The 140,955-nt window shown below is 51.5% G+C and overlaps 6 protein-coding genes across 13 annotated transcripts in view; 1 reads left to right on the forward strand and 5 right to left on the reverse strand.

Moving 5' to 3' along the window:
• Window positions 12,483-28,065, forward strand: EPHX1 (epoxide hydrolase 1). Its single transcript, NM_214355.1, is given in 10 exon segments — window positions 12,483-12,674; window positions 15,190-15,370; window positions 21,541-21,768; window positions 22,388-22,477; window positions 22,480-22,516; window positions 23,031-23,112; window positions 23,115-23,235; window positions 25,232-25,340; window positions 26,630-26,755; window positions 27,589-28,065. Coding segments are annotated over 10 exon segments (1,359 nt in total). The 5' UTR covers window positions 12,483-12,491; the 3' UTR covers window positions 27,791-28,065.
• TMEM63A (transmembrane protein 63A) lies at window positions 26,789-69,436 on the reverse strand. Of its 6 annotated transcripts, XM_021064006.1 has the most exons (25): window positions 68,159-69,435; window positions 67,765-67,891; window positions 64,751-64,930; window positions 62,015-62,214; window positions 59,276-59,355; window positions 56,212-56,275; window positions 55,259-55,296; window positions 52,412-52,554; window positions 51,099-51,150; window positions 50,617-50,725; window positions 49,453-49,523; window positions 47,036-47,116; window positions 46,243-46,366; window positions 46,018-46,151; window positions 44,074-44,211; window positions 43,042-43,195; window positions 40,873-40,979; window positions 40,658-40,744; window positions 39,938-40,000; window positions 37,205-37,367; window positions 35,260-35,365; window positions 33,139-33,306; window positions 32,395-32,510; window positions 31,798-31,863; window positions 26,789-29,495 (listed from the first exon to the last, which is right to left on the reverse strand). In XM_021064006.1, exons 4-25 carry the CDS (start codon window positions 62,198-62,200, stop codon window positions 29,328-29,330), a joined length of 2,418 nt encoding a protein of 805 aa, XP_020919665.1. In that variant the 5' UTR covers window positions 62,201-62,214; window positions 64,751-64,930; window positions 67,765-67,891; window positions 68,159-69,435; the 3' UTR covers window positions 26,789-29,327.
• On the reverse strand, window positions 70,151-74,243 carry LOC100524517 (left-right determination factor 2). The gene is given in 5 exon segments (XM_003130541.4): window positions 70,151-70,788; window positions 70,791-71,095; window positions 71,432-71,674; window positions 71,872-72,118; window positions 73,542-74,243. Coding segments are annotated over 5 exon segments (1,101 nt in total). The 5' UTR covers window positions 73,792-74,243; the 3' UTR covers window positions 70,151-70,732.
• On the reverse strand, window positions 96,749-100,894 carry PYCR2 (pyrroline-5-carboxylate reductase 2). 3 transcript variants are annotated; one of them, XM_003130542.4, is made up of 7 exons: window positions 100,647-100,894; window positions 100,324-100,394; window positions 98,908-99,087; window positions 98,598-98,819; window positions 98,309-98,401; window positions 97,951-98,114; window positions 96,749-97,402 (listed from the first exon to the last, which is right to left on the reverse strand). In XM_003130542.4, exons 1-7 carry the CDS (start codon window positions 100,711-100,713, stop codon window positions 97,237-97,239), a joined length of 963 nt encoding a protein of 320 aa, XP_003130590.1. In that variant the 5' UTR covers window positions 100,714-100,894; the 3' UTR covers window positions 96,749-97,236. The 3 variants fall into 3 exon arrangements, with proteins under 3 accessions (XP_003130590.1, XP_020920070.1, XP_005653842.1); XM_021064411.1 differs by having other exon boundaries at window positions 100,324-100,453; XM_005653785.3 differs by having other exon boundaries at window positions 100,479-100,894.
• LEFTY2 (left-right determination factor 2) lies at window positions 104,046-108,432 on the reverse strand. The gene is given in 5 exon segments (NM_001195346.1): window positions 104,046-104,409; window positions 105,741-105,983; window positions 106,181-106,427; window positions 108,184-108,304; window positions 108,307-108,432. Coding segments are annotated over 5 exon segments (1,101 nt in total).
• SDE2 (SDE2 telomere maintenance homolog) overlaps window positions 134,476-140,955 on the reverse strand; it is an 18,366-nt gene continuing 11,886 nt past the window's right edge. The window contains 3 exon segments of the mRNA XM_003130543.3: window positions 134,476-134,943; window positions 138,644-138,918; window positions 138,921-139,153. Coding sequence (XP_003130591.2) covers window positions 134,722-134,943; window positions 138,644-138,918; window positions 138,921-139,153 — 730 coding nt within the window. The 3' untranslated portion in view covers window positions 134,476-134,721.

The following is a 140,955-nucleotide window of genomic DNA, read 5'->3' on the forward strand; positions in this document are numbered from 1 at the left end:
AACACTGGATCCTTAACCCACTGAGTGAGGCTAGGGATCGAACCCACATCCTTGTGGATACTAGTCAGGTTCATTACTGCTGAGCCACAATAGGAACCCTATTTAAGGGTTTTAACTGGAGAGGAGACAGGGTCAGATTTGCTTTTCCAAAAGATGGCTCTGGCTGCAGAGTGTGTTGGAGGCAGCTGAGCAGCAGTGAGTGGACAGGGAAGAAGTTCCAGGAGAGCCAGGAACCTGGGCCCTTGGCAGGGCGGTGCTGTTGCACGTGGACTTAGGATACACCTCGGAGGTAGAGCTACTGGAACACACCGATAGTTTGGATGTGGGTGAAATGAAGGAGGGGGGTTTCAAGGACACGGCCAGGGTCTGAAGCTTGGCCCCTGGGAGAGGGAACCCCAGAAAAGACAAAATTTCAAGGGACGGGTGCAATTTCAGAAGCACGGGAGGTCGTGGTTTTGAGACACTGAGGAGCTGTTGAGTTGGCAGCTGGGTCCCTGGGTCTGGAGCTCAAAGGAGGGTTGACTTTGAGACACCCGTGACTGTCCTTTGTCCAGAGGGGGCATCATGAATTCATGGAAAGGATGGCCCCCTTTGGACACCAGCTCTCTGGCAGCCTCTGTTTCTCCCACAGCCCAGCCCGAGCCGTTTACCCCGTTCCTTATGTTCTCCAGGCTCCCGGCCTGCAGACGCTCGTGGGTTTCCAGATTCACCCCTGGGGCTCCGTGGCCACTGGGGAGTCACCCAGCAGCCTCTGGGCCGCAGCTGCTGAGGACTTGTGGGCCCCTGGCGCTGTCATGTGTCCGACTTGCTGTTGGGGGAATTACCGGCAGGACTGTCACTTCTGTGGTTTTCCCTCTTTTTTTTTTTTTTTTTTTTTTTAATTTTATGGCCTCACCCACAGTATATGGAAGTTTTGGGGCCAGGGATTGGATCCCAGCCGCAGCTGCCACAACACTGATCCTTTAACCCATTGCGCCGGGCTGGTGACCGAACCCGCACCTCCACAGCGACCTGAGCTGCTGCAGTTGGACTCTTAACCCAGTTTCTGCACCACAGCAGAAACTCCAGTTTTCCATATTTTAAAAAATGTATAATTATTTTGGTTGGGGGTAGATAGTACATGCCTTTGGTAAAGGAATTTTTTCAGAGTTCCCGTCATGGTGCAGCGGTAACGAACCCAACTAGTATCCATGGGGATGCGGGTTCGATTCCTGGCCTTGCTCTGTGGGTTAAGGATCGGGTGATGCCATGAGCCTCAGTGTAAGTTGCAGGTGCAGCTTGGATCTGGTATTGCTGTGGCTGTGGTGTAAGTCAGCAGCTGCAGCTCCAATTTGACCCCTATCCTGGGAACTTCCATGTTTTGTAGGTTTGGCCCTAGGGAAAAAAAATTTTTTTTTCAATATAAAAAACTTATTCAGTGGGAGTTTGTTCCCTCCTTGCTGGAGGTCACTGTCACCAGTGTCTGGGTGAACTCTCACAAAGCCATCCCTTAATCACACATACTTTTCTCCCTCTGACATTTTTTGAGGGGGCGGGGCTCACCCCTGGCGTGTGGAAGTTCCCAGACCAGGGATCGAACCCACGCCACAGCAGCAACCCAAGCCACAACAGTGACAATGCTGGATCCTTAACCTACTGATCCTAACCCTTAACAAAGGAACTTCATGCCCCTACTCTTTTCAATGGTATATATATACTTCACTACATATCATGGAGATCTTTGCATATCAGAATATAGATTTACTCTTTTTTTAATCATCTGCATATAGTCACTTTATGAATGTCATAGCTTATTGCACAGTCCCCGAGTGATGAATATTTAGATTGATTCAATCTGCTTTTACAAAAAAAAAAGTTGCAGTGAATAATCTCATACATATGGTATTTTACATAAATGTACGTTTAGTATTTTGAGGGGATAAAGTTCTAGAACTAGAATTCCAGAGTCAAAGGCCGTCTGTATTTTCCATTTGGACAAGTATCACAAAACTGCATCTCATTTGGGTTTGTATTTAAGGACACGATCTGAATAGTTGGGGACAACGGGGACAACACCCTCTTCTGTTTTCAAGAGACATGGACCCGATCTTTTCTTTCTTTTTTTTTTTTTTTTTTTTTTTTTTTTTTTTGTCTTTCTGCCATTTCTTGGGCAGCTCCCATGGCATATGGGATGTTCCCAGGCTAGGGGTCGAATCGGAGCTGTAGCCACCAGCCTACGCCAGAGCCACAGCAACGCGGGATCCGAGCCGCATCTGCAACCTACACCGCAGCTCACGGCAACGCTGGATTGTTAACCCACTGAGCAAGGCCAGGGACCGAACCCTGGCAACCTCATGGTTCCTAGTCGGATTCATTAACCACTGCGCCACGACGGGAACTCCCTTTGGCCCCCGTTCTTGACAACACCCCCTCGAGTGGCCATCCGCTGCATTGTGTCTACCTTTTGAGAACATACCTTTATGTGATGGGGGCAGCAGGAAAATGTTTATTTATCGTAGGAATGTTTCAGAGATGGAATAGTAATATAGCATTGAACATTCTGGAGACCAAGCCTTTGTTCTTGAGAGTGTATGCACTGGGGCACTTGATATATGTTCTTCTCTCCCTGACTTTCTCTGTTATTTGTGATTATATTAGGCTTTGTATAATAGAAAACTCAAAGTAACAGTGACTTAAACAATATAGAAGTTTATTTCCCTGCCATACAAAGGACGTTTGGGAGTAAGTAGTCCAGGGCTGGGCTGGTGGCTCCATGCAAGCTCCTTCCAGCATCTTTCTCCATCATCTCTTAATTCTATCTCGTATGTCACTTCATGGTCCAAAATAGCTACCAGAGTCCAGCCATCATGTCTATGTCCCAGGATGCATGAAAAGGAAGGGGCAGGACAAAAGGTGCATGCTTTCTAGCTGGGCCAGGGCTCTCTACAGTCTTTCACACACAAATGCAGGACCCGTGTACGCTTGTGCAGGTTGTTCACTGGACAAGGATGTCATTCACATCGTCGCCATCATGGATTTGTATTTTTATTTACAGTGTTTCTAGCAGATGGCAATGAGGTATCCCGTAACAAAAGCAATATATTAGGTTCATTTTATGACAGTATTTTGAGGAATGGATGTCTTTTCTTAATTCACACAAAGGTACTGTCTGGACTATGGATGGCTCTGCCTCAAATACACTTGCAGGTCTTTGTCAGCACCTAGTCACCCTGTCACACTGAGCTGCAAGGAAGGCCAAGAAATGCAGTGTTTAGCTGGGCTTCTCCAACTGAAATAAAAATTCCATTGCTGAGAAAGAAGAGGGAAGCATAGCTGGCAGTCTGCCACACTGTCTCAATCCAAGGGTGTGCTTGCTGCAGCAGCCAAAAGACCACGGGCAACTTGGTTTTGGGTAATCTCGTGCCCAGGCCACCTTTTCCTCATGCAACCAGGAAATACTCACATCCCAAGTATATTCCCCTTGGCATGTCATTTACAGAAGGGTCATCTGAATTGCAGACAAGATTTCTAAGTTAAAACTCCTGAGTCAGCGTCATCATGCTGCAGTAACAATTTATTTTTTTTTTATTTATTTATTTATTTTTTGTCTTTTGTTGTTGCTATTTCTTGGGCCGCTCCGCGGCATATGGAGGTTCCCAGGCTAGGGGTCCAATCGGAGCTGTAGCCACTGCCTACGCCAGAGCCACAGCAACGCGGGATCCGAGCCGCGTCTGCAACCTACACCACAGCTCACGGCAACGCCGGATCGTTAACCCACTGAGCAAGGGCAGGGACCGAACCCGCAACCTCATGGTTCCTAGTCGGATTCGTTAACCACTGCGCCACGACGGGAACTCCCCTGCAGTAACAATTTATAAAAGAGGTAAGGTAGGAAGTCCTTTCGGCTAATAGAGAAATGAAATGACTCCACTCCAGAGTTCCCATCGTGGCACAGCAGAAACGAATCCAACTGAGAACCATGAGGTTTTGGGTTTGATCCCTGGCCTTGCTCAGTGGGTTAAGGATCCCCCATTGCCGTGAGCTGTGGGGTAGGTTGCAGATGTGGCTCGGATCTGGCATTGCTGTGGCTATGATGTAGGCCGGCAGCTGTAGCTCCAATTAGACCCCTAGCCTGGGAACCTCCATACGCTGCAGGTATGGCCCTAAAAAGCAAAAAAAAAAAAAAAAAAAAAGACTACACCCCAAAGTTTGTAATCATCAATGCTGACACTGAACACGGATGTAGATTCTTGTAGTTCTCTGTCTACACCATGCATTTCTTACTTCCATGCCTTTGCACCTGCTCTCTTGTCTTCCTAAATTTGTCCCATTCCCCATTATTTTCTTACTGGTAAACTCCTATTCATCCTTAAAAACCCTACTCAGTGACCTGCTCCTCTGTGGAACCTTGTGGTATACTTAACCCCTCCTAAGTTTGCACAATTCTCTTCCTGTGTATTGTATCTATCATTAGAAGGGTGTTATTTGTACATCTGTTTGTCCTACTAGAGCATGAACTTTGGCAGGTACAGGACCGGGTCTCATTCTATATGCCTGCAGAGAAGCCAGCTCATAGTCACAGGTAGTGTCCACTGAACCCTATTCTGATCCAAAAGCAAGTTTATACTTTCTTTTCCAAGGCTCCACTCCAAATCTCTTATTTGCTTTAAAAGAACAAAAGGACTTCTTGATACGTTACAGACCACATTCAAATTACAGGAAAAGAGTTTTTCCTTGAACTTTTAGGATCAATCTTAAAATAAGTTCTGTGTTTTGAAACTTGTGTTTTTGCCCAAGCATAACAAATGCCACACACTCAGTGAAATTATTTGGGTGGGGTTTCCTTTTAGCGACGCTAGAGACCTCCGCACTCCTTTTTCCTAACCTCCTATATTTAAAATTGTCCGCTGCAAGTCAGACCCAGAAAGACAAAAGAAAAGTATAATAATAAACTGCTCTATTTGCATCATTTGTCAGTCTTTGAAGGATAAAGGTCACCCACCATATTGCCCAACTGACTTCTTCAACTGGAACTAATTCCTGTTTTTCCAGGTTTCATAAGTGCATGCCCAGAGCTTCAGTGTACAGTTTGGAGAATCAAACTGCACAGAATCCCATTTCTTATCAGAGTAGTCAGTTGTTGCTTAGGTTTCTCTCTAAGCTCAGCCTCTTAGGACTCAATTACCACCGTCCTCCAGTTATTGTGTCTTTTCAAAAATCGGGCTGGTTTAGGGGTTCCTGTCGTGGCACATCGGAAATGAATCTGACTAAACCATGCGGTTCCGTCCCGCCTCCATCAGTGGGTTAAGGACCTGGTGTTGCTGTGTGCTACAGTGTAGGTCACAGATGCAGCTCGGATCCCATGTTGCTGTGACTGTGGTGTAGGCTGGCAGCTGCAGCTCTGATTTGACCCCTTACCTGGAAACTTCCATATGCTTCAGGTGCAGCTGTTACACAGATTTTTTTTTTTAATTTTTTAATTATAGAAGAAGACTGAGCTGCTATTTGGGGGGGCCCCATGGAATGGGGGTTCTCCAGGAAAGCCAGGCTGCCTCTGCAAATGGCAACCCCAGGTGGCTTTCCCAGCCCCACAAAGCTTCTTCGTTCTTGTTGGTGGGACTGGGTGACACTGTTCCCAGGGACAAAGTGACTAGGACTCTGCCCTCTTAGCCCCACCCTCTTCCAGGACTTAAGCTGCTGTGGCTGACTCCCAAGTTAGCAGGTCTCAGTGAGTAAAGAATCAGAGCCCAGGTGGGTGCCACAGTTGAGGGGCAGCATAGAGGGGGAGGCCCGTTGCCATGGCTACCCCAGACTCCTAAGGGGCATCCCTGTGGGGGCTGCTCACCGCACTCCTGACTTGCATCCATGCACGAGCCCAAGTCTTGCTCTTCAGGCATCTCTTTTCTAGGCTACGTATAGACCTATCTCTCATCCACACACTGTAGTCACTGGAAAGCTGAAAAACCAGTGCTGGGGGAGTTTGCTTGTGACACATCCGGTTAAGGATCTGGGGTTGTAGCTGCAGTGTTGCTGTAGGTCACTGTTGCCCTCAGGCTCTATTCCTGGCCCAGAAACTGCCACATGCTGCAAGCACAGCCCCTTCCCCAATGTTTTTTTAACTTTTAAAATTAAAAAAATTTCTGAAAAATTAAAAATAGTGCTTGGGCCCCATTCCCCATCATCAAAGGAAAGCACCATGGTGAGGGCTCTTTTTTTTTTTTTTTTTTTTTTTTTTTTTGGTCTTTTTAGGGCCGCACCCTTGGGCACAAGGAGGTTCCCAGGCTAGGGGTTGACTCAGAGCTGCAGCTGCTGGCCTCCACCACGGCCACAGCAACGCAGGATCCGAACCACATCTGCAACCTACACTACAGCCCACCACAACGCCGGATCTTTAACCCACTGAGCAAGGCCAGGGATAGAACCTGAGTCGTCATGGATACTAGTCGGGTTCGTTCATCACTGAGCCACGACAGGAACTCCTGAAGTCTTTCATTATACAGTAGTTTGGGTAACTTTGTCCTTTATAAAAATGGAGTCATGGGTATGTGCTCTTTTGTGTCTGGCTTCTGTGGCCCAGCCCTGCTTGTGGGACTGATCTGTGCCATTGTGTGAAGTTACACATAAGATCCTCGTTCCCGTGGTATGTGTCAGTGTACAGTCCTTTGGGGTGGAAGGGCATCTAGATTGTCTCTAGTTTGGGGCTTCTACGGATCGATTGTGCTGCTGTGAACATTCTAGTTTGCAACTCTGGGTAAACACACAGACAGTCAGGGTCTATAACCTAGGAGTGCACTGCTGAGTCATAGTGACTGTAGATTTTGCCAGTCTTCCAGAATGACCTATGAAAATCACCTGTTACTTTTTTTTTTTTTTTTTTGCTTTTTAGAGCCGCAAGAGCAGCACATGGAAGTATCTGGGCTAAGGGTCAAGTTGGAGATGGAGCTGCCGGCCTACACCACAGCCACAGACACGCGGGATCCTTAAGCCACTGAGCAACACCAGGGATCAAACTCGCATCCTTGTGGATACCAGTCAGGTTTGTAACCCATTGAGCCACAACGGGAACTCCCTCTCTCTGCTTCTTGATGCTGTGCAAGGGCTACAGTTCCTCCCACCTTGACGGAGTTCAACTGTCTATTTAACAGCTGTGGGTGGGACCCCTGCATCTGCCAGAACTGGGCTTGGGGCTCCCCCTTGGGGAGCAACACAGACAGAGAGCCTTCTTAGAATTTATAATTCCATCTAGAGCAAGGGTTCGCAAAGTGTGGTCCCGGACCACCAGCAGCAGCATCACCTGGGAACTGGTGAAAAAGGCAGTCTCTGGCCATACCCCAGATTCCTTGAATAATTGAACAAGCTCCCCAGGTGATTCTAACACCTCCTGAAGTTGAAGGGCTGATTGCAGCATGAGCTCTCCATGAAGGCAGTTTTTCCCTGGGGGAACATTTGGCAACTCTGCAGACATGTTTGGTTATCACATGAGGGGAAAAGGGGTTAATAGGTAGAGGCCAAGGATGCTATTAAACACCCTACAATGCATCCTACAATGCACAGGACAAGCCCTCATGACAAAGAATTGACTGATCCAAAATGTCAGCTGTGCCAAGGTTGAGAAACCTGCCCCAGCGCAGTGACAACAGAGGGCAGGGAGTGCAGTGGTTCTTTTCTCCCTTTGTTCCAGGAGTGTTTCGAGGGGTGCCCCCGCACATGACCTGGGGTGAATCACACCCCCTTACTCTCACCCCCATTTCCCCAGTTATGAAGTGAGGGGGTTGGATTCAGGCTGCTGAGTTCCTTTTCTGCTTGGATGTTCAGTGGCTCCAGCCAAGCGACCATCTCTTCCTCTCAGGAGCCAACCGGCTTAGAAAGAGGCTTTGGGGAGGGGAGGGCTCTATCATCTGCCTAGAGCCTCTCCAACGTAGGCTGCAGCAGCCGGAGGCCAGTGGGCCTTGTGTTTCCCGGTGAACAGTGCTCTCCCCATGGTGGGCGATGTCTGCTTCCACTGGCCCAACCCCAAGGACACCACTTTGGGAAAGGAAGAGAGCCAATAGCTGGCTCCACGCCCTTGATGCTTTTCCGGGGGGGTGGCGGGCGGCAGCCAGAGCGGCGCCCTCTCTCCTGAGCTTCAAACATCCACTGTGCTGATACTCTAAATAAAGCAGCGGCCCCGGCCAGGGAGGTCCGGAGACCCGTGAGCAGCCGCGGTACCCTAATTGCCCGCCCGCTGGGGCGGGGCCCTCCACGACCCTCCAAGCCCTGGGGCAGGGAGCACCCCGGCGCTCACTCAAAGCCGAGGAGCGTGGGGGCGGAGGTAAACCGAAGGATTTTGAGAGCTCCTGAACTCTGATTGGTCAGACTCCGAGGCCCCGCCTCTCCCCGGGGCTCGCTGACCAGCCATCTCCTTCCCCATGGACCCGCCGCTCCCGAGAGCCAGGAGGCGGAGGGCCTTGTTTATTATTTTATATTTTGGAAGATTTGTGCAGGCTTGAGCGACACACTCTGGCAGACGGTCGCGGCTTCCGTGCAGTCGTGGCTCGCCTTCGCACCGAGGGTCCCCAAGTTCAGGTACGAAGACTTAAGACTGAGAACAGGAGTTCCTGTTGTGGCTCAGAGAGTTAAAGTCACCACTAGTATCCCTGAGAATGCGGGTTTGTTCCCTGGTCTCGCCCGGTGGGTTAAGGATCCAACGCGTCTAGCAAGCTACAGCGCCTAACGCGGCTTGGCTCCGGCGTTGCTGTGGCTGTGTTGGTCAGTAGCTGCAGCTCCCGTTCAACTCCTAGCCTGGGAACTAACATGCGGGCAGGCTCGGCCCTAAAAAGATAAAGGGGAAAAAAAAAAAAAGACTGAAAACAGATGCTGAGAGATACACCTTGCGGGGGGTGGGGTGGGGTGGGGGCGTGGTGGGGGCGCAGGGCAGAAGCAGCAAGCCCAATAACTGGAAATGAATGCTTTGGCTACAAGTTCGAACCCTCACAAGTGCAGTGTGGTCTGGGGCAAGACCCTGCCTGCTCTGATTTTTACCTTGCATAAGTGAAAAGGTAAGTCAAGTTTAGCGGACTTGGGCTCCTTAGTGGGTGGATTTGCATGGCTCATGGTTATCACATCCCTTGAAACCCCACCTGCAGACAGTCAATGCCTGTTACATCGGGCCAACCAAGGGCACCTGACTTCGTGTGCATTTATTGCCCGCTGTTAAATAATGCGCTGTTAATAGGTAACAAATTAATGCAACTGTTTTGTAATCTGAGCTCTGTGGCTCTAAAGCACCTTCTTTGAACCAAAGACTGATATTCCTATCTTAATTAGGATGCAAGAGAAAGGGCTTTAAACTTTCTCCTTAAATCTGTCACTTTGCCCTGTGCCATGCTGGCGTGGCCCATCCTAGTGCCCCTTGTCCCGGTTCCCTGAGTTCAGATGCAACACTGGGAACGATGATCATTTTAACACCCTTGTCGCATGGTTCATTTTGCTGTTGAATGAAGTCCAGGGGAGATAATCACCCTGCACACACATCAGATCTGTTAAGTTGGTAGGAGGGAGGAGTTGCTAAAAGGCAGTAGGGCAGTTCCCAGTGGGGTTCAGCAGGTTAGGAACCTGACTTGTATCCACGAGGATGCGGGTTCGATCCTGGCCTCACTCAGTGGGTTAAGACTCCATTACCAAGAGCTGTGGTGTGGGTTGCAGACGAGGTCAGGATCCTACATTGCTGTGGCTGTGGTGTAGGCCAGCAGCTGCAGCTCCAGTTCTACCCCCTGGCCTGGAAACTTCCATATGCTTCAGGTGTGGCCATAAAAAGAAAAAAGAGGCAGTGGGGGAACGAGGGTGGTGCCTACAGCCTCCCCGCCTCTCCTGCACACCCCTGGCTCTGCTTCCCTGGCTGCTTCCCAAGGAAGTGATCAAGGGTGAGAATGAGGAGCTCACGTGGACAGTGAAAGCACTGAGGTCGTTCTCCCCGGCCGAGGGAAGTCAGAGGTTTACATCCCAGCGGGAAGTGCCAACCAGGCTCTTGGCCCCTCTGTGCTGAAGTCAGGTAAGGAGGGTGGTTTGTAAAGTTCACTTGGGAGATTGAAGGAGTTAACCCCTCTTTATTGTTCATTATGATTGCAGCTTCCTTGAGAGCATTCTGCAACATTTTTCCTTTTTTTTTCTTCCCTTTTGGGGCCACATCTGTGGCATATGGAGGTTCCCAGGCTAGGGGGCGAATCGGAGCTACACCTGCCGGCCTGTGGCACAGCCACAGCAATGCCAGATCCTAGCCTCGTCTGTGACTTACACCACAGGTCACGGCAATGTCGGGTCAGTCACCCGCTGAGTGAGACCAGGGATCGAACCCAAAACCTGATGGGTCCTAGTCAGATTTGTTTCCGCTGTGCCACGATGGGAACTCCACGTCCTGCAACATTTGCTTTACCTGTTTCCATCACATATGCTGCTTGCACAAATATTGGCAAAGTGCTTGTCTGCACTCAGCATTATGCTGGGCCTAGAGTCAGAGCAGGGATCAGGGGAGACACAGTCCTTGCCTTCCAGCTCCAGGAGCTCTGTTGTGGTGTGACCTGCCCGCCAGCTGAACTGGGGGCAGCTCTGCTCTCTGCTTTCTGCCTTTCCCCACATGCTCCCCGTGCCCCACCATCCGTAAGCCTAGCCCTGCCATCAGATACCACAGAGGCTAGCAGCTGGCTCCTCTCCATCTTCTCAAAGGGTAGAATTTCCTGGCAAGGACAGAGCGTCTCTCTGTGGGAAGAGGGAAAAGCCTGGGCATGTTTTCTTTTCTTGGCAGGAGCAAACCCCAGGGCCTGGGCCAGCCCCCAGCAGGCAGAGGATAGGGGGCCCACTAGGGTAGGTTTCCTAGCAGCGCCGTCCTCCTGCCCCAGGTTTCCAGGGGGGAGTCGGGGTAGGCTTGGGAAGTGGCTCTGAATTCCATGCTTTCTCCTCTGGTTGGGTTCTGACTAAGCTGCATCAGCGGACCTTCTGGAGTTCCCATGGTGGCTTAGCAGGTTACAAATCCAACCAGTATCCATGAGGACATGGGTTCGATCCCTGGCCTCCCCCAGTGGGTTAAGGATCTGGCGTGGCCATGAGCTGTGGTGTAGGTTGCAGACTTGGCTCAGATTCTGTATTGCTGTGGCTATGGCATAGGCCAGCAGGTGCAACTCCAATTTGACTCCTAGCCTGGAAACTTCCATAGGGCCCAGGTGCTGCCCTAAAAAGCGCGCGTGCACGCACACACACACACAAAATCAGCAGACCTTCTGCTGACTCTGGCCCTAGGACGGTGCCCATATTCACACATGTTTCTCTGTTTCGTTTTTTTGTTTGTTTTGCTTTTTAGGGCCACACCTGCAGCATATGGAAGTTCCCAGGAAAGGGGTCAAACTGGAGCTGCAGCTGCCGGCCTACACCGCAGCCACCACAATGCCAGATCTGAGCCTCATCTGCGACCTACACTGAAGCTCATGGCAACACCGGATCTTTAACCCTCTGAGCAGGGCCAGGGATTGAACCTGCATCCTCATGGATACTAGTCAGTTCGTTACCACGGAGCCACCCCAGGAACTCCACACACACGCATGTTTCTCTGGATATGAACCTTCAGGGAGTGACTTGCCCGGAAATAAGCAAGATGAGCTGGGTTAATGCCAGGGTCTCCTGGTGTTGATTTGCAGAGACTAAGGTCTTCTTTCTTCCCCTTCTGCGAAAAAAGCAGGGGAGTCCGACAAATGGGGATTAAAGCAGCTGAGTTTATGTGAAGTGTCATAGGCAGGTCTATATAGAGACAGAAGCTCGATTCCTGGTGGCTTAGGGCCTGGAGTGATGCGGGGGACAAGCGGGGATGATAGCTGAAGGGTCCTACGTGTGGTGATGAAAATGTTCTAAAATTGTGGTTAGGGTTGCCTGTCTCTGTAAAGGTCCTGAAATCACCAGGTTCTAGACCTTAAATGGATGAGTTATATAGTATAGAAATTCAATCTCTGTGAAGCTGTTGACAACCAGCTGAGATGTGTGGCCATGTTTGGGCTCCTGAGCATCCCCCGACCCTGAATGAACCTAACCTCCCAGCTCCTGAGGCCTCCCCCTACCCCCTGGTCCCTTAGGCACAGGCTGAGGACCGGGCTCCCTCTGCTCCTGAGCGCGACCCTCAGAGCGGGCCCTGCCCCTCCCGTGGGGGAGGGCGTCTCGAGGGGGGAGAGAAGCTTCTCAGAAGCATCGGGAGCAAAAGGCCCCTCAGAACCGTGAGGCCTCCAATGGGCAGCCCCACCACCCAGGGCTGTGCAGACGCCAACCCAGCTTCATAGCTTCCAGATGCGATGAATGAATCGCTTAGATCAAGTAGGCTTATGGGTGATTTTTGCCTCTTTCTGTTGTTTTCCAATTTTTTCCCCCACATTTTGCTTCTCTTCTTTATTTCAGTCAAAAGTACATCAAAGTGAGGGCTGGGCGGCAGGTGGTCAGGGGTCGAGGGCTGTCTGTGGACGCTGTTCCTGATGGATTCTGTCCCCCTGGCAGGAGTCATGTGGCTGGAAATACTCCTCGCCTCTGTGCTGGGCTTTGTCATCTACTGGTTCGTCTCCAAGGACAAGGAGGAGACCTTGCTCCTTGGAGATGGCTGGTGGGGGCCCGGATCAAGGCCCGCGGCTGCGGAGGACGAGAGCATCCGGCCATTCAAGGTGGAGACGTCAGACGAGGAGATCAACGTAAGGCACCTCTTTCCAGGCCTCGGAGCGGAGGGGAGAGTGGGGAGCCCCTGCCCGGGGTTTCTCTGAGTCAGGGTGGCGGGGCAGGTCGGGCCTCAAGCTGGGGCTGGGACCTGGAGCGGCGGGGAAAGTGGCCTCTCTCGGGGGTGTTTTCTGCTCTGCCTTCCCCATCCCTCCTGCTCTCCCTCCTCTGTCTCCGCCTCCCCTGCTGAAGGCCCAGCAGCCCTGGGCAGGAGAGGGGGTGCCAGCTGGGCCCAGTTACACGTGTCAAGGGTCACAGAAAGCAGCTGTAGTTTTTTTTTTTTACGGGCTGCACCTGTAGCATATGGAGTTTCCCAGGCGAAGGGTCGAATCGGAGCCACAGCTGGCAGCCTATACCACAACTCATAGCAACACGGGATCCGAGCCACATCTGCGATCTACACCACAGCTCACAGTGATGCTGGATCCCTAAGCAAGGCCAGGGATCAAAACCCACATCCTCATGGATACTAGTCAGGTTCCTTAACTGCTGAGCCACAACGGAAACTCCAGAAAGCAGCTGTGTCTCTGTGCCCCACCTGAAACCTTGAGCCTGAGCTTGGAGGAGGAGGAGACGGTCTCCTCGGGGCCTGGGCGGGGACCCTGAGTGAGAGGCCAGGCCATGTTGACAAAATGCTGCAGCACAGGGAACTCTGTCTCAGGGCCAGCCTTGACCAGGCACCTGCTGTGTGTCGCCCTCTTGTGGTCACACGCAGCCCTGGCCATCATACGGAAGTGGAAGCTCAGAGAGGCAAAGCAGTTGACCCAAGGTGAACCGAGTCGATCCGCAGGAGGACTTGGACTCAGCTCTAACGCCAAAGCCTGTGCCCCGTCCCCGGCTCAGGGCTGGAATCAGGAGGGACGGCTGTGGCCGGCAGGGGTGGGGGATGGATCTAAGAGCAGAGCCAGGAAGGTGAGTGGGATCTGGGCCTTCCCTTCCCAAACTTTCTTTCATTCTGTGGGTATCGGAGCACCTACTGTGTGCAGGCCCGGTGCTGGGTGCTTAGAAGGAGAGAGATCCTTGTCTCAAAGAGAACCTAGTCCAGGAGTTGAGAAGAAGAATGTAGACAGAGGAAAGGTAACGATGAATAGAGGTAAATGCCGTAAGAAGGGCTGATAAAAAGGCACAAAAGGAGTTCCCGCTGTGGGGCAGCAGGTTAAGGATCTGGCATTGCCTCTTGAGGCAGTGAGGGTTCAACCCCCGGTCTGGCACAGTGGGTTAAAGATCCTGCATCACCGTGACTTTGGTATAGGTCACAGCTGTGGCTCAGATTCAGTCCCTGGCCTGGGAACGTCCATATGCCATGGGTGTGGCCAAAAAAGAGAAAAAAGCCACAAGAGCTCTTGAGGAAGGGATTAAGGAGCAGAGACTGGGTTGTCCCCGAGAGAAACCAGACGGGGCCCGCTCAGTAGGACGTGATAAGCTGTCACGATTAAGGACAGAGGCTGAGCCCCGAGGACATCTCCATCAGTGGCTTTCTGGACTCAGCATCTGACATTCCTAAAACCTGTGTGGAGATGACTGCAGTGTTTTGGGGGACACTCTGGGAAGTTTACACTTGACAGCCTCTGAGGATGGACTTAAACTTCCCCAGCTGGGGCTGGTCTTTCAGCCTGATGGGCATCATCTGCCTGTAAGACTTGCACCTTCTCTCCTGGTCTGTAATTGTCATCCCAACTGAGTTATCCTGTTATCATTCAGGGCTGTATATCAGAGGTGGCAAATCCACCCTGCCACCTGTTTTTGTCCAGCTCCCCTGCTTAGAATAGTTTTTACGTCATTAAATGGTTGGGGAAAATCAAAAGAAAACTTGGTAACATGTGAGAATGACATGGCATTCAAATTTCAGTGTCCATAAATAAAATTTTGTTGGAACACAGCCATGCCATTGATCCATGTACTGCCTACCTGGATGGAGTGGAGTAGCCACAGCTCCAAAAGCCTAAGAGGAGTTCCCACTGTGGCTCAGCAGATGGTGAACCCAGCCTGTATCCAGGAGGCTGCAGGTTCAATCCCTGGCCTCGCTCACTGGGTTAAGGATCTGGCGTGGCTGTGGCGTAGGCTGGTGGCTGCAGCTCTGATACGACCCTTAGCCTGGGAACTTCCATATGCCACAGGTTTGGCCCTAAAAAAGCATTTTTTAAAAAAGTTTACCAATGCTTGCCGTATAAAGCCTTGGTAAATTCAACATGCATTGCTCATCATTTAAAAGCTGAAAAATGAGACATGAACCTGAAGTGGAGAGGGAAGAGCAGATATTTTGGGAATAGCCACTCTTGAGGGAAACGGGGACGTTTCTTCTGGTATCAACCTGAGAAGCCAGAGTGCAGGTCTGCCAACCAGGGACCCCGCCCCCTGTGCGATGCCCCGTGGCTTCACCTCTAAGGTAGCACAGGCTCTCGTGGTGGCAGGGTTTGTTCTGTCTTCTGGAAACAAACTTTCTCTGTGCTCTGCCCCCATCCTTCTCCTCGGGGTCCCCCCATTTTGCTCCAGGACTTACACCAGAGGATCGAGAAGTTTCGCTTAACCCCGCCTTTGGAGGACAGCCGCTTCCACTACGGGTTCAACTCCAACTATCTGAAGAAAATCATCTCCTACTGGCGGAACACATTCGACTGGAGGAAGCAGGTGGAGGTTCTCAACAAGTACCCTCACTTCAAGACCAAGATTGAAGGTATGTTTCCAAAACACCAGCCGGAGGGGGGCGTATATCACAGCAACGGCCTTCTTAGATACCGATTGTGACTTAGAGAAGGCTGAGAGACCCAGAATCCAGTGATCGGTCACTGAGATATATTTGAAAGGTAGAACCATAAGCAATGAGATCCTGCTGTACAGCACAGGGAACTATATCAGTCACTTATGATGGAGCATGACAGAGGATAGTGTGAGAACAGAATGTATATATGTATGTGTGACTGGGTCACCTTGCTGTACAGTAGAAAATTGACAGAACACTGTAAACCAGCTATAATGGAAACAAGAAAAATCATTAAAAAAAAAAGATCTGTGAAGGATTAATAAATTTATGCTGTAAAAAAATAAAAGGAGTTTCCGTCGTGGTGCAGCTGAAACGAATTCAACTGGGAACCATGAGGTTGTGGGTTCGATCCCTCGCCTCGCTCAGTGGGTTAAGGATCCGGCATTGCCTCGAGCTGTGGTGTAGGTTGCAGACGCAGCTTGGATCTGGCGTGGCTATGGCTGTGGTGTAGGCTGGCAGCTGCAGCTCCGATTCGACCCCTTGCCTGGGAAATCTCCATATGCCACAGGTGCGGCCCTATAAAGGCAAAAGACCAAAAAATAAATAAATTAAAAATAAATAAATAAATGGAAAAAAGAAAGGTAGAACCTCACCAGGATGCAATCGTAATGCAAAAATCCCAGCAAACCCATTGGACTTTAGAGCTAATACAGGAAAACATAGAAATAAAAGACCAAAGAAATGCACAATCCAGGGAGTTCCCGCTGTGGCACAGCAGGATTGGCAGCCTCTTGGGAGTGCTGGGAGGCAGGTTCCATCCCCGGCCCAGCCCACCAGGTTAGGGCTCCAGCAGTACCCCAGCTTCAGCTTAGGTTGCAGCTGTGGCTCAAATGTAATCTGATCCCTGGCCCTGGAACTATGTATGCTTCAGGGCGGCCAAAAAAGAAAAAAAAATATATTGAAATGCACAATCTAGTCCAGCTTTGGAAGAATCTCAGAGAGGATGCAGATAAAACAGACATCTGGGTGTGGCCTCAGTCAACTCAGCCTCTCCTTGAGAGTTTGGAGTCCAGGATATTGTGACTGTGCAAGGGTGCTCAGCCTGTCAGTCAAGGTCCTATGAAAAATTATCCTGTCTCGGCAGCATAGACCTCCTGTCCCAGCAGCGTCACAAGTCCTCACACAACTTGATGTGCAAGGGCAGGGGTCACTCAGATGTTCTTAGGAAGCTCATCGAAGATCATTTGGGGTGAGATAATAGTTTCCTTTGTGGAAAAGCATTTTAATTTTTTGCCCCAGATTTAGAATCAAATATAGGAATATTTAAGAAAATCAAAATCTTACTGTTAATTTTTACAAATTTTCTATTCATTTTTAATTATAGTAAAATACACATAGCGTAAGATTGACCATTTAGGAATTCCCATTGTAACTCGGCAGCTAAAGAGCCCAACAAGTGTCCGTGAGGTTGCAGGTTCAATCCTGGCCTCGCTCAGTGAGTTAAGGATCTGGTGTTGCTGCCAGCTGCAGCATAGGGCACAGATGTGTCTCAGATCTGGCGTGGCTGTGGCTGCGGCTGTGGTGGAGCCCGGCCGCTGTAGCTCGGATTCGACCCCTCGCCTGGGAACTTTCATGTGCTACAGGTGAAGCCCTAAAATACAGAAAAATTTAAAACTATAAGCCAGTTGTTGCTGAGCCCTGTAGAGGACTGATATCTTCTGCTACGAGGCTGACAAGAGGATCTAAACCACTCTAAGCCAATTGCATGCAGGTCCTTGCTTGTCATTTCCAAAGGTTGTCATTTGGATCCCCGGAGCCAGATGCTTAGTTTCCTTGGGTTTGACTGAGATCCTTCTGTTTGCCTAGCTCTTCAATGTCTGTCCTGCAAATATTGACAGGGCACCCTCTGTACCCTTGCATTCGTCTGGGGCTGGGACACACAGTCAGGGCCTGGGTCCTTGCCTTCCCAGCTCACAGGCTCTCGGGGGTGATTAGAGCTTGTGGTAAGGGGTGGAAGCCTCGGAAGCCCCACATGCCACCTGGGAGTATCAGGGAAGACTTCCTGGAGGAGGTGGTATCTAGGCTGAGACTTAGAGGAGGAATAGGAGTTGGCCAGGTGTTCGGGGAAGGTTGTCCAGAGGAGGGAACAGCATGTTGAAAAACCCACAGGACTGTTTGCGTGCTGGAGGCTGCAAGTTTGAGGAAAGCCTTACCCCATGGAGCAGCTCAGGGTTCCTCACGACACCACGGGATATGGAGCGTTCACAGCACAAAGCCCCTCTCAGGTTACAGGCGCTCCCAAGAGGCGGTTTCTGGCACCAGCTTCATCACAGAAGCAGCCCGCTGGGACTGAAGCCGCGAGCAGTTCAGTCAGTGCCCCAGGCCTGTGGCCCAGCCCTGGGCCTGCAGTGTGGGGGCCTCCCGCCGGGCCCAGGGTCCCTGCTGTGTGCCTAGCGCCCCCGGGGGCCAAGCTGGCCACCGCCCAGCCCCGACCAGACCAGCAGCCCTTCGACAGTCTCTCTTCCCTCCTCACACTCGTTGCCACCACCTCCCTCCCTCCCTCGTGTTTGGACTTTTCGAGGTCCTTGCTGCCCCTGCAGTAACCCCTGTGCCCCGGGCTGCTCAGTGCTCAGCCCCTGACCCCTACCCGCTGTTCTGTCCTTGTGCCACCCTCCTTGTTCGGCCTCCCTGTTGCTCCCACATCCCTGTTCTGTGAGGAGCTTCTGGTTCCAGCCGAGGTCCTGGGCCGCCTCCGCCGATGCATCTGTTCTCAGAGCATCTGAGACATGCAGGGGCTTCAGAGGCCCCCCGCCTGTCACCTCTGGGTGGAAGGAGGGAGTGGCCTGAGTCACAAGGAAGTGGAGGTTCGGGGCCAGAACGCAGCGCACCAGTCTCCCAGCTGGTCGCTTTTTCCTTCACCTGTGGCCACTGTCCCAGCTCGGGCCCTAGGCTATGACACTTCTCCGCACACCTGGCCAGGCTTGGTGCTGCCTCCTGAGCCCAGTTCGGCTCCTTGATTCTGACCCAGCAGCTGGGCACTGAGACCCACAGGCACCACAGACCCACAGGGAAACCAGAAGAGCGTGCCTTCCCCATAGGGAAGGGGGCCCATAGGGCAAGTTATGAACTACCAACTTCTAACATGTTTTTAAATTTTAATTATTTTATTTACTTTTAGCCATACCCACAGCATGTGGAAATTCCCGTGCCAGGGATGGATCCCACCACAGTAGTGGCCGGAGCTGCTGCTGCGACAATGTCAGATCCTTAACCCACTGCACCACAAGGGAACTCCTGCTTTTTAATTTTTAAAATTTATGTGTTTAAAACTCAAAAAGTAGAGTTCCCGTCTTGGCTCAGTGGTAACAAGCCCAACTAGTATCCATGAGGACATGGGTTCGATCCCTGGCCTTTCTCAGTGAGTTAAGGATCTGGTGTTGCTATGAGCTGTGGGGTAGATCACCAGTGCATCTCTGATCCCATGTTGCTGTGGCTGTGGTGTAGGCTGGCAGCAGTAGCTCTGATTGAACCCTAGCCTGGGAACTTCCGTATGGCTGCTGGTGTGGCCCTAAAAAGACCAAAAAAAAAAAAATTCAAAAAGTACAGAAGGGAATAGCACGTTAAGGACCTGGTGTGTTGTCTGTGCGAGGATGTATGTTTGATTCCTGGCCTCGCAATGGATTAAGGATCCAGCATTGCTGCAGGCTGTGACTTAGGTTGAGATGTGGCTCAGATCTGGTGTTGCTGTGGCTGTGATGTAGGCCGGCATCAACCCCTGGCCTGGGAACTTCCATATGCTGCAGGTGCAGCCCTAAAAAGGAAAAAAAAAGGACAGAAGAGATAGTGAAAAGGAAATCTCCCTCTCGGCCCTTCCCCCAGCCATCAGTTTCCTCCATGGGGACAGTGTCTGCTTCTGTTAAATACACACGTCCAAAGATTGCCTGTGCATACACAAGAATGAATGTGTGTGTTTTCTAATTTTAAACTCAAATGATAATATGAGAGAATTTCAATTAAAAAAAATGGCACATCATGCTGTGTGTTCCAAAGGAGGTAACGTTACCTATAAAAAGACCTTGAGGAGTAAATTTAGCAACATAGAGGGACACCCAGGATGTACTGTTAGGTGAAAAAATAAGGTTCTACAATAGAATGTATGTGGGTTTCTATTTTTATTAAGAAGTAAATTATGTTTGCTGTTTTTTTAAAAAATCTGCACTGTCTCAGCTAAGAGGAGCCTAAGGAGACATGACAAGTAACTGTCCTGGGTGGATCCTGGGACTGAGAAAGGACACTGGGTAGAAACTAAGGAAATCTGAGCACTAGTCCATGGTATGTAGAGACCAGTATTATTCAGCCTTTAAAAAGGAAATCCTGGAGTTCCCATTGTGGCTCAGTGGGTTAAGAACCTGACTAGTATCCATGAGGATGCAGGCTCCATCCCTGACCCCGCTCAATGGGCAGACATGGATCAAATCCCAAGTGGCTGTGGTGTAGGCTGGGGCTTACAGCTCTGCTTCAATCCCTAAGCCTGGGAACTTCCATATGCTGCAGGTGGCTGTAAAAAGACAAAAAAATAAAAAAAGAGTTATCCATATGTCCATCACAGAAAAATTCAAAATATATAACACAAAAATGACAATTATTCACTTGAACTTCTATTGCTGAGAGAGAACTACATTTTACATTTTTGTAGCTTATCTTTTCAGACTTTAAACTTCCTATATACACAGTATAAATGTGACTGTTTATAAAAATCAGGTCATAGGGATTTCCCTGTTAGTGCAGTGGGCTACAGATCTGGCATTGTCACTGTTGTGGATCAGGTTGCAGCTATGGCACTGGTTCGATCCCTGGCCTGGGAACTTCTGCATGCTGCAGGCCAGGTGGAAAACAAACAAAACAAATAGACAAAAAAGGGTCATACAATGGATATGGCTTGGTAATTTGTGTTCCCCACTTAGCAGTGACTACTGAACTGATTTCACTATTAAATACACGTCAACACTGTCATATTTTTTAATTTAATTTTTTTTTTTTTTTGTCTTTTGAGGGCCCCACCCACGGCATATGGAGGTTCCCAGGCTAGGGGTCTAATCGGAGCTGTTGCTGCTGGCCTACACCACAGCCACAGCAGTGCCAGATCCAAGCTGCGTCTGCAACCTACACCATAGCTCATGGCAACACCAGATCGTTAACCCACTGAGCAAGGGCAGGGATCGAACCCACAACCTCATGATTCCTAGTCAGATTTGTTTCCACTGCGCCATGATGGGAACTCCTAATTTTATTTGTAAATGATTTTTATTTTTTCCATTTTAGCGGGTTTACAGTGTTCTGTTAGACACTCATTTTAGATGACTGTTGCATTACAGTAGACTGTTAATTTATAGTCTATTTCATTCTCTATAGCTGGGTATATGGGGTTTTTTCCTAGGGGGAAAAAAAAAAGTTTTTTTTGGTTTTTTAGGGCCAAACCCATGGCCTATGGAAGTTCCCATGCTAGAGGTTGAATTGGAGCCTCATCTGCGACTTACATCACAGCTCCCAGCAACGTCAGATCCTTAACCCACTGAGAGAGGCCAGGGATTGAACCCACATCCTCATGGATACTAGTTGGATTCTTAACCCACTGAGCCACAATGGAACTCCTTTCCTGAAATTTTTATATTATTAAACACCTTGTTTTTTTTTTTTTTTTTTGTCTTTTTAGGGCTGCACCCACTGCACATGGAAATTTCCAGACTGAGGGTCAAGTTGTAGCTACAGTTGCCGGGCTACACCACAGCCCCAGCAACACAGGATCTGAGCCTATCTGTGACCTACACCACAGCTCCCAGCAACACCAGATCCTTAACCCACTGAGCGAGGCAGGGATCGAACCCGATTCCTCCTGGGTACTAGTGGGGTTCGTTAACCACGAGCCACGACAGGAACTCCTTTCCTGAAATTTTTAAATGACTAAACATATATTCATTGAGTGCCACTGGGAGCCGGGAACGGCCCTCCGCCAGCACTGATGGTTACCATGGTCCATACTGTGGTGGCACCGCACCTGACCCGCTACCCTGAGGGTGGTGACTGCAGCCTCCCCAGCGCAGGGCACCCCCCACCCTGACTCACTGTGCTCCCCCCCCCCCCAGGGCTGGACATCCACTTCATCCACGTGAAGCCCCCCCAGCTGCCCTCCGGCCGCACCGCGAAGCCCTTGCTGATGGTGCACGGCTGGCCTGGCTGCTTCTACGAGTTTTATAAGATCATCCCGCTCCTGACGGACCCCAAGAACCACGGCCTGAGCGATGAGCATGTGTTCGAAGTCATCTGTCCATCCATTCCTGGCTACGGCTTCTCAGAGGCATCCTCTAAGAAAGGTATGAGGCTGCCGGAGGCCGTGTGCCCCCCGCCCCCCCAATGCCAGGGACCACGGCTCCCCCCCCAGGCTCTCCGCCCGGAGGCCAGCAGGTGGTCAGCTGGGCCAGCCTCCTGTCACGGCTGAGGAGGAGGCTGAGGAAGGAGGACACGGGTCCAAACCGAGGGAAGAGAAGTGAGGGGGGCAATTTTATTGTCAAAGGGCCAGCGCCTCTTCCCAGGATCCGAGGAGACGGTGGGTGGGACACTGGCAGAGTCCCAGTGCTCAGAGCTGCAGTCACGACCATCCAGAGGCCTCAGGACCTGGACTCTCGTGTCCTCAGAAGCTGCCCACTCGGGGCGGGTCCACGTCTGGGCCCTGCACTGTCCCAGCCCCGCAGGCAGTATCGACCCACAGACACCAGGGCCAGCCTGCACTGGCCGCACACCTCACGCCCCCCTCTGTGCCAAGGCTGGCACAGGCTCATCGCCTTCTGGGCACTGGGCACCCCGTCCTTGGGCCCCAGGATTCCTTCTCACCGCCCTGAGCCTGGGATGGGGGAGGGCCTGAGGGATCTCCGAGGACACCGGGAGGACCCAAGGCGTGACCCCCCCATGATTCCTCGTCCCCTTCACCATCAGGCTTCAACTCAGTGGCTGCTGCCAGGATCTTTTACAAGCTGATGCTGCGGCTGGGCTTCCAGGAATTCTACCTTCAAGGCGGAGACTGGGGGCCCTGATCTGCACCAACATGGCCCAGCTGGTGCCCAGGTGAGGTAGCTGTCAGGTGTGTGCGTGGGGGGGTGCACAGCCCGTGCAAGGTGGGATTCTTCACGCCAGGCTCTGCCTGGTATAGTGTCTGAACCCTGGGACGGGGGCCACACAGCAGGATGGCGGGCCCAGGGCAGATGAGACAGGGTCCCCATCTTTCAGTTCGGCCTGGGCCACTTCAGCACGGATCCTCCCTCTACTCAATGTCACGCAGGATTAGTGACTGCACCAGGTGCTCTGGCAGAGAGAAGGCCACTCAGAAGAGGGGAAGGTCAGGGAGTGGACCCTTCTGATGGACCCAGTCTTCAAAGAGACCTGATTGGAACTTTCTAGAAACTGTCTTTTCCCAACTCTCTCCTCCCTCTCACGTGGTCACCCTGCCCCTGGGAGGGGGTGGTGGCAGAGGCTGAAGGGAGCTGGCCCTGTGCTCCTCAGCCCTGAGGCTTCTTCTCCATCTGTTCCCTGCCCTGACCTGGATGCCACTGAGCCTCCTCTGGCCCCTGTCTGCCCTCAGCCACGTGAAAGGCCTGCACTTGAACGTAGCCCTGGTTTTAAGAAATGTCTACACCCTGACCTTTTTCCTGGGACGGCGTTTGGGAGGCTTTTTGGCTACACTGAGAGGGACCTCGAGCTGCTTTACCCCTTCAAGAAGACCTTCTACACCTTGATGAGGGAGAGCGGCTACATGCACATCCAGAGCACCAAGCCGGACACCGTGGGTGAGGGGGCTCGAGGGAGGCCTTCTCCGCCAGGGGTGGGCATGGGGGGCTGGGGGGGCCACCTCCGTTCTGTTCAGCAAGGCTCCCAGCCAGGGGGACTCACCCACCCCCAGGGACACTGCTCAGAGGTGGCAGCCTTTTGTGAGAGACTCAGAGCCCTTTCCACCCTGAATCCGCGTTTCTCCACAGACGTCAGTGACACAGTGCTCATCAAACTCCCCACGACTCCACTGAGTGAAGTCAGTGTTCCCAGTGGCTTTGACCCCTCACCCCTCCGCCCCTGAGCCTCTGTCCTACAGGGAGACGTGGAGGGACAGAGAGGAGTGGGGGGAGGGGTGCCTCAGGGCCTGGGTGGTTCCCCAAGACAGTGAGGGGGACCCAGCAACTGGTTCTGCCACCTGGCCCTGTTAAGGGCTAATTTTTTCTTTTGTCTTTTTAGGGCCACACCCACGGCATAAGAAGTTCCCAGTCTAGGGGTAGAATCAGAGCTGCAGCTGCCAGCCTACACCACAGCCACAGCCACGCCAGATCTGAGCCACGTCCCAGACCTACACCACAGCTCATGGCACCACCAGATCCTTAACCCGCCGAGCGAGGCCAGGGATCAAATCTGCGTCCCCATAATCCGGCACTGCCGTGAGCTGTGGTATAGGTTGCAGACGCGGCTCGGATCTGGCGTTGCTGTGGCTGTGGTGTAGGCCGGCAGCTGCAGCTCCAATTGGACCCCTAGCCTGGGAATCTTCCATATGCCACAGGTGCAGCCCTAAACAGACCAAAAAAACCCAGGAGTAAGTTTCTTTTAAATATGGCTTCTCTGCCCTATATTCTGTTTGTGAAATCTATCCATGCTGTCTTCCCAACCATCTTTAATGTTTTTTAATGTCTTCTCAGTATTTGAGCTTATGGGCGGATCAATATTTATTTGTAACTGATTCTCTATTTTGGACTTTAAGGTTTCTTATTTTTCACTAGTCATAGAATATAACCAAAAAAACCCCTCACTTTTTAAGAACAGCATTCAGGAGTTCCCGTCGTGGCTCAGTGGTTAACAAATCTGACTAGGAACCATGAGGATCTGGCGTTGCCGTGAGCTGTGGTGTAGGTTGCAGACGTGGCTCGGATCCCACGTTGCTGTGGCTCCATTGTAGGCTGGCGGCTGCAGCTCTGATTCGACCCCTAGCCTGGGAACCTCCATATGCCGCAGGAGTGGCCATAGAAATGGCAAAAATACAAAAAAAAACAAAAAACAAAAAACAAAACAGCATTCAAATAACCCACATGGGAAAAGAATCTGAAAAGCAATGAATATTTGTATAACTGCTTCACTTTGCTGTACACCTGAAACCAACACAACATTTTAAGTCAACTCTATGCCAATAAAATTTAATGAAAAAAAAATCTGATTATGATGAAGCAACAAAAACACAACCAAACAAAACCACCACCTAGCATTCATATATATTTCTTTTTTTTTTTTGGTGTTTTTTAGGGCCGTACCCTCGACATTTGGGGACTCCCGGGCTAGGGGTTGAATTGGAGCTGTAGCCGCCGGCCTACACCACAGCCACAGCAACACCAGATCCGAGCCACGTCTTCAACCCACACCACAGCTCACGGCAACACTGGATCTTTAACCCACTGAGCAAGGCCAGGGATCGAACCTGCATTCTCATAGATGCTAGTCAGATTCTTTTTCTACTGAGCTATGAAGGGAACTCCTATATTTCTCATTTAGAGCCTACAAAACCCAGTGTCACAGCCCCTTCAGTTTGCAGGAAGCTGCCCAAGTGGTTCCCTGTGAGGCAGTGGCAGAGATGCTATCCCTTTTGTCAGACGAGGATTCCGAGGCTGGAGGGCAGGAAAGTGAGCTACAGGAACACCCCGAGGGTTAGGGCAGAGCTGTGCTCCAACATGAGCTTCCTGTCCATGGTACCGTGCGTGGGGCCAGCTCCCTGGTCCCAGGCCTGAGTTGCTCTCTTGCTTCTTCCCACATCAGGCTGCGCCCTGAATGACTCCCCCGTGGGCCTGGCTGCCTACATCCTAGAGAAGTTTTCTACCTGGACCAACGAAGAGTTCCGGGACCTGGAGGATGGCGGCCTGGAGAGGTGAGACCCCACCCACCAGCCTTGGGACAGAAGGCCCCCAGGCTGAGCGCCCTGAAGGGGAGCAGGTGTCAGGGAAGCTGGAGGGGCCGGAGTGCAGTGGGTGGTTTTTCCGGGAAGAAGGTCGAAGCTGGGGAGTGGCAGGTGAGTGGGGGAGCAGTGGGAAGCACACCCAGTGGGCGGACATGGAGGGCCCCGGGACACAGGCCAGGCCGAGGGAACCCAGTGCCAGGAGACAAGGGCCCAAGGGGCTGGCAGGGCCAGGAGGATGTGGGGCTTTCCGGAGTCCACAGGCCTCAGGCTCCAGCATTAGGTCCCAAATGCATATTTCCTCCTGGAGTGTGGGCCCCGCAGTCTGGAGTCAGGGGAGGGGGTTCACCTGTTCAGCAGTTCCCAGGCTGGAGAGGAAAAGGGGTGTCCTGTGCTGAAGGAAAGGGGTGTCTGCAGGGCCCCATGGCTGCTTCTTGGGGTGACACAGGTTTGGCAGGAGGCACGCTGGCCAGCTGGTAAATAAAAATGCCCCAGGAGTTCCCACTGTGGCTCAGTGGGTTAAGAACCCTAGCTAGCATCCATGAGGACGCAGGTTCTATCCCTGGCCTCACTCAGTGGATTAAGGAGCTGGCATAACCGTCAGCTGTGGTGTAGGTCGCAGACGTGGCTAGGATCCTGGATGGCCGTGGCTGCAGCTGTGGCCAGCAGCTGTAGCTCCAAATGCCACAGGTGCCTCCCTGAAAAGAAAAAAAGAAAAAAAAATGCCCTGCTTCTCCTGGTGCCCTGCCAGGGCAGGACCGCGGGCTCTGAAGGCTGCCTGGAGACCAGGTTCTGCTCAGGGCCTGGCACGGGTGGGCCCCTCCGAGCGTGGTCTGAGGGCAGCCTGCACTGAGGGTCCAGGAGTAGGCACCACCTCTGAGCAGGGTTGCAGCACCCTACCCTTAGACCTCCCGGCCACCCGGCAGTGACCGGCCCAAGCCCCTGGGTTCAGTTGACCCCACCTGCTTCTTCCTCTCTGGCCTGAACCTCTGGGGGCGGGTTGGAGCAGGGGTTGGCTGACACCACCCAGGATGACAGCATGAGCCAGCACAGCCTGTCTCAAACAGGGTCATCACTCTGGCATCCTGGTTGCTGGTGACCCCGGGCAGGCTTCCCTCAGGCCCAGGGCTAAGACCACTAAGCTTACAGCACAGTCTGAGGAGGGAGGCTGGGCGGGCACAGGGCCTGGCCTCCGCTGTGGCAGCCCTGGCGTCATACAACTTCAGCTGGCACTGAGAGCGGCCCTCGGTCTGCTTTGCCAGGAAGTTCTCCCTGGATGAGCTGCTGACAGTCATCATGCTCTACTGGACAACGGGCACCATCACCTCCTCCCAGCGCTTCTACAAGGAGAACCTAGGACAGGGCGTGATGGCCAATAAGCATGAGGCGTAAGTGTGGCTGAGCCCGGCGGCCTCTGAGGCTGGGAGGTGGGGGGTGGGTGGCCAGCCTGGTCTTGGGCTCAAAGGCAGGCACTTGATGCAGAAAAGTACAACCTAGCCTTCAGTGCACAGCGGGCATACAGGAAGAGAATACGATTTAAAGGAGGTCAGGGAGGTTCAGAAAAATCTGTCTTTAGAATTAGCTCATGAGAGTTCCTGTTGTGGCTCAGTGGTAACAAATCCGACTCGTATCCTCGAGGACATGGTTTGATCCCTGGCCCCATTCAGTGGGTTTAGGATCCAGCATTGCCAGGAGCCGTGGTATAGTCACAGATGCGGCTTGGATCCAGTTGCTGTGGTGTAGGCCGGCAGCTGGAGCTCCGATTGGACCCCTAGCCCAGGAACCTCCATATGCCGTGGGTGCGGCCCTAAAAAGGAAAAAAAAAAAAAAGCTCACAGAGGGAACCCAGGGCCTGGCCTCCAGGCTTCCCTAGTGGCTCCCCGGGGCTAATAGGCTGGCCCGGGGTGGACTTACCTGGAACCCTTGCAGACCTCATAGGGGACCTGCAGACAGCAGCAGTGGGAAAGGGCAACATAGGCAGGAGGTAGAGGCTGACTGATCTCTCACTCAGCCACTCTCCAGCCTGGGCAGCCCTTCCGGAAAAGAGGGCCCTTGGGGGGTTTGCATTGAGGTGGGTTGTAAAAAAAAATCCCTGGGTCTGTCTTTTAGTTTACGGCTCTGTGCTAGTGGGTGAACTGACTCCCAGGCGCCTGCACTGCCTGCTGTGGGGACAGAGGGACAGGGCTCCGCCTCCCCCTCAGTGGGTCTCTTTCTCCTCCAGGATCAAGGTCCACGTGCCCACCGGCTTTGCTGCCTTCCCTTCCGAGGTGTTACACTGCCCAGAAAAGTGGGTGAAGAACAAGTACCCAAAACTCATCTCCTATTCCTACATGGCCCGTGGGGGCCACTTTGCCGCCTTTGAGGAGCCGGAGCTGCTGGCCCAGGACATCCGCAAGTTCATGGGGCTGTTGGAGCAGCAGTGACCACAGCGGGTGGGGGGACTGGCTGTCACCTCATAGGCATCCCCTGCTCCCAAGTGGTAGGCTCCCTCCCGATCCCTGTCCTTTTCCCCGGAAGCTCCCGGCAGAAGTGGGGCTGGCAGGGTGGTGGCTTCCCAGGCTTCTGTGGAGACGCCCCATTTTCCTAGGAACACACTGGCTTCCGTCCCTGCCAGCTGGGACCCCAGGCCTGCCCCTCAGCATATGCTCCCCACACACTTGTTAAGCAACATGACTTTGATGATAAATGATTTTCCTTCTCAAAGTGGCTGGAACAAGTGACATGATAAGCCCCAACCCCATGTGGGTGTGTCTCCAGCAGAACTGGCAGGTCTGCAGTCCGCACGGGGGTGGGGTTCCGCTGGGAGGGGAAAGATGGTGGGGACACGGGGCGGGGGGACACCAAGAAACCGCTCTAGCTGGTCTGGGTGCCTGGGGCAGCTCCGAGCAGACACCGCGCGGCCACTGCTGGCGGCCCCGTCCACCAGGCTCCAGGCAGCCTCTGGTCTCCAGTCCCCATCCGCACGCTCGTGCCTCTGGCGCCCCCTGGAGGGAGTAGCGGGGGCGGCTTCTCCCGCAAGCGCTGGAAGTTGCTTCACAGCTGGATCCCACCAAGAGAGGAAAAAAATAAGAGGTTGCGCCTCTCCTCCTGGGGCTGCAATTCTCCCTTGTCTTCAAGAAAGCCCTGAGCCCTGTCCCCCTGGGAGGGAACAGACAGATGGACTCAAGGGCCCTACACTCTGGGGCCTGAAGAGGCAAGAGAGGCTGGATCTCACCAGTCTGGCCGAATGGACACTTTAGTAGTGGTCCTCCTCGTCCCTGTCTGCTGCAGGGAGACCCTGATCCAGCCCGTGTCACTGGCAACATGATCAAAAACGCAGGACCCTGGTGGGGCTGGGGAGGAGCCTGCTGCGGCCCAGCACTGGCCCCGCCCCCTCCCAGCGCTCTGCGGGACCCCGGGCGCTGGGACCAGCCGGACCATCACTGCGAGCCCATCTCAGGCTTGCAGCTTCTGCGTAGGCTCTTTGGTTATGAGTTGTGGGTGTGCCTGGGGGCGGAGGGGTGCAGGGGCTATCTATGGCTGCTCAGAAGGTGTTCACGCGGTATAACCCCCCGCTTGCTATCACCACAGCTAATGGGTTGGAGGGACACAGTTCCAACACATGATCTTGCTAAAAACCATTGGGGATATCATCCCAGCTCCAAAGCTGGACCCGCAGCAGAAGATGGAGCTGGACATCAGCAGAGCCTCGGGGGAACAGGCAGAGTCCAGAGCTGCAGCGACTCCCCTTCCTCCACTGGGTCTAGAAAAGACCACTAGAGGCTGGCAGTCCCACCCTTCCCACCAAGCCCAGGGCCAGAGCTCCTTTCTGCTTCCATCTTTTCAGAGCAGATGCTCTTAAAGCATGTAGAAAGCAGTCCTGAACTTGGCTAGGGTGAGAGTCAAGCTGCTTCTCCACCTGTGTCTGTGCCCGACTCCCCAAGTCCTCGAGCCTGGCCCAGCCCAGCAGCTCCCAGGCCCTCAGGCTTCTTGGTAGGTGGCTGCCACACTGTCCGCAGGGCTCTGCACCACGCACTGGCCGGGGACAGTCCCACTGATATTGTGGATGGCGCCGTAGGTCTGCTGCTGCTGTGGGGACAGGGCTGTTTTCTCTGAGGATGAGCTGTTCAGGATCCGGGGCACGTAGGGCTGCCAACAAATGCAGGCATTAGTCCTGGCTGTGTTAGGCATGGCTCCCGGACCCGTTCCTCCCCTCCTGCCCCGCCTCCCTCCAGCAGGAAGTCACAGAGAATGCTCCTAAAGGAGACAGCGCTACCATCAACGTAGGACGCCAGGACGAAAACACGCCCAATGCAGAGCAAATCAGAAAACACAGGCAGACAGTCCTCGTCGTCACAGAGAAGAAAGCACACCTGTGTCTCAGGGGAAACAAAAACTTTTCCAGGAGGTGGATTCTAGAATTTCTCACTTTCTATAGGAGACAGGTCTAGAAAAAGGACAGGCTTAAAATGTGGTCAGTGAGGATTTTTCTTGTGGCTGACAGAGTAACTATGAGACGTCACTGCTATGGCTCTGGTTTGATCCCAGGCCTTGGAACGTCGACATGCCATGGGTGTGGCCAACCAAGTTTGAAAAAACAAAACAGGGATTCTTGTCATGGCGCAGCGGAAACAAATCTGACTAGCATCCATGAGGGTGCAGGTTCGAACCCTGGCCTCACTCAGTGGTTAAAGATCCGGCACTGCCGTGAGCTGTGGTGTAGATTGCAGATGCATCTCAGATCCTGTGTTGCTATGGCTGTGGCGTAGGCAGGCAGCTGCAGCTCCAATTAGACCCCGAGCCTGGGAACCGCCTTATGCCATGGGTACAGCCATAAAAAGACCAAAAAAAAATTGTTTAATAATCTAAAAATTTGAGGAAAGGAGTTCCCATTGTGGCTTAGTGGGTTAAGAATCCAACTAGAATACATGAGGACACAGGCTCAATACCTGGCCTCACTCAGTGGGTTAAGGATCCAGTGTTGCCATAAGCTGGGGTGTGGGTCACAGCTGTGGCTCCGATTCAACCCCTAGCCTGGGAACCTCCATATGCCATGGGTTCAGCCCTAAAAAGACAACGAAATAAATAGGAGTTCCCATCATGGCACAATGGAAGCGAATCCGACTACAATCCATGGGGATTGACCCCTGGCCTTGCTCAGTGGGTTGGGGATTGGGCATTGCCGTGAGCTATGGTGCAGGTCAGATGCGGCTCAGATCTGGCGTTGCTGTGGCTGTGGTGTAGGCCAGCAGCTGCAGCTCCAATTCAGTCCCTAGCCTGGGAACCTCCATATGCTGCAGGAGCAGTCCTAAAAAGACAAAAAGACCAAAAATAGAAAAAAATAATAAAATAGAACGAGGGCAGCAGGACTTCTGAGCAGCTGACCGAACTGCGGAGGTTATGCTCCTCACAGCCCAGGTTCCAGCTGAGAGCCAGTCTGGGAACAGGGCATGCATGGCATCAGGCAGGCAGAGGCCCAGTAAGGAATCTTCCTGAAACCTTCTCTGGGGTTGGTCCAAGGACAGACACCAATGAGCGTGCCTGACACCTTGAGGGAGCCACTGGAAAGAACTCTGCCGCTGATCTAGATCCGTGCTGTCCCAGCCCTGTCCATCAGGCCACCGGTCACAGGCCTGGGGGCCCGTGGTCCGTGCTCGTTTCCCAACCCTGCCCTGGGAGCAGGACCGAGGAGGCCGGACACAGGAAGAACCAGACGGAGAGGAGTCCTACTGTCTTCCCAACACTGTGCCCTCCTCCCCAGCAGGTGCAAAGTCCACTGGCTGAATTCAGAGGGGAGGTTAATGACACCCTCTTGGCATCCAGTGGAGGTCCTCACACTGGCACAGCGGGCAGCGTGCTCTCTCAGAGCCTCAGCAAACCACAGCCTCGCAATGTGGCTTCACGAAGGGCTCAGACTCACCAAGCATTAAATATCCAGGGAAGGGGGAGCTCCCGTCGTGGCACAGTGGAAACGAATCTGACTAGGAACCATGAGGTTGCGGGTTCAATCCCTGGCCTCGCTCAGTGGGTTTAAGATCTGGCATTGCTGTGGCTGTGGTGTAGGCTGTCAGCTGCAGCTCCGATTCGACCCCTAGCCTGGGGAACCTCCATATGCCAAGGGTGTGGCCCTAAAAAGCAAAAAAAAAAAAAAAAAAAAAAGTGCAGAGAAGGGGAGTGAGCAAGGAATTGAAACTGGGGGGAGGATTGGGTAGATATCGTGGCAACACTAATTATCTTCTCGGGTGACGGATGTAGCTTCACATACGTGAGAGAAGACATCCAGAGAGACCAGGGATTCCTTCTCAAACGACATTAATTCAGAACCCCGCCTGGCACGTGACCAAGGGACTTCTGAGAGGTTCAAAGCATCTTTGCAGGGCCCATCTGGTTGGGACCGCTGTAGGTGCTCGGGGCTCCCGGGGGGGGGGGGGGGGGGAGGGACCGCACTTACTGTGAAAGGGGGAGGCAGGTGGGCCCCGACCTCACTTCCTCTGTCACTCGCCGCTGATTCTTCCATCTGCAGATAACGGCAAACACTTGCAAAGCTAAATACAACTGATCTTCCTGCACTGACACCCTCCAAACAGACAGACTATTAACACCCAGAATAATAGTACCAGCTGGCACAAAGCTCCCACTGGCAGCCCAAAGGGGGGGCGGCGCAGGGAGCAGGGGAGGGGGTGGGAGGGAAGCTACGCATTCCACCCAACCACCCACACCTTTCCCGGGGATAAATAAAATCTGCTACAATGATGGCAATATTTTTCGACAACTGCAACTCACCTAGAGAGTGTTGGTGCTTCAGGTCTGAGTGAAGCTGAGGGTGGGAGAATACTGGGGAGTGGGAGTTGTAGGTCCCTTTAGGGACTGGTGGGTTTGGTTTACTTAAATAAATGCACACACACACACCACCAAAATAAATAAACAAATAGAAAAAATGCAGAGAGGGCTGCGGATCAGCTGCTGCAGGAGGCAGGGAGGAGGGGTGAAGAGCGAACCCACCGTCTTCTTGGGGGTCCTGGCTGGGAGCACTCAGGGGAGCCCTTACCTTGTAGTTCAGGGGGCTGAGGTGCTTGAAGCATCCAAAGCAGGTGTAGGCCAGGCAGACCAGGATGGTGAGCAGCACCACCAGGAAGGTGAACAGGGTGAGGGGAGCCTTCAGACCTGGGGACAGAGGGATGCCAGCTTTGCAGGGGTGGGGGAGGGCACAGCTGAAACTGCGGGTGGCTTCTCATCAGGCAGAAAAGGCAGAGAAGGCATCTTGCCGCCCCCTGACCCCCAGCAGCTGGGATGGTGTCTTCACAGCCAGGAGGGCACAGAGTGACCCATGGAACGGCTGGCGTGATCCCCGGTCAGATTTCAGCTACGGGGGCACCGAGTCAGTGGCACGTTGCCAGCTTCCTTGCTGGGTCATTTCCCTCCCAACCCCAGTGAGGATGCAGGGGCCCCCAGCGGATAGGAGCAATCACACTCCCGTCTTCCCTCCTGTATGCCCTCCACACTGTGAGGTGTGAGGCCTGGGCCCATTCTCCACCCCGTCTGCTTCAGCCCCTGTGCAGCTGGTGAAGGGACAGTCTTCTCTGTAAGGCCGCCTGCAGTAATCCACCTGGCCTTCACCACGTTACGTGAGCCCAGGCTAAGCCTGTGGCCTGGGCTGCCAGGGCTGCATCCAGCCTTCACCCGGGGGTACCACCTTCTGATTGGACACTGAGTTGATGCTCTTCAAGCAGCGAGGAATTTGACTGGATGCCTCCTGCCCTCCACCCTTGCCCTGGTCAGCAGGGCCCCTCACCCAGGCGCAGGAAGGAGAAGAAGTAGAGCCAGAAGAGGCACAGGATGGGAGCGGCCAAGGCCTGGTTCACGGCCGCGAAGTGGATCCTCTTCTCCAGCTTGGCCGGGAGGTAGACGAAGTAGAGGTTGTGCCGGTCCACCATGTGCTTGAGCAGAATGTAGATGAGGCCTGAGGAGCAGGGGGCCCTGAGCTGCAGATCCGGCTGGGCTGCAAGGGCCCCTGTGCCCGATCCTCTAGGAGGCAGCTATTTGTGCCTAGAGCTGGGGCTGTGGCTGCTGCCGGGCTAAATGCATACGTGCATATCCTGGCTGCCAGTGCTCTCTCTCTTTTAGGGGCCGCATCCACAGCATATGGAGGTTCCCAGGCTACGCGTCGAATTGGAGCTGCAGCTGCTGGCTTACACCACAGCCACAGCCACAGAAGATCCAAGCCACATCTGTGACCTACACCACAGATCATGGCAATGCCAGATCCTTAACCCACTGAGCAAGGCCAGGGATCAAACCCACATCCTCATGGATGATAGACAGGTTTGTTTCTTTTTTTTTTTTTTTTTTTTGTCTTTTGTTGTTGTTGCTGCTATTTCTTGGGCCGCTCCCACGGCATATGGAGGTTCCCAGGCTAGGGGTCGAATCGGAGCTGTAGCCACCGGCCTACGCCAGAGCCATAGCAACGCAGGATCCGAGCCGCGTCTGCAACCTACACCACAGCTCACGGCAACGCCAGATCGTTAACCCACTGAGCAAGGGCAGGGACCGAACCCGCAACCTCATGGTTCCTAGTCGGATTTGTTAACCACTGCGCCACGACGGGAACTCCGACAGGTTTGTTTCTGCTGAGCCACAAGGGGAACTCCTCTCTTTCTCCCGATCCCTCTTTTTCCACCTCCCCCTCTTTCCTTCCCCTCTTCCTAGCCTTTTTCTGACGCCAGGGAGTAGAGGGTCTGTGCCTCTATCCCCATGGAACACTGAGATTCTAGGACCATTTTGGGGAAAGAGGTGATTTTACCCCCAGATGCCTGGCTCTACTTCCTCCCACATTGAGACCACCCCACCACCACAGAGCCCCCTGCCCCTTATTGCTCAGTGCTCCCCCTCCTTTCCTTCTCCCACCTGAGCCGACCCCCTGCACCCATCCCTGTCAACAGATGCCCAAGGGTCTTACCCCAGGGGCGGCACAGAAGGCAGGTACTGCCTTTTCCATTACGTCAAGTTCTTCTTAAAAAAAAAAAAAAAAAAAAAGTTTCTTTTCAAAGAGTAATGTTACTGTAGACCTTTAAAACAGTACAAGAGGAGTTCCTGTTGTGGTTCAGCAGACAAGCATCCATGAGGACACAGGTTCGATCCCTGGCCTCGCTTAGTGGTTTAAGGATCTGGCATTGCAGTGGCTGTGGTCAGAGATGGAGCTCAGATCAGGCTGGCAGCTACAGCTCTGATTCTCCCCCTAGCCTGGGAAGCTCCATATGCTGCAGGTGCAGCCCTAAAAAGCAAAAATAAAATAAAATAAAATAGTACAAGAGCGTATTGGAGAAAACTAACACTTCCCCCCCAGACCTCAGCTAGCACTGCCAACAGTCTCTTGGGTATTTGGTTTCCTTCCAGAGTCTTCCATTTATCTGCCAGCTCCTGATGCTTTATTGTGGTCGCAAAGCCTGGGCTTTCAAAGTCAAATGGTCCTAAGTTCAAATCCAGGCTCTACTCCTCACTACCAAAGCGTTAAGTGCTTCATCTGTGAAAGGAGGACAGAACCAAGACCCGCCTCGAAGGACGTGAGAGAATTATCAAAATCCACCTGGACCACGACAGTGGCTGGCCAGAGCGAGAGCACAAACACGAGTGCCTCCATCACTACTCAGCCGCTGCCAGAGAATCAACCAAGAATGAAGCGGGCAGCAGGCAGGGACCCTCTAACCAGGAGAAATACTGAGAGAGGTCCCAGTGTGGAAGGAATCCATGCGAGGCGGAACTAAACCCAGTATCCCCTGTGGCTCCTGGGCAGCTCGTGATTCTTGTGGCTACAGAGGTGCTCTGTCTGTGGGGCTCCCCAGCGCCCTGGCAATGGCTGTCACCAGGGGAATCAGCCATCCACCTCCCCGGGGAGACCGGCTCTGGGACCGCTCACCAAACGGCGCGATGATGGGGCAGGTGATGCTATAGGCCATGATCACGGTGAAGACACACAGCATCCAGGCGTACATGGCTCCAAACTCGAACTCGAAGGCCTGGTTCTGGAAGGGGGAGGGGGAGGCAGGGAGGGGCCTGCAGGTCTGGTCCTCCCGACCCCTCACCTCAGGGCACTCTAGGTGAGAAGGGGGTAATGGGGCAAGGAAGGGCTTTGGAAACGAGAGACTCATAGCCGCCCCCACCCCTCGAGGCCCCTTCTGTCCCTCCACAAGCCTCCTCCAGCTTCCCGGAGCCCACACCCAGACCCCCCAAGGCACAATGACTCAGGTCTTCTTAGGGTTTCTCCTGCTCTTTGGGCTGCACCTGCGTCATAGGGAGGTTCCCAGACTAGTGGTCAAATCAGAGCTACAGCTGCCATCCTATACCACAGCCACAGCAACGTGGGGATCCAAGCCGCATCTGCAATCTATACTACAGCTCATGGCAACACCGGATCCTTAACCCACTGAGCGAGGCCAGGGATCAAACCTGCGTCTTCATGGATGCTAATCAGATGCATTTCCACTGAGCCACAAGGGAACTCCATGTTTCTCTTATTCTATCTACCCATCAGGCCTGCAAGCCCCCAGAGGGCAGAGAGGGGGTGTCAGAGACTAAATGGTTGAGATCCCCTAGGCCGCAGACCAATGGCGGCTCTGCCCTCCTAGCCCTGTGTCTCCGGCCCAGACCCTCAGCTCCTGTCTAGCGCTGAGTACGTGTGTCTGCAGAGTGGGCCGCACAAGTGGCCATTTCACAGCGGGCTCTGGGGACAACACGACAGAATGCGGTGCTTCTCCTCTTACAGCTCCCACGACGGCAAATGAGAACACAAGAAGGCCACACACCCAACTTAGGGAATCTTGGAACAAAGGCCACCAGCCCAAAACAGCTTTGACCTCTGTGGTCACCTAAAAACGAATGCAGGAGTTCCCACTGTGGTGCAGTGGGTTAAGAATCTGACTGCCGTGGCTCTGGTCACCATGGAGGTGCCAGTTCAATCCCTGGCCCAGCACAGTGGGTTAAAGGATCCAGCATTGCTGTAACTGCAGCTCAGAGTCAAACCCTGGCCCAGGAACTTGCATATGCCATTAAAAAAAGTATACGGGAGTTCCTGTCGTGGCTCAGTGGTAACGAATTCGACTAGGAACCATGATGTTGCGGGTTCAATCCCTGGCCTTGCTCAGTGGGTTAAGGATCTGTCGTTGCCGTGAGCTGTGGCGTAGGTCGCAGATGCGACTCGGATCCCACGTTGCTGTGGCTGGGGTGTAGGCTGGCGGCTACAGCTTTGACTAGACCCCTAGCCTGGAGCCTCCATATGCCTCAGAAGCAGCCCTAGAAAAGGCATAAAGACCAAAAAAAAAAAAAAAAAAAAAAAAAAAGCATACAAATGAAGGCCCATGGGAAAGGAATGCTTTCTGGTTTGTTTTTTTTTTTTTGGGATGTACCTGCAGCATATGGAGGTTCCCAGGCTCGCGGTCCAATCAGAGCTTCAGCTACCAGCCTACACCACAGCCACGGCAAGGCTGGATCCTTAACCCACTGACTGGGGCCAGGGATCGAACTTGCATGCTCATGGATACTAGTCAGGATCTTAACCCACTAAGCCACAACAGGAACTCCCGGGGAAAGGACTGTATTGATATGTGTGTGTGTGTGTGTCTGTCTGTCTGTCTGTCTGTCTGTCTTGTCTGTCTTCAGACTGGTTAAAATGCAAAAATCCCCACTCTCTCCTCCAGCCCGAGTCACAGCAGAGGATTAGAAGCCAGGCTGCTGTGGTTGCTCACGCCTCCACCCCCCACAGATGCACCCGGAGCACAGCGCCGGGCACCTAGCAGGTGGCTGGGTAAATGCGGGCAGCAGGGAGGCTCAGGGAGGAAAAGCGCGCCCACGCCCTCCCTGTGTACCTGCTTGATGTTCCTGCGGTCAGCCACGGTCTTGGCCATGCCCATGCGGAAGGTGTAGAGGATGAGGCCGGGCAGCCGCAGCAGCTCCATGCCGTTGCCGATGAAGGCCGAGGCAATGACGTAGTTGACGAAGAAGGCACCCTGGTCGGGCAGGAAGACGCACCTGGGAAGGACCGTGAGAGCGGAACCCTGAGAGCGGGAGAGGGGCCCTGGTGGCTGGACACTCATCCCCCTTTTCGTGTGTGCAACACACACATGTGCCAGGCCCTGTCTAGGCCCTGAGAATGCATCAGAGCCCCTCACCCTGCTCTCACGGGGTTTACATCCTAGCTGCAGGGGGCAGGGGACACACACACACACACACACACACAAGAAGTAGCCTGCCGGGTGTACATGTGCTCCAGGGGAAAATACAGCAGGTGGCATGTTCACCAAAAGTAGCCTGCCGGGTGTACATGTGCTCCAGGGGAAAATACAGCAGGTGGGGCCATGTTCACCATGTTACACAGCCATCAGCGAAGCCTTTCTTTTCCTTTTTTTGTCTTTTTAGGGCCACACCTGCAGCATATGGAGGTTCCCAGACTAGGGGTGGAATCAGAGCTGCAGCTGCTGACCTACACCACAGCCACAGCAATGCCAGATCCCAGCCGTGTCTGTGACCGACACCACAGCTTGTGGCAACACTGGACCCTTAACCCACTGAGCAAGGCCAGGAACTGAACCTGCATCCTTACGGATACTAGTCAGGTTCAAAATGTGCTGAGCCACAACGGGAACTCCCAGAGAAGCCTTTCTAGTAAGTGTGCCCTGTGCAGAGACGTGGCAGTGGAGAGAAAGCTGGGAGAGGGCTTCCATGCAGAGAGAACCACAGCTAACAGCTTTCAGGCAGGTGAGCGTGGCCGGCACATGCGCAGAGGGTCAGGAAGCTGGAGCAGCCAGGGAGGGAGGTAGGGTTGGGGCTGAAAGGTGCAGAGGGGTGGCCTGGAGCAGAAAGGCAGCTCAGGCTGTGGTGAGGGTGCCAGGCTGCAGGGAGACTCCCAGACAGTGTCTGCTGTCTTCCTTGCGGGGCAGGTGTGAGCATGGGGGGTTCTGGATCCAGCTTAGGGCAGAGCTGTCAGGATCTGCTGATGGAGCGGGTGAGGCATGTGAGGGCAAGAGCGGAGACACAAAGAACTCCAAGGGCTTTTGCCAGAGCCACCAGAAAAGTGCCATGGGGCGTGGGGGCGGGGCGAGGACTGTGGGAATAGAGATTTGGGGATAAAAGTCAGGAGCTTGGTTTGGGGCAGGTAATGCCCAAGAGGCCCAGCAGAACCCTATGTAGGGCTGCAGTGGGATGGGGGCTCTGGAGGTGCAGGCTGGAGTGACAGATGAGACAGCACCCACCTACTCTGACTCAGGAGTAGTCAGCTGCCATGGGGTCGAGGGAGTTCCCATAGTGGCTCAGAAGGTTAAGCACCCAAACTAGTATCCATGAGGACACAGGTTCGATCCCTGGCCTTGCTCAGTAGCTTAAGGATCCAGTATTGCCATGAGCTGTGGTGTAGGTTGACGATGCAGCCTGGATCTGGCATGGCTACGGTGTAGACCAGTAACTGCAGCTCCAATTCAACCCCTAGCCTGGGAACTTCTGTATGCTGCCCATATGTCACAGGTGCGACCCTAAAAAGAAAACAAAAAATCCAGAGGTCCGGCTGAGGTCACCTAGAGCCGGGTACAACCAGGGGACTGAGGCAGCAATGTTTAGATATTTAGAGCTTGGGGGGAGGAGAGGGGAGCCCCAGAGCCAAGTGAAGTCAGCACTTCAAGGAGGAAGGCATGGCGAATGTGTCAGTCGCTGCTGACAAGTCCTGTGAGACTGGACTGGGAGATGACTGGGGGTCTGGCCACCTGGGCGTCCCTGGCAACCTAGACCCGAGCTGTTGGCTATGTGTGTGTCTGCCTGTGGCTGCCAGCTCCACGGGTCCTCAGCTTACCCAGCGAGAACCTGCCGGAGATAATTCACTCTGTACTTTCAGATGAGCATGGCCAGGCTTTGCTACAAAACTTTCCTTTGGAAAGGTCTACCTTGAACCCTAGGGCCTACGTTAGGACCTAAAGAAATGTACAGTAGGGGCTGCGGCTGGATCCCAGCTCTGTCTCCTACTAGCTGGGTAGCTATGGGCAAGGTTACAACATCTCTGGGCCTCAGTCTCCTTCTCTGTGAAATGGAAATAGTCAGTGTTTCCACCTCCTTGCTTGTTGCAAAGGTGGAATGAGAAAATGACTAAAGCGTTTAGCATCGTACCTTCTTAAATCACAGGTAGTGCTATGAAGCGGGTATGGTACAAGCTTTGAAAACACTAACAAGGATGCACATCACAAATAAGCTGAACCCCATTCTAGCAGAAATAATCCTGGCTGCACTGTTTACTACTCTTCTCCTTCCCCTTCCCTGGCACCACTGCACCTGGCAATGCCATTTCCCAAGGCGGGTCTGTTCTCATTAAGTTTCAAAGAATGAATGGGATAGCCACTCTCATGGAGTTTCGGCCTCAAAGATTCGCCCCCACTTCCGCACACGTAGCACAAAGGGGGTCAGCTCCCTGGGTGAGGCCCAGCCAGGAACCCACAGGGGCAGTGGGAGAACCAGGGGCTCCAACGCACAGACCCCCCTCCCGCCGCCACTGGCCCCAGCCCCCGGGGGGACATTTCCCAGGGACCCTGGCTCCAAAATGCAACGCGGCAAATACTTACTCCAACCTGATAGAGGCCTCTGAGGAGGTTTTATCAAAGAGCCACCGGAAGAAAAAATCCAGACTGAAAGAAAAATGAATTCCATGAAAATTTACCTCCAACACTCAATGTGATCTTTTTTTTGGAATCTTTTATTGCCATACCCACAGCATATGGAAGTTCCTGGGCTAGGGATCTAATCAGAGCTCTAGCTACTGGCCTACACCACGGCCACAGCAACACAGGATCCGAGCCAAATCTGCAACCTACACCACAGCTCACGGCAATGCCAGACCTTTACCTCACTGAGTGAGGCCAGGGATCAAACCTGCGTCCTCATGGATACTAGTCAGGCTCATTACTGCTGAGCCACAAGGGGAACTCCCTCCGTGTGATCTTTGCATATGTTTTCTTTCCTTTTTTTTTTTCTGCTCTAAAAGAAGGGCTGAAGCTCAAGATATACTCTACGATTCTCTAAGATGCTTCTCACTCCACCGTAACATACCAGGGTCTGCTTTAATAGAAACTTCCTTCCTCGAGATAAGCAAAGCCGTGATTTGACCCTCCCCCTACACGGAAGCCTCGTGATGTATGTCATTTCAAGCTTTTTTTTTTTTTTAGGACCTCCGAAAGAATCAGTGAGCCAGCCAATCGCATTCCAAGTGGGTGCATTTTCGTGGGGACAGTGTTCCCCAAGGGGACCCTGGTTCTGCATTTAAGGCAAGAGGTGGTAACAGGTACCTGGTGAGGCCGAGGGAGGGCAGGATCAGCACCATGAAGATCAGGAATATGTAGACCTTGGTCATCATGATCCGGTTCTCCCCTGACCTGTGGGAAGTCAGAGGTGAGCCTCGCAGGCCCTCAAATGCCCCAGGCATCCCCAGTGAGGCCCCTGCCCTGTGCCCATCCCGCTGGGTGGCACAGAAACCCTTCTCAGGGGCGAGCCCGGGACTCACTTGGTCCAGTGAGACTCCAGCAGCGTGGAGTAGTAAACGACAGTGGGGAGCAGGGCCGAGAAGGACCACAGGAGGAGGGTCGGGAAGAACTGGCTGATGACGGGGTCCTAGAAACAGTCCAGAGCAGAGAGCGCTGTGGGCCGAGGGGGCTTTGGGCCATGACCTGTTGTTGTTTTTAAGGGCTGCACCTGTAGCATATGGAGGTTCCCAGGCTAGGGGCCGAATCAGAGCTACAGCCGCCGCATACACCACAGTCACAGCCGCATAGGATCTGAGCCTCATCTTCGACCTACACCACAGCTCATGGCAACACCAGATCCCCAACCCACCGAACGAGACCAGGGATCCAACCCACATCCACATGGACCCTGGTTGGGTTTCTTAACCGCTGAGCCATGAAGGGAATTCCCAGACTGTGACCTGTTGTCAGCAGGGCAACTCCATGACATCTGGTGGGGCTGGGGTGGGAGGGTGTCAGGTTTTGGTCATCCTGGATCCCCGGAACCAGTGTTGTGCCTGGTACATTCCATAATGTTGGCTGAATAGACCATAACAGCACCTGACGTCTGCACAGCTCTTTAGAGTAAGGAGAGCGACTTCACATACAACTCAACTCCACCTGTCTTTCCACCCAGATGGATAACCTCCACTCCCTGCAGACAGACCCCGATGGAGGCCAGAGGAAGATGTGACACTGCCAACACCACCAGGCAGGGCCACTCCCCAGCTGCCCGCCCCCTCGGCTCCACTGGCCCAGCCACAGATTCCAGGAATGGCTTCGTGTTTGTTCATGATCCTGTCTCTGCCCGTTGTACTTGTTAGTGTGATTACATGATGCAGTTAATTTACCACCTTGTCTGATAAAATGAGAACAACAACAGAGAGAGGATTACTTTGAGAGCTAAGTTGGACACTCTGGAAAGACCTGATAAAGGCCAACTTCTAAAAACCACTGTTGAATTAGATGAGAGGAAATTAACTGTAGAAAGACCTAGGGAGGTGTTCCCGTTGTGGCTCAGTAGGTTAAGAACCTGACTGGTACCCATGAGGCTGCAGGTTTGATCCCTGGCCTCGCTCAGTGGGTTAAGGATCTGGCGTTGCCGTGAGCTGGGGTGTAGGTCACAGATGCAGCTCGGATCCGGCATTGCCGTGGCCATGGCTGGCAGGTGCAGCTCTAATTTGACCCCTAGCCTGGGCACCTCCCTATGTCCACACGTGCAGCCCTGGGGGTCGTCGGGGAAGGGCTAACTATGGGAAACCAAGTGGATGCCATTTTAGGGAGTGTTTAGTTTTCACTGTTATCAATTTCACAAAAACTCAAAAAAATCATGTATTACCTACCCAGAATAAATCATTTTACAAGAAGATTATCAGAAATTGACATGTCAAAAAATAACTGACTCATGACCCTGCCACGCCAATCAGAGAAGCACTGTGCTTTCTTTCCTACCCACTCCCCGGAGCAGCCTGGCTCGCATATGTCACTGGCACATCACTAATCATTGTGAGGCAATTTTACCTTCTGCTTTTATCCTAAGACCCCCACGTCTGCCGCAGAGTCTACACAATTTTTTAATGGATGCTTAACATTCTCTCAGACTGAATATACTTCGCTCAACTCAAATCACCCCTACTGTTGAACATTTAGATGGGTTCCATTAGAAATACGTGTCTTTTTTTTTTTTTTTTTTTTTTTTAATTTTTTGGTCTTTTTAGGGATGCACTGGAGCATATGGTAGTTCCCAAGCTACGGGTTGAATCCAAGCTACAGCTGCCAGCCTACACCACAGCCACAGCAATGCTGGATCTGAGCCGCATCTGTGACCTATACCACAGCTCACGGCAATGCCGGATCCTTAACCCACTGAGCGAGGCCAGGGATTGGACCTGCATCCTCATGGATACTAGTCAGATTCATTACCGCTGAGCAACAACAGGAACTCCAGAAATATGTCTTTGTAGTAACACACAGACACCTATACATACACACACATTACTATAAAGATATTGTAATCGTCGTGACCATGCCTGCTCAAGGCTCAAAAGCACAGACAAGAGCTGAGCAATGTGACCTCTGGATTCAGTGGTCCCCACGGCCCTTGGCCTCATTCCTCCCCCACCCACCGCGCTCCTTTTGTCGCCAGCCCTCCTTACAGCCTGGTCACTCACGTTTAGCGCATGGATGGGTTTGGTGACATTGAACTTGTCCATGGTGGACAGGATGATGGAGGGTGTGGTCAGGAAAAACAGCCCCACAGAGAGAGTGAAGTTGATGCCCAGCCACTGGAACCACCAGCGGAAGCCCTGGATAGAGAGGTTCTTCCTGCAGAGAGAAGGACACAGGTCCTGGAGGCTTATCTCTCACACTCTGGCCACCTCTGACACTAATGGCCTCCATAGCTTAGCAGGGTCAAAAGGTCAAATTTAGGCAAGGTGAGAGACTAGACTGAGGGCCCTGACTTTTTTTTTGCTTTTTAGGGCAGCGCTCATAGTATATGGATGTTCCCAGGCTAGGAGTCAAATCAGAGCTGTAGCTGCCAGCCATATCCACAGCAATGCGGGATCCAAACCGCATCTGTGACCTACACTGCAGCTCATGGCAACTTCGGATCTTTAACCCACTGAGCGAGGCCAGGGACGGAACCTGCAACCTTATGGTTCCTAGTCAGATTCATTTCTGCTGCACCAGGATGGGAAGTCCCTTCTTTTACTTTTTTTAATGCGGCTTAAAGGAAATTTAAAATTACATACAAGAGTTCCCATTGGGGCTCAGCGGTAACAAACCAACTAATATCCCTGAGGATACAGGTTCAATCCCTGGCCTCATTCAGTGGGTTAAGGATCCGGCATTGCCGTGAGCTGTGGTGTAGGTCGCAGACATGGCTTGGATCCCACATTGCTGTGGTGTAGGCCCACAGCTGCAGCTCCGATTCGACCCCTAGCTTGGAAACTTCCATATGCTGTCGGTGCGGTCCTAAAAAGACCAAAAACAATGCATCTGTAGCTCCCACTATAATCCTACTGGACACTGCTGATGTCAGAGAGTAACACCGGAGGAAAGTGATCCGTGTGGACACAACCCCACCTGAGCCCAAGGGGTGCAGGAGAGTGTGTCTGAGTGCCAGGTCACACCTGTGCTTCCAGGTGCCCTGGGCAGACCCCACCCCAGGCCTCTTCTCGCCCCTTCCCACCCCTTCTCACCAGCAGATGTCCTCGGGGTACGAGGCGAAGGTGACTGTCCACTTGGAGATGCACAGATCCCTGCCGTAGGAGGACGGCTGTGGCTCACCTTTGCACTGAAGGCCCTGACACTTGCAGGCGTTGAAGTCTTTCAGGATGCTGCCGGGAAATGCAGAGATGGCCAGGGTCCAGACCCCCTCGGGGTACCACGTAGGCACGTGGCGAACAGGATGGGGTGAGAGAGGGAGCCCTGAGGCAGAGGGCCTCAGCTTGAGTTAGTTATTTATTTTGCTTTTCAGCGCCACACCTGAGGCATATGGAAGTTTCCAGGCTAGGGGTCAAATTGGAGCTGGAGCTGCCAGCTACAGCCACGGCAATGCCAGATTCAAGCCACATCTGTGACCTACCCCACAACTCACAGCAATGTCAGATCCTTAACCCACTGAGTGAGGCCAGGGATCAAACCCACATCCTCATGGATCCTAGTCAGGTTTGTAATCGCTGAGCCACGGAGGGGACCCCAATTATTAGTTTATTATCATTAACACTACGAAAGAGATGCCGTTCTTAGCACACCGCGGGCTGCATTTTGTTTCACCCTCAGGTTACCAGTCAGGGATTACCAGCCCTGTTTACAGCCGAGGAAACGGAGGCTCTCCAAGTTAGGTCTGCACCCCACCTGTCTGACTCCAGCTCCCTCGTGCTGTTTGCACTGCCCCATCACGGGCTCCTCCTTGCGGCTCCCCTCTGCCCTGTCCGTGAGGCTGGACTCCAGCCTCCACCTGCTGCTGACGGGGGCCCCGCCTTTCCACTCCCCCACCTCTTTCCAGGCCCCACAGCAGCATCCGACTGCACTACCTGTGCCTCCAAGATGTCCCTCCCTAGGACTCCCACTCCACCCTTGCCACTCCCCTGCCCTTTTTTCTTTCTTCTTTTAGGGCCACACCTGTGGCATATGGAGGTTCCCAGGCTAGGGGTCCAATCGGAGCTGCAGCTGCCAGCCTACACCACAGCCACAGCAACATGGGATCTGAGCTGCGTCTGCGATCTACACCACAGCTCACGGCAACGCCAGATCCTTAACCTACTCAGCAAAAGTCCAGGGATCGAACCCACGTCTTCATGGTTACTCATCACGCTTGCAACCTGCTGAGCCACAATGGGAACTCCCTCTCTCTCCCTTCAGTGACCCACCAAGCCCCCTCCTTCCGGTCTTAGAACATGTTCCCTTTCCACTGGCCTCGGCCCTACCCCGGCCTCTCCTCAGGGTCTGTGGGGCCTATCCAGGAATCTATTCCCAGGGTTCATGATGCTCGAAGTAGGGACGGCCGGGGAAGGAGTACCTGCTGGGCTGTCCCCCTTCTGCATCTCTCCCCCAACCCCCTCGCCTGCTTCCCCCAAGGCGAGAGGATGCGGAGCTCCCAGGTATGAAGGTGTTTCAAGAGCTAGAGCCCATGCCGAGGTGCCCTGTGAAAATCCACTCCCCTGGGCCAGGCTCTCAGCAGCAGGGAGCACCTGGATGCCCGGGGGGTCCCCCCACAGCTGTGCCCTTTGGAGGAAAATGGGAAGGCCAGGCACCGAAGGAGGCCCTGTGGTCCCAGAGCTGATCTAAGAAGCAAGGCGGTCTCCATCCCACCCAGCAGAACACTGGGACACAGAGGCTGCAGGCTCCCTGGGGCAGCTGGTGTGAGCCTGGCAGTGGGGGAAGGTCACCTCACAGAGGGGGGCTCAGCCAGCATCACTCAGGCCCAGCTGCTGCAGAAACACGTGCCGGGCTCGCCAAGGGAGTGAGTGTGGGTGGCCACCCCTCCCCCAGCCACACCCAGAGAAGGAGATGGAAATGCCAAAAACAAACCCCTTGATGGCAAGTTGGCTGTACCATCTCCATCCAAGAGGGACAGCAAGTTATCTGGAAGGTGACGTGGGACTCAGCTGAGAAAGGGCCTGGGACGTGCCCATACTCACTAGGTGGCCATGGACTTCTCCTGGAAGGTGACGAAGGCCAGTCCCAGGGGCTGGTCCTGGACCCTGCACTCCTCCTCCGTGATCCTCTCCATCAGCCTGGCCTTCAGGCGCGTGTAGTATGCAATGGCATCCTCCTGCCGGAAGACACACCGCCTTGTGAGCTCGTGGCCCTGTGCAGGCGTTGGGGACCCGGCGCCAGGCTCCCAGCCAGGGTGCAGTCCTCACCCACTCACAGCCCCGCACTTCGCAGCAGCAGAACTGGCCGCAGGGTTTGGGGTTGATGAGGGTCCGCTGGCCTGTCTTCACCTGCAGGTTCGTGTAATAGGTCAGGCTCTTCTCTGTCTTTTTTCTGCAGCAGAAGGGACAAACTTCGGTCTCCTAATCCCCACGCCTCCCGTCAACCACTGGTCACCACCAGAACCAGGAGCTCAGCTTTCTAAACAAGAAAGGGGCTGGCGATCCCTTGTGGCACAGCGACTTAAGGATCTGGCGCTGTTGCTGCAGTGGCTCCAGTCACTGTTGTGGTACAGGTTTGATCCCTGGCCTGGGAATTTCCACATGCCACAGGTGCAGCCAAAAAATTAATAATAAAATAAAAATAAAAAATAAATAGGGAGTTCCTGTTGTAGCTCAGCAGTAACAAACCTGACCAGTATCCATGATGATGCAGGTTCAATCCCTAGCCTTGCTCTGTAGTTAAGGATCTGGCATTGCTGTGAGCTGTAATGTAGGTCACAGACATGGCTTGGATGTGGCATTGCTCTGGCTGTGGCATAGGTCGGCAGCTATAGCTCCAATCCGATCCCTAGCCTGGGAACTTCCATATGTTGCAGGTGTAGCCCTGAAGAGCAAAAAATAAAATTAAAGTAAAATTAAATTAAGTTAAATAAGAAAGGGACACAGCCACCCTCCTCCCTCCTCTGCTGGGAATCTCAGGCCAGCAAGGAAGGAGAGTGGGCATCTGCGAGGGGGAAGGAGTCTTAACCCACATGCACCTGCCCTGCCAGCCCTTCCTTACCTCTCCTTGCACAGGTAAATCAGCTTGGCCACGTTGTAGCACAGCTGGACCTCCACCACTTCGCATGTGGGATATGCGTCCCTGTGCCCAGGATGGGCCGGAAGCAAAAGACAGACGTTGGAAAAGAGGACCCCACCCCGCCCCAGGCAGGGGAGACCCACCCCTCTCCTCGGGCCTCCAAGGGTGGCAGCGCAATCATGCTGTTCACTTCTGCACCAGCCGAGACCTCTTTTCTCTTTGTCTTTTACCAAAAGGGGAATTTTTCAAATATAATACAAATAGGCTTAAAAAAATTTTTTTTTTTAAGTTTAATGGCAGGAAAGTAACTGCTTGAAACCAACATGTTTATACCCACTTGGCCTTAAATCCGTTGGTGCTTCTCCTGGAAAAAAACTAACACTATTCATTACCTCCTCTACCCACACGAAGGAATACATTTATTCGCTCTACCTTGGACCATCACTGAAGTCCTATTCAGTTTGTGATCCTTCTGAAGATCACGTCTGATGAAAGCCAAGGAGCCTCAGGCCAGTCAATGTCTCCAGGTGCATTAACAATGAGTAAAACACTCGAAGTACACTGTCCGTACACTTACTATTGGCCGGGCACTGTTAGAGGGTTCATTTCTTTAATCCTCACCATAACCTGGGAGGTTTTGTCCCCATTTTACAGGCAAGGCATAAGAGCCAAAGAAGTAAAATGACTTGTGCCCAAGGTCACATGGCTAGTGAGTGTCTGAGCCGGGAAGTGAATCTAGGTGGCTCAGCTCCAGGGCCCATGTTTACTGCAGCCACCATCGAATCCTTCCTCGCTGTATCCACAAAACTGTACCCACAACTCTTGGGCATTTCTGGGCCGTGTACATCCCCACCTACTACGAGCCAGGCACCAGGTACAGGAGATGGCACTGGGATAAGTTTATATTTTCGTGACAAAGAGGCCTCTCACAGACATGTCGGACAAGGACAATTTCAGGCCCCAACAAAAGCTTTGAGGACGAGAACAAGAGTATACACATCCCGGCTACAAGGCAGAGTCACACATCAATCCCCAGGGACTGCAGCAGTGTCCCTAAAAGGGCTTCCTAAACAGGAGAAAGTGTGATTCACTGTTTGTTTGGAAACAAGGGGACTTTTTCTATTCTCTTTTTTTTTTTTTTTTTTTTTTTTTTGGTCTTTTTGCCATTTCTCAGGCCTCTCCTGCTGCATATGGAGGTTTCCAGGCTAGGGGTCCAATCGGAGCCGCAGCTGCCAGCCTACGCCAGAGCCACAGCAACGCAGGATCGGAGCCGAGTCTGCGACCTACACCACAGCTCTCGGCAATGCCAGATCGTTAACCCACTGAGCAAGGCCAGGAATGGAACCCGTAACCTCATGGTTCCTAGTCAGATTGGTTAACCACTGCGCCACGACGGGAACTCCCTTCTTTTCTCTCTAAAGACAAGAAACAATTAAGTGGAGTTACTGTTTCCAAATATTGCCTGGCAGGCAACTCTGGGGAGCTGCTAAAGGAATAGAGAAAGGATCCCAATATCCAGTGTTTACATATAAAAGAATATTTCTAAAATACCTGGAGTTTCTGAAACAGAGGTGACTCCATGCATTTTAAGCATTTGTTTTACAATTCTGTTTATACTAAAAATTTGCTTCGCATGTTTTCTTCATAAACAGTGCAAAGCTAAGCCATAGCCAATCCCTAACCCCTGCTACAAATTAGTGACTGCTGAGGAGAAATGAATACAGACTGAAACCTTAGCTCCCCAGCAGGGGTTCAAGCCCTTTAGCCCAGTGTCCGGAGAGCCTTCCCCTCCTGCTCTCCCCCAGCCATCCCCTTCCCTGCTGCTCCCTCCGATGCCCTGCATTCACGGCACCTGACCCAGTTTGCTTCTCACAGGAAAGCTCTCCCTCTAGCCTCCACATGCAGGAATCCTTGGCACAGGTGCTCAGAGGAGACTTCCAGAAAAGAGGGTCTACCAGAAGAGCAGTGAGTGAGCTCTGGGAGCTCCCTCAAGCGACACCTGCTGAGTAGATGGATGAACCTCGAAATGCACCGCCAAGCCCAGGTCCTGCCTAAGACAGTTCTCCCTCCGGTGTCCCCTACTCTGCAAAGCTGTCTCTGAGAAGCCCAGGGAAAGCCCTTTCTCTTCCCATGAGCTCTCAAGATGCTTATCTGACCTGTACTCTGGCTCCTGTGCTCCTGTGGGCAGCGTGGCTACGGAAGGAGACGCGCCACCCCGGCCCGGCCCTCGCAGCCCCAGCACACCCCGCCCACGGCAGCATCCGATGCTCTGCTGCTGGCGCAAATCCTTCGAGGACCTCGGTGAGGGCCCAAGCGGAAGACAGAGCGTTCATCTGAGGCACGCGTCGCCCGGAAGCGGATCTCTCCCTGCTCCTCCCCCCGGAAGTGGCCCTGCTCACCGGAAGTGGCTCTCCACGGTCTCCTTCTTGGCGTTTCTGGGGAGTCCTGTGATGAACAGGGTTCGTCTCACCTGCCAGAGACACACATCAGGGAGAAAAGTCACCAGAGCAAGCCAGGCTGTCTGCTAACACCCGGCTCAAGCCTCGCAGAAGAAAACAATGGGGACTCAGAAGGCCAGTACTTTCCTTCCTGACCCAGCAGAGGCCTGAAGCCCGTTATTTATAAAGCATCTTTTAGGGAGTTCTGGTTGTGGTGCAGGGGAAACGAATCCAAGTAGGAACCATGAGGATGCAGGTTCAATCCCTGGCATCACTCAGTGGGTTAAGGATCCGGTGTTGCCGTGAGCTGTGGCGTAGGTCGCAGACGTGGCTCGGATCCAGCGTTGCTGTGGCTGTGGTGTAGGGAGGCAGCTGCAGCTCTGATTCGACCCCTAGCCTGGGAAACCTAATATGCTGCAGGTGCGGCCCTGAAAGGCAAAAAAAAAAAAGCCTCTTTTAGGAAGTTAAGAATACATTTGCAAAGCCATTTCTTTGAGCCTACCTCTTTGCATGACAAGAGGGTGAGAAATATCCCAGGGAAGGGAAGGGACTTAGATGAGGTCATAGAACAGATCAGAGGAGGACCCAGGCCTGGAATCAAGTGATTGAAACTTCCCCTCCCTGTCAAGGTGTGGGTTCCCAAGAGAAAGGAAGCTTCTCTCACCCCAAAGGCCTTGGAAGTTACTTGGAATCAGTAACTACAAACCCAAACTCCACACATCTAAAGGCTAGTTAGAAAAACAGGCAGAAATATCCAAATCCTAAAACAATCTATCAGATTGGGGGTAGGGCACGTTGGAGCTCCTGAGCCAGAGATCAGATCCCAGCCACAGTCTTGACCTAAGCCGCAGCTGCAGCAATGCCAGATCCTTAACCCACTGTACCAGGGCCAGGTATCAAACCGGCATCCCAGCGCTTCCAAGACACTGCCGATCTTGTTGCGCCATGGTGGGAACTCCCAAAAAAACCCATCTGAAATGCCAATTCGGAGCACACACATGCAAAGCAGAGGCCCCTCCTTATGTGCACGGCCATCGTGGTCCTGGGGAAAAAGCCTGGCGCCACCCCTTTCCAGCTCCCACCAGAGACCCTCCCCAGCACACGCCCAGCGCCAGCCTCACTCACCAGGCTCTCCTCTTTGTACTTGATGGACTGGGTGTGGTGCCTCATGAAGCCCACGGTGAGAATGAGGTAAATGATAGCGAAGACGGTGTGCAGCCAAAGGAGGTTGTTGCTGGGGGAGGGGGGGGACACCTCGGGCCATCAGGGCTGGGCTCCCAGGCAGGGGGTGGGGGTGCAAAGGCTGGGCTTGGTTACCCTCATGGCACTAAGCTGAGGGCCAGTGGCTTCATCACAGCGGATTGGCCAGGGCCCCTTTAGAGGGCACTGTTCTGACGAGTGAACCCCAGACCCACAGGGTCCTCCGTATCTCCTAAAACCCACTGCAAAACAACCGCTGCCTGGGGCGTGCCCATGCCCACGGCCCGCAACAGGTACTGGCGGCAAAGAGGCTTCTAGATGTTAACCTGCCGCTGTGGACTAACCACCTCTGGCCTCCCCTTGGTCCCACCCATCGGCCCCCTCGTGCCCTCCCACCTTGTACTCACTCAGTCTGTAGGTTTGCAATTGTGGTCCTCCCAAAGCTGAAAGGGTCTTTGTCTGCAGAGAAGCACAGATACTTAGTTCCAGGGTCACCCTAAGCAAGTGGGAGGGGGGCAAAACCAGCCTTGAGGGTCTTCCTCTTGTGGCGCAGCGGCAATGAACCCGACTAATGTTTATGAGGATACAGGTTCGATCCCTGGGCTTGCTCAGTGGGTTAAGGATCTGGCGTTTCTGTGAGCTATGGTGTAGGCCAGCAGCTGCAGGTCGGATACAACCCCTAGCCTGATAACCTCCATATGCCGAAGGTTCGGACCTAAAAAGAAAAAAAACAAAAACAAAAAAACAAAAACAAAAAGCCAGCCTTGGTTTGGGGAGCTCTGCCACCAAAAGAGGAGCACAAGTGATTCAGACCAGTCAGAGGACAGGGATGCCCATCCAGCCTTTTCAGAGCTACACCAACCAAGGCCTCTGCTTTACCCCAAGACTCTCCCTGACAACTTCTCAACATGCCATGTGGGTAAGGTAAAACTGAACTCATCTTGCTTTGAGATCCTTGTGGCATTCCTTGAGAGATCTAGAAACATCCTAAGCTGTTCCCCAAACCGTAACTGGGAATCACTGGCTGTAGGAAGTGGATTTGTGGTGGCACTTTGGATGCTGGATTCCTGCGGGTGCTTGGAAATGGAATTCCATGCTCTGGTTTCCACTGTGAGCATCACAGACATCTTCTGGATCTACTAGTGTGGTCTCCTGATTTGGGTGGGGGCGGGAGACTATAAAACACCCTCTGAAAGCCCCTGATTTTATAAATCTTGGGGTCTTTGTCCTACTTAGATATTAGGGGCCCCAGCTCTTGGCCCAGGTTTGGGGTGGATTCTTCTCCAGATCTTTAATCAGATAGGAAAGTTCAGAAAGTCACCCTGGACTCCTCACCTCTGCATCCGAGCAGGAATCCTGGGGATTTTTTTTTTTTTTTTTTTTTTTTTTTTGTCTTTTTAGGGCTGACCTGAGGCATATGGCAATTCCCAGGCTAGGGTTCAAATGGAAGCTGCAGCTGCTGGCCTACACCACAGCCACGGCAACACCAGCTCTGAGCCTCGTTTGCAACCTACACCACAGCTCACAGCAATGCCGGATCCTTAACCCACTGAGCAAGGCCAGGGATCCAACCCGCATCCTCAGGGACACTATGTCAGGTTCTTAACCCATGGAGCCACAAGGAGAACTCCATGGGATTCTGATCCACCAAACGAGCCGCCTGCCTGGGGGCTGCTGCTCTGCCCCGGGGCCCGACTCAGGCAGGATGAGGGGTCCTTACCCAGCAAGTTCCCCGAGAGGTTGACGGGCAGGATGACACAGAGCGACAAGGCGCTGACCACCACCAGCAGGAAGATGATGTGTCTCTGGAAGGACAAGTAGTGGATGGCGTCCTCCCCGCACCACTCCAGGATCTGGTCGTCCCTGGCCAAGACACACATGGAGTCCTAATGAGGAGGGCTAACAGGCTGGGCCCCTGGGACCTTGCACAGAGGCGCTCTTTAATCTGCATGATCGTCCTGTGACTCTATCTCCATTTTTTTTACGGATGAGGAAACAGAGGTGTAGAAAAATCACATGAACTTTTAGAGCACCCAGCTTCTAATAGCAGAGCCATGACGGGAACTCCAGAGCCTGCCCTCCAGCCCCCACCCCACACTCCTGGACAAAGGAACTCGCCACTGCCCCATCTTATGTCTCTAGAAACATCTGTGCCCACATTTGTCCTGTGGTGAGGTGTGTAAATGCAATTAGCCCTCAGCCCTTCCCTGCCTTTTTTTTTTTTTTTGGTTGCTTTTGTTTGTTTTGTTTGTTTAGGGCAGCACCCATAGCATATGCAAGTTCCCAGGCTACAGGTTGAAGTGGAGCTGCAGCTGCTGGCCTATGCCAACAGCCACAGCAGCACAGGATCCGAACCACATCTGTGACCTACACCGCAGCTCATGGCAACGCCAGATCCTTAACCCACTGAGCGAGGCTAGGGATTGAACCCGTGTCCTCATGGATATTACTCAGACTTGTTTCCACTGAGCCATATGGGAACTCTCCAGTTTTCCTTCTAAATAAACCACCAAAATGCACACACTTTGCCACGGTACATGCTTCTTAAATATTGGTGAAGATTAAACCCTAAAAAAAATGAACAATTATCATCAACAGTTTTTCTTGAGACACCCCTCTGATTTCCCTGTCTTGCTGAGGAAAGGCAATTCAGAAGGAAACGGAGAGGCCCCTTTAAATGTCTCTTGTACTGTGGGCCATGAGCAGCTGTTAAAATTTAATTGCAGCCTTAAAAAAAAAGTCAAAGGGTAGGCCTTTCTGTGGCAGGAAGAGACGAAGAAAAAACACTGGGAGCTGAAGTGGAAAAATATGTCTGGTATAGATAGGGCACTAAATGACAAAGCAGACTACACAGCTGTGTGGCCCCCCTCAATGAGAACTGAGGTCCCCACAGAGAGGGCTGGGCAGAGACACAGGACAACAGAAACAGTGGGCATGGGCCGCAGGTGCAAACTGTGAGCAGCCCTTGCTGGTTACCATGAAGATGATGAGTCCAGCTTTCTGGTTTTGCCCCCGCCCAATCCAGGCGGAAACTGGGGGCCACAGCCCAGGGGTTGGGGAGTGGCCCGAGTCCCAACCTGCAGTGCCATGGAGGGGCCGAGCACAGGAAGACATGCCCAGGGCATCTTTCAGAGGTGAGGTTAGGGGGGACTTCAACTTTCTTATTGATTCTTATCTGTAAGTGATGGACTTCTTGCCCAGAGCGTGTATCACTTCCAGCACCAGCAGGAAATGCATCCTACTGACATGACTTTGTGGTAGGCAGGGACGGGTGAGCTTAGCAAGGCCACCTCTCCCGCCTCTGTCCCCTCCTCCCTCCTGCTCCAGACCGGAGTCCACTGGCTGCTTCCACACAAACGGCCTCCTGCCAGTTCCCCTGGGAACAAGTCTCACCAACCTCGACTGTTTATCCCATGCTCTCACACGTACTAATTCATTTGAATTAGGCAGAACAGGTGCTATCCCTAGCCCCCTTTTATAGTTGGGGAAACAGGCCCAGAGAGAGAGATTTACCCCAAGCCCTATAACTACCACATTTTTTTTTTCCTTTTTTTTTTTTTTTTTTTTTGGCTACAACCATGGCATGCGGACATTCCAGGGCCAGGGATCACACCTGTGCCAGAGCAGTGACAATGCCAGATCCTTAACCTGCGGGACCACCCGCAGACTCCCCAACTACCACATTTCTAAGATTTCCTTTTCCTATTTCAACACCTCTGAAATGGGCAGCACACTGTATCCCAGCTGATCACGGCATGACAGGCAGCATTTTCTCCCTCTTGGTTCTGTGTAAGATAACATGCCTCTTCCAGCCATGGCTTCTCAGACTGGCTAGGATCCAGCCACAGGCAGCAGGGCTGAGACCCACATCGTAGCTCTGCCCCCAGGTGACTAACTGGCTTCTAATCACCAAGCACCTCGTTCAGGATTTCTCTCCAGGGGGCCCAGGTTTTGCAAAAAAAGAAAACTTTTAACCAAAATTGCTGTGTATATGAGGCATTCATTATCTCCCTACTTCTCACTAATTCAAAGACACATGATACTGCCTGGAAGAGCTTCCATCCAAATATATGAGTGTTATAGAATAAGCAGATCTGGAGTTCCCATTGTGGTGCAGCAGAAGCAAATCTGACTAGGAACCATGATGTTGCGGGTTTGATCCCTGGCCTCACTCAGTGGGTTAAGGATCCGGTGTTGCTGTGAGCGTGGGGTGGGCCAGCAGCTGTAGCTCTGATTGGACCCCTAGCCTGGGAACCTCCACATGCTTCAGGTACGGCCCTAAAAAGCCAAAAAAACAAAACAAAAACCCCACAAGAATCAGCAGATCTAATCCCTGCCTAAAGCAAAAAGGAAAAAAAAAACACCTTTAATTAGCTTGCCCAGGGCTGCCAGGCCACCTTTAATCTCTGCCCCCATAAACTGCTCTGAGCCTGAACTGAAAACTATCTGAGACTCTTAGCTCAAGATCAGGCATCCTGGCTCTCTCCTCCTGATTGGCCGAACGTCCAAACACACCCACCCAAAGACACGCCCCCCCACCCCCCTCAGCCACCTGCAGGGTACTTACTGCAGGCGGAAGATTGCAGTCAGCCAGGGGCAGCATCCCTAGAATCAGAACAAGGATTAGCATCCTCTGCTGTTTTTCGGAGGCAGATATATCATCATCTTTGACAGTAAACAGCCTCCTGTTTTATCAAAACAGTGCTCTTGTCTCAAATTCAGCAGGCAACCCTCTTGTCCCAAACGGGGTGCTCCCCATCTTTGGTCACATGCATCCTTGCCTGGAACTCTTGGGCAAACCCCTGAAGTCTTGACAGTTTGTGGATTCAACAGGCTCCTGGGTCAAACCGTGAAAGCTAAAGTGATAGCTGGTCAAAGATCAGGGCCACTCTGGAGAAGCTGACCAGGGCTTCTGTTTGTTTCAAAATGACTGAATGAGATGCGGGACAAGGCGAGGAAAAAGGCCGACTCATTCAGACAGTTCCCTGGAGGGGGATTTATTGAGGGAAAGGGTGTCTTGGGTCTTATCGTCCATCACATCTCCTCAACTTAATACCCCCTTAAAGCTGGACTGTCACCTGGCTGTGAAACACAAATATTTGCTCGTCATTCATTCCACAGTTACTTAACACCTATTGGGTGTCAGGAGGTGGGGAACAGGGCTGGATAAGACACAGTTTCTGCCCACAGTGGGCTCATAAGCTAGTGAGCAAGTCAATATTTAACTGTCGCACAAAGCCCTAAGCATGATAACACAGCTCAGGGCTGCAGCCCTCGCCCAAGAATTAATCAAGTCTCAGGATGCTGGGTTATGCAGCTGCCATCTTCCCTGTGGCAGGTGTCTTTGTCAAAGCAGGGAAGCGCTCTCACCAGCAAGGATACTGAATTAGCGGCGAGGATACCGAGTTAGTGGAGAAACAGGAGCACAACTGCCCTTTCCCCACCGATTCATTACTGCCAGTCCCTGCAAACCCCTTCCCCCACCCCAGCCACAGCCACAGCTGCCCCGTAGGTACCAACCAGCTCGCTTTCAAAGTCCTGCTGTCCTGAGGAGGACGATGACAGCCTCTGGAATCTGGACTCACTAGAAACACAAAATGGAAAAATGGTGGATAGTTCTTTTAAAAGGTCTAAAAACTGGGAGTTCTGAGAGTTCCCATCATGGCTCAGTGGTAATGAACCCAACTAGTATCCATGAGGATGTGGGTTTGATCCCTGGCTTCGCTCAGTGGGTAAAGATCTGGAGTTGCCACGCGCTGCAGTATAGGTTGCAGATGCGGCTCAGATCTGGGGTTGCTGTGGCTGTGGGGTTGGCCAATTGTAGCTCCGATTGGCTCCCTAGCCTGGGACCTTCCACATGCTGAGGATGCAGCCCTAAAAATAAATAAATAAAAGGTCTAAAAACTTATGTCCGGTATCTTGCTGCCTCTTAGAGCTCAGAACCAAAGCTACTAGCCCTCAGTGGCTGGGACAAATATAACTCACTCTGTGAAAAATATAGGCAAGGGCCTTGACCATTCCAAGGTACGGTAAGATATAAGCCTCTGTGATGTGGCATAACCACAGGGGTTAGGGCATTAGCAACCATCCTGTGCTCCACACCCTTGAACCTCAGCCCTGTGACTGGTCTACCAAGAGTGGTCTCCAAGTGTTGCCTGTTTACGATACTTCCCAACCGGGCAAATAAAACTTGGAATGGGGTTCCCCTGGCGCTCAGCAGGTTAAGAACCTGATTAGTATCCATGAGAATGTGAGTTCGATCCCTGGCCTTGCTCAGTGGGTTAAGGAGCCAGTGTTGCCACACCTGAGGCCTAGGTGGAAACTGTGGCTTGGATCAGATCCTTGGCCCAGGAACCCCATATCCCATGGGGTGGCCAAAAAAGGAAAAAAAACCTTGAAATAAATAGTGTATTTTATCAAATCTAAGATACCAGCGGTTGTCAAGGGCACTGTTATTTTATGAACTGCTAAGAAAGAAAAAATGTGGTCAATTAAACTATGACCACCACTGGTTATAAGTTGCACCCAATTTCACAGATAAGCAAATGTCAAAAATGTACATTTTAGAGTTGATGACCTGGGACATTTTACGTTGTGGCATTTTAATCAGATCCTTTCTTCTGAGAAACCCATAAAAACACCCTGAGCTCTGGGAATGTGAGCTGTTTGGCAGTATGTTAAGTTTTACTTCTTTTTTTGCTTTTTTTTAGGGCCACACCCGTGGCATATGGAGGTTCCCAGGCAAGGGGTTGTATCGGAGTTACAGCTCCCGGACTACACCACAGGCACAGAAACACCGGATCCTTAACCCAAGCTTTACTTCTCTCTCTTCTCCTACTCTTGGCTCCCCCATCCCACTTCTAAGGGTGAAACTTAACTTCAAGGCCTTTCCAGAGAACTGCCTCATTTGACCTTCACCATGATCCTACGGGCAAGAAAGGGCAGAAGGAAACAATCCAACAAGTTCAGGTCTTGACCAAGATCACCACGCAGATAGGGAGCAGGGAGTCTCCGGATTTCTGAATGCTCTATGCCGCTGTAGTCCTCGCCCCCTGCCACCTCTGCTGGGGGGAGGGGGGGCAATGTGCCCCCAACACACCAGGTGTTTCTGCAAATCTCCCCCAGGAGTTCCTATCGTGGCTCAGTAGTTAGCGAATCCGACTAGGAACCATGAGGTTGTGGGTTCGATCCCTGGCCTTGCTCAGTGGGTTAAGGATCTGGCATTGCCATGAGCTGGGGTGTAGGTTGCAGACGCAGTTTGGATCCTGCGTTGCTGTGGCTGTGGTGTAGGCCAGCGGCTATAGCTCTGATTCAATCCCTAGCCTGGGAACCTCCATATGCCATGGGTGTGGCCCTGGAAAAGACAAAAAGACCAAAAAAAAAAAAAAAAAAAAAACTTCCCCAGTCTAAGGCTGGCACATGGCCAAGCAAAAGGCTCCACTGCCTCACCCCAAGGCGTGGCTTTCACAAATGCAGAGCAGAAGCTGTGGGGAAAGAGGGGGTGGGTTCCCCCTCCCCTGCAGACCACGTTTCAACATGGGAGCTGAAGGTGGAGCAAGAGTTGGGGAGGCTCTGTGGGGCAACAGTGGGGGTCCGCCTGGGGAACTGCAGGGGAGGCTTGGGCGAGGCAGGACGCATTTTCCCCACTTGTTTCCTCTTACACATCTCACACAAGATCCTGGGGTGTGCAAGAGCCAGCTGGGGCTGGACATTCCAGATGCAGCTCTGGAACTCATGTGACCCCTTCAGGTGATGAGTGCAGAGGGCCAGCAGGGCCCAAAGTTACACCGAAGGACCCAAACCCCCGCCATGGCAGACTGTGCTCTGGAACAGGCTGCTGCAAACTGACTGATGAGGGCCACAGACAGCCCATCACACAGAGGACAAAGGGAGCAGCTCGCCTACGGCACTGATGCCTGGCTCAATCCACCTCACCTCATCCTAGCCCCGCCTCATCCTAGCCCCGAGCTCATTAATTTCAAAGAGGCCTCCCTGGAAAATGCTCAAGGCAAGAAAGCAGGCTGGAATCCTCCTCTGTTGATGAGGTGAGCCCTAAGTATCTACAGCGGCTAGATTTCCTCCGTAGCCCAAAGCAGAGGTTCAGGGCTGCAGCCAGCCCCAAGCCCCAAGGGAGAGCTGGGCAGGCGGGCCTGGGTTTTCACGGCCACAGTGAGGGGAACGAGGCCAACCTCATGCATCTCTGGTACAGGCCGGGCAGTCCCTGATGAAAACAATCTGTATTAGCATCATGGGTGGACTGTGCCTGGTGGGCTTCACACGCTCCCAGCCCAGCCCAGTCTCTCTCCCACACACACTTTTTTTTTTCTTTTTTTAAAGGTCACACCTGCAGCATATGGAAGTTCCCAGGCCCGCTTACACCACAGCCACAGCAACACCTGATCCGAGCCCCATCTGTGACCTATGCCACAGCTCACGGCAACTCCAGATCTTTAAAACACTGAGTGAGACCAGGGGTCAAACTCACACACTCGTGGATACTAGTCAGGTTCTTAACCCACTAAGCCTCAATGGGAACTCCCCACCCCACCCCTGACACATCTTTGAAGTGATGAATATTTTTTACCTGTCTGCTTCTGACACCAGGGCAATGCGGCCATAATCCCAGAATCTTCTTCTTATGATGGAAAATACCAATATTAAAAACTATGAGTATAAAAAAAAAAAAAAAAATTAGGGCATTCCTGTTTTGGCACAGCTGAAATGAATCTGACTAGTATCCATGAGGATGCGGATTTGATCCCTGGCCTCGCTCAGTGGTTAAGGATCCAGCATTGTCTTGAGCCAAGGTGTAGGTAGCAGATGCAACTCAGATCTGGCATTGCTGTGGCAGTGTACAGTGTAGGCCGGCAGCTGCAGCTCCACTTCAGCCCCTAGCCTGGGAACCTCCATATCACACAGGTGCAGCCCTAAAAAGACAAAAACAACTAAAAGTAGAAAAGAAACCAGGTAAAAGCACACCGGATGGCTTCTACTTAGAAGAGACAGCTGTCTTAGGGGCAAAGCCCACCCATCCAGATACAAGGCTAGAAGAGCCAGAGAGGGCCCTGAGCTGCCCCAGGCCACATAGCTCAAAGGCTCCATGCTGTGCTCAACCCCTTCACCGGCTCCCATCCCCTGTGCCCAAGCCTCATAGGCTGTCAACACTGACACTGAGCCTGCCCTGGCACCCTCCTAGTCAAGCACTGGCGTCCTTTCCTTTACCCTCAAAGCAGCACCGACAGGGATGACGTGGCCTGCCTTCAGGGGCCTCTGAGCAGGAGGGCAATGTCTCCTCACAGCAGCCCTGGGACCAGCCCCCTTCTTCACTTTATATAGAATTTCTTTTTTCTTTTCAAGGCCACACCTGTGGCATATGGAAGTTCCCAGGCTCTGGGTTGAAGCAGAGCTGCAGCTGCCAGTCTACACCACACCTGGCAGCAATGCCGCATCCTTCCCCACTGAGTGTGGCCAGGGATCGAACCCACATCCTCATGGATACTAGTCCGGTTCTTAACTCACTGAGCCACAACAGGAACTCCAAAGAGACACGTTTTCGTCCTCATTTCCCCGCCTGCCCTAGTCAGGAACTTGGGTTTTCAATGTGGGTTTGGGAGCTCCAGCAGAATGTTCTCAAGGTGAATCTGGAAGTCAGCGATATTATTTTCAAAGGCAGTTGAGTCACGAGGGCTGCTCAGCAGGTGCCCACCCTCTCTGCCCCCGCTGCCGCCTCCTTGGCTGGCATTCCCCATCCCTCTACATCTTTCCCTGGCTCTTATGTGGGTTCTCCCACCTCCCCCCATAACTTCCTGCAATTAAAAACCCACCCCCACCAACACACTTCACTGCAGAGCGACTCTCTCTTCTCAACCAACCTTGTTCCAGACAAACCCACCTTTGTCTAGGAGGCTCCTCTCCTCCTCCCTCCAGACTCCCCCGCCACCCCCCGCCGAGGACGCAGGTCACAGCTCTAGGGCCGCCCTCCTCCATGAGTCCCGCTGACCCTCAAATCCACAACCAAAACCACACCCAGCTACTCCCTCCTCTCAAGCAAGGCCGAGAGATATGACTGTTCTCAACCTCCAGATGGGTTTTGCCTCCAAGACCTGGGTTATCTGGCACTGAAAGAGCCTTTTTTTCAGACAAGCACCATGAGGAGCAGGCAGGTTCTCACATCCGTCCACAGAGTACCAATCATGTAGCAAAATTCTGATGCAACCCTTTAGACCTTAATCCTGGGGAGGGAAACAGGAAGAGGAGCGGCAACTCCCTTTCCCTCTTCCTTGAATATTTTTCCTGCAAGTAAACTTGGGTTTGATACCTGCCTCCTGGGGGGACTGGGGCCCTCAGGCTACCCTGACTCCCGACTCCAGGCCCCACCAAGCCTCTGGCCCAAAGCGGACCAAGAGGTCTACCTCCTCGCCCCCTTGCCCCATGTACTCAGAGAACCGACCAGCCCCAGTAAATTTCACCGAGCAAGTGCAAGCAGGTCTAGGGAAGAAGATGGCATATTTCAAATTGAGGGGGGAAGTCTTTGGGAACAGGAGGTCTGAATTAAAGAAAGGCCACCTGTGAGGGTCAGCACGGATGAAGTGACATCAGCTTTCCCTAGTTTTCTCCACGTCTGATCCTCTACAACATGAAGGGACCCAGGCCTTTTGTTTTTTTTGGGGGGGACAGGGGCAGCACCCGCAGCACATGGAGGTTCCCAGGCTAGGGGTCAAATTGGAGTTGTAGCCACAGCCACGCCAGATCCTAGCCACGTCTGTGACCTACACCACAGCTCACGGCAATACTGGATCCTTAAGCCACTGAGTGAGGCCAGGGATCAAACCTGCATCCTCGTGATTGCTAGTTAGATTCACTCCTGCTGAGCCATGATGGGAACTCCGGTTTTCTCCACGTCTGATCCTCTCCGAAGTCCAGGACCGCGGGTGGGGAGCAGGGTGGGATATTTCTACATTGGGCATTGCCACTGCTTTAGTGGGAACCCACATGCTCCATTCACACCTCTCACCCCTTCCCGAGGGCCTCAGACACAGGGCGGGCTGATAACGCAGTAATAATGGCAGTAATCTAAAGAAGAGCGATGTACCTTCTTTCCAAATATTGCCTCCTTTAACCTTCTCCAGTTCTCTGCAACATCAGAATTATTACCTCCATTTTACAGAGCAAAAACTGATGCCCATTGTCACATGCCCAAGGTGACAAAGCTGAGACTTGACTCCAGGGATGTCTGGCTCCTCACCTGAGCTTCCCAGAAAGCCCTGGGGATGGAGGCAGGGTGGGGAGTTAAATAAGTGACATGATTCATGAGGAGTCTCACCAGGAAGCAGGTGACGTCTATGAACAGGACAGTGGGGATGCCACCGAAGGTGACCCCCTGGAGCACGGTGCTGTTTTTGGCCGAGTTGTAGCAGTAGGAGTCATTGCGTTGGTCGCCGATGCCCAGGCGCTCGCGGATGGCCACCGCCCTGGATGGCCACATCTCCAGGAACGGGGAGTCAGTCATGGTGCGTGTCCTCCCTGGAGAACGGGACCGGGCAGAGGGTCAGGGCTCCAGCTCCCCCGCGGTGTCCACTGCCTCCGCTGGCGCAGCCAAGGCGGGTGTCTCCTCTGTGGGCCCGTGGGGCACAGGGATCCGGGAAAAGCAGATGCCCGACCTCGTTTGCCCTGCAGCATCTACAGAGAATAGCTCCATTGTGGGGACGGCCAAGGGTCAGAAGGATGGGGCGAGTGGCTCAGGCAGGACACAGCTGGCACCTCCCCCCGGGGGTTGGGTGAATAGGAGGGAAGGGAAGGACAGGGGCTGCTGTGGTGTCTGCTGAGAGATGCAAGCCCCTCCAACCTCAGGCACTTCTGCTGGGAAGTCACTCCTGTGGGAGCCCCTGGGAGGTCTGGAGCACAGTTGGGGGGGGCACAAAGGGAGGGGGGAGGAGGAATCAGCAGAGGAGGAGGAAGGGCAACAACTGGTGACCCATGTGAGCCACAGACCTGAGTTGATGGGATGTCAGGCAGGGGCCTCAGAGACGGGCTCACTCCATATACTTGGAAACCCAGGCTCGGAAGCCTGCAATTTCCTTTAAGATTAAGGAGCTTGGAGTTCCCATTGTGGCTCAGCAGTTAGCGAACCTGACTAGCATCCATGAGGATGGGGGCTCAGTCCCTGGCCTCACTCAGTGGGTTGAGGATCTGGCACTGCTGGGAGCTGTGGTGTAGGTTGCAGATGTGGCTCGGATCCCACGTTGCTGTGGCTGTTGGTGGCCGGCAGCTACAGCTTCAATTGGACCCCTAGCCTGGAAACCTCCATATGCCACAAGTGCAGCCCTAAAGGACAAAAAAAAAAAAAAAAAAAAAAAAATTAAGGAGCTGGTTGGGGTGGAGTCAGGTCTCAGACCCAGCCTCCTGGGTCCCAGATACCAGCTCTCTTTCTACTATGCCACACTCCCTCTACAGTTGGCTACACAAATACACATGTGTGCACATATGCGTGCACATTTACATGTTAGTGAGGGATTAAAATCTGGGAATGGGGAGTTCCTGTTGTGGCGCAGTGGTTAACGAATCCGACTAGGAACCATGAGGTTGCAGGTTTGATCCCTTGGCCTTGCTCAGTGGGTTAACGATCTGGCATTGCTGTGAGCTGTGGTGTAGGTCGCAGACGCGGCTCGGATCCCGCGTTGCTGTGGCTCTGGCGTAGGCCAGTGGCTACAGCTCTGATTCAAGCCCTAGCCTGGGAACCTCCATATGCCGAGACAGCGGCCCAAGAAATGGCAAAAAAAAGACAAAAAAATAAAAAATAAAAAATAAAATAAAATCTGGGAATGGAGTGGCAGACAGGAGATGACAGAGAAGGAAAGGGGGGTGATCTAGAGGGAGGAGAAGGGCCCCTGAGTCACCCATCGTGATCCCCCGGAGCGCTCCCCGGCTCCACCCTCTCATGCCTGCACTCCTGGGTACCTTGTTCTTACTGGAAGGTCCAGCATTTCCAAAACAAATATTGTTCCAGGCTGGTCGCTGACCCTCCCTTTCTGAGGCTCCTAGTAACTCAACCGAAACTAATGGAAATCTCCGAGCACCAAAGGTCCACCGGAGTTAGTGCCCACATTCCAGCTTGCATTTCACACTGTCTGTGGCAGAAGAGTCTGGAAAAATGCTCAGCAACCCCCTTCCTCTCAAGGTCCCACCTCCTTAAATCTGGTTAAACCGGGAGTTCCCTATGGCCTAGTAGTTAAGGATCTAGTGCTATCACTGCTGTGGCGTGGGTTCGATCCCTTGCCTGGGAACTTCCGCATGCTACAGGTGTGGCTAAATAAACAAGTTAAAAAAAATCTAAAAATAAAATGAACATAATTTTTAAAATAAATAAATAGGAGTTCTGGTTGTGGCACAGTGGAAACAAATCTGACTGGTGTCCATGAAGACGCGGATTCAATCTCTGGCCCTGCTCTGGGTTAAGGATCCGGCACTGCTGTGGCTGTGGTGTAGGCCGGCAGCTATAACTCCGATTCGACCCCTACCCTGGGAACCTCCATAGGCCGCGGGTGCGGCTCTGAAAAAGCAAAAATAAATAAATGAATAAACTAGATCCCCAGGGGACTTGACCTAGGTCTGGTCTTTCTACCTGTTACAAGGACAAAAATCTTGGGGACAATAAGCAAAGGTACAGAGAACAGATACTTGGACTACTGAGTACTACCAACATGGTATGTGATGGGGAGAGCTGATCCCCAATTCTGGCCCCTGGGACGACTGGGTTGGGGACAGTCACACACACACACACACACCCACGCACCCATGACAGGAAGTACAGGATGGGTGGGGGGAGGCGGCGGGTCCCAGGGTGTGGGAGAATTCCCAGAAGGCCAAGTGGCTCTCTCCTCGCTGTGAGAGACCTGGCAGTGGCTGGAGGTGCGACGGCAGAGCTACCAAGCTGCCTCTGGGAGACAGATGGTTCTCCCTTCCCTCCTCTGCACCCCACCCAATGGCGCCGCCCCAGGGGAACGCCCAGCCTGACACAGCTCGGCAAAAGCCTGCCCCTCCTCCCTGTCCCCACACTTACCAGACGCCCCAGGGAAGGAAGGGCTGTGGATGAGTCCCCAGGAGAGAGCCTCAGTGGACGCTGGCTCCAGCAAAAGCCACCGCAGCCCCGGCTACCTCCCAAGCTACCTTGGGCCCGCCGCTCATTGCCTTCAGGGCCTTGCGGATCCGGGTCATGGGACACTGGCCTTTGCAGACTTCCCTGAAGGAACCCAGATGGCAGGGTCACAGGGGAGCTGCCGTCATGCAGGCCAGGGGTTCTTCAGCACACTCGCCCCACACTCACACCTGCCCCCATGTCTTTGAAGTCAAACGCTCACAGGGAACTTTGGGTCTTCCCTATAGGCTCCCGCCCAGACTCCTCCAGCCACGGAGGGTCCACACTCCTCTCTCCTCCCTGGCATCACCTGAGGCTCCAGCCTCTCCCCTCTCGTCCAATGGCTGGAGGCCCTGCTGGGGTCCGGGCAGTGATCCTGCCCGAACAGAAGTGCTGGCAGCTGTGGGCTCCTGGCAAGATGGAGTCCCAGACCTCATACGAGGCCCAAGGGTAGCTGCTACTGCGAAGGCTAGAACCAGGAAGAAGGAAAGCAGCAGAACAAACAAGGAAGGCTTGAGAAGTGAAGTGGGAAGAAAAAACATCCCCATAAAATGCTCACAGAGGGAACATGGTCCCTGGACAGGGGCTGCTGCTGTGGCGGGGTCAGGGCGGGATGACCCTCCCAAGGCAGCTTGGTGCCAAGCTTTGGGGGAGCAGAGGCCCCATGGGAGGCAGGTACCAATGGCTTCCTCCTTCAGCCTGTCACACCTCTAAGTCAAACAGTCTCTCCTGGGTGGTTTCACAAGATGTGATAAGGACTCAGTAAGGTTAGTCAAGAAATGCCACTAGCCTGGGAGGTGACCTCCAGACTCCCCTGAGGTGGCCTGTCCTGTCTGTCCCTTCCAGGTGAGGTGCTCAGGTGAGAGCACAGCTTTGGGGGCCCACAGTCTCTTCCAGAACTTTGTGGTTAACTCTAGTTTGTGTCCATGCCTGTTCAGCGCATAGAGGCCAGATTCGGCTGAAGCATCGTGGTCTTCCAGGACCGGGCCCCCTACATCCTCCCCAGCACCATGCTCTGGAGGAGCAGCTGGGAACCCTGCCAGGTTCAGAGAGCCAGAGGTGGGGAGAAGGGGACAGCTGGCAGTGACCAGGAGAGAGCAGACTCAGGGGGTGAAAGCCTGACAGTGCTGGGCAGAAGACAAACCTGCAAGCAATATCCAGCCATCTCCTAGTCTTATCCATGCCTTCCAAAGAGCTCGCTGCTCATCCCCTCTGTTCAGGAAAGCCAAGGATTACCATTGAGGCCCAGATGAGCAGCAGGTGACTCGGGACCCAACCCAAAGTTCAGCCCTTGTACACCCCAGAGTCTGGCTGTGGCCAGTGGGACAGAACCCAATCCAACAGGTGATTCCAAAATTGCAAGAGAAGTCAACCACCAACAGTAACCCCCTGCCCACCCAAGCTGGCAGCAAGGCCTGTCCCCTGCAGCACACCTGAAGAGCTCCAGGCCTCCCTGCCAGAAATGGCAGCAGAACGCTGCAGGAAGTGTGCGAGCATTGTTGGCTCTTACAAATTCAGGGTGGTTTTATCATCACCAAATCTTCCGACTTTATTACCCTGATAGCAGGATAACAAGCAGCTCCAGGCCTCCTGCCACAACAGCTGACTCTGATGTTCTAGATTGTAGGTTGCAGGAGTTTCCATCGTGGCTCACTGGTTAATGTACTCAACTAGTAGCCATGAGGAAGCGGGTTCGATCCCTGGCCTCGCTCAGTGGGTTAAGGATCTGGTATTGCCGTGAGCTGTGTTGTAGCCCACAGACGAGGCTGGGATCCTGTGTTGCTATGGCTGTGATGTAGGCTGGTGGCTACAGCTTCAGTTGGACCCCTAGCCTGGGAACCTCCATATGCTGCAAACCTCTCCTTAAAGCCCCACCAACGGTCCTGGACAACCTTTACCTCCGTAGACACTAGCCCTGGAGCACCAAGGGAATGGCAGAGCATCTGGCTGCAGTGGGAGGCAGGGCTCCCCGCTCTATCAACTGAGTGGGCTCTGGAGTTAAGCTGTTGGCACCCCACAGCTTAGACAAATGGCTTAACTCTATGCCTTGGCTTCCTTCTCTATAAAACGGGGACCACGATGTTTCTCCTGCAGGGCTGGTGGGAGGCACACACCTGAGACAATGCCCCTTAAAGCGCTCAGTCAGGGCAGAGCCCTAGCGGGCACTCAAAATCTGTTTGCTTTTACAAAGTCACCTCTCCAGACAATGGGAAACACAATAGCAGCCCCCATCTGATATTTTCCCTGTGAAACCCCAATAAACAGCTGGGGGAGGGCATTTGTCCCCAAACTAGACAAGAGGTGTGTGAAGGGAAAAGGAAGCCTCTCCTTCTGCACACACATCCACCTACGGCAGACTCAGGACTGGGACAGGTGTCAGAGGACGGAAGAAGGTGGAAAGATAAGGGGCCAGCAGGAGGGAGAAGGCCGGCATATTGGGCATTTCTCCAGGAAGAGATGACCTGGAACCTTGTTCATTCCCAGTGACAGTCTGTGATCCTGTGGGAGCCAGGGCGGGAGGAAGACCCCAGGAAGCCTCCGCAGCCTCCATGCACCCACTGAACTGGGACTGGTGTACACAATCCACTGGCTTAACCTCAAACCCTCAACCCTGCCGGGGCTGGGACACAGCCACACAAGGTGAGTGCGGAAGGAAGCTGGGGGGCGAGGGGCGGGGGAGTGTCATTCTGTGTCCCACGCTGTGGACTCCGGCTCTCGGCCACCGCGGAGTCTCAGGTAGCCAGGCTTCTCAGGTACTGGAACCTCGGCGTTTTGGGTTTCCTCGCTGAGCTCTCCTCGCTCTCCTCCCCCCTCCCTACCCCCAGCTTCCCTCCTCGGGTCTCCCCCTGGGTCGCATGGAGTGGTGACTGAAAGGGAAGCCCCAGCAGCAGGGGACACAGACGCCTGGCCCTTTCCCAGACTCGCCTCGCTTTGCATACCTCGCAAGGTCAGAGAAAGACGGGCCCTAGGCTGCGCTCCGGGTTAGGCTGGAAGGTCGACTCCAGCTGACAAATCCCCAAAGGCGGGGTGGGGGAGGAGGAAGGGATCGGCCGCAATAGCGAAAAGCTGGAGAAGGGGCAGTCCAGAAAAGTCAGGGAAGCTGGGGAGGCGCCGGCTCGGGGTCTGCGCGGCCCGGGCACCTTCCCTATCCTCCCACTCACCCTGTTCTCCCCTGCTCCGGACTCCGGGCGGGAGAGGCGGGAGGACCGCGCCCCGGAACCGGACACTAGACGTGGCACCCCGACGCAGACCCAGGTCCCGAGGGTCCCGGGAAAGGCGGAGGGCGACATTCTCCACCCCACCCCGGTCCCCTCAACACCCCTTCTCCTTTACCTGCGGCGGTGGCGGTGCGGCGGTCCAGCGAGGCCCGGAGAAATTTTCAGGCTCCACTCGGCCGGGCGGGCGGTGTCTCAATCACTTAAAAGTTACAAAGTGAAACTCCGGCATCTCCCGCGCATGCGCACCTCCGCAGCTCTCCCAATTTGCAGCTTCGCCCGCGCTGGCTTCTGCCTCGCCGCCGCCTCCCGCGCCTGGGGCCCTGCGCCCCTCCGTGATCCTCCGCCCCGGCCTGGCGTCGGGGCCGCTGCTAGCCCTCGCAGCTCCTGCGGGCAAGCTGCAGGCCCCGGCCCTGCCCGCTCGTGTCCCGGAACCGAGGAGGGCACCGCCAGAGCTAATTCCCCTCCCCAGCCTCCGGGCGCGTCCCCCTTCCCGGGCACTTCGGGGAGCCCCGGGCCAAGCACAGGGTGGTCACGGGCAGGGCGTGTTCGGGGAGAATATCGGCAAACCTTCTTGATTATGCTGTTTTGCACCGAATTTCCTCCAACGGCCCGAAAGTTTGAGGATGGGAAGTCTGGCCGGGCTCAGCCAGCGGTCACCGGACGCCCGCTGCGAAAGGCCACGGCTCCCCCACCGCTCTAAGAGCCGGAGAGTGAAACCCTGAGGGGTCCTATGTTTGGCCCCAAATGAGGTCGCAGTGTTTTCAGCGGTCCTCTGGAGCCAAAGCGAGTACTCCCCGTACCTGGGGACACCGATCTAGTCCAGCTCGCTAAGCGCGGCGTATCTCCCCCAGCTGGGTCGCAAAGTGTTTCCTATGAGCCAGAGGCCTCTGCTACTGGACTGGAAGCTGCCCGAGGGCGCCGAGGTGTGTGCTGGCAAGACGCAGGTCAGGGTTCAGTGAGGACCGCACTCCCAGGGAAGCGGAAGAGCATCGCCTGCCAGCTGCAGCAAATTGCCATCCTCCTCCCGCCTCGGTTTCCACACCTGCAACGCGAGGGGGTTGGGCCAAAGCTTCCTCTCAGCTCCTTTCTAGCGCTAAAACTCTGTAAATCCTCAACAGCCCTTCACTCCGCACCTGTACACTTTTGCAGGGTCTCTGAGCTCTCCTCCAGTTCTGGGCTTTCATCTTTCCTTGGGATGGGAAAATTTCCTCCCCTCCCTCCCACGAAGCCAGCACCAGCCTGTGGCTGTCTGCTGTGGGGTGGGGGTGGGGATGTCTCCAGTTTCCTCAACAGTCCTTCTCTGTCCCATCTGGCTTCCTCCTTCTCCCCCACCCCCAGCCGCTAGTCCTTTCCTGGAGCTGGTCCTTGGGCCTGCGCTCAGCCAGCCTTTGCCCTTCCAGGACAAATTTTTAATTAACTGAAAAATTAATTTTAAAAAATTAAATCTTATATTCAGCCTATTAACATTTGCTCCCTTTATTTGCCCCGAAATCTAAAGGAGTGACCCATAGTCTTGTAGTACTGATGATATTGGGGGTTTTTTAAATGATTTTTATTTTTTGCGTTATAGCTGGTTTACAGTGTTCTGTCAGTTTTCTACTGTACAGCAAACTGACCCAGTCACACATACATATATACATTTTTCTCACATTATCCTCCATCATGCTCCACCATAAGTGACTAGATCTAGTTCCCAGTGCTATACAGCAGGATCTCATTGCTTATCCACTCAACAGGCAATAGTTTGCATTAACACCAGCTGATGATTTTGGTCATAGTTTGCATCTATTAACCCCAGCTGATGATGATTTTAAATTTTGTGTCAAGTAGAATTGAAATAAAGCCCACTTGCTGTGCCAAAGTAAAAATAGCAACTATGACAGAAATTTTTTCGGTCTTGGTTCTGAAGACAGGCACACTAGAATCAATTCATTTCAAACCTCGTGTCCTGTATTACTTAACTGAGACTTTTTTTCAAACAAGTGGCCACACCTGTTGCATGTGAGATTTCCCGAGCCAGGGGTCAAGCCACAGCCACTACAGAAGCAACACCATGTAGTTAAGTTGTGAGCCATAAGGCAAGTCCCTAACTGAGAACTTGAACAAGTTTTTTTTTTTTTTTTTTTTTTTAGCTCTTTCCTTAAGTTTTCTTATCTGATTGACCTAATCCTGATAGAATTTTCTGTTTCCTCACAATTTGCAGGGTACTGGGTAAAACAGAAATACAGAATAAAATGGGTTTTCTTTACCTCTTGCAGAATTCTCTTAGTATCTGAGTTGGGATTGCACAGCCCATACTTGACCCTAGGTTTTAAGCCCAGAGTAGCAGCCCCATCTCCCACCCATAGCACCAAGCTCAGCCCAGAGCCAGTGACAGGACAGGGTAACAATGACAGACTGGGGTTTCTGCTCTTAGGTTACAAAATCTACACAGGTAAGTGCTTAGGATACAGTGCGCTGAATAATACAGTGCAGTCAAGAAGAACGAAGACTGGGTGGGGGCTAACCAGTGGCCAGAGAGTCTTGTTCCTGGGAAACAAATTAGGGGGTGAACTGACTGGTCAGAAGAGTCCAGTAGAAAGCCCAGAGTATGTGTCATTGGCAGCTCAATAACCCCCATCTCTCCTGGTGCCCTAGAACATTGCTGACACACACGGAAGCCAAGTCTCTCTATGGCTGCATGCTGTGCCTACGGCTCCAGCTTCCTTGGCACGGGCGCCCCATCCCAGGCACAGCTGCACTCTTCACCCTCATGTTGGGCAGGCTGACCACCTGGGGCCTGGGCTTGCCGCCCTCCTGGATGCTGACGATCACGGGCAACGAGGTTGTCTCCGAGGCGATGCACTGGCGAGGCCCCAGAAATGGCCACCTGAAGGCCAGGGGCTCGGGGGGCTGCTGGCAGGTGCCCACACACTCATAGGCCAGGAAGCCCGGGGGCTCCAGGACCCAGTTCTCAGCCCATTTCATCCCCTGCAGGTCAATGTACATCTCCTGGCGGCAGCAGCGGGTGCCCTCGGTCACTGGCGCCTTCGGGTCACAATTTCCCTGAGCTCTGTGGGAGGCAAGGAGGGCCAGAGTCAGAGGTCGGCTGGGAGGGCAGAGGTCAGGGAGCCCAGGGTGGGGCTCAGTGGGGCATCTGGAGGGAGACCGATGACCCATCTCTCATAAAGGTCCAATGCTGGTTATTTGTGATAAAGACAGATAACTAGAAATAACTCCAAAATAAGTAGAGCTAATATTATTCCTAATGTACTCCTAAGAGTGGAAGCAGAGATTTTATATATTCATGCATTCCGTAGCTCCCTGAACCATTACCCCCTTCAAAGTAAGTTCAATTTCCCCATTTGTCTCATTATTCAGGTTCATTAGTTTGACCCGCAGTGCCTACCCGTAGTCCCTGAGGTCCAGGGTGTGCAGCTCCAGCTGCGGCTCCCCCTGCCCGCCGCCCGACGGCCCCTGGGAGGCGAAGCGGACCAGCCTGTGGGCGTCCGAGCCCCGCGGGCCCGGGGGCTCCCGCTGCACAGACACCTGCAGCAGCAGCGGCTGCCGGGGCCGGCGCAGCTGCTGCCAGAAGGTCACCGCCTCCGTCACGTCCAGGGCCTGCCAGCCGCTCTCGTGGATGGACACCAGCCTGCGACACCACAGCGAGACAGGCCCGCGCTGAGCGGTGGGGACCGCGACGGCTCGGGGCAGCCCCGGGAGCCCCTCTCCCACACGCCCCGGGGCCGGGACCCTGCCGCCCCTCCCTCTCCCCGCTCCCTGCCTCCCGCCCCCGGCCAGGCCCCCTCCTCTTCCCTCCTAAACGCACCCCAGCCCCCAGCTCCCCACCTGGAGTCGATGAGGGAGGTGCGGTTGGAGCCGTCCTCGCGGATGTGCAGCCACTGGACGGTGACCCGGGCGCGGTCGCTGCGCGGGAAGAGCCGCTCGTGCCGGCGGAGCGCGGCCTTGGGGACCGGCTCCTGGAAGAGGCGCAGCACCGCCTGCACCAGCTCGCTGTGGGGCGGCAGCCGCTGCTCCATGTCGAACACCAGCAGGTGCGTGGAGGCCTCGGACAGCAGGAACCTGCCAACCACCTCTGCGGACACGAGTGGGGGTCAGCGGGGCCCCTGTGGCTACCGGGGGAACTCTGAGGATGCAGGGCCTAGAGCCAGTGAGCAAGATTTGCCCCAGTAATGCCGCTTGGGGAGAGGGGCATTAGAAGCTGGGAAACTGATGGTGCAGGACAGAAAGAGGGCATCTCCATTCTCAGAAACACTGTTAGGGGAGTTCCCATTGTGGCTCAGTAGGTTAAGGATCTGGCGTTGGTGTGGCTGTGGTGTAGGCCGGCAGCTGCAGCTCCTATTCAACCCCTAGCCTGGAAACTTCCATATGCTGCAGGTGCTGCCCTAAGGGGAAAAAAGGAAGAAAGAAACACTCTTAGGGCCAAGCCTGTCTCCAAAACCATCGTCTGGGGTTGGGGCTTGTTTACTGGCAGCCTCCACCCTCAGCCGGTAGGTGCAGCTTTGGAACACTGAGCAAGCACTGGGGCTTCAAGCGACAACTAGAGACTGGCTGCCTTCATTGGGCAAAGGGGCCCCAGGGGGAAGGGAGGGCGGGGGGCAGAGGACCCACTGCTGGAACTCTATGGTCACCCGCTGGAACTGGCTTTTCCTAAGAAGCAGGGGCAGAGCCCTGAATTTACTTTCATTTCCCTGCCTGGTGAGGGGCGCCCAGTGAAATGTCCCCAAAAGGAGGAAGAGGAGCCAGTGGCCTGTAAACAACCCCTGTGGGGCCACTGAGCCCTGAGGGAAATGGCCAGTGTGGGCCCAACCCCCTCCTCAGGGGCACCAGTCACGTGTCCCCAACACCTGAGGCTCCAGGTGACAACACTTGCCCAGACCAGTCAGCCACATGGCCAACACCCTCCCTTCTGAGGTGTTCAGGTCCCCAGGCACCCCACCTGATCTGTCTCTGGGCGCCCAGGAGGTGAGCCCCAGCACCGGGGAGGTGAGAGAATGCAACAGATTCAGACCTGGTGCCTTACAAGTCTGGGAAGTGGTCTGAGCTCATTTGACCTCACTTCCAGAAACACAAACAGGCTCAGGGCTGTTGGGCGACTTGTCCAAAGGAAAACAACAAGTGTCAGAGCTGGGAACTGAACCCAGAGATGGTTTCACTCGAAGGCAACCGTCTCTTTGTCCCCAGCACAAAGTCACCTCCACGGTGCGTCTTCTCCCGTCCCCCTTTTCCACTGTGCTTTCCCACCCCATGAGGTCTGTCCGGCCTGGCACGGTTCCTCCTGGCCCTGAAGGGTGGTGCCCTCAGCCCAGGCAGAGACCAGGGCCCCGGCCCAGCCATCCTCACGGACCATGGTTCCCCACCCCTGCCGCCGCCGCTGCCGCCCCCCCAACGCCCCCTGGGCCTGGACCCCCCCCCCCCAGCCTCCCAGAGCAGCCACATCCAGTCTCAGCCCTCCCCCTCCACCAGGACCAGGCTGCAGCAGGGAGGGAGGGCCTCACCTCGGAAGTTCTGGCTGAACCTCTTCCCCCGGGAGCGGGCCCCGTGGCTGCGCTGCAGCAGGGCCACGTACTGGGCCCGCACCTGGGCAGGGATGACCAGCCCGTCCACGTCGGCCTTGTCCAGGGCGGGCACCTCGCTGAGGTGCAGCTGCTGCAGCAGGCTGCCCAGGATCTGCTGCTCGGTCAGGGCCGCCCCGGGGCCGGCCAGGGGCAGTGCCCAGAGTGCCCAGCAGAGCCACAGGGCCCGCATGGTGCTGCTGGCGAGAAGGAGGGGCAGAGTGGACGTGGCCCCCGGAGGAGGCTCAGGAGGGTCCCAGCTGGAGTGCTGAGAGCCAGGCTGGGCCAGCTTTATAGGCGGCCCTGGGCTGGGCCTGGGTGGAGGGAGGGAGGGAAGGAGGGAGGGAGGTCACACCCCTCAGACCTCCTGGGAGCTCAGCAGCCAGACAGTTTCCCTGAGCCCGAGGAGGGGGCTGTCTAGAAGGGCACAAAGGCCTGTCTGGACTGTGGACAGATGGCTATTTTTGTGGTCACAAGCCTCTGCCTTGGCTTTGGGTGCCTGCTCAGTTAAAAAGCTGTTTCCATGCTGTACAGCAAAGGCAACGATATCCAGTCACTTGTCATAGAACATGATGGAAGATAATATGAGAAAAAGAATGTATATATATGTATGGCTGGGTCACTTTGCTGTACAGCTGAAATTGACAGGACATTGTAAATCAACTATAATAATAAAAAAAAATTTAGGCGTTCCCATTGTGACACAGCAGAAACGAATCCAACTAGGAACCATGAGGTTGCGGGTTCGATCCCTGGCCTTGCTCAGTGGGTTAAGGATCCTGCTTTGCTGTGGCTGTGGTATAGGCCAGCAGCTGTAGCTTTGATTTGGCCCCTAGCCTGGGAACCTCCCCATGCTGCAGAGCGGCCCTAAAAAGCCAAAAAAATAAAAATAAAAATAAAAATTTAAAAAGCTCATTTCCCGAAGAAGAAGAAAGGATCTCATTCTCGACTAGATTCCCTGTCACCCGAGTCAAAATGCAAACTCCAGTCCCTGTTATGCAGACCGAATCCTCTTCCTTGCTACAGCTAAACTGCCCACTCGATGCCAGGGGATCTCTGGCTAAGGACCAATCCTGCCTGCTGAGATGGGCTTGGAGCCTGGGGCTCAAAGGGCTCCTGGGGCCTCTTGAGTTCCTGGGCTGTCCAAGGTTCAAACCCATTGACTTTCCCAGTGTTGGGGAGGGGAGGAGTCACTTCCTAGTCTAGGGAGCCTGGGATAACGGTACCAACGGGGTTTTGTCCCATAAGGAACCCTATCCTCTCCCTCTTCCTTGGCTGTTCCTGGATTCAAAGATCAGTGCTGGAAATAAACCATCCAGTACAGCCCCTCCTCCAATTTTTCAACCAGGAAAACCAAAGTTCAGAGAGGCAACATCCCCAGGCTCACAGTTAGCAGTGGATGCCTGCAGGAAGTCAGGTCTTCAGATTCCCAACCCAGAGTTCTTTCCACACCCTCAAGCTATTTCTAGCCTGAGTCCCATTGGACCCCGTGAAGCTCACCCTGTCAACTCAATCCAGGGGATCAGGGTTAGGTGGGAGTAGGGGGCACATCCCCCAATTTCCTGTGGCTTCCCCAAGTGGATTTGCACAGTTGAAGAGTTTGACCAGGGAAATAAAACATTTGGGCAATCCGCCAGGGGTGGGGCTGCCAAATAAAATACAGGACACAATTTGGGACAAACTTAAACTAACAAGATATTCATTGTTTTCCTGAAATTCAAATTTCACCTTTCACTGGACTTCCTATATTTTTATTTGCTCAATCTGGCAACCCTAGCCAGAGGCCAAAAGAAGGGAAAGATTGTGGATTGGGAGACTTTTGACAATGGACTGATTAGCCCTCTGGCGGGAGGGCAGCCTCCATCCTTTGTCATGCAGAAGAAGGAACCCATCCTCCCCCACCTTTGTCTGGCCCAACACCCCGCCAGGTCAGCTGGCTGGAGATGGTTAGGTGGCCCCTGAGCCACAGCTTCTATCTTGAGGGAGGAGAGGGGCCGTGGAAATCGGGAGGGAGTCCCTACCCCTGACTAAGGCCCAGAGCTGAGGGTACTGTAAGGGCAGTGAGTCAGCCATCTTGGGGTGTGGGCAGTAGACTGGCCCCCAGAGAGTCCTGGAGAGATGGATGATCAGGATGGAGGCAGGAGGGCAGGTAACGAGCCCAGCCAGGTGCCCACAACCACTCTCTTCCCCTAATGGGCTGGCATTTGACCTCAACCAGAGTACAGGCTGCCACCTGAGGGCCATGAGAAAATATGAGGTCAGAGGTCATCCTGCAGCCTCTGACCAGCTGGACCAGAGCCTGGGCTCAGCACCAAAGAGAACTGTGAGGTGGATGAAGACTGGAGGCCAGGGGCATATTCACTTCTGGATCAGGGCCCTGAATCTGGGCATTTCCAGGGAGAAAGGGAACTCCTGTCCCTTCCCTGATCAGAGCAGGCACTGCTGTGCTGCTCCAGAAATGCCCCCAATGCTGCTCCTGGGCTGCCCCACCCCTGCACCCATCAGCCTCCCCGACCCCAGACCTGGGGGCCCATGTGGCTCCTTGGGGTCTCCAGACACACCCCCGAGGAGGCATTGGTCCCTCGCTGGCCTCCCCAAGCAGCTTGGCCTCAGTATCAGCAAGGCCGGCCCCTCCCTGGGGCCCCCTGGACTGAGGAGAGTCGGGGACACAGGAAGAAATAAGGACCCACGTTTCAGTTCACCCACACCTTCCTGGCAAGAGTGCCATACCCTAGCTCTGTGGCCTTCAGTGAGTTTTCCACCCCCTCTGATATGCGTCTCCTCTACAAAATGGGGGTTTTATATATATACTATAAAAAATAATATACAAATATTTAATTTATAAATAAAAATCATAAAATTATTTTTAATAATATATAAATAAAATTATATATATTATAAAATTATATATATTTTCCCCCCCAAAGAACTTGTCATTAGGAGTTCCCTTTATGGCTCAGACACTAGCAATCCCTGCTCAGATCCCACGTTGCTGTGGCTGTGGTGTAGGCCGGCAGCTGTAGCTCCAATTAAACCCCTAGCCTGGGAACCTGAAAAAAAAGAAAAAAGGATTTGTCAGTGTTAGTGGAGATATCAGCCCTGCACACACAGTACGCGCTCAGTAAATGGTAGGGGCCTTTCTCACTGACGCTAACTTACAGTGTTTAACTTTAAAAATTTTAAGGTAGCAAGCATTTCTGAATTACTTTATAGGTAATACACACAGTACAAAAGTCAAAAGATGTACAGGAAAAATGTCAGCCTCTCTGCCTTTGTTGCTCGCTCTGACTTCACCTGACTAACCTAGCCACACCATTCCTGCCCCCTTTTCCAAATTGCCATTTCATCATTATAATACCATTCTTTTTCAGCTTCACAGCATATGGAAGTTCCCAGGCCAGGGACTGAATCTGAGCCACAGCTGTGACCCACGCCACTGCTGCAGCAATGCCAGATCTTAACCCACTGTGCTAGGTCAGGGATTGAACCAGTGCCTGCACAGAAACAAGCCAGATAATTAGCCCACTGTGCCATACTGGGAACTCCCTATAATACCATTTTATTAATGGTATAGTAAAAGGTCTCTCCCATCCCTAGTTCACAGCAATGCCAGATCCTTAACCCACTGAGAAAGGCCAGGGATTGAACCTGCCTCATGGATGCTAGTCAGATTTGTTAACCACTGGGCCATGATGGGAACTCCAGTTCCATTAATTCAAAGGGGCTTATTATGGGGAAATAACAACTAAAAAAAAAATCAGTCACTTAAAAATAAAATAAAATACAGAGTTCCCGTCATGGCTCAGTGGTTAACGAATCTGCCTAGGAACATGAGGTTGAGGGTTCGATCCCTGGGCTTGCTCAGTGGGTTAAGGATCCGGTGTTGCCATGAGCTGTGGTATACGTTGCAGACGCGGCTCGGATCCCGCGTTGCTGTGGCTATGGTGTGGACTGGTGGCTAGAGCTCTGATTTGACCCCTTGCCTGGGAACCTCCATATGCCAAGGCAGCAGCCCAAGAAATGGCAAAAAGACAAAAAATAAAATTAAATAAAATAAAATAAAATACAAAATGTATTAAAGCCTAAAAAAAGGGGGGGACTTACTGTTCTCTCTGACACGTTTCCTCTCTGAAGTCAGAATTTGTCTCACAGGAGTTCCCTGGTGGTTCAGTGGGTTAAGGATCTGGCTTTGTCACTGCTGTGGCTCAAGTTCAGTTTCTGGCCCAGGAACTTTCCCATGCTGAAGGTGAAGCTGGGAAAAAAAAACAAAAACAGATTCGCTGTCAGCCAAGCAGCAATTTGTGGAACAATTTTCTGATGACATTGGTATCTCATCTTGGCATGCTCTGGCTGCCATAACAAAATGTCATAGAAAGGAGGGGGGTGGGGATTAAACAGCAGAAATGTATTTCCTCATAGCCTGGAGGCTGGTAGTCCAAGATCAAGGTGCCAGCAAATTTGGTTCTTCTGAATTGGAGCTACAGCTGCCAGCCTACACTGCAGCTGCAGCAACTCAGGATTCGAGCCCGTCTATGACTACATACACCACAGCTCACAGCAAGCCGGATCTTTAACCCACTGAGAGTGGCCAGGGATCGAACCTGCATCCTCATGGGTACTAGTGGGGTTCCTGCTGAGCCACACTGGGAAGTCCTAGAGTCTTCTATATAGTACTGCTACATTCTTTTATTTTACTGCTACATAAAATGTCTTTGCAATGATGAACCATAATTTATGTAACCAGATCCCGAATCAAGGTTCAAATGCCATTCCAATATATGCTATTATAATAATGTTGCAATAGCCTAGCATATATGACACATATACATGCATGAATGTATCTCTTGGATAAATGTCTACAAGTAGGTATACTGGGTTATAGCATATGTGTAATTTTCATTTTGACAGATAATTAAATCAGCTTCTGGGTAGTTTCTATTTTTTTAATTGAATATAGGATGTTTTAAGGAGTTCCTGTTGTGATACAGCAGAAACAAACTCAAATAGCATCCATAAGATGGCAGGTTCGATCCCTGGCCTCGCTCAGTGGGTTAAAGATCCAGCGCTGCCATGAGCTATGGTGTAGATCACAGGCACGGCTTGGATCTGGCTGTGGTGTAGGTGGTAGCTGTAGCTCCAATTCAATCCCTAGCCTGGAAACTTCCATATGCCCCAGGTGTGGCCCTAAAAAGGAAAAAAAAAACAAAACAGGCAATGCTATAGTGTTTAGAGATGTATTCCTTTGCTTTCTCACAAAGAGAAAAATAGTTATTTGCTAACAATGATCATTTTGCTCCTTGTTTCTAATATTTACCTGTGATTTTTCTTTCTTTTTTTTTTTTTTTTTTTTGTGTGTGTGTGTGTCTTTTTGCCATTTCTTGGGCCGCTCCCACAGCATATGGAGATTCCCAGGCCAGGGGTCCAATTGGAGCTGTAGCCACAGCCTACTCCACAGCCACAGCAGCACGGGATCCAAGCCACGTCTGCAACGTACAGCAGAGCTCATGGCAACACCGGATCCTTAACCCACTGAGCAAGGCCAGGGATCGAACCCTCAACCTCATGGTTCCAGTCGGATTCATTAACCACTGAGACACGACGGTAACTCCTACCTGTGATTTTTCTGTAGAGTTGCTCACATTGAGTATTTGCAGTCCTTGCATCCAAAGTGTGTAGGACATGCCTTCAGGCTGGCAGTGACTTTGACCTATCCATCTCCATAGTTTGGACTAGGAACATAGAGCATACATACAGTACCACTGCTCCCTTGCCCTCCGCCTGCCAGCGGCCCGAAGAGAGATGTCAGCCAGGAAAGCCGGCAAGGCCGTACTGCCTCCCGGCCATGATCTACCAAGAGCCAAGCAGGCTCTGGTGGGCAGCATCCCACTCCTCATGCACCACTGTCTTCCTGGCTGAGGGCAGGCCTGGCTCCTGTACCGTGAGTGACACTAGTTCTGCCCTGGTGGAGATTCTTTTTTTTTTCTTTTTTGGCCACCCAGCAGCATAAGGAGTTCCTGGGCCAGGGATCAGATCCGAGCCATCGTTGCAACCTATGTCGAAGCTGCGGCAATGCTGGATACTTAACCCACTGTGCCGGGGCCAGGGATTGAACCTGCATCCCAGCGGTCCTAAGATGCTGCTGATCCCGTTGCACCACAGGAGGAAATTTTTCGTTCTTCCCCCTCCACTAGACCTTCTATTTAAAGTCCCAGGCTACCCTCCCTCTTAGCTCCTACTTTTCCAATGAACTCTTGCCATTCCCCTGGAAAGAAATCTCCTGAAGGAACAAACTTGAGTTGTCCACTGATAAACCCCAGGAGCCGGCATGGTGACAGGCATCAGCAGGGCTCCATAAATATTGAGAAAAAACATGGTCTGCCTTCCCCTGCCTAACTCTAAACATTTGCTATCATTCCCTGAACCTACTTTCTCTTTACCCCCCCATCCAGAGCATGTGGAAGTTCCTGGGCCAGGGATCGAGCCTGTGCCACAGCAGTGGCAATGCCAGATACTTAACCCACTGGATCCAGGATAAACAGGGAACTCCTGGATCTGCAATTTATTTATTTATTTATTTATTTAGTCTTTTGGGGCCAAACCTTCGGCATATGGAGGTTCCCAGGCTAGGGGTCGAATCAGAGCTGTAGGTACTGGCCTACGCCACAGCCACAGCAACAAAGGATCTGAGCCACATCTATGACCTATACCACAGCCCACGGCAACACTGGATTCTTAACCCACTGAGAGAGGCCAGGGATCGAACCTACAACCTCGTGGTTCCTGGTCAGATGCGTTTCTGCTGCGCCACAGTGAGAACTCCTGCGATTTATTTACTTATTTACTTACTTATTTTTACTTTTTAGAGCCATAGCTTATGGCACTTCCCAGGCTAGGGGTCAAAACAGAGCTACAGCTGCTAGCCTATACCACAGCCACAGCAATCTAAGCCACGTCTGTGACCTACACCACAGCTCACGGCAACAGCAGATCTTCAACCCACTGACCGAGGTCAGGTCTTGAACCTGAATCCTCTTGGATACTTAACTGAGTTTGTTACCACTGAGCCATGATGGGAATTCCCTGGATCTACAATTTAAAACTGTACCTCTTCCAACTGGAATCCCACTCTCCTGCACGGAACAGGACATGCTTCCACCAGGAACACATCAACGGTTCCGCTGCATCTGAAGATGTGACATCTACCTGGCCATTTCAGGCTCCTTTGCATTGAATCACCAGGTTAAGAAAGGAGCTACTCTCCTGGCCGGCACAACTGATCCCCACTGCCAAGGGGAGATTGGTGGCAGCTGCACAGTGGTGGCCAGGAAGACTGTGTCTGAGAGCCAGAGAATTCTCTGGGGACCCTCTTGGTACTTGCATATCCCCAACAGGACAGGTGAATTGAAAACTATGATGATGCAAAAAAAGGCAGCATGACTGAGGACTCAAATCTTTTGGGAATGACAGTTTGGGTGACTCCACAACCCACATGGCAGATGTTCTGGCTGAGGCCAAGGGAATATGGCGTGAGTTGGTGAAGACAGAAACTATAAATACTAATCATGGAGTTCCCGTCGTGGCGCAGTGGTTAAAGAATCGGCCTAGGAACCATGAGGTTGTGGGTTCAGTCCCTGGCCTTGCTCAGTGGGTTACGGATCCGGCGTTGCCATGAGCTGTGGTGTAGGTCGCAGACACAGCTCAGATCCCACGTTGCTGTGGCTCTGGTGTAGGCCGGTGGCTACAGCTCCAATTCAACCCCTAGCCTGGGAACCTCCATATGCTGTGGGAACGGCTCTAGAAAAGGCAAAAAGGCAAAAAGACAAAACAAACAAAAAAAATCACAACTTGGTGACAATTACAGAAATGGGACATGAGTCTGGGGTAGCTTTGCATAGCTTCTCTGTGCTTGTTCCATGCATGTGTTCATTCGTATAATCATTTTGCCTTTAAAAAAAAAATTTTTTTTTTGGTCTTTTTGTCTTTTAGGGCTGTACCCGCAGCATATGGATGTTCCCAGGCTAGGGGTTGAGTCAGAGCTGTAGGTACTGGCCTGCACCACAGCCACAGCAACAAAGGATCTGAGCCGCATCTACGACCTACACCACAGCTCATGGCAATGCCAGATCCTTAACCCACTGAGCGAGGCCAAGGATCAAACCCTGGAGGCTAGTTGGGTCCATTAACCGCTGAGCCATGATGGGAACTCCCCTTTTTAAAAAGTTTTATACATGAGTTATTGAAGGTCAACTTTACAAGTTAGTAGGACAGAGAATTTTTTTTTTGCTATTTCTTTGGGCCGCTCCCGCGGCATATGGAGGTTCCCAGGCTAGGGGTCCAATCGGAGCTGTAGCCACTGGCCTACGCCAGAGCCACAGCAACGCGGGATCCGAGCCGCGTCTGCAACCTACACCACAGCTCACGGCAACGCCGGATCATTAACCCACTGAGCAAGGGCAGGGACCAAACCCGCAACCTCATGGTTCCTAGTCGGATTCGTTAACCACTGCGCCACGACGGGAACTCCCAGGAAACAGAATTTTTAGTGAGACTGTGACCAAAATTGAGGAGGAATTACTACCCTGAGGTGGATCCAGTAACTGTTGGGAGGAAGCAGAGAGAGACCTGCTTCACAGGGAGGAAGGACGGGCGGATCCTGTGAGGGAGAAACAGAGCCATGTTCTTGTTGTCGGCAGTCCCGACAACGTGGAGAAGGGAGCACCCAGAAGCTGAGCACAGGGGTGGGCTCAATGAGTCAACGGTTTACTGCCCGGGTCAGGATGCCTCCTTCAATAGACGCTCTGTGATGAACACAGGGAAAGCATTTCCTTAGACATGAGCCCTTGGGAGAGGGCGCTGGAGGGACCCAGCATGGAGAAGAGGCTCCCCTGCCGTGGTCAGCCCGGGCTGAGGTCACCCGTGTGCGAGTCCACCCAACAAAAGGCTGCCCCGCCACAAGCCCAGAGCAAGCGCCCTCTGAGGCCTGGGAGCCTCAGTCTGGCAACCACTTTTCACAGCCCTCTCTCCCCAGCAGCCCACCATGGAGGCCTTGGACGAGGGCGCTCAGGCGGCAGGATCCAGGCCCTTGCTGAGTGGGATGCTGTGCCCTGACCTGCGGAGACTTCACAGCTACAGGGGCAGTGGCTTCTGGGAGGGGTGCTGCAGTGGGGGAGGGGTGTGTGCAGAGGGTGGGGAGAGCAGCCTGAAAGAGCAGTAACCCCAGGAAGGGAGCCTTCTATGCCCTCAGAGCCTCCTTTGCTGTGTTCTCTTATCGTTGCTTGTTCCTTTTAGATATTTTTACTTTTTTTTTTTTTGGTCTTTTTAGGGCTGTACCTGCAGCATATAGAGGTTCCCAGGCTAGGGGGTCGAATGGGAGCTACAGCTCCCAGCCTACACCACAGCCACAGCCATAGCCACACGGGATCAGAGCCAGATCTGCAACCTACACCACAGCTCATGGCAACACCGGATCCTTAACACACTCAGTGAGCCCCGGGATCGAACCCATGTCCTCATGGATTCTTAGCCCGCTGAGCCACAATAGGAACTCTTGCTTTCTTCGTTTTAGAACTTAAGGCTCCGCCTGTCGATGAACATGTTTCCACTGGAGAAGACACCTAGAGAGCACGAGTTGAGGGTAAGCCCTTGATCCTCCGTGTCCCCAGTCTGTGGTCGGCCACACCGGGCACGCAGGCTTTGCGTCCCAAGGAGTAAAACTGAGTCCTCTGATAGTGGGGCGGTCACCTGCTGATCTCTGTCAATGGCAGCAAACTCTCTTCCAACTCCTCGACATCCCACACCTCCACAGCCCAGCGGCCGAGTCCAAACATGCCTCTCCAATTTTAAAGACAAGACTTTTCCAAGATTCAGAAAATCACACTTGTGATTGTAACACAGGTTTTCTTCCTCCCTTTGTTTCCTTCCTTCCTTCTTTCTCTCTCCCTCTCCATTTTTTTCTTTTTTTGTCTTTTTTTTTTTTTTAGGGCCACACCTTGGCATATGGAGGCTCCCAGGCTAGGGGTCTAATCAGAGCTGTAGCCGCTGGCCTATACCACAGCCACAGCAACTCGGGATCCGAGCTGTGTCTGCAACCTACACAACAGCTCACAGCAATGCCGGATGCTTAACCCAGTGAGTGAGACCAGTGATCGAACCCACAACCTCATGGTTCCTAGTCGGATTCATTTCCATTGAGCCATGACAGGAACTTCTTCTTTTCTTTCTTTTCTTTTCGAGGGTATTAGTACTCATCTCTTATTTCTCCCTCAAATAAAAAATGTCCCAAAAGAAAAACACCCACCTAAACTAGTCCCCTTTCCCCAAATCTTGCCCTGAAGAAATATCTTCTAGAAGTTCTTTGTCTCCATCCACGTGCTCCTTTTCCTGTCTCCCTTTCTCTTCAATTAATTAAGCAAAGATTTATCGATAAAAGAAAAGATTTATTGATAGTTTTGCCCCCTCTGTGTGTCCTGGGGACAGCTGAGGGGACAAAGGGGCAGCTGATACAAAAGGAAGCTTGAGTTCAGTGCAGGTGGCAGGGCAGTGGAGGGACAGAAAGGAGGGGGGAGCCTGAGACGCCCTAAATGCCCTATGTTGGGTGGTTCCGCAGCCTCCCCCACCTCAGCCCGGGGGTTGGGGGAGAGCCTGGGTCTCCCTTTACCTCACTCCCTGCCATCTCCCGACCCTGGGAGGAAGGCGTTTGTTGACTTTGCACATAGGAGGTTCAGAGCAGTTACGACCCTTGTCCAAGGTCGTGTAGATAGTGCACCAGCGCACTGAGGGGGCCGATCCTGGCCGGGGGACCTTGGGCAAGTTCACTGCCTTGCCTGCACCTAGCTTTCCTCACCTGTGAGAAGGGCCCTGATGATGTATATTCCATGAGCTCCTGGTGAGGGTTCAGTGAGGCCCCTAAGGCCCTGAGTAAACACTCAATCCAGACCAGCTACTGTTATCTGGACGCAAAGGTGTCCTTCCTGGCCCTCTTTGCAGAAGCCAGGCCTCTCCCTGCCTCCTCCATCCGACCGGCAGACAGCCATCAGAGGGAGGTGCACGGACCCTCCCAAGGCCCAGCAACTGAACTCGGGACTCAGCCTTGCCGGGACGATGTGGATGAACCGAAACATGGGTCCCTGTCCCCCACCCTTCTCAGCCCAGGAAGCCCCAGAGAAGGGCCGGCCCTGCTGATGCCGAGGCCCAGCTGCCCTGGGAGACAGAGAGGGCCCACTGCCCACCCAGGCGTATGTCTGGAGGCCCCAAGGAGGCTGGTGGTGCAGGGTTGGGGCAGCCCAGGGACAGTAACTGGGGCCAGGCCTCGGGGTGTCTCTGGGGCACCCAGGGTGATGTCCGGCCGTGGCTGGGGAGACCGGACCTCCCCTGGGGACCCCCAGATGCTGTGTTCTAACCAGAAGTGACCCTGCTCCTGGGCTCCAGCCTTCACTGATCTCAGTGTCCTCTGGTTTTGAGCCCAGGCCCAGGTCCAAAGCATCCCCACTGATGGAGCCCATGGCATGGCATGACCTCTGACCCATGTGCTTTTTTTGTTTGGTCTTGTCTTTTTAGGGCCACAGATATGGCATATGGAAATTTCCAGGCTAGGAGCTGTAGCTGCCAGCCTACGCCAGAGCCACAGCAACATGGGATCTGAGCCACATCTGTGACCTACACCACAGCCCATGGCAACGCCGGATCCTTAACCCACTGAGCAAGGCCAGGGACTGAACCCGCATCCTCATGGATGCTAGTCAGGTTCTTTACCCACTGAGACACAGTGGGAACTCCCCCTCATGCTTTCTCACGAGGCCTCACAGGCAGCCTGGACTCTAGTTGGCCTCAGATTCTGGCCTGTAGCAGGAAGGTGGTCATGGCTTCCAAGACCCATCTCTCCGCAGTGTCCTCAACCTCAGGCCCTTGGTCAATGGGGCTGAGTTTTCCTCCAACCTTCCCACTCCACTGGCCTCCTGTCCTCCAGGACAGCAGGTCTGGCTTAGGGTGACTTCACCTCTGGCCTTTGGGGAGGAAGCCAATCCTCAGAAGGCCAGACTCTCCCCAGACCCACAGCCAGAAGCCAGGCTCCTTCCTCTACATGACAAAGTGTGGGGGCGCCTGTCCCCAGGGAGGCTAACAGCGCATTGTAATAGGGCTCCCAATCCACACCGGCTTTCTTCAGGCTGATTGACCAATTATTTTATTTCCCCAGCAAAACTCTTGAACCCATGTGGAATCCACATTGGGGAAAGGGCCTGTGTTCGCAGAGGGATCACAGGTCTGAGGAATTTGCTGTGTCTGCCTCTGCTGATCTCCTGGTCAGGTCCACACTCCATCATTTTAACTCCCCCGAGTTAAGTGTCTCATTCTCCCTCTGACCCCAGGCCAGAAGGGCCCCAGGGGCTGGCTTGCAAACAGCCTGAGGTGATGGAGAGAATCTGCCTTTCCTCCTAAGTGATGCCATCTGGTCTCCAGGCTTCACTTGCCAGCTGTGCACAGACGGCTCTAGATGCCCATCTCCAGCCTGACCACTCACTGGGTGCCAGAACCATACATCCAGCTGCCCTTCCTCCCTGCCTGCTCCCATCTGAGCAATGGCCCCACCCTCCACCCAGTTAGGCCTCCAGACCTAAGGGGAATTCTTTTTTTTTTTTTTTTTTTTCCCCAGGGTCACTCCTGTACATGAAAGTTCCCAGACTAGGGTTCGAATCTGAGCTGTAGCTGCCGGCCTACACCACAGCCACAGCATCGCCAGTTCGACCCCTGTCTGCGACCTACACCACAGCTTACGGCGACACTGGATCCATAATCCACTGAGCAAGGCCAGGGATCAAACCTGCATCCTCACGGATACTAGTCAGGTTCTTAACCCACTGAGCCACAACGGGAACTCCTGGCTAGTTCTTATCAGTCAGGACTTAGATCAGATGTCATCTCCTGGGAAGACTCTCTCCCATTCAGGGACGTCTGTACAATCTTCCTGTCTCCCAGGTACTCTCTCCCATCACCCTGCTTTCTTTTCTTCATGGCACTTAGTACTGTCGAAAGTTACTTTCTTCATCCATTTGTTTCACTGTTTACTGCCTGCTTCCACAGTAAATACAGATTCCATGAGCTCAGTGACTTTGTCCAGCCCGTTTACTGCTGTGTCCCTGTGCCAAGAACAAGGTCCAGCCCTCGTGGTAGGTACTCCATCAATACTTGTTGAATGAATGAATGATTTTAAAAGTGGGAGTTTGGAGAGTTCCTGCTGTAGCACAATGGGTTAAGAATCCAGGAGTTCCCGTCGTGGCGCAGTGGTTAACGAACCCAACTAGGAACCATGCGGTTACGGGTTCGGTCCCTGCCCTTGCTCAGTGGGTTAACGATCCGGCGTTGCCGTGAGCTGTGGTGTAGGTTGCAGACGCGGCTCGGATCCCACGTTGCTGTGGCTCTGGCGTAGGCCAGTGGCTACAGCTCCGATTCAACCCCTGGCCTGGGAACCTCCATATGCCTCAGGAGCGGCCCAAGAAATAGCAATAACAACAACAACAAAAGACAAAAAAAAAAAAAAAAAAAAAAAAAAAAAAAGACTCTACCTGCAGAGTTCCTGTGGTGGCTCAGTGGGTTAAGAATCTGACTAGTATTCATGAGGAATGAGGATTTGATTCCTGGCCTCGCTCAATGGGTTAAGGATCCAGCGTTGCCAAAAGCTGCGGCATAAATTGCAAATGCTGGCGTTGCTGTGGCTGTGGTGTTAAGTTGGCAGCTGCCTCTCTGATTCCACCCCTAGCCCAGGAACTTCCATATGCCTCAGGTGTAGACACTGGAAAGAAAAAAAAAAAAAAAAGAATCCAACTGCAGAGGCACATGTTCAATTCCTGGCTGTTCAGAGTGGGTTAAAGAATCTGGCATTGGTTGTTCCCCTTGTGGTGCAGTGGAAACTAATCTGACTAGGAACCATGAGGTTGCAGGTTTGATCCCTGGCATCTCTCGGGGTTAAGGATCTGGCGTTGCTATGAGCTGTGCTATAGTTTGCAGATGAGGCTCAGATCTGGCTTTGCTATGGCTGTGGTGTAAGCCAGCGGCTACAGTTCTGATTTGACCCCTAACCTGGGAACCCCCATATGCTGCGGGTGTGGCCCTAAAAAGACAAAAAAAAAAAAAAAAAAAAAAAGAATATGGCATTGCTGCAGCTGCAGCTCAGATCCAATCCCTCAACCAGGAACTTTCATATGCCACAAGGGTGGACAGAAATTTTTTTTTTTTTTTTTGGTCTTTTCTAGGGCCACTCTCGTGGCATATGGAGGTTCCCAGGCTAAGTGTCCAATCGGAGCTGTCGCCGCCGGCCTACACCAGAGCCACAGCAATGCGGGATCCAAGCCACATCTGCAACCTACACCATAGCTCATGGCAACGCCGGATCCTTGACCCACTGAGTGAGGCCAGGGATCGAACCCGCAACCTCATGGTTCCTAGTCAGATTCGTTTCCGCTGACCACGACGGGAACTCCTAGATCTCAATTTTTTGTAAACGACCATGATAACCTAGATTTGCCTTGCATCTCCAAAACACTGGAGGGGAGAACAGGGGTGAATTGGGCTTCTCCCTGGACAAACCGCCTGCAAAGGCCTCTGGCATAAGATGCTGCTGGACCCCCGCCAAGGACAGTCTCCCCAGGACCAGGAAGGACTAATATCTCCCCAGTGGCTTCCTACTGGGAGCGCCAGGCCCACGCCCGGGGGCAGGACTGTTCTCAGGCACCAAGCCCAGGTGCTTAAGGGGAAGTTTCTTCCCTGGTCCAGGGCTCAGGTCCAGCAAGGAGCGGGGTGCTGGCTTCATACAGTGACCCAGTGGGGTTTCGTGTTGCAGAGCTGGTGCAGCACCTGCAGGATACGACTTGGTGAGGAGGTGGGCTGGACTTCATCTACTCAGGCAAATAACCTTTTTTTTTTTTTTTTTTTTTTTTAGAGCTGTACCCATGGCGTATGCAAGTTCCAAGGCTAGGAGTCGAATCGGAGCTACAGCTGCCGGCCTGCACCATACCCACAGCCACAGCCGTATCCGAGCTACATTTGTGTTGTACACCACAGCTCACAGCAACACCGGATCCTTAACCCACTGATCGAGACCAGGGATCAAATCTACGTCCTCGTGGATACTAGTCATGTTCTTAACCCGCTGAGCCACAACAAGAACTCCAAATAAGCTCCTAAGTGTTCTGTCTCCCTGGGACCAAGAAGGGCTTTGGCCATCCAGGAACTCCCAGAGACCCCTGTGCCTGCCCCCCAGGCATCTCCTGACAGGAGGGGTGCCTGGCTTGGTGTGGCCCCAGAGAGCTTGCAGAGGCCACAACAGTGGGGGTTGGGGACAGGGCATGGCACGCAGAGGTGCTCAGGCAGACCCCAGGGGCAGGAGTCTGGAGACCTGGCTTTGGCCTGGCTCTGTCTCCAGCTCATGACAGAGACACTTCTGGACCCTGGGCCTGAGGGATAGAAAGCCTGGAGTTTCAAAAACAAGGGTCTGGAGTTCTTTCTGTGGTGCAACAGGATTGGCAGTGTCTCTGCAGCCAGCTTCTTTAACCCACTGTGTGGGGCCAGGACACAGGTTTGATACCAGGCCCAGCACAGTGGGTTAAAGGAGCCAGCGTTGCCATAGCTACGATGTAAGTTGCAACTGCAGCTGGGATCTGATCCCTGGCCCAGGATCTCCATGCACTGCACCCAGCCCCCAACCCTGCTCACCAAGGCCAAAAAACAAAGAAGAAAAAGTATCTGTTCCCATCCTTTGGAGCAAGAAAGCTGCACAATGCACAGAGACCTGAGGACCAAGCTCCTATTAGCCAGGAGAAGGGTCCTTCCCTTCTAAGGCAAGGCCCCATGTTCCCACCCTTCCCTGGACCCCAAGGCGCAGACCAGGCAGGAGTGGCTCCATTAATTGACGCTCAGAAGGAATAAGGACAGGCAGGTGGGGAGCATGGGGACAAGACTGGGTCGGTCTGAGAAGCCAGGGGGAGATCCAGAGGCCACAGCCAGGAAGCTGCTGGTGGTCAGGTGTGTGGGGCCTTGACAGTGGAAGGGACCAGCGGGAGAGGAGAGCTGGCCAGGCGCTTTCCTGGAAAGACAAAGGCTGGGCTGAGCGCAGGCGCCAAGGACCAGCTCCGGGAAAGGACTAGTGGCTGGGGGTGGGGGAGAAGGAGGAAGCCAGATGGGACAGAGAAGGACTGTTGAGGAAACTGGAGACATCCCCACCCCCACCCCACAGCAGACAGCCACAGGCTGGTGCTGGCTTCGTGGGAGGGAGGGGAGGAAATTTTCCCATCCCAAGAAAAGATGAAAGCCCAGAACTGGAGGAGAGCTCAGAGACCCTGCAAAAGTGTACAGGTGTGGAGTGAAGGGCTGTTGAGGATGTAGTTTTTTGTTTTTTGGGTTTTTTTTGTCTTTTTGCCTTTTCCAGGGCTGCACCCGTGGCATATGGAGGTTCCCTGGCTAGGGGTCAAATTAGAGCTCCAGCTGCCGGCCTACAGCCACAGCCACAGCCACGCGGGATCTGAGCCACATCTGCAAACTGCACCACAGCTCATGGCAACGCCAGATCCTTAACCCATTGAGCAAGGCCAGGGATCGAACCCGAAACTTCATAGTTCCTAGTCGGATTCGTTAGCCACTGAGCCACGACGGGAACTCTAAGGATATAGATTTTTAGTGCTGGAAGGGACTTGAAGCTTTGGTACATGCCCCAATTCACAGATGGGGAAACTGAGGCCTGCTGAGGCTGCCCCCCCCCTTTATTTGCTTTTTAGGGCCACAGGTGCAGCACATGGAGTTTCCCAGGCTAGGGGTTGATCAGGGCTACAGCTGCCAGCCTAAGCCAGAGCCACAGCAACGCCAGATCTGAGCCGTGTCTTTGACCTACACAGCTCACGGCCATGCCAGATCCTTAACCTACTGAGCGAGGCCAGGGATCAAACCCACAACCTCATGGTTCCCAGTTGGATTCGTTTCCACTGCACCACCATGGGAAATCCGAGGCCGCCCTTCTTGATGGCGCGGAGTCAGGCTGGAGTGAGATGTTCAAGGTCACAGGATCCCCTACAGCTCCAAGCTCCAGGCCCCACTTAGCCCCTCCCCCTCTGCCCCCAGCCCCTGCCCACAAGTTGCAGGCAGGAGGTCCCAAGGCTTTCCTTCAGGGGAACAAAACTCAAATTAAAAAGCTGACTATTTCTGGCTCAGTCTGGGAGGGTCTGCTGCGTGGCTCTGTAATTACAAACGGCATAAATGTAAAGCCAGGAGGGAGCTGGGCGGCACGGCTGCTGTGGGATCAGCCTCTGGATCCCACACGGGGCTTCAGCTCCAGCCCAGGATGCAGGCTCTACCTTGAATCAAAGCGCCAGCCCGCTGTGCCCGAAGGCACCTGTTTGTGGGTCAGTGGTGACAAAGGCAGGCCGGGGCTGGCCTTCGTGGCTTAAACTCTAACCGAGAAAGCCTGCAAGCTACGTGATCTGGGGCAGCCCAGAACCTAGTGAGGAATTTGACCTGCATCAGCTTCTCGCCCTTCCAGAGACTGGTTCTAGACCATGGCCGTCTCCTCTAGTTCGGAGTCCTCCAAGGTGTGTCTCTGTTTTATTTTGACCCCGTTTTGTTTTCCATAAGAAGATTCTGAGTTCAGTGTCAGCAGTAACTGAGTAAAATAGTAGAAGCATCCCCTGTGTGTGTGTGTACAGTCCCCTCCCTGACTACAAGCTGCGCATGGGCTGGACCGCAGGCTCTGCTGCCCACAGAGCACTCGTGGTGGTCCCAGGACATGTTCTGTTTGCATTTTAATGGGAAGGACCGGCGCCCCTGAGGCCCCCCCAGAAGGTTTCCAATAACAGGGCCAGGGTCCCTGGGGTTTCTCCACAGCAGCTTCCCTTGCTTTCCGGCCGACTGTCCAGCCCTCTCCCCCAGCACACTCTCCCCCTGACCCCCGCCAAATGACAGACCCTGGGCCCTCTGTCCACCTCCAGACCCAGGAGTGCCTGTCACCCAGGTGTCACTCCTTAGCCCACTTTTGCTCTCTGCCACATCCATATGGAAAACTCTCATCTTTTTTTTTGTTTGTCTTTTTAATGCTGCACCCATGGCATATGGGGGTTCCCAGGCTAGGGGTGGAATCAGAGCTGTAGCTGCTGGCCTACACCACAGCTCAAGGCAATGCCAGATCCTTAACCCACTTAGTGAGGCCAGGGATCAAACCCGCATCGTCATGGATACCAGTTGGGTTCATTACTGCTCAGCCACAACAGGAACTTCTCCCCTTACCTTTCAAGATCCATCTCCAAGATTCTTCCTTCACCAAAGCTTCCCAAATACCTCCTCTCCTCCCAGGGCACTTTACAGCCTCCATCAGAGCATTTATCACCTTGCAGTATGTAGTTTGCAGCCATGTCTTCAGTACCTATTTTCCCCAGCAGATCAGGAAGGCCATCCGGGGAGGAAGAGGCCAGGTCTGGTTGCACTGGCTGCTCCAGGGCCGGGCGCACAGCGATGCTTCCTACATGCAGGCTGAGTAAGTGACTGCTGGAGTCTGGAGACGATGGAGGGTGTGTCTTTTACTGCCTCCCCGCTAATCCTCACACAGCTGCAGAAGCATGAGGTTACGGGAAAGCCAGCCTGGCTCCCTGCCCAGAATGTCTCAGAATACCAACACCAAGCCACGGAGAGTCCTGGTGCGTGAATAATCGGCATTTCGTGTGCCCACAGTAAGTTCCGACTGAATACGTACCGTCTGGTAATCAGGCAGATATTCTTCTCCAGGCTTCATCTTTCTGACCTGTCTCCTTGGGTACCCAGGACTGTGGCCACAGTCAGCTCAATTCAACAACCATTTATCAAGTTCATGGGGCAGGGCTGGGCAGGGGCTCCCACACCAGCTGAGACTTGGAATCTCTGATTCCAAGGTTTTTGTGGGACATGAGGATCTGCCCTAGAGAAGAAGAAAATACAGAGAGGAGGCCTTCCCAGGGGAGGAAACGGGGGGAGCAAGTGCACTGGAGGGGGTGCACGTGGGTTAAGGGCAGGCCTGGGGTCCACATTTTGGAGTCAAGGGTAAGTGGAAATAGAATTCAGTAAATGCTAGTTTCCTCTACATTTCCCTTGGTTAAAAAAGGCAGGTAGCCAACTGGTTTGAGAACCAGGTCTGGGGCCAGTGGTGCCCAGAGAACAGGAACCCTGGGCAGGCCCAGGCCAGAGCCTGATTCTGGCTCCACCAGGCCCTGGTTCTGGGACCTGTCCTCCTGCCAAACTTCTCTGAGCTTCAGATGCCTCATGATTGTACTAAAAACAACCACCACCTCCATCATTAGTGCTCACCTCCTGCCAGACACCCAGCCCAGCCTTTTATCTCATTTAATCAGCATCTCGACTCTTCCAGGTGGGGACTGTTATCATCCTTATGCAGCAGATTAAGTTCCTGGAGGGTAAGGAACTTGCCCAAGGTCACAGGGCTACTACGGGATCACTCAAGGCCTCTTTTTTCTCCCCAGTTTTATTGAGATAGAATTGAGACACCATGAAATGATTTCCACAATAGGTAATCCATCATCTCACATAGATATTAAAGATAGTAAAAAAAAAATAGGGAAAGAATTTTTTGCCTTGTGATATGAACTCTTAGGATTTACTCTTTTTAAAATATTTTTATTGCAGTTTCCTTTGCGACACAGCGGAATCGAATCTGACTAGGAACCATGAGGTTGCGGGGTCGATCCCTGGCCTTGCTCAGGGGTTAAGGATCCAGCGTTGCCGTGAGCTGTGGTGTAAGTCGCAGACATGGCTCGGATCTGGCATTGCTGTGGCTCTGGCATATATATAAATATATATTTTTATTGAAGTATAGTTGATTTACAATGTTGTATTAATTTCTGTTGTAAAGCATTCAGTTATACGTATATATTATTTTCATATTCTTTTCCATTATTGTTTATCATAGGATATTGATTATACTATACTATAGCTTTGGGAATAGGGCTTTGTTGTGTATCCATCCTATATATAACAGCTTGCCTCTGCTAATCCCAATCTCCCAATTCTTCCCTCCCTAGGATTTACCCTTTTTTCACCTATAACATTCAGCAATGTTAATTATCTTTATCACATTGTACATTACATCCCTAGTATATATTTATTCAAGGCCTTTGTTTTTTTTTTTCCCCTGCAGCATATGGAGGTTCCCAGGCTAGGGGTCCAATCAGAGCTGCAGCTCCTGGCCTACGCCACAGCCACAGCAACATGGGATCCAAGCTGTGTCTGCGACCTACACCACAGTTCCTTAACCCAATGAGTGGGGCCAGGGTTCGAACCCCCATCCTCATGGATACTAGTTGGATTTTTAACCGGCTGAGCCACAATGGGAACTTCCTCAAGGCCTCTTCTTGAGCAAAAGTTGAGTGTATTCACTGAGATGTCCTAGGAGAAGCCTGGACACAGGGGCCTTCGAGAAGGTTTCTCTCTCTCTACCTGGGTGCCCAGAGGAGAGCCCCAGTTGTAGGCAGCCAGCCGTCCTGCTTCTCCCACCAGGAACGATGATGCTGAGGGGAAGAGGGCAAAAGCTGCTCAAAGGAAGAAGATTCAAGCCCTAAAACCAACACTGAAGCTGCTTTATAAAGCGAATACATGAAGTCACCTGCCGCAGCTGGCACACGGGGCACCGAGCTGCATCAGCGTCCCTGACAGGGTTTCTCCTCTGGGCATAGGCACTCGGGGTGGCCTGGGTGCTCGGCCGCTGGCGCCTGGCGCCCTCTAGTGGCGCAGGGGAGCCTTTCCTCTGCGGCAGGGCCATCAGGCGGGAGGGGCCTGGGCAGCCGGGACAAGCTTTCCCAGGGGCCTGCCTGTGAAGGGTATTTTTAGGAGCCACCTACAGAACCCATCTGTGAAATGAGTGGGGGAAACTGGAAAGAGGACTTGGAGTTCCTCTGTGGCTCAGCGGGTTAAGGACCCAGCCTTGTCACTGCAGCGGCTCGGATCACTGCGTGGTTGGGGGTTCAATCCCTGACAGGGGAAACTTCCACGTGCCCTGGTGCGCAGCCAAAAAAAAAGGTCCCCCGGCAGCCTTGGCTCCTCCTGAGCGAGATGTGGGTGCCCACACCCTACCCATCTGCCTCTCAAGATCTGGTGAGAATCCTATCGGATATGAAGGCTGGCTCCTGGCCAGCACAAGAGCACACCAACGAGCAAAGTACTGCGTTCGTAAGAAAATAACAGAGTGAGATCCAGGATGCTAAGGACCAAGGAAGGGCTGAGAGCAGGAGGCCAAGGAGAGGGGGTGTGTGAGCAAGACCATGGGGGGCAGGGGTTCAGCAGAGACAGGCCCGTGGGTAGAACCAAGGGGGCCTTTGAGGGGGATGTGGGCAGTGGCACTGGGAAAGGAAGTCCATAATGTTCTTTGGTCATTCTTTTCCCTTAATTCAAAATGACGTTGTATTTGCTTCCATACTAAAAAGAAAAAATTAAAATGTTGACCTCTTCGAGTTCCCATTGTGATGCAACAGGATTGGTGTTGTCTTGGGAGCCCTGGGACACAGGTTCTATCCCCAGCCTAGGCACAGTGGATTAAGGAAACCATGAGGCTGGGATGTGAATTTTAAAACCCCATAAAATGTCTACTCTGAGTGGGTTTCCCAGTGGCGCCATATCCTCAGAGGCAAGGTCCCCCACCCCCACTGAAGGCTGTAATGAGGTAGGTCCTGTGTGCCGGGTCCCTTTCCCCCAGGCACCTGCCAGGGACCCCTACACCTTGCCCTCTGCCTGCATCCCCTCTCCTCAGCCAGCCTAGTTTCCTGGTGGTTCCTTGTCTTCTGGCAGGAGGGCCCCTCAGAGCAGTGAGGGCAGCCATCCCCGCCAGAGGCTGGACAGGGCACCCAGGCCTTTCCCTTCACTGGCGGTGTCCATGACAACTCCAGGCCTCAGTGTTCCCATCCATAAAATGGGGAACTAATAGCTACATCGTAATTATTAACTTAGATGAGATCTTGTGTGCCTGGCACCAAGGAAGAAAACATGTTAGCTTATTAAGGAAGTTTCTATGTTTTAGGTTATAAAAGAGAAGCTGCTTGACAAGGAATGTTGGCCAGGCTTTCCATCTCAAGAGAGAAGAAACCTTGCAATGTGGGGTTGCAGAAAGAGGGGGAGAGGAGAAGGCGGGAGATGGAGATGGGGATGGGGTGGGGTGGGGGTGAGGGGTGTTGAGGGTTGGGGGATGGACACCACTGTCAGGGTAACCATGTCATCTGCTGAGATGCCATGAGGCTGTACTGTGACTCAGGCTTCGCTAAAGCTTTACCCAAAGCAACGACCTCACTGGGAGAAACATAGGCAGTGATGGCTATTTTTCTATTTTAATGAAATAATAAACTGAAACCAAAAGAGATGAATAACCTGCCCAAGCTCATCTGGTCAGTGAAGATTAGAACCCAGGCCTTTGTTCCTTCTGTTACCAGAAATTTATTAACTAAGAGTTCCCATTGTAGTTCAGGGGGTTAAGAACCCAACTAGTATTCATGAGGATTCAGTTTCAATCCCTAGCCTTGCTCAGTGAGTTAAGGATCCAGAATTGGCCCCCCAAAACAAGCAAACAAAAAGTCCCCAGGCCATGCATCAAACCTACACCACAGCAGCTACACCACAGCAGCAACCTGAGCCACAGCAGTGACAATGTTGGGTCCTTAACCTACTGCACCACCAGGGAACTCCTGTTCTGGTTTATTGGTAAAAGTAAAGCCCGGGTCAAGGCTTTTTGGTACTTGCTTAGATACACAGAAGGGCCTGTCTACCATGAGGGACATGCACTCAGGCTCTCATGTGCCCTTCCCAGAGCATTGCTTAATAACAGTCATCTAGGGACAAGGATGAAGGAGGGTGTGTTTGTGTCCCACTGAGCCTACAAGTGGGAGGCGGGGGGGACGCTTTTTGTTTGTTGTTTTTTAGGGCCGCGCCCATGGAATATGGGGGTTCCCAGGCTAGGGATCAAATCAGAGCTGCAGCTGTCAGCCTACACCATGGCCACAGCAACAGGGGATCCAAATCCTTAACCGCTAGGCCACCAGGCAACTCCTAGCTCTTGCCTTGAGACAGTGCTCTCCTGCGGAAGCTGGGAGCAGCTGGCAAGGGCCTCAGAATGCTCCCGAATGACTTATGACCAAGCATAAGAAAAGGAGGGTGCTAAAAAATAACACTTTATTAAAGCAGCTAACCTTAACAGCATTGAATGACACTTTTTCCACTGTACATCTATGAAGCAAGAGTTAAATGTAACACAGACTAATATGTGCCTCTCTGATTAAGTGTGGTAATTCCAAGTCACTTGCCTTGACTTAGCATCAAAGGAACCCTGCCCTGGGCTCCAGCTGGAGGATCCCAGGTGAAGGGGCCTCAGCCCTCCCCGCAGAGCTGGGGCTCTGACGGGACTGCCAGCCTCTCTCTTCCATCCGTGTGCGGCGTGTTGGGCTGTACCTGTTTCTTGGCATCACCATGTCAGAGCACCTTACAGCATGAGACATGAGGGGAAACTAGCGCTGCCTGGTCCGAAGAGGTTTCAGGAGGTTTTATCACAAGGACCTGAAGACTCCCTGAGCCCACCCTGGCCCTGCGCGGCCCCCTCGGCCGAGGGTCTGGTCAGAGAGGAGGGTCGCCTGAGGCAGCCTCAGTCCTTCTTGCCTCCTGGGGCTGGGCTTCTTGTGAGGAGCTTCCCGGAGCTGGAGGGGGTCAACGTGGACACCGTGGGGGACTCCAGTTTCACTCTGTCCAGGAGGGTCTTCTTGAGGGCAGCTGCGGGGACCTTTTCTTGGTCCGCCATGGACTGCAGCTCTCTGCAGACAAAGCCCCGAGGCGGTGAAGGAGGAGCCAGAGCTTTGGGAGGCGTCCTCATCGCTTAACCTCCAACCCCAGTTGAGCGATGCCACCCAAACTTAGAACCCCAAACCAAACATTCCCCGCAGGCTGCTCAGACGTGCTACTTAACTAAGTACAGATTACTACACAGACGGAGACCTTCAAGTGGTCTTCTCGATTGGATGGGGAGAGTGTGGAAAATGACAGGATCAAGGGCGAAAGACCTGAAGATGAATCCTGCCTCCAATCACTACTGGCTGTGTGACCTTGGGAAAGCTGTTACCCCTGAGCCTCAAGTTCTGCACCTGTAAGTCAAAGCTAATCCCAGCTCCCAGAAGGGTGAGAATTCCATGAAGTAAGGTCTGCAAACTCTTAGCTAATAAAGTCTACTAAGCATGGTCATTAACAGAGCACAGACTCCAGCACCACTGCCGGGACCAAAGACGGCAGGTTCGGCAAGTCAGCATGCAGCCCGGACTGAGGCTGGCTGAGAGTGGAGGGCCTGAGGCCACGGAGAGTGACCCACCTTGTGCGGATGCAGGAGGCCTCCACGGCGTTGATGAGCAGGGAGCGGAAGCCGCCGCTCTCTAGAAAGTGCAGAGCATGGATGGTGGCCCCCCCGGGGGAGCAGACATTGTCCTTGAGCTGGCCCGGATGCTGCTCAGAGTCCAGTAGCATCTTGGCAGCACCCTAGGGCAGGAGGGGGCGTTGGAGGAAAAAACAGCTGGTACCCTTTGCTGTGGCCCCTTAACGCAGACTTCTTCACACCCGCTGCGCCTCCCCCACTCCACCCCACCCTCCAGACCCAGCCCTGCCTCAGCTCTGTGACCCCCGGAACCCCGGCCCCATACCATGGTCCAGGACACACAGGGGAAGATACTGACCAGCAAGGCCTGGGCCCCCAGTCGGACGGCCAGGCGCCGCGGCAGGCCCATCTTCACCCCACCATCGGCCAGGGCGTCCAGGGCCATGAACGCCTGTAGAGACATGCACTAAGTCCAGGGGCAGCGGGAACTCAGGGGCGGGCCCAGGGTCCGCCTTCCCTCGTGATGGGAACGAGCCCCCAGGGTCGACCTCCTCCACCAGGCAGCCTCGCCCCAGAGGTGGGCAACACCCACAGCCCGTCTGCCCTCCCACCCTGCGCCCCTGGGTCCTGGGAAGGCTGAGCCTCACATAGGCAGGCCCACTGCCACTGAGGCCTGTGACGGCATCAATCAGGTCCTCCTCCACCTCGGTGCAGAAGCCCACGCTGCTCATGAGCTGCTCCAGGAGCTGCCCGTCCTCCACCAGGGCATGCGTGCCCGTGGCGTACACCGTGGCGCCCTCCCGCACCACCACGGGCGTGTTGGTCATACAGCGGATGACTTTGGGCGCCGGCTGGAACGCCTGCAGTTTCTGGGGCAGGAGAGGGACGAGTGAGCTGCCAGTCCCATGAGCGTCCACCCCTCCCCTCACACAGGGGCGCCAGGCCTGAGATGGGCACCTTCTCCACAGAGCTGATGGTGACACCGGCCGCACAGGAGACCACAATGTGCCTGGCCTGGACATCGGCCCCAATCTCGTCCAGGATGAAGGGGATGATGTGTGGCTTCACGGCCAGGAACAGGACATCGCTGTGCCTCACTGTCTCCTTGTTGCTCCGGGTCAGGTTCACCCCCATCTTCTGCAAGAGGAGACTGCTGGGCTCAGGGTGTGGGGCAGCCTCCCCAGGCCCAGGCCGTCCCCAAGAGCAGCTGAACCCTTGCCCCGCCCACTCTGCCAGGTGCAGCCTGGAATCCCCTGCCCTGTGCCCTCAATGGCACAAAGTTTTCCACTGTGGCTCCTGGGCAAGTGAGCACACAGATGCTAGATCTGGACAAGCTTCTCCATGGCAACCAGCAAATCCCTGTCCCCCATCCCTTCCACTTCTCTGCACTCAATCCCTCTGCCAGGTAAGGCAGCTCCATGGCTGGAAAGGGGCAAAGGGAAAGCTGAAATGCCAGTGCCCGATGGTCAGAAGCAGGACCCTATCCTAACACTGGATAGGTCATCCCACTGCAAGGTCCAGGGGTGGGCTGCCTGATGCCCATCCCTTTAAAACTCCAAACTCAGTATCAGGGCCCTCCAGTGCTAGTAAAGTTGGCCACCCCAGGCACAGACACTGCCTGTCCCCCATTACACATTCTCTCCCACACCGCCCAGATTTGGGGTGAAGACTTGGGATGCTCTTTTTTTCTTCTTCTTCTTTTTAAGGTCACAGGTGCAGCATATGGAGGCTCCCAGGCTGGAGGTAGAATCGGAGCTGCAGCTGCTGGCCTACGCCACAGCCACAAGGGATCCAAGCTGCATCTGCAACCTACACCACAGCTCACAGCAACACCAGACCCTTAACCCACTGAGCGAGGCCAGGGATCAAATCCACATCCTCATGGATACTATGCCAACACAGTAAACGGCTGAGCCACAATGGGAATTCCAGGATGTTCTTTTTTTAGAGAAAGGAACGACTAATTTGCCAGGTTCTTTCCCAACAGGCTCACTTATGCCTCAGAATAGCTCAGCAAGTGGCTGCTGTGGTCTCCATTTATAAATGAGGAAACTGAGGCCCAGAGTAGCCAAGTAGCTTAAGGCCACTTGATGAAGGAAAGTGAGTATTTTATTGGGTACCTACTAGGTGTCAGGTACTTTCCACACATTAAAACCTGAATTAACCTTCTCACAACCCCAGTGTCTGAATTTGAACCCAAGTCTGTGTCTGCGGCTCCCACCACCCTGAACTGCCCCAAGGAAGACGGAAATTTGTCATGCTCCCAGAGGGAAGCTCAGTGCGCGGCCGTGGACCAGCACAGAGTCTCAGCTCATGAGGCCATCCTTGCCCTGGGCCTCCACCCTCTTTCCAACATCCTTCTGCCCCACCTACCCTGAGCGCGGCCACCGTGGGCAGGTCCATTTCCGGGGAGCTGGCTATTATCTTGTGAGCCGACAGGATGCCTGCAGAAGGTAAGGCTTTTTAACTGAGGGTCCCGGTCTATCCCGTTCCCATGCGTTCCCTGGGAAAGCAGAATCAAAACCTACAACACTCCGTTGTGGAGACGGTTGCTGGCGTTCTCCTCCTCTCAATCGCTTTTGCAGGCTTAAGAGGAGTCTCTTCTTCCCCAGCAGATGCAAATTCCCCTTTCTTCAATCATTCACGTTCACCGCCTAAGCTACGAACCGCCCGCGCGGCCGCCTCCACACGCTCACCTGCAGCCGTGAAGCCCCGCGCCAGGGCGCAGGCCAGCTGGCCGGCGCCGATGAAGCCCACGCTCATGGTTCGCTCCGCGTCTGCCGAGCAGCCTGGGGAGTCCGCGCAGCGAGGAAAGGCGAAAAGCGGAGAACTGAGCGGGCGACGCGCCCCGGAGCCGGATTCTGGGGGTAGGCGGCAACTTCCGGGACGAGTCCCCCAGCCGACTCCTCACTCCCTCATTCTGGGACCGCGCCGCAGGGCCCCACGTGGCCACGCCCCGCCGGAGCGGCCAATCCGCAAGCCGGGACGGAACCTTATGCCCGCCTCCTGCTCACGGGAATGTCAGGCGGAACCTAGGACCCTGCGCGCGAAGCCGAGATCTCAGCTGGCCTGGGCCTGGCCCCCACCCCAGGGCTTTCGGGACCCGCCCCTGGCTCGAGGCTGAAGCCAGGCGGAGGTCTGTCTAGTTATACCTGGTGCTGGCCGTCAGCTGCCCCCAATGCGCAAGAGGAATTCTCCAGGTTGCTGATTTGAGGGGATGAATGTGGAGCGTGGAGACCTGAGGGCTCCAAGCCAGGCTCCTCTGTGCGCCGGGGGATTATCTGGCTTGGAGCTGGCCTGGGGGCCGCCGCGGTTTTTCACTTGAATTTGCGTGGTTCAAGCTATTGGTTTTAACTAGACTGCAGATAGGATCAGTTCTTCTGCGCAGAAAATGATGCGCTCCTTAGGACCTGACTAAAGTACCCCTCAATCTCCGCTACTTTCAAAAGTTCCACAAATGTGATGTTTACTTTTCATCAGTAGTAAATATAAGTATTAAGGGATCAGGTGACAAAAAAAGAGAGGAAGGAGGTGGCGTCTTACAGAGTCAGAAGAGCCAGAGAGGCCATTAGTAGGTCAGAGCCTATCAGTTTTTCTACAGTTCTTTCCCTGTAATCCACACCCATACCCCCAGCAGTGGGCTATTTTCTGCAATTTTTCTCTAGTTGATCACATTCCTGGACAAGTCCCTAGTTCTTGAGTTTCTGCACCCTTAAAAGTGAGTACTGGAGTTCCCCCTCGTGGCTCAGTGGTTAACGAACCCGACTAGTAACCATGACTTTGTGGGTTCAATCTCTGGCGTCGCTCAGTGGGTTAAGGATCTGGTGTTGCTGTGGCTGTGGTGTAGGCTGGCAGCTACAGCTCTGATTCAACCCCTAGCCTGGGAACCTCCATGTGCCACAGGTGCGGCCCTCAAAAGACCAAAAAAAAGAGTACTAAATATTTAGAATTAAGCAAAATTAAATTTTTTATAACTTTCTCTGATTACAGAAGTTAATACATGCATATGGAGAAAAATTTGGAAAATATAAAAAGAAATTCAAAATCACCCACGGTCATACTTCCTAAGGATAATTTCTTGCAGATATTTTCGATGTTATTTCCTTACATATTATTTTCTATGCATACATACTTTTCCATCGTTGGAAATGAATGATATACCTATGGTTTTGAAAATTCTTCACTAGATACACAAATATTTTCCAGTGTCACTGAAAAGTTATTTAAAGCAAGATTTTAGTATAGGTCCCTCCAGGCTCAGCAGATTAAGGATCTGGTGTTGTCATGGTTACAGCTGGTGGCTCAGGTTTGATCCCTGGCCCAGGAACCTCTTCATGCCTCGGGCTTGGCCAAAAAATAAAAAATAAAACAAGATTTTAGTGTTTTATTATATGACAGTATTATAATGTAATAATGTATTTTGTTACATTATAGGGATGTACTGTACTAATTTAACCACTCTCCCATATATCAACATTAGTTTAATTCATTCTATTTATTTATTTATTTTTGTTTTTTAGGGCCGTACCCCTGTCATATGGAAGTTCCCAGGCTAGGGATTGAATTGGAGCTACAGCTACCAGCCTATGCCACAGCCACAGCAACACCAGATCCGAGCCGAATCTGCGACCTACACCGCAGGATAGATTGCCAACCCACTGAGAGAGGCCAGGGATCGAACCCACATCCTCATGGATACTAGTCGGATTCTTAACCTGCTGAGCCACAGCAGGAACTCTTTACAATACTGTTTTTTGAATGAGAGTTGGGGGATATAAATATTACAAATGAAAGAGGAATCTAAACTGTCGATGCAGGGAGTTCCCTTCATGGCTCAGCAGTAACAAACCTGACTAGCATCCATGAGGATGTGGGTTCGATCCCTGGCCCTGATCAATGAGTTAAATGATTCCATGTTGCTGTGAACTGTGGGGTAGGTCGCAGACTGGCATTGCTGTGGATCTGGCATTGCTGTGACTGTGGTATAGGCTGGCAGCTGTAGCTCCAAGTCCCCTAGCCTGGGAACTTCCACATGCCTCGGATGCGGCCCTAAAAAGACCAAAAAAAAAAAAAAAAATGTCATTGCTATCTTCTGCACCCCCTGGAGGTTGGGGGTCCTTGTGTCTCTCCCTTTCTTCAGATCACTGTGTTGCTCTCATTCCCCATTATTCCTCCCACTCTCCTATGTAGAAGGTACTAGAAATTAAATACACAGACACAGAGTGCAACATCACTTTTATTTTACTTCAGCAGATTATTCAATTTTTTGGCTGCTAAGTTAAAAAAAATGTAAGTACACATGGGTTCTAGTGATAAGTTCTCTAAAACAGTGGGGGAGATAACTATGTAGGCACAGGCGATGCTCCATCTGCAGAGGAGCAGGGGCGTGGCTGAGCTTAGGCTGTCCAATCTCCAAGGTAATGAAGTCTTGAGCTGGATCTCAAATCCTCCTTTTTCAGAGGAAATGGTGGCCCCAAGGCTCCTGCACTTGGTGAGGTCACCGTTTATGGCCCTGTTAGATCCAAAACCCAGGTGTCCTCATTCCTCACCCACTGCTTCTAGCCCAAAGCCCTCCATAGCCCTTCTAGCACTCTCTCAGGGGAATGGGGACCCAAGAATATTTACCAGAGCCCAGAATGGGTCTACATGTTTGTGAGTTCTTTCTGAGACCTCCTCTACCTAGGGGAATTAGAGGGATTGTTTTGTTTTGTTTTGTTTTAATTCATCCTGTAATAGACTAAGTCAGTCTATTTTCCCAGTTCTCCTGGCCGGGTGTGTTGTCCCCTACTCAGCTAAGAATTTGCTGGAGAACAGAAGCTCCTAGCTGACAAGCTGTCCATGCTCAGCTACATCCTTTACCAATAGGCTGGGCTTTCCTTCTACAGCTCAGGAATCCAGCTGCATTAGTTACTCATGTAAGTGCTTAGGGTGGGTGATGGACAGGAGGACAAGAAATGGAAGAACACACGAGGAAGGTGAAAGAAGGGCACTCAGTCGGGGCAGGAGTAACTTGTTAAGTAGAAAATGAAGACCTACGTTAAGGCCTGCTTTGGTGCATGCGTCTAGCCAGAGGCTTCCATGGCTGCATGCTGTGCCTACGGCTCCAGCTTCCTTGGCACGGGCGCCCCATCCCAGGCACAGCTGCACTTCTTCACCCTCATGTTGGGCAGGCTGACCACCTGGGGCCTGGGCTTGCCGCCCTCCTGGATGCTGACGATCACGGGCAACGAGGTTGTCTCCGAGGCGATGCACTGGCGAGGCCCCAGAAATGGCCACCTGAAGGCCAGGGGCTCGGGGGGTTGCTGGCAGGTGCCCACACACTCATAGGCCAGGAAGCCCGGGGGCTCCAGGACCCAGTTCTCAGCCCATTTCATCCCCTGCAGATCAATGTACATCTCCTGGCGGCAGCAGCGGGTGCCCTCGGTCACTGGCACCTTCGGGTCACAATTTCCCTGAGCTCTGTGGGAGGCAAGGAGGGCCAGAGTCAGAGGTCGGCTGGGAGGGCAGAGGTCAGGGAGCCCAGGGTGGGGCTCAGTGGGGCATCTGGAGGGAGACTGATGACCCATCTCTATTTATTTATTTATTTATTTATTTATTTTTAGGGCCGCACCTGAGGCATATGGAAGTTCCCAGGCTAGGGGTCAAATCGGGGCTGCAGCTGCCGGCCTACACCACAGGCACAGCAGCACCAGATCCAAACCACTTTTGCAACCTACACTGCAGCTCACAGCAATGCTGGATCCTTGAACCCACTAAGCAGGGCCAGGGATCAAACCAGGGTCCTCATAGATATTAGTCAGGTTTGTTATCGCTGAGCCTCAGTGGGAACTCCATCTCTCATTATGCTTAAAAAAAATAATAAATATTTGTGATAAGTAGTGAATGAATAAACATAGCCAAAACATAAATCATCAGTCAGTTACTGTTTATTAAAGGTCTCCTGGAGCTCCCATTGTGGCTTAGCGGAAATAAATCTGACTAGCATCCATGAGGACATAGTTTCAATCCCTGGCCTTGTCGAGTGGGTTAAAGGATCTGGCACTTACTGTGGCTGAAGATGCAGCATGGAGCTGATGTTGCTGTGGATGTGGCTGTGGTGTAGGCTGACAGCTGATTCAACCCCTAGCCTGGGAACGTCCATATGGCACTAAAAAGACAAATAAATAAATAAATAAATAAGAGTCTCCTGTTATGCTAGATCCTGAACTAGGTACTTTATTTCAGAAGGTACCTGCATTTCATCCTCAGATGAACTTTGAGGAAGTTCTAGCATTATCACCATTACATATGAGGAGACAGAGACCCAAAGGTCTTAACTGACACACCAGAGGCCCTGCAGCCAGTAGAAGGCAAAGCCAAACCGACCCAGGCTGTATGATCCCAAAGGCCTATCATTAACCACTGTGCTACACAGCCCATCCACCCCCCAATAAGCTAATTTGTCTCCCCTACCCCTGCCCCTGACAAAGGAACTCACAAATACCAGAGGAAAGCTACTCAGCCTTAGTAACCGATAATGCTAATATTTGTCAAAGAATTAGGGAAAGGTGGAGAGTGAAAATAGATGATTACACTAATGTATATGTATCAAGGATGTCTTAAAACCCGTTAAAAAATATCTAGATATTTTCAATAAAATGTCTGAAAAATAAACATTTCTACCATTAGAAATTCCGACATAGAGTGGAGGATCAGTTCCATTCTGTCGCTGTCTGCACCTCTCCCCCACTGGTACCAGTCAACGTGGGCCTGGCCCACCTAGGCTCCTCGGGTCCCGCTCCGACACCTACCCATAGTCCCTGAGGTCCAGGGTGTGCAGCTCCAGCTGCGGCTCCCCCTGCCCGCCGCCCGACGGCCCCTGCGAGGCGAAGCGGACCAGCCTGTGGGCGTCCGAGCCCCGCGGGCCCGGGGGCTCCCGCTGCACAGACACCTGCAGCAGCAGCGGCTGCCGGGGCCGGCGCAGCTGCTGCCAGAAGGTCACCGCCTCCGTCACGTCCAGGGCCTGCCAGCCGCTCTCGTGGATGGACACCAGCCTGCGACACCACAGCGAGACAGGCCCGCGCTGAGCGGTGGGGACCGCGACGGCTCGGGGCAGCCCCGGGAGCCCCTCTCCCACCCGCCCCGGGGCCGGGACCCTGCCGCCCCTCCCTCTCCCCGCTCCCTGCCTCCCGCCCCCGGCCAGGCCCCCTCCTCTTCCCTCCTAAACGCACCCCAGCCCCCAGCTCCCCACCTGGAGTCGATGAGGGAGGTGCGGTTGGAGCCGTCCTCGCGGATGTGCAGCCACTGGACGGTGACCCGGGCGCGGTCGCTGCGCGGGAAGAGCCGCTCGTGCCGGCGGAGCGCGGCCTTGGGGACCGGCTCCTGGAAGAGGCGCAGCACCGCCTGCACCAGCTCGCTGTGGGGCGGCAGCCGCTGCTCCATGTCGAACACCAGCAGGTGCGTGGAGGCCTCGGACAGCAGGAACCTGCCAACCACCTCTGCGGACACGAGTGGGGGTCAGCGGGGCCCCTCTGGCCACCAGGGGAGCTCTGAGGATGGCAGCGCAATTGAGGGGGTGGCCACGCGGGGAGGGACCAGCCCCTGTTCTGTCTCCCTGGTCCAAGCCCATTTACCTGAAAATCCCCCTTGGGTCTGGGTCTAGTTTGTAACAATCTCAGCGGGAAGGGGGCAGGGCTGACAGGGCTGCCGCAGCTGAGATGCTGAAAATGAGCATCCTCACCTGGGGGCACCTGGCCTTGGGTCTAGCTCTGGGCCCTGAGGAGGTGAGTCCAGGCCCAGGGAGGTAAGAGGCTGAACAGGATTCAGGATAGCTGCATCCCTGACAGCTGAATAGCTCGGTATTACACTTTAGCACAGTCCTTACACCTTTAAAAAAAATTATCAATGTATAGTTGATTTACAACGCTGTGTTAATTACTGCTATACAGCAAAGTGATTCAGTTATGCAAATATACATTGTTATAAATTTTTTCTGTCTGTTTAGGGCCACACCCGTGGCATTTGCAGGTTTCCAGGCTAGTGGTCAAATCAGGCTGCCAGCCTACACCACAGCCACAGCAACACCAGATCCTTAACCCCCTGAGTGAGCCAGGGATTAAACCTGCGTCCTCATGGATGCTAGTCAGATTTGTTTCTGCTGAGCCATGACAGGAACTCCAAATATACATTCTTTTTCATATGTTTTTCCATCATGGTTTATCACAGGATATTGAACATAGTTCCCTGTGCTAAACAAGTAGGGCTTTGTTGCTTATCCATTACCTATAACAGTTTGCCTCTGCTTAATCCCAAACTAAAAATATGGAACACTTCATGAATTTGCACGTCATCCTTGCCCAGGAGCGATGCTAATCTTCTCTGTATGGTTCCCATTTTAGTATATGCGTTACCGAAGCCAGAATTATCTCTATACATTTCTATCCACAAAAATGACTTTAATGTTCACAGTGCTAAGATGGGTCAGACATAGTCATGCCAGTGTTCCAAGGAGCAAACAGAGAAGCAAACAGAGAAATGTGATTCGAAGGCATTTTCTCAAGTGCCAGCATGAAAACAGAACCCAAGAAGTTCCCTGAGCCTGTGCCAGGGTTTGTGCTTCAGCCGCCTGCTCCCTTCAACTCTGCTTTCTCTTCTCCATCCTCCTCTGCTCTGATGCTTTGACTTTGGGAGCCCATCCAGCCTGGCCCAGCTCCTCCTGCCCCTGAGGGGTGATGGTCTCAGTGCAGACAGAGACCGGGGGCCCAGATTCAAACCTGGTGCTTACAAGTCTGGGAAGTGGTCTGAGCTCATTTGACCTCACTTCCAGAAACACAAACAGGCTCAGGGCTGTTGGGCGACTTGTCCAAAGGAAAACAGCAAGTGTCAGAGCTGGGAACTGAACCCAGAGGTGGTTTCACTCGAAGGCAACCGTCTCTTTGTCCCCAGCACAAAGTCACCTCCACGGTGTGTCTTCTCCCGTCCCCCGTTTCCGCTGTGCTTTCCCACCCCATGAGGTCTGTCCGGCCTGGCACGGCTCCTCCTGGCCCTGAAGGGTGGTGCCCTCAGCCCAGGCAGAGACCAGGGCCCCGGCCCAGCCATCCTCACAGACCATGGTCCCCCCCCTGCGCCGCCGCCGCCCCCAACACCCCCTGGGCCTGGAGCCCCCACCCCACCCCAGCCTCCCAGAGCAGCCACATCCAGTCTCAGCCCTCCCCTCCACCAGGACCAGGCTGCAGCAGGGAGGGAGGGCCTCACCTCGGAAGTTCTGGCTGAACCTCTTCCCCCGGGAGCGGGCCCCGTGGCTGCGCTGCAGCAGGGCCACGTACTGGGCCCTCACGTGGGCAGGGATGACCAGCCCGTCCACGTCGGCCTTGTCAGGGCGGGCACCTCGCTGAGGTGCAGCTGCTGCAGCAGGCTGCCCAGGATCTGCTGCTCGGTCAGGGCCGCCCCGGGGCCGGCCAGGGGCAGTGCCCAGAGTGCCCAGCAGAGCCACAGGGCCCGCATGGTGCTGCTGGCGAGAAGGAGGGGCAGAGTGGACGTGGCCCCCGGAGGAGGCTCAGGAGCGTCCCAGCTGGAGTGCTGAGAGCCAGGCTGGGCCAGCTTTATAGGCGGCCCTGGGCTGGGCCTGGGTGGAGGGAGGGAGGGAAGGAGGGAGGGAGGTCACACCCCTCAGACCTCCTGGGAGCTCAGCAGCCAGACAGTCCCTGAGCCCGAGGAGGGGGCTGTCTAGAAGGGCACAAAGGCCTGTCTGGATACCACACAGGTCTGGCCTCTGACTGCTGCTGTCTGGTAGCTCCACAATAATTTTAGTGCCTGTTGAATTTTCCAGCTCTACTCCAAGTGCTAGTCTTTGAAAAGGTGAGCCTATTCTATGCAAAAGAAAGTCCCATTAGCCAGCTGTTTATTTATTTAGTTTTGATTTTTAGGGCCTCACCCGAGGCATATGGAAGTAGGGGTCCAATTGGAGCTACAGCTGCCGGCCTACACCACAGTCACAGCAACAGCAACACAAGATCCAAGCCCCATATGTGACCTACACCATAGCTCACAGCAACGTTGGATCCTTAACCCATGGAGCAAGGCCAGGAATTGAACTCATGTCCTCATGGATCCTAATTGGGTTCGTTTCAGCTGAGCCACAACGGGGAAGCTAAACAGAACATGAAAGCTGGCAGCTCAGCTCTCTTTGCCAGGCCAGGAGAAATGATTTCTGCGAGTGTCTCTGCAATCCCAGGACTGCAGGGAGAAACTCCTCAGGTGCAGCCGCCTTCTGGGGAGCCCTCTGGGCCATGAGCCTGCTGCGGCTCTCACAGCACCAGCATTCTATTTGAGGCCAGGTCATGCCCGGATTCAGAACAAGGGACGGGAACCTGGAAAGCAGAGGACCAAGCTGCCCAGAGCCCCATCCTGTTCAAAGCCACAGGAGTGAGCGCATGCGGGGTGAGAGCTCCTCAGACACACATTGCAGCCTGGCTGGGCTCAAATGTGGGGCCTGCTGCTTGCTGGCTGTCTGACCTGAGAACAAGTTCACCAGCTTCTCAGTGTCTCTGAAGCAGGGGGTGACAGCAGCCGGGTCTACTCCATAAGGCTGGTGTGAGATTCGATGAATTAAAACACCTAAGATGTTCGGTGCTAGGCCTAGCATAGTGCGTGCTCTCTGAGGCTTGCTCTCCTTATCAACTGCCTGCTCTTGCCGTCTCAGGGTGTGCTTCTCTAAAAATGACCATGACAGGAGTTCCCATAGTGGCTCAGCGGTAACAAGCCTGACTAGTATCCATGAGGATGTGGGTTCCATCTCTGGCCTCGCTCAGTGGGTCTGGGATCCGGCATTGCCATGAGCTGTGGTGTAGGTCGCAGATGTGGCTCAGATCTGTCATGGCTGTGGCTGAGATGTAGGCTGGAAGCTGTAGCTCCAATTTGACCCCTGGCCTGGGAACTTTCATAAGCTGCGGATGCAGCCCTAAAAGACAAATAAATAAATAAATAAAAGAATAAAAAAATAAATGAAATAAAAATGACGATGATGGAGTTCCTGCTGTGGCGCGATGGGATCAATGGGATCAGCGGCATCTTGGAGCGCTGGGACATAGGTTCAATCCCCAGCCTGGCCCACTGGGTTAAGGATCAGGTGTTGCCCCAGCTATGGCTTAGGTCAAGACTGCTGCTCGGATCTGATCCCTGGCCCAGGAACTCCACATGCTGCGGGATAGCCAAAAAAGAAAAAAATGAGGATGACAAGAAGGGCAGTCATTTCTTGGATCTCCCTATATGCCAGGCACTGTTCTGAGCTCTGAACCTGTGTTCACGACAGCCCTAGCAGACAGGTGCCAGCATGGGCTCATCTTCCAGATGTGAAGTCAGAGCATGCTCTGTGAAGGAACCAGCCTGCCCTCACTCAGCAAGTGGAGGGCAAGGAGGTCAATGCAGGCTTCTGTCCCCAAGGGCCCTCCTGGCTCAGGGGATTTGGGGACATGCAAGAGGAACCCCTTCCACCAAAATGCAACAGCCTCCCCAGGCACTGTCACATGGGAGATGAACAATGGTGGTAGAAGAGGACGAAGTCTGTGGTTGGGGTCCAGGGGGCCCAGTGGGCAGGGAGCACCCTCAGCCCCTTCCCACCAGAGGGTACACTGGCCCCCTCTGTGGGTGTGCTGTGTCACTGACAGATCTCTGTGCCATCTCGCTGCCTCTGTGCTCCTCACAGCTCCTGGGTAGAGGAAGAGAAACTTCTGGTGTCCAAGGGAGGAATGTCCCCCAGGAAGGTGAGCACCAATTGCCACCTAAGCGTGTGTGTATACCCGTTTGCCTAGAAATGCGTAACCTGCGCATGCGCATTTACCTAGAGGCCTTTGCGTAGTATGATGGGCAGGGCTTAGCATTTGAGGCAGGGGAGGAATAATAACGGTGACAACACTCATGATGGCTAATAGGGCTTATGGGCTGCACGCTGTTCTGAGTGCTTTAGGTCCCTGAACTCTTCATCCTCACAGCAATTTGCTAGTATTGTTCCTATTTTATAGATGAAGCAACGGAGGCATAAAACCGTTGCCTGACTTGCCCGAGGTCACACAGCTAGTAAATACCAGGGCTCGGGTTTGAAGGGAAGGCAACAGGGGTTCTTTCAAATATGTACACAGGACAAGGTGAAGGGAATGGGGGGAGGAGACTGAGGAGGGAGCGGCAGAATGGTGACCTTCCCCACTTCTCTGCTCCCCTTCCCTCCTCTCCCACCTCAGTTTCTGTCAATGCATGTAATTCAGAAGCAGGAATTCAAATCCCATCTTGGAGTTCATATACCACTTTGTTCCGACACTCCCTGAAATATAAGGCGCCACCTCCGGGTCCGGCCCAAGCGGGCCCTCCTGTTCTCGCTGTGACAAGTGTAGCCTCCTTCAAAAGGAGAGCTGTTGCCTTTCTTTGCAGGCGATTAGCAGGGAAAGGACTGCCTTGATGCAAACATTTGGGCCTTGAGTCAGGCCAAAAGGTGCAGAAGTGTCACATTTACAGGCGACCCAGGACTTGTGGCCCTTAGTCCCTGGAAGTTGTTTTGGGCTGGTGTTCCATAAATATGCACTAGGCACCACCCTGGCCGCTGGGTGAGAGGAAGCCTTGGGGCTTAGCACCTTAGCCAGGGTGGTGCCAAGGATATAACACCCCGGCTGCCCTGGCAGGCCTGGAGCCCTGGCCAGGCCCCCAACATCTAGACCCCAGGCTGTGCTGCTCCCTGACCAGCGCGTGACCGCACAAGTCTCACTTCCACCGAAGAGATGCCTCAGGCTGAGGACCTCTGAGTCCCTGGGGGTCAGGAGCGCTTCTGCACTCAGGGTCGCTGATCAGTTAAACTGAAAGTTCATTTTCCAGGGAAGAAAGTAACACGGAAGGACCTTCCTCTGCCAGATTTTCTACCTCTCCCAGGCATCTCCCTGGAGCTCCTGGGCTGGCCTCCCAGCACAGATCCGCTCCAGAGCTGAGTCCCGAATGGGAACTGGAGCTGACTGGAACCAGTCCTGCCCACACAGATGGGCTTCTGGGGGCCTGGTGCTCAGGGAGCTTCTTGAGGCCAGTGGTACCTGCGCAGGTGGTCCCTCCTTCAGAAACGGAGACTCCTTCCCAATCGTGGGGACCTTCCTTAAGACAAGAGAGCCTGGGGGCATTCGTCACCCCCGAGGGTTTGTCCAGCAAGGTGCTCCATCCCCCACCTTCCCCCAGCTACTTTCTAGAAACAGAGGGCTCAATGTTGAAATGGACCATCCATTCTATCTTCCTGACCCCTGGCTTTTGGAGCTAAGAAAACCGAGGCTAGAGAGGTGACAGTGTCCCTGAGCTGACACAGTTAATGAGAGATGCCTGGATAAAATCAGTTCTTCTCATTCCCAGCCCCAAATCTTTCTCCAAACCTTCAAACTATTTCCAGGGCACAGTCCCACATGACCTCCTGAAGCCAGGGGGGCGCATCCAGCAGCCCCCAAGCAAGCTGGGGGCTCAGTCGATCCAGGGTCGGTCGGATCTGGGCTGGGGAGGCGGGAGGAGCAGACAGACGGAGGGCAAAGCCCCCAGACTCCAGAGCCTCTGAGTCCTGAATGTGGATTCCAGGGAGGACTGAAGAGTTTTGCTGGGGAAATAAAATAATTGGGCAATTAGCTGGTGGCCCAGAGAAGAAGGCGAATGTGGATTGGGAGACTTTTTTTCAAGGGTCTCATCAACTGTCGGGAGGAAGGGCAGCTGCCCTTTGTCATGCAGAGTCGGGAACCAGGCCTCCCCTCCAGCTGTGGATCTGGGGGTTGAGTCTGGTCAGCCGTCCGTGGGGTCAGATTGGGCTTGAAAAGTGGAAAAATTATAAAGTAGCCTCTCCTGACCTTATGGGAGGAGAGACTACTGGCAAAGCTGTCTAAATTCAGACCTCTCTCCCCCAAGGCTTTCTAAAATAGAAGGAGTCCATACTGTTTATGAAACTGTGTTGTTAGAGGTGGAAAAAAGTCTGTTAGACTTCTTTTTTTGCTTTTTAAGACTGCACCCAAGGCATATGGAATTTCTCAGGCTAGGGATCAGATCGGAGCTTCAGCTGCTGGCCAACACCGCAGCCACAGCCATGCGGGATGCCAGCCACATCTGCAACCTAAGTCACAGCCTACCGCAATGCTGGATCCTTAATCCACTGAGCGAGGCCAGGGATCGAACCTGCATCCTCATGGATACCACCTACCGCAATGCTGGATCCTTAATCCACTGAGCGAGGCCAGGGATCGAACCTGCATCCTCATGGATACCAGCCTACCGCAATGCTGGATCCTTAATCCACTGAGCGAGGCCAGGGATCGAACCTGCATCCTCATGGATAACCCGCTGAGCCATAACAGGAACTCCCTGTAAGACTTGTCTTTTTCAGAGACATTATGTTGTGAATGCCCCAAGTGAAACTGTGAATGCTGTACAAGCAGGCACGTGTGCTGCACCCCCATCTATTTTGCTGGCAGGCATGTGCATTAGGACGGGGGACGTTTGCCCCAGCCTCCTCCCACCCAGGTGGCCTCTAGATAACCCAGGTTTGCAGCTACCCTGTCCTCTGGACCAGAGTCCACAGTTTCTGCAGTGGCCCTCCCCACGAGGTGTCCTCCAGCCGGGCCATTCCACACAGCATGGCCATCACATCGCGGCAAAGCCAGCCACCCCTGAGCTTTGGGAATGGGCCTCCCTGTGCCCCCCCGACACCCCACGCCACCCCTGCCTCCTCTCAGCCCGACAGCTTCTCCACAACCCCCTCCCTGGCACCTCCCACCTCCTGCCAGGTCTGGATTTGGTCCAGGCTCCCAGGGGGCAGTGATTTCTGCTCCATTCGCCTGAGGAGCTGGTGTAACTATGGGTTCCAGGACCCTCAACCCAGGCCTCCTTTAGAGGGTTTGGCTGGGTGCCTGGGCCAGGAATCTGAATGTTAGCGCTTCTGTGCCCTTGAGGGTTGAGAAGGAGGGGCTGGGTGGGAGTGCGGAGGCAGGCAGACCTGTGGGAGAAAAGCGTCCTGTCCGGTCAGTAAGGGAAATGTATCCCAGACCTTTCCAGATGAGTCCTCAGCTTCCTGACTGCGTGCGATGAGAGGAAAGAAAGTGACCAGGAAAAAAATGGAGTTGTGAAGTGGGATAATGATCTGGTGTTGTCCTGCGGGTTTCATCCCCGGCCCAGCACAGTGCGTTCAGGATCCTGTGGCGTAGGTCGCACATCCTCAGGCTAGGATTCAACCCCTGGCCTGGGAACTTCCATATGCTGCGGGTATGGCCAAAAAAGAAAAAATCAAGAAGAAAAATATTTTTTCCCTGAGTTCTTTTCTGGGCTTTCCCTGAAATTTTGAGCGTATAAGCAGGCAAACAGAAAGCTTTTTTTCTTCCTCTGTCTCTAAATACTCTGAACTTAATCATGTTATATGCAAATTGTTTAATATTTAATGCTTCAAAATTAACAATCCATCTAGCGAATTGTAATTGCTGTCATTTTATCTAACTTTCTGTTCCTTCTCCACCGCTTTCTCCTGAAAAACAAACAAACAAACAAACCCAAAACCCTTTCCCCAGAGCTTCAATACTTGTGAATATTTTCATACTCAAGGACCGGGATATAGGGCACAGGAGTCCAGGGTTAATTCTGAACTGCGCCTCTCTGCTCAGGTGACCCCTGATGTGTCATTTTCTTGGCCACATGGGGCACAGGCAGAGGAGGAGATCTTCCTCCGAAGCCCAGCCTGCTTTCCCAGCCCTGCATCCCACCCCTCACCACCACCTCCACTCAGCATTCGGCCTCTCACAGGCCCCCCAGATACTCCTCTCATAGGGCATTTGTTACCCTATTCTTTTTCTTTTTAGGGCTGCACCTGCGGTATATGGAGGTTCCCAGGCTAGGGGTCGAATCAGAGCTGCAGCTGCCAGCCTACGCCACAGCCAGTAGCAATGCAGGATCCCTAACCCACGAGCGGGGCAGGGGCTCAAAGCTGCATCCTCATAGCTGGACCCTATGTTAGGTTCTTAATCCACTGAGCACAACGGGAACTACCCTTGGCTCATTCTTCATCTCTTTTTTACCTTTGAAGTATTCTCATGTGGCAAGTCTTAGTAGAAAGTTCACTTCTTTTATGAAAATTCTTCCTAGTGTTCTGACCACCTCCATCTCTCCCCACCCGTTCATCATTACGTTCTCTGGATGTGCTTGGTCTCTTGTGACAACAGTGAGATGACACGCCCTGTGGCATTCTGGACAGACACTCTGGTGTGCAGCTCTCTCAGAAGAGCACCAGCTCAGCAAGGGGCAGATACCCTCCTGCATGATCCTGTAATCACGCCTAGCGTGGTGCCCAGCAAATCATTGGTGTTCAAACTGCGTTTGCTGAAAGAGTGTAGGGAGCAGGGATGGGGAAGGAAAAGAGTGGGTGGATGGTTGAGCCCCCTTTTACTAAAAAGTATGGGAGTTCACGTTGTGGCTCAGTGGAAACGAATCTGACAAGTATCCATCAGGATGCGGGTTCAATCCCTGGCCTCACTCAGTGGATTAAGGATATCCAGCATTGCCATGAGCTGTGGTGTAGATAACAGACATGGCTTGGATCTGGCATTGCTGTGGCTGTGGTATAGGCTGGCATCTACAGCTCTGATTTGACCCCAGCCTGGAACTTCCAAATGCCATGGGTGCAGCCCTAAAAAAAAAAAAAAAAAAAAAAAAGACTAAAAAATAAAAAGTATGTGAAGTGGGAAATTAAAGACATGAGACCTTAGTCCAGATTAAGTCCACTGTGGTCAGAACACCACCAACCAACATATATACCTTTAAAGTTGACAAACACATATACTTGGCAGATGGACAGTGACAAGTGTCTCTGACGCTGACACCTGGCTTGGATCCAACATTGCTGTGACTGTGGTGTAGGCTGGCAGCTGCAGCTCTGATCTGACCTGTAGCCTGGGAACTTCCATATGCCAAGGATGTAGCTTTAAAAAGCAAAAAAAAGGAGTTCCCGTCGTGGTGCAGTGGTTAACGAATCCGACTAGGAACCATGAGGTTGCGGGTTCGGTCCCTGCCCTTGCTCAGTGGGTTAACGATCCGGCGTTGCCGTGAGCTGTGGTGTAGGTTGCAGACACGGCTTGGATCCTGCGTTGCTGTGGCCCTGGCGTAGGCCGGTGGCTACAGCTCCGATTCAACCCCTAGCCTGGGAACCTCCATTTGCCGCGGGAGCGGCCCAAGAAATAGCAACAACAACAACAACAAAAAAGACAAAAGACAAAAGACAAAAAAAAAAAAAAAAAGCAAAAAAAAGATCCCATCCTCAACCCCCCTCCCTGGCCTTGGAGACACAGCCACGAGTCATCAGGGCCAGAGCTGGGCCCTGGTTCTCCTGACCTCACCTGATAAGTTTGGTCTTTCCTTAGGATCACCTTGTTCTAGATGAAAAATTCCCTAAGGCCTGGGTTAGATCATATTTTCTAGGCTGTCCGTCCCAAGTTCATCAGTGTGGAGTCACAGTTCTCACCAACCCGGGGGGAGCATTAGTAAAGGGCAGTAGTATTGATATTTGCTATCATTAATTGATATTTGCTATCATAATCAGTAGTAGGGTATAGATCTCATTACCTTAGGCTCTAATTTCCAGAGCAAGCCTGCTAGAGGCGGGAAGAAAGATTTGCACATGCTGACAGGTAATTGGAAAGGTGGGCTGAGCAAACAAAACACATAATGACGAGCGTGGAGTCATTTGGGAATCCCTAGGATTAGCACTGTCCTGCTGGGCCAGATCCTTTTCCCAGATCCTCCAGCATTTTGTCAAGAGCTCAGTGCTGCAGCTGTCATGGAAAGGAAACGAGCTTTTGCCATCCGCTCGGGTGAGAAGCCACTGGCGTGTTTTACCTGCTTCCTGCATGATCATTAGGGAAAGTGACACTCCAGCCACCAAGCAGCCCTGACACCTCCTGGAAACACTTTTTGCTTCCTCTGCAATGCAGCTCTAAGCTGCCCTTTGAGCATATGGCCTGGCACTTGCCCTTGGAGCTCTGAGAAGTTCCTGGTGGGAGCTGATGCATTTTTCTGAATAGGGGTGAGTGTGAGTGTGTGTGTGTGTGTGTGTGTGTGTGTGTGTATCTATGTATCAAAGATGTATCTATGTATCTATCAAAGATGTATCATTTTTCTGAATAGGGGTGAGTGTGTGTGTGTATCTATGCATCAAAGATATATCTAAATTGAAGAACAAAGAAAGGTTTATAATGAAAAGCAATAGTCTCCCATTCCATCCTTCCCCACACTTCAAACCTCACTTCTGACCGGGAGTTCCTGTCATGGTTCAATGGGTTAAGAACCTGACTAGTATCCATGAGGACTCAGGTTCGATCCCTGGCCTTGCTTAGTGGGTTAAGGATCCAGCGTTGCAGTGAGCTGTGGTGCAGGTTGCAGATGTGGCCTGAATCCTGCACTGTGTGTGACTGTGCTATAGGCTGGCAGCTGCAGCACCAATTCGACCCCTAGACTGGGAACTTCTGTATGCTGCAGGTGCGGCCCTAAAAGAAAAAAAATATTACTTATCACTTCTGATGGTTTACAGTCAGAAACCATAAACAGTATGATTGCTTTCTTAACTTGGACAAATCTGTTGACTCCCTGCTCCAAAAAAATAAAAAGCCTTTAGCTCTTTTCCCCTCACTCTGGATTCCTTCCTCCTCTCAAATTTTTAACAGATGCATTGGTAATTTTAGTTCTTTTCTTGAAGATTTAAATAATATTTGAAAACCTCCATTTCTTGCTCCTTGAGCTGCAGATGGTGTCCTAATATTGTCTTTGTTCCTCATACAAACAAGACTATGAAGTGGCCGTGTCTCCCTGCCTCACCCACCCTCACATACCGACTCTGCACCAGCTACACCGTGTCATTTGCAATGTCAAGCTTGGTAAACTCAACATTCTGTTCAGTCCTTTGTGTATAGGTTGATTTTATTTTATTTCATTTATTTATTTATTTTGTCTTTTTAGGAGTACACCTGCTGCATATGGATGTTCCCAGGCTAGGGGTCAAATTGGAGCTGCAGTCAGTGGCCTACACCACAGCCACAGCAACACAGGATCTGAGCCATGTCTGCAACCTACCCCATAGCTCATGGCAATGCTATATCCTTAACCCACTGAGCGAGGCTAGGGATGGAACCTGTATACTTATGGATACTAGTCAGATTAATTTCTGCTGAGCCACGATAGGAACTCTCATAGGTTGATTTTAAATGTTGTAAGCCAATAAATAACACTTATGTTACCATTATTATGTACGTATTCTTTATGGTAGGGCCAAAATAAACCTTGGGCCACTCATACTAAGCTAAGTAAGTCAGAAAGAGAAAGACAAATGCCATATGATATCACATATGTGGAATCTAAAATATGACACAAATGAACCCCTCTACAGAACAGAAACAGATTCATGGACAGAGAATACAGACTTGTGGTTGCGGGGGCAGGTGGGAGAGGGTTGGATTGGGTGTTAAGGATTAGCAGATGCAAATTATTATATAGAGAATGCATAAACAATATACACCATTATACATAAAATAGATAAACCAGGAGGATCTACTGTATAGCACAGGGTGCTATATTCAACGTCTTGTAGTAACCTATAATGGAAAATAACCTGAAAATATATGTATAACTGAATCACTTTGCTGTATACCTGAAACCAACACAATATTGTAAGTCAACTACATGCTTCAATTAAAAAATCATTCTGGAAGTTCCCACTGTAGCACAAGGGGATTGGCAGCAACTGCAGCACCAGGACACAGGTTCAATATCCGGTCCAGCACAGCGGGTTAAGAATCCTGTGTTGCCACAGCTCTGGCTTAGGTCACAACTGCGACTCGGATCTGATCCCAAGCCTAGGAACTCTATATGCCTCAGAGTGGGGGGGGGGGGCAAAAAAGAAACAAAAATCATTCTGAGAATACTGCTTACAATTTTTGAGAGTTTTATGTTCCCAAATAATATTTGTTTGCTCTAGGGTCAGTCCTTCAAAAGGGACCAACCTAAGGAATCACCTATCACTTTAGAGAAAGTACGGCTGTGCATCTTCACTATCAAAACTGTTCTTGGGGAGTTCCCATTGTGGCTCAGTGGGTTAAGAACCTGACAGTGTCCATGAGGATTCAGGTTCGTTCCCTGGTCTTGCTCAGTGGGTTAAGGATCACGGCATTGCCATGAGCTGTGGTGTAGGTCGAAGATGTAGCTCCAATTCGACCCCTAGCCTAGAAACATCCATATGCCATGGGTGTAAACAATCTGAAGTGGACTGAGACTAAAACGCACAAACTAATTTCATCCAAGGCCATGAGCCTGAGTGTTAGGGACCGTGTGGGATTTGAACGCAGGCCCCCGGACCAGTGTAGGCTGCATCCACAGCACCTTAATCTCACGGGCAAACAATCTCCTAATCTCAGTAGATGGGCTGCTCCTGGGTAGCCAGCTAATCCCATCTGTTCATTCATTCAATCAACATTAACTGAGTGGCTATCAATCACCGGACACCTGAGAGCTGGGGAAACAAAGACCGGGCCCCAGCAGTAGGGCACCCACCCTTAATAAACAGATGGCGCCACGGGGTGCAAAGTGTGGCTGAACTGAGCTGAGGCTGATGTGGATTGGCTAGCTGCCCGGTGAGCAGGTCCTGTCGGATTTCACCTTCCTTTGAGGTTTGGGACCCTTCCACTATGATGGGGAGATGCAGCCCTGCCATCTGAGGAGCTCTGGGGCTGGAGAAGGCCCAGGCACAGTGACTCACAGGTCTGATCCCTTTAGACCTGTCCGTGCTGTAGCCATGACTGCAAAGCAAGTGTCATCCTTGATGCCCCAAGGACACTGGCCAGGCTGCCTGAAGGCCCATTAATGTGGCAGGCTTGGCAACAATGTCAGCAATGGTATCTAAAAGAAAGGTGATGAGTCAGGAAATGTGAGCCTGAGGCCCCCATCAGGGGTGCTGGCTCTTCCCCCAGCAGCAGCCCCTTCCTGACTTTGAGTGGGCCAGTGCCCACTCCCAGCCCAGGTCCACCTCATTGGCAGCCTTGGGCTGCTCCCTGTGCAGTAATTTCCACATGTACTGAATGAGGAAGATGGTAATAGAGCCTTTTTTTTTTTTTTTTTTTTGGCTTTTAAGACCCACACCTGTGGCATATAGAAGTTCTCAGGCGAGGGGTCAAATTGGAGCTGCAGCTGCCAGCCTATACCACAGCCATAGCAACACTGGATCCAAGTCACATCTGCGACCTATACCATAGCCACAGCAACACTGGGTCCTTAACCCTCTGAATGAGCCCAGGGATCGAACCCGCATCCTCATGGACACTAGTCAAGCTAGTTGACTGAGCCACAACGGGAACTACTAGGGCCTCCTTTGTAGGGTTGTTCGAATCAGCATTTATTAAGCATTTAACAACTCTAAGAACGTGGAAAACACTATGGAAGAGCTTTAAAAAAATTAAAGAAGGGATCCAAAAAGCTGTTTAACTGGGCCCACTGCCTTCAGCCAGGATCCTATCCACGAAGCATGGAGTAGTCAAAAGAGGACAGGCTTAATCACCAGGAAGGTAGCACTCCTGGTAGGAATGTAAATTGGTGCAGCCACTATGGAGGACAGTATGGAGGCTCCTCAAAAAACTAAAAATAGAATTCCTGTTTGATCCAACAGTCCTACTCTTTTAAGATCCACACCTGTGGCATATAGAAATTCCCAGGCGAGGGGTCAAATTGGAGCTGCAGCTGCCAGCCTATACCATAGCCATAGCAACACTGGATCCAAGCCACATCTGGGCATCTATCTGGACAAAACCATAATTCAAAAAGAGACATGAACCCCAATGTTCACTGCAGCACAATTCACAATAGCCAAGACATGGAAACAACCTAAATGTCCATCAACAGATGAATGGATTAAGATGTTTATAGAAAGTTCCCTTGTGGTGCAGCAGGTTAAGGATTTAGTGTTGCCGCAGCTGTGACACGGATTGGATCCCTGGCCTGGGAACTTCCACATATGTGAGTGTGGCCAAAATAAATAAATAAATGTATACATGTACATATATATATATACACACACACACATATATACACAGAGGAATACTATTCAGCCATAAAAAGAATGAAATAATGCCATTTGCAGCAACATGGATGCAACTAGAGATTCTCATACTAAGTGAAGTCAGAAAGAGAAAGACAAATACCACACAATATCACTTATATGTGCAATCTAAAATACAGAACCTAGGTACAGAACAGAAAACAGACTCAAGGACATAGGGAACAGACTCCTGGTTGCCAGGGAAGGAGTGAGTGGGATGGAGGGGGTGTATGGGCTTAGTAGGTGCAAACTATGACATTTAGACTGGGTCAATAACAAGGTCCTCTGTACGGCACAGGGAGCTATACTCAATCTCCTGGGATAGACCTTGATGGAAAAGAATATTTAAAAATAATATATATAATAAAGAATATACATACAAAGAATATATATATATATTTACAGTGATCGTGTGTGTGTAAATAAACTATACTTTACTTATTTATTTATTGTCTTTTTGTCTTTTTAGGGCCGTACTTGTGGCACATGGAGGTTCCCAGGCTAGGGGTCTAATTGGAGCTGTAGCCAACGGCCTGCCCCACAGCAACATGGGATCTGAGCTTCATCTGCGACCTATATCACAGCTCACAGCAATGCTGGATCCTTAACCCATCCAGAGAGGCCAGGGATCGAACCCGCGTCCTCATGGATGCTAGTCGGGTTCATTAACCACTGAGCCACGATGGGAACTCCGTAAATAAACTATACTTTAATAAAGAAAAAAAGAAGAGTTCCCATCATGGCTCAGTGGTTAATGAACCTGACTAATATCCATGAGGACACGGGTTTGATCCCTGGCCTCACTCAGTGGGTTAAGGATGCGGGGTTGCCGTGAGCTGTGGTATAGATCACAGATGCAGCCCGCATCCCGCACTGCTGTGCTGTAGCGTAGGCCATCGGCTACAGCTCTGGTCGTACTCCTGGCCTGGGAACTTCCATGTGCCAAGAGTACGGCCCTAAAAAGACCAAAAAAAAAAAAAAAAAAAAAAAAAAAAAAAAGGAGCCTATAAAAAGATGCTTGACTTCATTCATCATCCGGAAATGCAAGTTAAAATACAATACAATGACATAATGCCATTTGTAGCAACATGGATGGAACTAGAGAATCTCATACTGAGTGAAATGAGCCAGAAAGACAAAGACAAATACCATATGATATCACTTATAACTGGAATCTAATATCCAGCACAAATGAACATCTCCTCAGAAAAGAAAATCATGGACTTGGAGAAACGACTTGTGGCTGCCTGATGGGAGGGGGAGGGAGTGGGAGGGATCGGGAGCTTGGGCTTATCAGACACAACCTAGAATAGATTTACAAGGAGATCCCGCTGAATAGCATTGAGAACTATGTCTAGATATTCATGTTGCAACAGAAGAAAGGGTGGGGGAAAAATTGTAATTGCAATGTATACATGTAAGGATAACCTGACCCCCTTGCTGTACAGTGGGAAAATAAAAAAAAAAATACAATACAAAAACAGCATCCTCTCACTGTAATAGAAAAAACAAAACATATCAAGTGTTGGCATTTCGCTCAATGTCTCCTAAAACAGAATATATACACAACCTATGACCAGCATGGGTGTATACCCCAAAAAATATGTCCATGTGCTCATCAAAAGCATGTTCGGGAGTTCCTGTGGTGTCACAGTGGTTAACGAATCCGACTAGGAACCATGAGGTTGCGGGTTCGAGCCCTGCCCTTGCTCAGTGGGTTAACGGATCTGGCGTTGCCGTGAGCTGTGGTGTGGGTCGCAGACGCGGCTCGGATCCCGTGTTGCTGTGCCTCTGGCGTAGGCCAGTGGCTACAGCTCCAATTAAACCCCTAGCCTGGGAACCTCCATATGCTTTGGGAGCGGCCAAAGAAATGGCAAAAAGACAAAAAAAAAAAAAAAAAAAAAACATGTTCGAGCATGTTCGAGGAGTTCCCTTTGTGGCTCAGTGTTAACAAACCTGACTAGGAACCATGAAGATGTGGGTTCTATCCCCGGCCTCGCTCAGTGGGTTAAGTATCTGGCATTGCCGTGAGCCGTGGTGTAGGTCAGGACAGTGGTTGCCTTGGAGAGTGGTGACCAGAGGAAGCAGAAAAGGCTTTGGGGATGCTGGCCACACAACTCATTTGTAAAATGTCCACACCGCATGGTATGATGTATTCACTGCTCTGAATGCATGTGTGTTATAGTCATTAATATGTTTATTCTAAGACACCATAACGAAAAGGCAAGCTAAGAGTAGGAGGAGGTATTTGCAACACAGAAAATGTGTGCCAGTACATACATATATCACTTAGCTCTTTGCCTGCATGCTAAATTAAGGGCTTTTCCTTTTAAGATCTCATCTTTCTCTATGCATTTTTATGTGTTTCCATAGATATGTATAATTTGAAAGTAAATTACTTTTTGCATTTAAAAAATTTTTTTAAAGTATAGTTGATTTACAGTGTTGTGCCAATGTCTGTACATAGCAAAGTGACTCAGTTCTACATATATATATTCTTTTTTTATATTCTTTTCCATTATGCTTTTTGTATTTATTGAACAGATTTTACTTTGTTACAACACTTTTTTTTTTTTTTTGGTCTTTTTAGGGCTGCACCTGCGGCATATGGAGGTTCCCGGGTTAGAGGTCTAATTGGAGCTACAGCCACGGCCCACATCACAGCCACAGCCACACCAGATCGGAGAGGCATCTGTAACCTACACTGCAGCTCATGACAATTTGGGATTCTTAACCCACTGAGCAAGGCCAGGGATGGAGCCCGCATTCTCGTGGATAGTCAGGTTCGTTACCACAGAGCCAGGACAGGAACATCCCCACAATCAGCATTTTTATAAAGGACCATACAGGACCAGTGAGCAAGTGAGGATAAACCTGGCCAGGCCACGCCCTCCACAGACAGGCTGGGACGCGCTTTCAGCCTGTGCACATCTGAACTTCTTTACTGAGCCCAGGGCAGTGACCCAGACAGCTGGGACTGCGTCCTGTGAACCCCCCATTCCAAGGAGAGGAGCCAGACGACAAACAAGCCACCAAAGCAGCCAGATAATGTGAAAGAAGTAAACAGGGCGATGAAAGAGTCACTGGGGAGGCCTCACGAGGAGGCAGCATCTGAAACCGGCGAGAACCAGTGGGAAAGAGAGTGGGGAAGACGCTTCCAGGTGGAGGGAGACGCAAGTGTGGAGCCGAGAGAGGGTCTGGCGTGTTCTGGGACCTGGAAGGGGCCCTGCCGCCAGAGCCCAGAAGGCAAAGGGAGGGGTTGGAGGAGGGAGTTCCAGCTTTGGGAAGGCTCTGAGACCTATGGAGAAGCCACTGAGGAGCTTTAAGTAAAAAGGGGGTATGATCTGATTTGCATTTTGTTTTTGCTTTTTAGGGCCACAAGTGCAGCATATGGAAGTTCCCAGGCTAGGGGTCAAATCAGAGCTGTAGCCACTGGCCTTCCCCACAGCCACAGCAACTCAGGATCTGAGCCGTGTCTTCAACCCACATCACAACTCACAGCAACACCGGATCCTTAACCCACTGAGCGAAGCCAGGCATGGAACCTGCGTCCTCATGGATGCTAGCTGGGTTTATTACCGCTGAGCCACAACAGAACTGTCAACAAGATTTTAAAACCCACACATAAGGCCTGTCTCCAGGTCTGGGCTGTCTGAGCTGCAGGATGCTAAGCATCAGATCTCCGTCCACAATGGCTGACAGCAAGGGGAGGAAGGCGGCCCTGAGCAGTAGAGCACTAGGCACCATGACTGGGGCTTTAGGGAATTGGTCTCGTTGAATCCTGGGGGTTCCTTTATGAGGCAGGGACCACAGTTCCTGTTTTACAAATAAGGGGCGAGAGCCTTACAGACGTTCAAACAGCCGTGAATCTCTGCTGTCTACAGCAGGCAGAACGGGCCCTGCCCATCAGCTGAAGGGAACAAGTTGGACTCAGGGGAGGGACAGAGAGCCACCTCACAGCAAAGGGGCAGGGGACGGATGCAAGGGGTCTCAACTGGAAACTCTCTGGGCCCAACAGGGACAGGGGGCGCTCAGAGGCTCTGAGGCCCCAGGCCTCTCTGCCACCTTCTCTCCTGGCAGGTGTGTCTGTCAAGGCTGTGCTGGCCCTGCCTCAGCAGTGCTCCAGCCATTCTGCAGAGCGAGCAGCACCTTGTCAAGCTGAGCTTGGGGAGGGTCAGCAGAGGAGGCCTAGAGCTGGTGGGTCAGAGTCAAAGCCCTTCGCTTCATCCCCGGCTCAGCCTTGTCTGAGCTGCTTGCCCTGGGCTGGTCATTGCGTACTTGTAAGCCTTAGTTTCCTGTCTGTAAAACAGGATGATAACAGTATCTACTATGAAGGGTTGTGGTGAGGAGCAAATTAGACTGTGTTTGAACAGCGTTTTCACTCAGATTATTTGTTTGGGAAGGCCTGGGAGGCTCTGCCGGAGGTTACGGGGGCAAGGGGCAGCAGCTAAGCTTGGCACGACCACTTGTACAAGGAAGGAGTTTATGAACCACTGTGTGATATGCGAATGCTACTTCTTATGAAGAACCCCTCTTTTTATACCGTGTTTTGTCTGGGGTGGGATCTTTTAAAACCCAGGCCCTCAGTCTCCTCGCCAGTGACCCTGCCGCACTCTGCCAGGTGGAACGAGTCTTCTCTATGGCATGTGCATTATTGCACAGTCTGTGTATAAAACTGTACCGTAACCACATGATAAACACCACTTTGGCTGCTGGATTTGAGCTCTGTGAGAAAGGCATCCCCAGGGCCAGATGGAGAAGAGCACAGGGCAGGGGGGACAAGTGTCTGTGATATAGGGGGTTCCTGTCATGGCTCAGCGGTAACGAGCCTGACTAGTATCCTTGAGGATGCAGGTTCAATCCCTGGTCGTGATCAGTGGGTTAAGGATCCAGCATTGCCACGAGCTGTGGTGTAGGCTGGTGGCTGTAGCTCTAATTCGACCCCCAGCCTGGGAACTTCCATATGCTGCAGGTTCAGCCCTAAAAAGCAAAAAAAAAAAAATTATATACATGCAGGAATTCTCCTGTGGTGCAGTGAGTCAAGGATCTAGCATTGTCAATGCCGTGGCAAAGGTTGGATCCCTGGCCCAGAAACTTCTGCATGCTGTAGGTGCAGCCAAAAAAATTATATACACACACACATACACACACATATACACAATGGAGTATCATTCAGCCATTAAATGAAGGAAATCTTGCCATTTTTGACAACATAAACAGGCCTTGAAGGCGTTATGCTAAGGACAGTAAGAGTGAGAAAGACTAATGCTGTACCATCTCTCATATGCGGAATCTGAAAAAAAAGGAACTCACAGAGAACAGATGAGCTGGCAAAAAAAAAAAAGTATAAACTGATCATAGACTATTTAGCGAATGTATGAGATTGGGAAAAGGGAGGAATAACTCATTTTCACATCACATCCTCCAGTGATAATTTTGGTAAACATTAACTCTGTTTTTACATAATGATATTGTTTTTGTTTTTGTCTGTTTAGGGCCACACCCGGGGTATATGGAAGTTCCCAGGCTAGGCGTCAAATTGGAGCTGCAGCTGCCGGCCTACACCACAGCCATGGCAATGCAGGATCCAAGCCATGTCTGCGACCTGCACCATAGCTCATGGCAACACCAAATCCTTAACCCACTGAGCGAGGCCAGGGATGGAACCTGCATCCTCATGGATACTAATTGGTTTCATTACCACTGAGGAACAATGGGAACTCTGTCGCCCCCAATTTTTTCAAACACAAAAATAAAGCAATTGTTACACAAGGAAACTCCAGCGGAAAACAGCAGCAAATGATTGGGAAAGAGTTGTTTGTTGAAGAGAGAAGTAGCAAATACACGGGCTATGCAGCAAGCTGATAAATGACCTATTCACACCTGGGAGAGTGAAGGCTGAAGTGAGATATGGGAATTGAAGAATCAGAAAGGACAGAGTCCCAAGAAATGGCAAAAAAAAGACCAAAAAAAAGAAAAAAAGAAAGGACAGAGTCTGGTCAAACCCAGGCCAGCTGCACCTGATCCTGTCTCCAACCAGGCTGTGTCACCTGGCCTATGGGCTGGAGTCCATCCTGCCCGCTCCTGCTCACGTTAGTTAGTGCCCACCGCCCTCTACTGGCAACAGCAGAATCATTCTTCCTCACAAAAATTGACCCCAGTTTTGCTGCTGGGGCAGGTGGTGAGCAAGAGAAAAAACCTCCTTCTGTAGGGTAGCCAGTCAAGCTCTAGTTGCTGTGGGGAGAAGGGTGAGGGCTGCTCACACTTTCACACTAAATGAGGCAGGGCGCAGCTGAAGCTGGCAATTGAAGGGCATAACCAAGCCAATCAGGAAAGGGGCCAACTTCATGCTGCCACAACAGAAAAGAAATTCTGTGGACATGGCTGCCCAAGTCTCCCCCAAATGAAAGAACCTCTCATCTGACAAAGTAAACCTCTACCTAATCTAAACTCTTCCCTTCCCCTATTTGAGTGCGGTTTGCAAGATTTGCACACGTACCCACATAATTTGAAGAAAACTGATTTCAACTACCTGAACTGGAAAAACAATCATAAGCAACAGAAAACATACTGTGGCAGCGGTGAATAAAACACCCCTCAGTGTCACTGGTGGAGAGCAATCGACAGCGGTCCCACCAGCTGCCCATGGGGATCACCAAGTTCGCACCCAGCCTCCACTTCCTGGGACAGTGAGGTTCCAAGGCAGGCCCTTTCGGTGAGGTGCTGGATTCTACAGATGACTGTGGCTTGGGGACTCCACATCCACCAGGCCAAATCTTCCTTGGAAAAGCACTGCTGTCTGAGACTCTTCCTGCCCAATCCTCCTTCTCTCCCTCTCCTTCCATGGGGGCCAAACCTGCATCCGAGGACCCTCCCTGCCTTCCGCTCCAGCCAGCAGCCCCCAGTAAATCTCTCGTATATCTGGTCCCATTCACATGTAGGCGCATGTAAACATACTGAAAAACTGAAAAGAAATCCATCTGAGGGGTTAGAGGAAAGGGGCCCTTATGAGAGAGAAATGGAAGACCCTAAAGTATATGCATACCGAGTTTCAAGAGAAGGGATCTCAAAACAGAAGCAAGCATAAAGAGGGACTAATCTGAGCTTGAGAAAGATTTTCTTTTTTGCTTTTTAGGGCCGCACCTGTAGCATATGGAAGTTTCCAGGGTAAGGGTCAAATCAGAGCTGCAGCTGCCGGCCTACACCACAGCCACAGCAACACCGGATCTAAGCCCAGTCTGGGACCTACACCACAGCTCACGGCAATGCCGGGTCCCTGACCCACTGAGCAAGGCCAGGAATCAAACCTGCATCCTCATGAATACTAGTCAGAACCGTTTCTGCTGCATCACAATAGGAACTCTGAGAAAGATTTTCCAAGGGAAAAAAAAAAAAATCTAATTGTTGAACTGACAAATACAAGAGGAGTGGTAACAGCAGATTGGATATGGCACAAAATCAGGTTCCATGGCAACAGAACAGAGAATAAAGGCAATAAACATGTAATAGGAAAACAATGGTCTCAAATTAAAAGACCAGTGTTCAGACCTCAAAAAGATCACCTAATATTAAGAAATATTACAGAAGAGACCACACCGAGAAATAACACAGTGACATTTTAAAATGTGAAGGATGCAGAAAAAGATATGGAGCTAAGGAGAAAAATCCACACTGGACACAATAAAAAAGAAAATCTCAGAATTAGACATAAGGCTTCTCTTCTACAACACTATATCTCAGAAAACAATAGCAAATATCTAGTTTTTGTGTTACTGGGTTTTTTTAATGGCTACATCCAAGGCATATGGAAGTTCCTAGATCAGGGACTGAATCCAAGCCGCAGCTACAATCTATGCCATAGCTGCAGCAACGCCAGACCCTTTAACCCATGAGCCGGACTGAGACTCGAACCTACACCTCTGCAGCAACCCAAGCTGCTGCAGGATTGCTAACCCACTACGCCACAGCAGGAACTTCTAATTTTTTTTCATTTCCAACAGCACAGCAGAAAAAAATGTTTTGTAAATGTAATTACACACAGCCATGTTTTTTTCTAGGAAGGATTTATAGAAGTAGAACTGCTGGGTCTACACAATTGTGAAGTTTTCCTTCACAAATTTCCCTGGAATTTATAACCATATCGATGCCATATGTAAGAACTCTTTTGTTTTTAAAGGATAAGACTGCAAGCTAAGGATTTGATACCCAGTTAAGTTATATATGCCAAGCTAACAGGAAAACACTGCCAGATATGTAAAGGTTCAAAAAGCACACCACCCATATACTCTTTATGGAAAGAAAGGAAGAAAGAAATTTGTTACACACTTTAAAAAAAAAAGGAAGGGAGGAAGGGAAGAAGAAAGGAATGAAGGAACGAAGGAAGAGGGAGGGAGGGAGAAATTATTCTAAGAATGCCAGCAGAAGACAAAGACTAATAATAACTAAAGTACTGGCTAGATTATGTAGTATAATGATACATGAACATTAATTTGGGCACAAATAAAAACTGAAACATTACACAGGGAGGGGATGAGAAGGGAGTTAAGACATAGTGAAAAACAAATGATGGTAATTAATGGAAATCAGGAAAAACAGAGCAATGTCTCCATAAGGTTGTTTCTATCATCATGAAACAAGCTAATGTCCAAAATATTCCCAAAAACAGATAATTTTTAAAATGCACTTCTTTTTGATTTCTTGGATATCTATTTGTCCAGTTTTGCCCAAGGCACTTCACTGAATAGCTGTTTTCTGTGTCATGACCATACTTTTTCTACATAAACAGAGAAGCCCGGCTAATACTATGAAAGGAATTATGGAAGGCAGCTATGCTCACCACCACACCAATGCTGCACGGTGAAAGGAATTATGGCAGAGGCTTTCTCCTTTTCAGGGACACCGTTTGAAAACTCAGATAAATCAACAGCTAAGCATTATGTCTAATAAATGCTGTGCAGAGTTTAGCCCTTTACATTTATGTCTTATGTAGTCTTTGCAACTCTGCCATTATTCCTTTCACAGCCAGACTGATTCCAAGAGAGGCTGAATAATTTGTCCAAAGCTACACAGCTTCAAAGTGTATGAGCTAGGACCGGAAATATCTTTAGAATCCAAATTCTCCATCACTACACTAAAATGTTCCATTTCCCCCAGAATAAAAGCACTTACACACCAAATTATACATATAATTTTACTTGTATTTTCATAGACCACCCTGTTGAGTTGCTAGGAACCATTAGTATGTTTGTACGAACAATTTCACCAAGTTAGAATCATCCCTTCATACCTCAAAACATATGGATCTCAGAGCTCCCGTCAGGGCTCAGCGGAAATGAATCTGACTAGTATCCATGAGGACGCAGGTTCGACCCCTGGCCTCAATCAGTGGGTTAAGGATCCAGCATTGCCATGAGCTGTGGTATAGTTTGCAGACATGGCTCGGATCTGGCGTTTCTGTGGCTGTGTGTAGGCTGAAGGCTACAGCTCCAATTTGACCCCTAGTCCAGGAACCTCCACATGCTGCAGGTGCAGTACAGCCCTAAAAAAAAACAAAACAAAAAAAAAAAAAAAACAAAAAAAAAAAACCGGATCTCTTGTAGCTAAGTTTATAGATATAAAGATATAGGTACACACACATCTTTAATGCAATACTAAAGCTTCTCCTTCTAATATGGCTTAACAGCTTCTTTTGAACCAACCCTCCTGTTGTTAACAGGTACATATCTGGACAAAAGATAAAAAACAACTATCTGGATACACTGGAGAACAGCCAGAAGCAGGCAAATACTTGAGGGAAGTTCCAACTTGAAAGAAAGGAACGGCACTGGGAAAGACTCCCACTTTCAGTTTTTCGCCCCTACTCTGTAGCACACTGGGCAGCTAGAATGCCGATGGGAAAATTGCATAGTATTATGGAAAAGAATTCAGGGCAATCACAGCAGCAGGAAAGTGAGGGAGCAGTTTTGGAAGGCCGAGCCAGAGTAGGGTAAGTCCTGAATTCTGTCTACATAAATTCTGCCCCCAAACCACACATGCACAGGGCTGACTCCAAGCAGCAACGGAGACATGATAGGGTGTCCACCCAAAAAAAGACAGTGTTTGGCGTTTGAGTGCAGCCAAGGTAAATGTCTGCTAAAAGGAGAAGAGTGATATTCTTGAAGGCATGTAACAGAATGCAGAATCTCTGTAATGTTATTCATTTTGTCCAAAATACAACAGCAAACTATCTGACATGTGAAGAATCAGGAAAATGAGATCAATATTTAAGAGAATCAAGGAAGACTGAGCCTGAGATGATCCAAGTGTTAGAATGAGCAGACAAGGATTCTAAGGCAGCTTTTCCAAGTTTATATAGAACATTCAGCCAGACAGATCACATATATCATAACACAAGACACGATAAAAGTAAAAGGACTGAAACAATAAACAGGAGTTTAAAGTAGAAATCTGGAGTTCCCGTTGTGGCTCAGGGGTAACAAACCTGACTAGTACCCATGAGGATTGTGGGTTTGGTCCCTGGCCTTGCTCAGTGGGTTAAGGGTCCGGCTTGAGCCACAGTATGGTGTAGGTGGCAGACACCTGCAGGTAGAGTCCTAAAAAAAAAAAAAAAAGTAGAAATCAGTAACAGTATTTAGGGGAAAAAACAAACATTTGTTCTACGTTACACCATACATAAAAACTAACTCAAATGCATTAAAGACCTGAACATAAGACCTGAAACCATAAAACTCCTAGAAGAAAACACGGTAGTAAACTCCTTGACATAGGGTTCTTTTTATTTTTTTAGGTCTGGAATTGTGGCAAATGGAGGTTCCCAGGTTAGGGGTAAACTCAGAGCTGTAGCCAATGGCCTATGCCACAGCCACAGCAACGCCAGATCCTAGCCGAGTCTACACCACAGCTCACGGCAACACTGGATTCTTAACCCACCTGAACAAGGCCAGGGATCAAACCTGCATCCTCATGGATACTAGTCAGATTCCAGAGAGCCATGATGGGAACTCCTGACATAGGTTTTGGCAATGATTTTTTTTGAATATGATACCAAAAATTTAAAAGCAACAAAAGCAAAATTAAACAAACGGGAATACATCGATCTAAAAACCTAGCAAAAGAAACTGAGCAGGATTTCCCATTGCAGCGCTGAGAAAATGAATCCAACTAGTAAACATGAGTTTACAAGTCCAATCCCTGGCCTCACTCAGTGGGTTAAGGATCTAGCATTGCTGTGAGCTATGGTGTAGTTTGCAGACTCGGCTCGGATCCCAAGTTGCTGTGGCTGTGGTGTAGGCTGACAGCTGTTGCTCTGATTGACCCCTAGCCTGGGAACCTCTATATGCCATGGGTACAGCCCTAAAAAGTTTAAAAAAAAAAAAAAAGAAAAAAAGAAACTACCAACGAAATAAAGTCAGCCTACTGAATGGGAGAAAATATTTGCTACTCATACGTGATAAGGACTACTACCCAAAATATATAAAGAACTAATATAACTCCACAGCAAAAAAACCTGATCTGGGTCAGCTCTCTCTGTCAGGAAGTTGTCCCACTTCCCCAGTAGCATTTCTATTTTCAATCAACTCTTCTTTTTCACCCAGCACCCCGAAACAAAAACAAAAACAAAAGTTTGGAAAACAGGCAAAAGATGTGAACACATTTTTCCAAACACATACAGATGGCCAACGGGTACATGAAAAGATGCTCAACATCATCAATTCTCTGGGAAATAGAAACCAAAACCACAGAGCGATATCCTCACTCCTGTTAGAATGGCTGTTACAGAGCCTAGAAATAACAAGAGTTAGTGAGGGTGTAGATAAAGAGGAACCCTTGTGTACTGCTGGTGGGAATGTGAATTAGTGCAGCTGCTATGAAAAATAAAAATAGTAGGGAGATTGCTCAAAAAATTAAAAATAGAACCACTATAGGAGTTTCCTGGTGGCTCAGCAGGTTAAGGATCCAGCATTGCTGTGTGGTGCAGATTCCATCCCTGGCTCAAGAACTTCTGCATGTTGCAGGAGTGGTTTAAAAAAAAAGGACCACTATAAAATACAGTAATTCTACTTCTAGGTATTTATCTGAAGAAAATGAAAACATTAATTTGAAAAGATATATGTGCCCCAATATTCATTGCAGTACTATTTACAATAGCTAAGATATTAAAACAACCTAAGTGTCTATTGACAGATGATATATGAATGCATAAAGATGTGACAAATACAAAGGAATCTTATTCAGCCATAACAAAGATTCAAATCTTGCCATTTGAGACATGAGTTGACCCTGAGGGCATATGCTAAATTGAAATTAAGTCAGATAAAGACAAATACAGAGTTCCCATCACAGCACAGTGGAAACAAATCCGACTAAGAACCATGAGGTTGTGGGTTCGACCCCTGGCCTTGCTCAGCGGGTTAAGGATCTGGCGTTGCCGTGAGCTGTGGTGTAGGTCACAGACAGTGATCGGATCTGGCATTGCTGTAGCCCTGGTATAGGCTGGCAGCAACAGTTCCGATTGAACCCCTAGCTTGGGAACCTCCGCAAGTCGTGAGTGCGGCCCTAAAAAGACAAAAAGGACAAAAAAAAAAAAAAAAAAAAAAAGACAAATACCCCATGACTTCTCTTATACATGTGAAAAAAATCTAAAAAAAACAATTTAATTAAAACAAAAGCTCAAGATCATAGATACAGAGAACTGATTAGTGGTTGTCAGAGGCAGGGGATAGAAGGTGGGAGAAATGGGTGAACTGTTTTGGTTTTTTTACTTTAAATACATTGTATTTTTAGAATTTGCTGGGAGTTCCCATTGTGGTGCAGCGGAAACCAATATGATTAGTAACCATGAGGTTGCAGGTTCCATCCCTGGCCTCCCTCAGAGGGTTAAGGATCCAGTGTTGCCATGAGCTATGGTACAAGTTGTAGACACGGCTTGGATCTAGGGTTGCTGTGGCTGTGGCATAGGCTCGCAACTACAACTCCAATTCGACCACTTAGCCTGGGAGCCTCCATATGCCTCGGGAGCAGTCCAAGAAATGGCAAAAAGATAAAAAAAAAAAAAAAAAAAAAAAAAAGTCTTCTATAAAAAAAAAAAAAAAGAAGCTGAAGAAAAAAAGCAAAGTCAACTTAAGTTCAAGAAAGGAAATGATAAAGAGCAGAAATCAATGACATTTAAAACAGTAAGAAAAATTAACAAAGCCAAAAGTTGGTTCTTTGAAAACCAGATCAAAAAAACAAACGCCTAGTTAGCTGATCAAGAAAGAGAAAACGGGAATTATCAGTATCAGAATGAAAAAGAACTTACCACTACAGTTCCTATAGATGTTACAAGAATTCAAAGGACTATTAGGAATAACTTTATGTCCACAGATCTGAAAACAAGTCAAATGGATAAATTCTTTGAAAATATAACTTAACCTAAATGACACAAGACGAAATCCAAACTCTGAATAGCCTTACATTTATTAAAGAAACTAGTTATAAGAAATCTTCCCACAAAGAAAACTTCAGGCCCAGATGGTTTCACATATTAGTTCTACATATCTAATAATGAAAAAGAGGGTAGTTAAACTGGGTTATTAAAAAGTCACCTTTAATGGCAACAGGAATAATGTCCAAGAGTAAACATTATGCAGGGTACAAGTGCCAGACCAGAAATAAACAGGAAACAGTGCTGATGAAATTCACTTCTTCTTCCCTTTCGAAGGCTTGGCAAATAAAGCTGGGTCTATTTGCTCCCTGGCCAGACCTCTGACGGAGAAGAGCCTTGCCGCCCGCTCGTGGAGTGTCCCCCCACACTTCAGCCCCAAGGCCATGAGTTCACACTTGAGCTTCTCCAAACCCAGCAACTCCAAATCTGCAACTGAGTTGAATGCCAGCAAATCTATAGTTTCCTGACCAAAATCCTAAGAAAAAGAAAGAGAAAAACTTTAAACAGGTCCAATCTTGTGAATAAAACGTTCCTCAGGAGTTTCCATTGTGGCTCAGTGGAAATGAATCTGACTAGTATCCAAGAGGATGCGGGTTCGAACCCTAACCTCGCTTAGTGGGTTGAGGATCCGGTGTGCCGTGAAATGTGTGGTGTAGGTCTCAAACTGGCTCAGATCCTGTGTTGCTGTGGCTCTGGTGCAGGCCGGCACTTGCAACTCTGTTTCGATCCCTAGCCTGGGAACATCCATATGTTTCGATCCCTAGCCTGGGAACATCCATATGTTGAGGGTCCCTATAAAGAAAAAAAAAAAAAAAACCTTTCTTCAACTGTCATCAACATTCTATGGGAGTTCCCATCGTGGCTCAGTGGTTAACGAATCTGACTAGGAACCATGAGGTTGCGGGTTCGATCCCTGGCCTCACTCAGTGGGTTAAGGATCTGGCACTGCCCTGAGCTGTGGTGTAGGTCACAGACGGGGCTCAGATCCTGCATTGCTGTGGCTCTGGCATAGGCTGGCGGCTACAGCTCCGATTAGACCCCAAGCCTGGGAACTTCCACATGCTGCAGGAGCGGCCCTAGAAAAGGCAAAAAAAGACAAAAAAATAAAAATAAAAAATAAACTATGTCTAGATACTCATGTTGCAACAGAGAAAGGGTGGGGGAAAAACTGTAATAGTAATGTATACATGTAAGGATAACCTGACCCCCTTGCTGTACAGTGGGAAAAAAAAAAAAAAAAATGGTCACGGCTGTCATTGGCTACTGACTTCAGAGGTGATGTCCTAGCACCTGAGTCTTGGGCTCACATGGTGGCTGCTAGCATGGAGTCCAAAAACAAAAACAAAAACAAAACAAAAAAAAAACATTGTATTTTTCAAGGAACTTTCATTTGGTTTGTTATCTCTTACTACTGAATAATCAACTGTTATTCTATACATGTTTTCAATATATATAATTAATATATTTCTTTATATATTTAGAAACAAGTATTCAGAACAGTGACAAAAGTCACAGGATTCTTAGATTTTTTTTTTTTTGTCTTTTTAAGGCTTCACCCACAACATATGGAGGTTCCCAGGCTAGGGGTCAAATCAGAATTGTAACCTCCAGCCTATGCCACGGCCACAGCAACATAGGATTTGAGCCCATCTGCAACCTACACTACAGCTCATGGAACGCTGGATCCTTAACCCACTAAACAAAGTCAGGGATCAAACCTGAGTCCTCATGGCTACTAGTCGAGTTCATCAACCACTGAGCCACGATGGGAATTCCCCGGATTCTCAGATTCTTAATATTACTTTTCTTTTCTGAGTTTTCCAGTAAAAGTTCAAATAGCAAAATGTACCCCGACTACCCCCTACTATGACCAGAGAAAAGAGCAGCATTCTATAAAGCTTAATTTTTTTTTTTTTTTTTTTTTTTTTGCTTTTTAGGGCTGCACCCATGGCATATGGAGGTTCCCAGGCTAGGGGTCTAATCGGAGCTACAGCTGCTGGTCTACCCCACAGCCATAGAGCAATGTCAGATCCTTAACCCATTGAGCAAGGCCAGGGATTGAACCCGCAACCTCATGGTTCCCAGTCGGATTCGTTTCTACTGCTCCACAACGGGAACTCCGAGGATGTAGATTTTTAGTGCTAGAAGGGACCTGAAGCTTTGGTCCCATTTTGTTTCCACTGCGCCATAACAGGAATTCCTATAAAGCTTAATTTTAATGAGATTCCTATGCCTGTGAATCTATTAATTCTATAATCTCAAGCTTTATTTTTTTGCTTTTTGGGCCACACCCTTGGCATGTGGTGGTTCCTAGGCTAGGGGTTCTATTGGAGCTGCAGCTGCCAGCCTACACTACAGCCACAGCAATGTAGGATCCGAGCCATATCTGCAACCTATACCACAGCTCATGGCAACTCCAGATCCTTAATCCACTGAGAGGGGCCAGTGTTGAACCCATGTCCTCATGGATACTGGTCAGGTTCAATACCAGAGCCACAACGGGAACTCCAATTTCAAGCCTTCTATTCCAATCAAATAATTTATTAAAAGTGACTGTCAAAGTTCTTACATGGGTAACTTTAAAAAGTTCAAATGTCATTCAAAATAACTGTTCTATCCACCAAGTACCTTTATAGATTTTAAAACAAAATTAAGTACTTCTAATGACAGATGCTCTGTGAAGAATGAAAATGTTCACACCTAGGGTTTTTTGTTTTTTTTTTTTAAAACATATCCAAAGGACAATAATCTTCTCTCATAGTAAGTTTTTTTTTTTCCTTTTACATCAGGGATACTCTTTATCTTTCTAGCTATTTTTTTTTTTTTTAAATCCATTTTGTTAGATTTCTAGAGTGAATCTTGGCTTCATTATTTATGGCCAAATCCTAATCACCACTTATGCGTCTTCAGAGAATCACACATGGTTGCACATGGTTTCTCAAAGACTGAAAGCCAAATCAGGTTTTGTTCTATTTTCCTTTATTCACTTTTCCAAGATTTTGGTCAGGATAAACTACTAAAACATACAAGTAACATAAAAGCTATAAGCTTATAACTCCAAAGATGGTGTGAGAGTCAACTTAAGGCCCTTAGCATAAAAAATTCCACAATCTTCCCTGGCAAGGGCAATATATTCAGTTTTGCTTATTTACTGGGGGTAGGGAAGGAGATGGTTAAACAAATAATGAGATGCTCTGTGTCTACCAAAGGAAGCAAAGTAGGTTTCATCTATCCTAAAAAGCAAATCATTAGACTTTAAACACTAAAGATTTTTGCTGAAAGTCAGTCCACTGAAGACAGCAAATAATCAACTGTAAGGGAAAGCATGCACAATGAAAATAAATTTTTAAAAGGTTGAATGTAGGGCTTAAGATTTAATGAAAAATTTTGGAGTTCCCGTTGTGGCACAGTGGAAACAAATCCAACTAGGAATCATGAGGTTACAGGTTCGATTCCTGGCCTCGATCAGGGGTTAAGGATCTGGCGTTGCCATGAGCTGTGGTGTAGGTCACAGACTCGGCTTGGATCCTACGTTGCTATGGCTGTAGTGTATGTAGGCCAGCAGCTGTAGCTCCGATTGGACCCCTAGCCTGGGAACCTCCATATCCTGCAGGTGTGGCCCTAAAAAGCAAAAGAAAAATAAGATTTAATGAAAAATTTTAAAGGAGCTGCTTCTCTCCTACATGAAAGATCTTCACATTCAACTGACAACTGTGTTCAAACAGTAACTCACATGAGAAAGAAAAACTGAGTAATTAGAAATTTGGTGATAGGAAAATGAGCACATTTCATCAAATCTAAAACTGCCATCAATCATGATATGCCTTAGTATTACATATATTATTAAGAAAGAATAAACAGTACCAATAAACTATGTGATATGTATGTAAATTCAGACATATTAAAATGTGAAAAACATCTGTCTCAGAATTGATGAAATATGGAACTAACGACACCACCTAGTGGCAAAATATCAATTCCAGAGCTTAAAAAAACAAAAAAAACTAAGGGTTTTTGGGGGGACATGGCAAGCTTTATCATCATCTTATTTCTGATTATGAAATAGGCTGTTCCGCTAAGTAGGTGATGGGAAAAAGCACTTCTTTTCATTTTAATGACTTCCTGCAGAGATACAATGGACTTGGCTCTATTCATCGACCCTCAAAGTCACTTACTGTGCTTTCTGCCTGGCTTTCCTCCCGTCTGGCAACAGGTACATCTCCCCCATCTCCTCCAGATGCTCCCACAGCAGCTCCTTCCCCATCAGCCATTCCTTGTGTCTCTTGCTCCTTATTCACTCCAACTCCAGCTGCTTCCTTTTCTCTGGGTTCTTCAGTCTCTGTCTCCTTTTGCTCCTGGGTGTTCTCTATTTCTGCAGCCGTCTTCCTTTCCACGTGCTCCTCCTCAGTGGAGGCCTCTCCCAGCTCAGCACACAAGTCTTCTGAAATCCCCTCCCGGAGTCAGTCACGGGGGTCGGCAGTTTTTCTGATGACCTGGGGTCTGTACTCACTAATACTCTGGCCTGCTGAGAACTACTAGGAAGTTTGGCTGCCATTGCAACACCATCACTGCCATGTGGGGGAACAGGAAAGCTCACTCCTGAAGAACCAGGTGCTTCTTCACTGTCCTCATCGGAGCTCTCAGAGCTCGACCCCTCTGCAGTCTCCAGTCCGTCCATGCCCAACCTATCAAAGCAACGGAAGCTTTAACACCATCTAGAGCTTCTACTTAAAAAGAGTTGTAGTTTAGCGAGGAAACAAGACTCTGTATAAAGGCAACTTCAAGCCTGAGATAGAGAGTAGGCGAGTTTCAGAACAAGATATTTCAGAGGCATAAACGGAAAAAAAGTTCAGTGAGACTGGAACCAACATGCCAAAGACCTAAGAGGATCTCTTTTAACATTTGACTCTCTCGGAGTTCCCTTTGTGGCTCAGCGGTTAATGAACCCAACTAGGGTCCATGAGGATGACAGTTCCATCCCTGGCCTCGCTTAGTGGATTAAAGATCCTCCGTTGCCATGAGCTGTGGTGTAGGTCACAGACACAGCTTGGACCCTGTGTTGTTGCGGCTGTAGTGTAGGCTGGCAGCTACAGCTCCAGTCGGACCCCTAAGCTGGGAACTTTCATCTGCTGCAAATGCGGCCCTAAAAATAAATACATAAATAAAGTTTGTCACTCTCTTAAAACAAAATGATTTTGCTTAAACCTTATTTTCCCTATATTGTATGAATTTCAACTATTGGAAATTAGATAAAATGATAAACAGTTATAAGAAAGAAAGAAAATTCTATGTTTTATTCAGAGATCCCTCAAAATTAGAAACTACCCAAATGTCTACCACCCAGAGAATGGATAAACAAGTTGTGGTACAGCAACACCAGGCAATAATACTTGGCAATGGAAAGGCAGGAACTACTGATACATACATTCCCACATATGGATCTCCAAAGCACTACGCCAAGTGAAAGCAGCAGACACAAAAGGCTATATGACATTCTGGAAAAGACAAAACCACAGGAACAAACACCACACCAGAGCTCAGTGGCTGCTAGGGGTGGAGGTAGGGGAAGTAACTTAACTGCAAAGGGACACATGGGAACTTCTCAGGGTGATAAAAAAATACTCTATAGCAGGAGTTCCCACTATGGCACAGTGGGTTAAGATCTGGCCATTGTCTCCGGTGGCTCGGGTTTGATACCTGGCCTGGCACAGTGGGTTAGGATCTGGAATTATTACAGGTGTGACACAGATAGCAGCTGAGGCTCAGATTTGATCCCTGGCCTGGGAACTTCCATATGCCACAGGTGCAGCTGAAAAAGAAGAAAAAACAAAATTCTATGGCTTGATTTCAATGGTGATTACATGACTTATATGTGGTATATTTTTCAAAACTTGCAGAAATGTTCACAAAGGATGAATTTTAGTGTGTATAAATTACACCTCAATACACCTGGCTTTAAAAAAAAAAAAACTGACAGGAAATACCACTACCTTTTTTTCTTAGGAACATTTAATTCTCATTTCAGAGCGAACACAAAAAATTCTACACCAGGCTTACAGTTACACAGTGTTGGTTAATAATCATCTTGCTATCCCCAAAGGGGAGGCCAACAAAGAAGCCCAGATCCATCTGAACTTACCATATCCTACAACTTGGCCTAAGGGAAATGAGCTGGAATCAGAGGAAAAACTGAGAAGGGTGGAAGAACTCTGAGTATAACGGCTAAAAAAAGTACTTACGTGTTTCTCACCTGCAAGTGCAGAAGTGGCAAAGAGAGGTCTGGCAAAGTGACCAAAGACCTCAGTGATTACTATGAAAACCACAGAGAAAACAGAACAACCTGGAAAGTAAAGTCGGGGCTTCCACCTGGAATTTTTGAAAGTTAACCCTTTCAAATAGCAATTCAAGTAGAAAGCTTTTTTTTTTTTGGTCGTACCCACAGCACATGGAAGTTCCCAGGCCAGGGACTGAACCAGCCACAGCAGTG

This window comes from Sus scrofa, chromosome 10 (genome assembly GCF_000003025.6).
Source record: "Sus scrofa isolate TJ Tabasco breed Duroc chromosome 10, Sscrofa11.1, whole genome shotgun sequence".
NCBI lineage: Eukaryota > Metazoa > Chordata > Mammalia > Artiodactyla > Suidae > Sus > Sus scrofa.

What these genes read in the sequence shown, in the direction of transcription:
- TMEM63A (XM_005653777.3), bottom strand. Translation starts at nt 62,200, where the DNA reads ATGACTGACTCCCCGTTCCTGGAGATGTGGCCATCCAGGGCGGTGGCC. An exon ending in GAGGCCTCTATCAGGTTGGA is followed by an intron (nt 37,368 to 39,937) that starts GTAAGTATTTGC and finishes GGTCCTTCCCAG; the next exon opens with GTGCGTCTTCCTGCCCGACC. An exon ending in CCCCATCATCGCGCCGTTTG is followed by an intron (nt 33,307 to 35,259) that starts GTGAGCGGTCCC and finishes CCTGCTCCTCAG; the next exon opens with GCCTCATCTACATTCTGCTC.
- PYCR2 (XM_003130542.4), bottom strand. Translation starts at nt 100,713, where the DNA reads ATGAGCGTGGGCTTCATCGGCGCCGGCCAGCTGGCCTGCGCCCTGGCG. An exon ending in CCATCAGCTCTGTGGAGAAG is followed by an intron (nt 98,820 to 98,907) that starts GTGCCCATCTCA and finishes CTCCTGCCCCAG; the next exon opens with AAACTGCAGGCGTTCCAGCC. An exon ending in TGGGGGCCCAGGCCTTGCTG is followed by an intron (nt 98,115 to 98,308) that starts GTCAGTATCTTC and finishes CTCCTGCCCTAG; the next exon opens with GGTGCTGCCAAGATGCTACT.